Genomic DNA, 144179 nt, shown 5'->3' on the forward strand with positions numbered 1-144179 from the left:
ATGCCGTGTTCGACGCGCTGTAAGTGGTTTAACATAAGCCTCAGGGTGGAGGGACAAACAGTTGTTTTTAAGCAAAAAAAAAAAGAAATTTCAGTCGTTGTATTTTCCTACGTAGCTGTAGTGTTTGAATAGTATGTTGATTCATCAGGCTAGTAGGACAGTCACTTAAGTCTATATTTAGAAAAAATTAACCTGACAGCTTTACGTTATATCATCTCTAAAGTGTTAATGTTCATTTTCTTATAGGGATCCCACTCAATGCATGCATATTCTAGTTTCGGTCGGATGAGTGAAGTGTAAGCCAGTAATCTAGTACAAGAGTCAGCGTGCTTTAGTTTATGCCTGAGGAGACAAAGTTTCCTGAAAGACGAGTTACATACGTTAGAAATGTGGCTCTTCCAGCTGAGGTCACTGGTTATTGTGATTCCAAGGTATTTATCTTGGAATAGTTATCTTGAAAGAGTTGCCCGCAAGCTGTGCAACTGAGCTGGCGGATTTCCTTTTACATGACATCATCCTCCATCACAGCGCACCCCGGCAACTCCTCACTGATCGCGGCCGCAATTTCTTGTCCCAAGTGATGAGGTCAACTTTGGAGAACACAGTGGCTCCGTGCAATGTTCCGACAAAGTCATGCAAATGGGGGACTGGATAGCGGTCCGGCTGTGTTACGTTGTTGAGAGAACGGTAGTCGCCGCATGGACGCCAGTCACCTGGAGTAGACTTTGGGACTAAGTGGAGTGGGGATGACCACGGACTCGATGATGGGTGCACAATACCGAGTTTAAGCATATGCTCAAATTCGCGTCGGGCATTGTTCAGTCTCTCAGGTGGTAGGCGGCGAGGACGGGCGTGCACTGCAGGAGGTGCCGATGTCACGATATGATGTGTAACGCTGTGCTTGACAGGGCGTGTGATGTTCACAGGGGATGCGAAGCAGGGAAAGTCTTTCAACAAGTCCGTGAATTCGGGATGAATATTTGGTCCTTCTGGTCGAAGGAGCGTTGACGTCATCATCTCCGTGCAGGATGTGATGCCGTGAACACTCAAGTGCGTTGTAGCATCTCGTAGCCGAGAGTTATGCATGTCCACAAGGAGTCCGAAGTGGTGAAGAAAATCTGCTCCGATGATCGCATGCTTCACGTCTGCCACAATGAATATTCAATGAAAAGTTCGGCGTAGGCCGAAGTCCATCGTTAGAGATCGCTGTCCATTCGTTGCGATTCGCGTGGCGTTCACGGCTTGCAAATTGAATGTAGTAACATCACGTGGAAGTTCATTTCTGAGTGCGCTTCATGGTGGGGAGGTTTTCGGGAGAGAATGATTCGAACAGTTAACTGCCTGAGGAAAATACTAGGGAAAGGGTGCTTCAGCTTCGAACAGTTCGACACATTACTAATAGAGGTAGACGCAGTGAAATTTTAGACCACTCACATACATTTATGACTATGCTGCCGATGCCGAAGTAATATCTCCTTCGCACTTTTTGACGGGTAGACGTCTTATTGCCTTTCCTCAAGCTCAAGTTAGCGAGAACTCGGGAAGTCCCACAGACACAATGCCCGCCTGGAGATGTCGACAACAAAAACTGAATGACTTTTGGTAGCGCTAGTATAAAAAATACATCTTGACACTAAGAAGCGCGCACAGCAGTTCAGAGAAGCTCGACAAAAGTTTAAAAAGTGATGATCTTCTCATTATTAGAGAAAAAGTATCCATTATAGGTTTTGGAAATTAGCTAAATTTGTTAAAATCTTTAAGCGGAACGATGGGTACGTCAGAGCATGCAAAGTCCGACTAGCAAACGACACGGAGCTCACGAGACCGGTTCAACGTCTTTGTCCTCGGGAACTGTGCCAGTGACATTGATGACCGCGGAGGGTGTTGGAAATCGTGCTCGCGCGGCGCATCGAAGAGGACACATTCTGCCGCGCGACCGGCAGAATGTGGACGTTAGGCTTGTTACCTTGAGTTCGCCATGGAAAATTCTGAGCTCTCGACCACACAGAAAGAGCAAATACGACGAATTTTATGCATGTTCAGTGACTGCTTTGCATCCACATCAAAAGTAACACAGACCCCCGTCGCGAAGCACCGGATTATAATGGACCCGACCGAACGCCCCGTGCTTCAGCACGCCTACCGAGCGTCACAAAAAGAGCAAGAGGCGATTCGTTGTCAAGTAAGGCAAATGCTCGACGACGACGTAATTCAACCCTCAACCATCCCATCGACGTCCCTTGCGCAGAAAAAAGACGGCACTCTTAGGTTTTGTGCGGATTACCGCAAACTGAACAAAGGGACGAAAAAAATATGTATACCCTCTTCCCCGCATAGATGACTCTCTAGACCGTTTTCGATATGCCCGATACTTCTCAATGGCTTTACGCAGCGAATACTGGTTGATAAAGGAAGTTGATGAACGAGATCGCGAAAAGACTGCATTGGTAACTCCTTACGGCCTGAACGAAATTAAGGTTCTGCCCTGCGGATTATGCTCAGCTGCCGTGCCCTTTGAAAGGACGATGGACGCCGTGCTGTCAGGTCGTAAGTGTGAATCATGTTTCGTCTATCTACACGACGTCGTTGTTTTCGGTGCGAAGCACCTTATGCGCGCGGGCTGTCTGCGTCTCCTGTCGTCGTCGTAGTCACGGTAAGAAAGCGGCACGCGATCGGCACGAGCACGTGTCGAGCATCCCGCGTCCGTCATCGTCGTCGTCGTCTTCCACAGCTTTCTGCGTTGCCGCTCAACATTCCAGCGTAGAATTTCACTTCTCTTCTGTCGTCGTAATGGGGAGGCCACGTTTACGGGGTTATGAGCCACTGCTTAAGGCAGAATGAGCCCGTTAGCGGTGCATCACTGCATGCTTCGCACCTCCCCACGTGTCACGTTAGTGGAACTGCATTTCGCTCAATGGGTCATTTGGCACTTACACATAAAATTTAGTTCACCGCTCAAACGGAGCCTGACTTCACTCGTGCTAACATTAATAATTTTTTATCTCGGACTTTTGAGCAGCACTTGCAGCGACTTCAGTCCATGTTCCTTGCAATTAGCTCTGCAGGCCTACCTACCATTACAGCCTGAGAAATGCCATTTCGGTTATCAGGAACTGAAGTTCCTCGGCCACGTTGTTGGTAATGAAGATGTTCGGCCAGACCAAGAAAAGAGTACGGCTGTTGCCACACTTCCACCACCAGCCAACAAATATGACGCGCTCCGCTTTTTGGGCCTCCGCTCATACTACAGACACTTCGTGAGGAGCTTTTCCAAGATCTTTCAAGATGATTTCGCCATGATTGGACGGCTTAGCGCACTCGACCTGAGCGCTAAGCTCTTTTCCCAACGCCTTCATAGGCTTTCTGATGCCGTTCTGCAGATCACTCCGGGAGGGTAAGAGGCAATTACGAAAAGCATGCCTATACTTAAAGCCACGACCTCAGGAGGGTGCCCCATATCTACCAATATAAGAAAAACCATGTCATTTAAATGTTTCATTGATTTCTACAACAAGCACCACAACCGTGACCGACAATATACAAAATGCCGGCTAGGAAATGGGAGGTGTAAGCTTCAGAATTCTTATTGCACATGTGTGAATGAGGATCCACTCGGTCAGACAAAGTGTGTCGAAGTTATTGGTGTCGTACATCGACATCCGTGAGTTTGGGTTGATCACTGTGAAATTTACACCGGTGAGAATGCTGCACAGGGCGGCCATTATTGTCGCGGAAGGACGACGGGTGAGTGCGAGAGTAGCTCAGATCTGTACATATGCTGACATGCGAGTGATCAAGGCTACGTTTGTTACATAGGCTGACAAGCTACAGACTGGGTTGTTGCGGAGGATAGGAGGTTGGTCAGGAAGGATGCTAACTCAACACATTCACACAAACTACCCAGCAGAGCGACTTGGTATGTTTCAATGGGTGAGTGAGTGACAACACATTTACAGCGAGTGACACAACGGTTTGCCGCCGTCGAAACGACTTATCTATGAGGCATGTACTGCAGCGGGATTACTGCTGACAAAATTTTCAAGTGACTCTGCCGGCAGAATGTCTGCTCCCTATATTATATTAGCCACACTGTTTTGATCAGTGTGCTATTTTCTTTTGACATAAACTTACTACCTAGCCAGATAAGATATTGTCAAACCATCAATTTTAGAGCCATAAACATCGACACTTCGTTGTTTTATCATATTCTGGAAATGATAATCAAGCCCAGCTTAGATTAGCAACAGAGTAGCCAGAGACTATACGTCTCCATCAGATCTTACAGCAGAAATCTTCGAGACGTTTAATATAATCTGTACAGAAAACGTCTAATTTCGAGCTTAACTTAGAGAGAGAGAGGTTTACTTGAGGAAAGCTAAAGAGGTCGGCCTGGGCGATAGTTTGCTCTAGCCTGCTACTCTACACATGAGAAGGGGGTGGTGCTAGTGGTGCTAGACACCGGTAACTACAAAAGGCGAGCGTGCGGCAACAAAAACATTTATTGAGGCGAACTTGTGCCCCGCATAACCAAAAAACAACTAGCCCAGTAATAGCAACATGTGCGAGCACGGACGGCGATCAGTAAAACAGAGAGCATCACCTATGTGAAGGCAGTATTTAAAGGCTGCAAAGAAACATGCGCCCTGATACTTGTCCTGCCTGATACGATGGGCCCATCGTAGGTACGAAGCTGGTTAGCGGTAGGTTTGCGCGAGCGCTTAAACGCGATAGCACTCATCATTGGAAAGCCAGAGATACAAAGCACAAAAGGCACGTGGGAATATAGAGGTACATCACGTTGGGGTCATTCTAGAGTCGTGTGTCGAGTCCAGTGGCTTGAAGGAAGGCTATAGTAGCTCCGATGACCACAGCTGCGCTGTTGACGTCAGGCCAAGGACCTAATACAATCTCGTCATATATTGGTCTTTTAGTGACTCGTTCAATAGTAGAAATAAGGCTCTGCCTCTCTCGCGCGTACGCTGGGCATGAGCAAAATATATGCTCAAGTTTTTCTCGTGTTTGGCAGCGATCGCAGTTGGGACCAGTGTCACTGCAGCCGATAATATGCGTATAACGCCTCGTGAGTGCAACACCAAGACCGATCCGGTGCATCATACACATTATACTCTTCTTCAGTTTATGAGGCATGCGGAACTTCATTTCTGGGTCCCATCTGTGCAGTCGCCTGTGTCGTCGATCTGGTTTGGTCCAGTGCTCAAGTGTAGAGTTGCGCATAACGCACCGAAGCAGTGCATTCGTGTCTGTTCGTGAGAACGCAATTCTTACTTCTGGCGCATTATTTACAGCTATTTTAGCTTCAGCGTCTGCTTGTTCATTTCCTATCACGCCACAGTGAGCCGGTATCCACTGAAAGGCGACATGGTGGCCGCTTCTGTCGCTATGTCGAGAAGCTCTGCGCCTTCGAGAGCTAAAATATAATAAGGGTCTTCTCTCATAGCGCACTCAATGGCTTGAAGAGCGGGTTTGGAGTCGCAAAATAAAGTCAATGTGGGAGGAGGCTCTCCTGCAAGGAATCGTATTGCCTCGCAGATAGCAACAAGTTCTGCGGCAGTTGAAGTGGACTTGTGGTCTAATTTAAACCGTCAAGCGATGTTCATTTTCTGGATGACAAAGGCTGCGGTGGTGGCACATGGGGTAACAGAGCCATCGTTATACACTTGCGAAGTACCACCGGGTGAACGGAATGTCGTGAGTCGGAAGCAGTGTGGCTTCATAACATCGGGAGAAGGGATTTCGCCCCTTCCAAGCACGCCGTTCTTTGCGAGGTGAATGTTGCAGCTTTCCTCATATTTGTGGATGAAGTTGCATGGAGATTTTAATGCTCTTCGCATAGCCGGACTCTTCGTTTAGTTTAATACAGAGCACCGATAACTGTGCTTATACTTTTTTTTAAAGTGAGTCGGCTGAAATTTTCGTTGACTCTTCGAGCCGTGACAAAGCTTTTTGTGTTTTCGCGCGTGCATTAGTTTTCAAATGTATGTAATTTGTGAGTTAATGCCTGTAACTCATATTTTGTAGTTGTGTGCGTGTGTGTGTGCGTGTTTGTGTATGTGCGTGCGTGTGTGCGTGTATGTGTGTGCATGTATGTGTGCGCGCGCGCGTGTGTGTGTGCGTGTGATCTTTGCGCCTGATACTTGTGAAGCCAAGGAACTATTTTACTCTTATTGCGTGCTTATTGTATCTTTGTAAAGTTTCAATACTGCGAGCATTTTTTTCTTTGTGTACTTTATGTTGCGAAGGCATGAACCGCAATATATAGGTAGATAAGTGGTATTATGTATTATGTATTATTCGCGCTTGCTCATTAAGTACAAGCCACGCGCTTCTGATAATCTCCCTCAAATCTGATAAACTTGACATCTTGAAGTCTGTAAGTTAATTATCAAGTGCCAGTCTTAGCAGTTTCCGTGTAAGCAATCAGCCTTTTTTTTTTCTTTTTTTTTTTTTTTTTAGAGAGAGACTTAGGTTACTCCCAGAGGTGATGGAATGTAATTTCTCGTCGTTTCATAGTGACGGAATACAGGCGCGTGTGTAAAGTTCTATGTTGGCTGTTTCGCAAACACAGCACGTATTTTGCTTCAGCCGTTTGGTTCAGCCGTTCACAGTCTATCTTCACCAGATTGGACACATGCTACGTTTCTTTCTTTAAATTTTTCTGTCATCATTGTCCTTATATATTCCATTGCCTCATCTCCTTCTAGTCGAACAACTTTAGCTGTAACTATAAACCTCTGCTCTAGGCTAGTCTTATTACACAAGGAGTTGAGATGTTTCCAAAATTTCTTCGCTGCTTTTCTATCCTTTTTGTTTACTTCTGACAACCATAGGGTCCCCTTTCTTCTAATCTTCGCATTGATCAAATGGGATGCTTCCCTTCTACAGCTTAAGAAGTTATTCCATTTTCTGTCTACATCAGCTTCTGGTTCACCCCTCTGCTTTGAATATCTGTGTTCCCTGGATGCTTCCTGGCGTTTCTCTATGGCCTTCTTAACCTCCTCATCCCACCAGCTCTTGGATTTGTCTTCTGTTCCCTTTGGGCCTGACTCCTACTTTCGCAAGCTCTAGCTAAATAGCCCTGTTAAATTTGCATATGTCCATTCTGTTTTAGTATCCTCTGAAATTACTTCCTCAATTTGTTGGGTTGCTATTTCCAGCTGCTTTTCTGAGTAAAATATCCCACCTGGTTGTTCATCTTGTCTCCTACCTACATTTCATTTCTCTTCTAAAACTCACCTTAATACGTTCGTGATCACTACCTAGACTTCTGGAGCCATATTCATCTATGTTCATTACCTTTAGCCTATCATGCATCAGATGGCGTGCCCCCGTGAGCGCCATCTCGTTTCTCTAAAACAAACTGCTCCCCGAAAAGAGTCAATACGTCACGTATGGGAATCTGCTATATTACGTAATAAAGCTTCTTCTTCTTTCTGGGGTTTTACGTGCCAAAACAAGTTATGATTGAGGCACGCCGTAGTGGTGGGCTCTGGTTTAATTTAGACCAAAGCACCCGGAATAGAGTAAGGAGCAGGCTTGTGTTGAAAAGAAAGATTGAGAAAAAGAGTATTCGCGCTCCGCTTGCGAGCTCCACGCGCTGCGCACGAATGTAAAATTTGGCTGAGATGTTCACAACAGCGTATGCTGTCCACGGACTGTGTTTTTTTTTTTTTTTTCACCAAGCCCGAGAGGTGGTTTCTAAAAAAAATCCCTTAACTCATGCTTTGTTTTCAATTTCTTTCTTAGTTCTAGAAAAAAGTTTTTGGAAAACCTATTGAATAAAAGCTCTTGAAATATTTTTTGTTTATTTTCAGATGTGAGCCCGCGAACCTTACGCATCTATATACGATGCAAGAAAAGTACCCAGTATGGGATTGACCGTATCGTCAGCGTGTCCCACAACTCTGACGTCGTTTGTCTCTACAAGGCGGTGGCCCATGATTTGGCCCAGCGCATTGGCAAGTGGGTAACGGACAACGTCTAATGAGCGTCGACCTGAATAAACAGTTTTGGCTTCAAAAGTTTAAGGGACTCTTGAATTCTGACTCTTGAGTCCGAATTAATTCTGACCACCAGGGGATCTATAGCATGCCCCCAATACACGGGACGCAGACGTTTTTGCATTTCGCTCCCGTCAAAATGCGGCCGCAATTTGTTCCCGCGACCTCGTGCTAGTAGCGCACGAGCACATGGTGATTTATTGGCATCCCCTTTGAAACGGGGCGGCGACAAATAGTCACCTAGCCTGCTTGATTTAATCAGGTATACTATACATGTTTTTTTTTTTTTTTGTATTCTTCTGAAGAATAAAAATGGGTTGGAGGGCATACGGCAGGTATTACCAAATCCTGACTGGGAGCTTACCACTGTCGTTGAAAAGAAAAGTGTACAATCATTGCATTCTACCGGTGCTAACATATGGGGCAGAAACTTGGAGGTTAACAAAGAAGCTCGAGAACAAGTTAAGGACCGCACAAAGAGCGATGGAACGAAAAATCTTAGGACTAACGTTTAGAGACAGGAAGAGAGTGGTGTGGATCAGAGAACAAACGGGGTTAGCCGATATTCTAGTTCACATTAAGCGGAAGAAATGGAGCTGGGCAGGCCATGTAATGCGTAGGATGGATGACCGGTGGACCATTAGGGTTACAGAATGGATACCAAGAGAAGGGAAGCGCAGTCGAGGTCGGCAGAAAACCAGATGGGATGATGAATTTAGGAAATTTGCAGGCGCAAGTTGGAATACGCTAGCGCAAGACAGGGGTAATTGGAGATCGCAGGGAGAGGCCTTCGTCCTGCAGTGGACATAAAATATAGGCTGATGATGATGATGATGATGATGACTATACATGTTCTTTATCTAGCATTTTGTATACCTTTCATTAACCTTTCTCTTCTTCTTTTTTTTTTTTTCCAAAATCTACCGTGTACCTCTACCTATGATTCTAAGAGGCCGGGTCGTATTCCCTACTCTTCCCTGCCTTTTTTACACCGATAGTCTAATCGTCTCTTGCTTATCTCTACGGCTGATCGGTTGATGTTTCCTTCCACTTTAAACCCTAGCGCTTCTGGAAGTTGTAGGTTACTACGGTTCTCGCTGGGTGAATCCCTTCGCATTCCATTAGGATGTGTTGAGTGGTCTCCGGATCTTTGCTGCAGCATACACATGTCTCATCTAGTTCCGAATATATTTGCTCCGGGATGTTTTGGTCCTTGGGCAACCGGCTCGAGCCTCAAATAGCAAGGCACTACCCTTTGTGTTATCGTACAGATGTTTCCTTCTAATTTATTTCTTCCGATTCTTGAATATCTCCTTTTTGTTTCCATTCTCTGCGTCCAATTCACTGTCTCTATTCTCTCACTATCTTTCTCATGATTCCTGGTTGTCTATTTAGAATTTCGATACGTTTCGATTATCCTGTACTTGGTTGCCAACTTTCTTGACCTCTTCCTCCATTCTGTGTCCACGCTTTTCAGGTACAGATACTTGTGTACTTTAGCGGCCCATTTATTTTCATCCATGTTCCCGAGTATTTCGTTAAAACTAATTTTGCTCTGTGCTTCTCCGACTTCAAAAAAGGCCCAACCAATGTCCCCTTGCTCTGCCTCATTTGTGGTTTCACCGTGGGCTCCCAAAGCCAACCGGGTACTGATCTTTGGTTAACTTCCAACACCGACAAGATATCCGATTTTAAGCATAGAATGACACTTGGGAACGTTAGCGCTGGCACAATTACTCATTTCCAGATTTCACGCACCACCTCATACTTAATAGTGGCCCCGCAGTGCTGTGTTTATGAGATGATGATGATTTAATGACATCTCCTTTGAAACGGGGCGGCGACAAATAGTCACCTCGCCTGCTTGATTTAATACGTTCTTTATCTAGCATTTTTGTATACCTCTCATTAATATTTTTCTTTTCTTTTTCCCAAAAATTTACCTTGTACTGCTACCTATGATTTATGAGATCAGGTCGCATCAATCTTTTCCCTGCTTTAAACCAAAGCCTTTTGAAAGTTGTACGTTACCTACGGTTCTCGCTGGGTGAACCCCGTCGCATTCCATTAGGATGTGCTGAGTGGTCTCTGGATCTTTACTGCACCATACACATGCCTCATCTAGTTCCGAATATTTGCTTCGGAAAAGAATATGAGCGCGCGGAAAAGCAACGCCACCTAGAGGAAAGTTTAGGTGGCGTTGAGCGGGGAAGGGGAAAACAGGCGAAGCGTCGCGGAGGAGGAGGGTAGGCGGGCTGGGTTGATCTCCTCTGACAGTCACTTGCTGCGTGCGGAATGGACGTACCGGGATTGCGCATTTACATTCGCACTCCCGTGCAGCCGGTTGATTGCAGCGCGCCCGCATGGCCCTAAAGGGAACTACAGATCTAAGTACTTGCTGGGGGCGCGTCTCCACGAACGCCCCTAGCTCCGCGAGTCCCTGCGCCTTTCGCGCCTAAATAAACGCATCATTGTTTTGATGATCCAGATATAATCTCCCTATCAGGGAGGGAGCAGTCTACCTGACTGGAGGGAGCAGTATTTATTTATTTGGGGTGCTGCTACGCTAGCTGCGCTCCGCAACGCCCCAACGACCGCCGCTTCGCGTCGGCGCCCGGCACCACGGCTTCCGCCGCGGCACCGGGGCATAAACGAAAGCAGTAACCGCTTGCGCAAGAGCGGAGGCTCGCATCGTCAGCGGCCGGACGACTAATCTTGACACAAACTGCAAAAACAAGTTTCAAAATTAAAAAAAAAGTTACAATGTCATAGGTGGGAAGAACATTGCTGAACACAAGACTATTTAACCCATAGTAGCTAATTTGTGGCATTACGCCGACGGTAGCACCAGCTTTTCCAGTGGTGGAGCTTGCCCCCAATAGGTACGCGCAAGACCTAGGCGCGAAAAGTACCTAGATGTGTTGTTCCCGTTATCGCCACGCGGGTGCGCTGCAGTCAACCGGCTGGACGGGCGTGCTAATGTAAATGCGCGGGGCATGATGTGGGGATGTCCCATAGAAGTGAAGCCGGTACAAATTCTTAGAAAAAGAAATAATTTGTGAGAAGTAATAAGTTTGCTAAGCTGACTATCAAGAAGAACACAGAGACACTATAATCACGCGTACACCCTTTCTGTAAGAGAGACAGGCATGCCAGTTGTCCGCTGAGGAGGCACTTTGCTGCAATTTATTTAATCTCATTTGTAAATGTTACAAAGAATCAAATAACATTGACAAGTTTTCAACCAGGTACCAAATGCAGATATGTTCAGAGGGAAATCGCATTTGGGGATATACATGTGTGATGAAATTGAAGCGAGCAGTGTTTTCTTGTTTGGCAGAAGTGTGAACACAATGGCAACTCTGCTACAAAATATACAGACTGCTGTGTTCATACAATTCCAAAACATGGGAAGGATACACATCTGTTATGCCGCTGATAGAGCAGATGCATTAGGATATGGTATTTTTTTTTTCTTGTGTTTTTTTACGAACACTGAGTACATGGAATCAGTATAACGAATGAGGATGCACAATAGACTCAGTGAAAGCAAATATTTGATTAACAATCAAGCTTAACTATACCTTGTGACATAGTTTCAGCTTCTCAAAGCATTGATCGAACTCGTTGCAGTCAGCAGCATTTCAACAACAGTAATTAAGCATTCAAACATTCCGATACATCCTAAAGCGGCTGCTGTCACATATGTAGGGGCAAAAGCAAGCTCCGAAATTAATGCCAGACCAGTCAAGATTTTTGCACACATTCTTTTGGGAGCTTGCAGCGTCGAGCAGAGCACCTAGACTTTTCCAGACCGAAGTCAACCAGCTTGACAGCTGAAAATATGGTGTAGATTTGGCAATTCTACATTGTGCTCTGTGATTTGCAGTTGTATATGTGCACTAACAACTTTACGCTAAACTGCTCACTCTGAGCTCAGTCTGTTTATTTTCGTCCTTTAGCATATTGTTCACGAAAAAGACAGAATGATACAAAGAGTTTTCACGAGCACAATCCTCAGGAATTCCAACTGAAAAGAGCGTATTTATGCCGAGTGCTGCTTCTTTCTGACTGGCTGCTTATCTATGGATAAAGACTTCTTGGGCAAGAATGATACATTTACTTTTGACAGCGACAATGTTTAATTTCATTCTGTCAATGCGTGCCATCAATTCTTGCCTCAAGATAAAAACTTCTTGGGCAAGCATGATACACTCGGTTTCGTCTGCGACAAAGTTTCATTTGGTGCTGTCAGTTTGTGCCATCTATTTTTGCCTCAGTCATATCACTAAAAACATGACAAGCAAAATATCCAGCCTCAACATGAGGTTTCAACGGAATAAGTTACGTTGGTACAAAACAAGCACCCACAAGCAAAAGCAATGATGCTGCAAGCAGACTAAGCACATTTTTGTCTGGATGGCAAGCATTGTGTGTGTGTGCAACCTACTTGGCGGAATTATGAATGCCCAGCACAACCTTCTTGGTACAACATGCATGTACATTGACACATGTGAGAGAAACATGCCAACACACCAAGCTTCCACAAGATCGATGATTTCGTGACAAGGTTTTTATGCCTTGAAGCGACACATGGGCTTGCGAGGAACACCGTGGTGTAGGGCTCTGGATTAATTTTGACCACCTGGGGTTCTTCCGTGTGCACGGCTTTAAGAGGAAGCTTTAGTTGGGGCCAGCTCCAATTTCCCTATTCAAATACATATAAAATGCAGAAATGCTTTCATGACAACCACCAGGCTGACTTGAACGGATTTTGTTCCATTTGAGTGGAAAGTTGCCTTCTAGCAACTATTAGGAAACAGAACTTTGATTTAGGGCCTCATATTTTTTTACAGAAATTGCAATAAATGGCCAAGCTTACAAAAAATAATTGAAGCAAGAAGTTTACCCCCCCAAATCTTTAACTCTACACCAAAAACAGAGCGCCAATAGCACTAGCTGTCTTCTTTCCTGTTCCCTCCTATCAAGTCCATATCGTGCTGATATGTACCCGCTTGACTTGAACCAATTTGCCCAGCAACCTATTCTACCAAACAATGCGTGTCTGGTAAAACTAGCTAATGTGCCCTTCTGGTTCACTATGATATAGTCACATCATTTACAACACAGACATGCATTCTTAATTACATTTAAAACACCTTTTAGTCACACCCCCTTGTGGTTGTCCATCGGTGCACCCTTTGGTATCACTTTGGTATTACAATTTCAAGCACGGAACACAGCATTGGGAATATGGCAATATTTGGTAATAAGTACCGTGCTTCTGCCAGAACTCTTTACTGCCACCACACCGTTAGTGTTTCGCGGTGGTCAAAAGTGTTGTGACTATTTAGACAACCTCCGTGCAAATACCCAAAGCAACTGGAGGGTGTATAAGGTAGCTAGTATTGTCGCTCAGCCTATGGATACATGGAGAGCTGAAAGAGCTCATAACAGATTCTGCTGCAATATTAAAACAAATTCAGAGGTCCAATATCTGAGAACCATGTGGACATAGTAATTAAGTGGCAGATATGTGGAAGCATGGTTGTGGGCAGTTTCTCCCACTTCTCCACATGTGTATGCAAAACGACAAGCACTAAAACACAGGCCCTCACGTATCTGTTTTGTACTACCATTGGCGTTGTAACATCAACAGCAGGAGCACCTAGTTCTGCATAACATCCAGTCTAGTTCCACGCTGCTAGTGTAAAACATTGGGCATGCACTTGAGCGAGGGCGCTCGGAAAATGCTGGGCTGTCACAAGTCTCACTACCAACACAACACACATTAATTACACTACACACGACAACGCTTGAGTTAGTGTCTACTTTGATTGAAGCTTATAACCAGCTGTACTCTATAGTCTATACGTCTGACTACGGTAGGAGTACATTCTATTTTGGGCAGACACCGTTACAACATCATAGCTAGTAAGTGCGGCACGGTTAAAATGGCTGTTCTTCCTTCCCGGTTTTCGTTAGACAGTGCAAAGTCAAAGGTGCTTTCTGAATTGTTTGTGCCAAAAGGTTGTGCAAAGCGACTTCTCTTTCCCCACCATAGCAAACAGAGAGCATGGCTGATAGAAGGCTGCAGGTACACCATTACTATATATACCACAGCCACCAGAACAAACGTAGTCAAAGCAGTCGAGGGTCTGGCGGTTCCTCCGTAGTGCAACTAACTACTAAGCTCATCACTCCTGTTCCTTGCAATAACTTCTGTCTTCTAAAGCAGTAAAACCACTTTACAACAATCCTTTTGCTTTCGTGCAACATGACATCTGGCCCTGTCACAGAAGCAAGAAGAACTTGCCGGCATCGCCAAATTTATACAGCTGCACCTATTTGAATACAACGTTCTTGATGCCTTCAAACAACCACACCGAGCTCTAAATTTTCCCCTCACGAGTAGTACTAAGATGTTCATCCAGGTGGCATCGAACAGCCTTCACTGCCACTCGGAGAAACACCTTTCCTGTTCACAGAGCCAGTGCTGTTCAATTTTTTTTTTTCCTATTTACAATAAACTTGCAATTAAATGGCTCAGTGTTCAACCCTTGCAAATGCACCAAATGGCCATGAAATGCTGACCAAAAATGCACTCACCCACAAACCCTCCATTGCATCTTCTGCTGCTTTAGCTAAGCAGTACACATTAAGGGGGCACTAAATCAGCTTATACTAGTAAAGTATTCTTTCAAAACTTTATTTACGCTCATTTTGAGGCAGGCGGTTGATATGTTGTGAAAAACATTAGGGCAAACTTTTTTTTGCTTAGGATTTTGATTCGAAACCTAGGCACAGTGCATCAATGACATCACTGATTTCAACGTTGTCATTTCTTTTCATATTTCAGCCGTTTTGGCGGCGGAAAAGTTCTCGAAACTTGCTACGTTTAGTTTTTCACTCCTTTAGAATACACAGTGGTCCTTCCTTACTGATAAACAGTTAACTACATCTGAGCAGGCATTATCATAATGGCGACATCACAGTGAGTTGTTGCAAAAGCCTCATGGTGGAATCTCTGCCCATCTTTGATGTTCAGATTGTTTGCATCTGAAACCATCTGAATTCCATCTGAAACAATGTTCAGGTTGTTTTTTTATTACCAAGCTTCCTCTCACAGTAAAAGTAAAGTCCCTCCATACATGCTTTTTGCCGACAAAGTTAACCGACAAATTTTTTAAGCGAAGTGAAAATTCTATATTAAATGTGTCTGAATGACAAAAGTCAGGGAATAATAACAACAAAATTCCCACTGGAGTTTTTGGCAATCAATGAAAGGTTTTTCTTATGAATTGCCAAACAACAATGTTTTGTAAGCAGCACGTGGTTCTTCGGACTTCTTAATTCACAATCATAATGCTGTGAAATGTGGCCACAGATTATTTGAAGACCACTTTTGTGCCATCCAAGGCAGGTTTATATGCAGAAGGCAGCAGGCTCCAAAAATAGAGTACAGAGCCCTAACCTCAGCAGGATGTGATGCATGGCCATTTGTGAAATTTCAGGAGAGCTATATTCATCTACGGCACAAATTCGACAAACTATGTAATTAGCACTGCTGATGCTCACACTTCTGAAAACAGCTTTGTTGTTTGTTTTCATGCTGTTGAATATTTACTGCAAAACATTGATTCCCACACAATTCAAGGGACCTCAAAGTGTTGTGTACCACCAACCTACCTTCCCCCTCCACACTCCTCTCTCGCTCATCCTCTCAGCTTCCGAACTCAAGTATAAGTTTTGTTGAGATTACCCATTGTCAAGATTCTGCATGGTGGTACGGGTGACAGGCAAAGTACGCAGGTTAAGTGTACAAGCAATAAATGCGTCGATGTTCATGGATGATGATCCGCAGGCTGTGCTGCTGTCTGCTACTACTGCACAGAGCTGCTAGTGTGCGACAGCGAGCACCAGTTGAAATGAAAATTCAGAAAGCAGACGTCTCGGAAGTGAAACGTGTGAAAGCAGAACTGGTGCAAGTGACAGATTGGAATGGAGGCGCGCATCAAGGGCTGGCACTACTTAGCAAAAGCGGCGGCAGCACGTGGATGGAGGGTCTTTAAACAAGAGCAGCCTCTCCAATTCTGAAAAAGCGTAATCTACTAATATAGCACAACTTAATGTTGTTCTTTAGTGCCCCTTTAAGTGTGATGCCTCATACAACCATTGAGAAAACAGCCCCAGGATGCAAAGGTTCCTTAAAGATCAAGCCTACAGTTCTGCCTCCTGCTCCACTGAAAATCGTGAAGGTGGATGGAAACACTATAGTCAAGCGGTGACTGCAAAAAAAAAAAAACTGCAAACAACTGCTTTGTAACAGTTGCATCTTCCTTCTTTGCACTCAAGTAATGGACCCTGGAACTGGAAGCAAACATCGCTTAATGTGATGTGATGTACTACGCAAAGTCACTAAAGAACTCTACAAACTGTTTCCGACTTGAATACGTAAAGAAGGTTCGAACTATCAAGCTTCATACTCTGTACAAAACTACTCGATTATAAATAGCAGCAGCCTTAATTTACCATCTGTTCCCTGGTATTAACTTACACAGTTCAGTGGTGAAGGTAAGCCAAGCAGTGGCATGCCCATGATGCTTAAGCATGGTACGATGCACACAGGTGTCACTAGTGACCTTATGATGTACGACTTTGTAAGTGTCACAGCAATCCCACCTTGCGGCGCTACCGCAGTCTTGCTCGGTGATGATCCACAAGAATTACAAGTGAAGCCTCTCCAAAACTCCTACGATCAAATGTAGCAGTTTTTGTTCAGTAGGCCGGGCTGCAAACATCTTTTCAGAATGTCTAAGCAACTGAAATTCGGAAATTACCCGCAGGACTTTGAAATGCTGCATGCTTAATGGTGAAAGTTAACAGTGAAAAACTGCTGTGCTAGGCAGTATAACCCTCTTGTGTTCCACAAGCTAATCTTGTAGAACACCGACAAATGTACTTTGTGTTCCTGAGAATTCACCTAATTGCCAATGCCCTTGGCTTGACAAGTCTAAGTTACCATGAGCACCTTGGCTACAATCTTACATCCTGACAGAATGCTTCAAACCTAAGTTACTCTGAACTCTCAAGCTACCCACGCAGGAGCTTGACGTATGGCCAAACCAAGCGAACGAGCACCTTCACCTGCATTCTCTCAAATGCATGACGCTCAACAAGTTCTCCACTTGTAAATACGACTCTTTTCCCATACAATCCTGGCTTATCTGCTTTGTGTGCTCTAATTCAAGAAATCAAACTTTTAGAAAAGTTTCTATAGTCCAATATGTATATCACTATAATAGCTGATGTTACAGCACACATGAATGAAATATGGAAAAGTTCTAGCAGTTGATTGCTTTCTCACTCTACGCTAGCAGTCAAGCTACAGCTCAACTTTGTTGACCACAAGACATGGCAAACAGGCAATACAGCGTGCTCACTATGCCACACATGACTACAAACAGCACGCACAGACACAAACTTCATATTCCTACCCGTAGTGATAACAACGCTTCGTTCATCGCAACCAACATGTTATATAGGTACCACCACCAACAAGGAGTAGCTTTGTTGCTACGGCGTAAATGCAACACGAAGAACACACCTCAACACACAAAAAATGATTGTCGCACACAAGGCTTGCCCATTACAAAGAGGACGTGTCTAGAGTAGTGTGAACAGCTGCGCAAGCTGTCGAATGAATCCACCAACAGGGATCACACAGCAGCAGTGACATGCATACAGTACCAAATATATAGGCTGTGTCACGAGGGTATGCGGGGGGTGACAGCTTTTGGGAGGATTGTGCAAATGTGGACTACATACAGGGTGTCGTAAATACAAGTCACCCAAGTTGAACAGCTTATGAAAATAAGAAGCAGTAATCCAAACCAGGCAGCTTACAATCATGAGAGTGTGTTAACTTCCAATGCCATGTCATTATATGAGCAAGCACAATGCACACTAGTGCATCAATACTGCAGCAGCTTCTTGTAAGCAGCAAAATTTCCGGTGCAGGAACATATTTCCTAGCAGATCTGTGAATTCCACCATGATAAAAGCTAACTTTATGCTACCCGAAAATTACGAGAAAAAGAAAATTAAAAAGCAAGTTGAATACCAACGTGACAAGATTTGCTATTAGGAATTCATCTTTCACTCCCAGATCTCGCGCTAACTACAGGGATATGGCATTAGAGTCTACCAAAATTATCGAATAATACATCGGAGATACATTAAAATCACTATCGGCAGTTCAAATTTTAAATGATATGCAAGACCAGTGACATAAAAAGTGGGAGGATACAGAGTTGCGATATGCGCCCCATCAGCTGACATCAAAATGATCGCTTTTGGAGCCAGTGTTTGGGCAGTGCACTGACAGACATGTGCTCGCTTCCCTTGAACCCTCGCACCCTTTGCATCGACCAGACACTTCTGGCACTTTTGTAGGAACGCCCTTCTTTTAAAGCAACTTCACGTTTAGTCGTTTTCTTGCTGATTGTAATAAGCTGCACACTGCACTGTAAACAAAGTGTATACTGCATTTATGTGCAATGTTTTGCATGCAGTGACTCTCATGATTAAATACACATGTATGTAATCCAAGCTGCATTTACGCTAAGTACAATCAAAAGTTCTGATGTAGCTAGCTTCTGTTTCCGTGGCTTGCCATTTGTTTGTTGTGCAAATCACTATGAAGGGAACCTTCTGCATGTAGTCTTTTGAATTTTGGAGCACTTTTAATATAACTTGTCTGTGCAGTCGGCGTTAAAAAGTTTATGGATCGCAAGTTCTGAGAGAAAGCGAAATATTCCCACAGCCTGGGTACGCAGACTTATATTCGAATTTCCAGTCTGTACTATAAGTATATGTAAACAACATAGTGCTGTCCAGTTTTCCAGGCTAAGGTCACAAACTGCTTGTAAATTCAATGTTTTCTCAAATTATGCAGTCTCTATACTTTTGACACTGACTGTACATTTCCTTTATTTTTGAGAACAAGAAAATAACATTGAGTCCCGCAATCGCTGCTGGCAGTGCACTGCCGATCGAGTCAATTAATAATGCTCCTTCTAGCAGCCCGAAAGCCCAAGACACTTATTTGCAACATTGCCATAGCCACCAACAATAAGGTATAGGAAGATGCAATGTAGGAATCAAATTTTGCAATAAGCTGCTAGAGCTTAGAAGCCAGATGCCTCCATATGCATAACACAACAAAGAATAAGTATGGCAAAGGAGATCATGTTCTGCAACCCTGACTCAAGACAAGGATTTGGCAATGGACAGAAGCGTTTATCCCAGAGATATAAGCTACCTGCGATCGCCTTGGCTATAAAATGACAAATAAATAAAGTGAAATGTGCGAACACATTCCACTTGGCTGACTAGGCCACAGAGCGAGGGCTGCGGTATGCTTTCCGCTGCCAACGAAAGTTCTGCGTGCACACATTCATGTTCCCGCTGAACGGCTGTGTACAAATTGTTAGGATGCATGTGTCCGAGTGGAGCAGACCATAAACGCTAAGCTAAGGCTATCTAATCTCATCTTTCAATCTCGGAGTGTTGCAAAACAAAGTGCCACCTTCCTTACATGGCACAACTTTGCACTTGGTGCTAGCGAAATTAACGTCAATGCTTGGCAATAGTTCTTAAAAATTTACGCAAGAAACATACTAAAAGAACCCTTAAAATACACTTCCTTTGATACCACAATCGAACTAGGTTTCTAATGTGAATTTGTGCAGGGATAATAAGATGAGAGTGAATACAAGAGTTGAATTAATTAAAGTCTATCGCAATACCTGCCTGCACTTCACCACACATTTACACATTAAATTCGACAAGCAAGGCAGTTAGTAATACCCCCAACACAGTGACAAAGTACTGTGAAAAGTATTTATCTTTACTCCAGCAAATGAGCTCAAGCTAGCTGATATGTCACAACTACAAGTATTCGCACTGCAACTGCTGCTAAAACGCAGAGACGGCAATCATACGGGAAGAAGGTAATGACCAACCAGCTGTTCTAGGTAACAGCCAGCTAACCTTAAAGCTTTTGCGATGGATTGCTCACACAAGTAGCATAACCCTGTGTAGCGAATTTTCGATTGATTTTTAGCTTGATTTTTATTAGTTACAATTATATGAAGTCAACAGACAATGAAGCTAAGGAATGTGTAGGGGAAATTAACTGTGGTTTTAATTGAATTGTATAAATAATAAGGAAAGGGGAGATGTAGGCAGAAAGACAACTTGTCGCCGGTGGGAGCCAAATTCACATCTATCGCACTACGCTTGGAATACTCGTGTAGTACACCTTGTGCATGCACTGGGGTGGTATTTTTAGTATATCATATTCAGGGATACAGTTACTGTCACAAGATTTCACACGCCTAGCACTGGATGTGTTGGCATCCACAGGCAACAGTATTCCTGGCACAGTGCCAAGCACAATGTCTCTCGTAGATGCCGATGTGTTGCCGATGCTAGGCATGCAAAATATCCTGAAAGTGATTGCACCCACGAAAGTGAATGACCAAGAATACCACCCCTGTTTTCGTTTGTCTCGTCCATGTGTTGTACCAGCATTTGCAGCACAAATATCCGGCTACGACAAGCAAACAAACAATGAAAAAAAATATAGCACTGGTGACTATCCCAGCCATAGGCTACAATATGTAGCCCATGTAGGCAAGCCAACGTAATTGATTGCAAGTAGCGCAGAAACCAGCGGAAGACCCAGTGGGCAACAGACAACTAGTACATGTACACACAGGCAAATTCATGAAAAGCAGTTCACTTGTGTCAACAATGACTTTAGAAATTCCCATTCACAAAATCGGTGCCAGTGCTAAAGGCAGAACTTTTGCTCCGACAATAAAGGGGAAAGTTTCGCAGCCACTGGTCTTTCCGATTCAAGTACATGTGAAGAGCAGGAATACTCTGATTTAGCCACGGCTGAACTAACTTGAGTGAAGTTTGTTGCATTCAATAAGTGAAATGGCTGTAAAACACCATAGTACAACATTACATCATGTAATTTAACGACGACTCTCAAAATGATTTTCATTGTATAAGCGTCCACTACACAGTGGTGATGCTGTAAAGCCATAACACCAAGCATAATACATACAAGTTTTCGCTGTCCAAAAGACAGACAGCAGCAGCAAACCAAAGCAGTGCAGACATTGACATAACAAACACGAAATTCCACAATCTGCAATACCTCCAAAATGCAGAGAACCTTCAAGCACTCAATAAAGCATCCTCAGAAACATGAATATGCGCACCTTTAGATTTTGTCGTGAGACACCCTGATGACTAGAATGGCTACTTTAACCCATGCTGTTCATTATAAACGAAAGATGAAACGAAACCACATCACCATTCAGCGAAGACAAGCAAGCACTTGCACAATACTAGAATCACTGGGCGGGTAATGCATGCAGAATGTCACCACTGTAAACAAAAACCCTTTAAACATCCGACATGGTCCCGAGGAAGGGCAGATAATTGTCATTTCAACATTAGTGAGACAGCAAATCTTATGGTACGACCAACCAACGAAGTAAGAACCACAACACTTGTTGCTTTGCCTTTGTTGTTCTTGTTTTGCACAGGGACTTTACCAAAAATGTATCCCGCTCACTTCTGCTGAAGAAAAGCCTCTGGTCATAGGTGAAAATACCGTGACTGCCCAAATACTTAATGCAGAAGTGTTGCTGATATGAATGGTGCTAGTTAATTAATAAGCCTCTTAGTATAACAAACACCTGAAAGTTGTACATAAATGTGCAAAGAGCAGTTCTGTCTTTCCAACTTGTTAGTCATTAAAAGACATCACACATGGCAATCATTTTGTACTACATCTATGTCTTTCTCTCTCTCATTCCTTTTTTTTTTTTTCACCTGATGGAACTGCTGGCAAGTTGAGCTTCTTTTCCTGACAAGCTGATGATTTGAAAGGAGCTCATCTTGCTTGGGGTGATTGTGGTATAAATAGGTAAAGGCAAATAGGTAGATATTGACCATGGCCTAAAAGGCTAAATAAAGGACTGGAACATCTAACTCAAAGAGATTTGGAATCTCGCATCTTTTTTTTTTTTTATGTGGTTGATGTCTTATACTTTCTTTTTAGCCAATTGTGCTTTCTCTGGCCTAGAGCCAAGTATTGACATGCATGGCTACTGAATAGTTAATACCTGGCCCTTGCGCCATAAAACACCACACATCATCAATAATCTTAGGTGATATCGGCGCACAAACGGCAAACTGAACCGAATGAGAAGTTCATGGTAGTGTTTACATACGCCAAATGCTTCCAGCATTCAGTGACACATTTAGATAGCAATGTTCAAATACTTGCTAGTGAAGAAGACTGAGCAATAAACTTGCACGACCATACTCAAAAAGATTAAAAGGTCTGTCAGAAGGTCTCCGAGCCAATTCTAACAGCCGGGGAAACCTTTACTGGCAATGACAATACTTAATCGTGAAACTGCTAGTAAATTGTGAAGCAATGCTCACTATAAATGTAAGAACACAAGTGACAAAAATTGAGCTTAAATTTGCAGGAAATTCACGACTTTAGAAATTTGTAGAAGTGACATAGTTTTGTTGGGAAATTGCTGTGACCAGAGGCCGTATTCTCGGTTATCACTTTTAGGACACTGTACTTACTCGATTCTAATGCGTCCTAGATTGTCAAATGAAAAATGCAATGGCCTTGACTGCTCACTTGCAAATTTTCATTTTAATAAAGAAAGTAATGACAACTTGTTCTCACTTCGAAAAGAAACATATTACTGTGTCTAAGCACCAGTAGACCAAACATCAGTGTTTGAGGCCTCCTTATCACTATATCAACAGCCGATTGCATATCATCTTCAGTGCCATCCATGTCATTTGAGATGCTGTATTTCTCAAATGCCACGTGAACTATAGCAGCCTAAGAAAATTACAAGGTGGGTACAAACAATGCCGTGCCGCAGCCGACGTGTAGGTTGGTTTCAATTACAGTAATAGGTGACAGCCTGTCACTATTGTATCGATCTAGCACTATCTTGCACTCAATTCAGCACTATTTCGTGCTCGGTTCTAGTGCACATGTCATTTGTTTAGTGAATATTTTAATAAGAGTGCGTATTAGAATCGAGCAAACACGGTACTTATGCTTGATGCGGTGTTTGGAGCCATGAAAGTGAATGATCAAGAATACCACTTCAGGAGGGGCATACCAACAGCCACTGCACTGAAGCAACGAACTGTGACACAAAACGTCATCATCCCCTTGACATTCAGTGTGGACTGCCGTTCAGTGTTAGCGTGGTTGTAGACATGCCCATCCATTTGAACATTAAAGGGACATTATAAATCAGTTTAAACTGTTAAAGTGTTCTTTCAGAACTGTGGTGTTCATTCATTTGGCAAAAAGGGTTTGTGATTGCAAGAGAAAGTGAAGGCCAATTCCCTCTCTTTAAAATTTTCTGCCGAAACCACTGCTCCAATATGACATCGAAATCCACAACGTCAAGGTGAAGGGGTGCTGGAACAGCAGGACAAGATCGCCACCTGCCTTTCGTTTTTGCAACTTTTTTGGCTTGCCAAGCCAACGCTCACTAAGAGTGGCCTGGCCGTTCCGCTACTGCAAAAGCACAACCAAGTTATTTTTAATAAAACAATTAATGATAATTAAGTTTAATATCTCCAAGCTATGCAGTGGGCTATAAGGGATGTTGTTGTGCTGGGATCCAGATTAATTTAGACCACATGGCGTTCTCTAATGACCGAAAGCATATGTGAGTGCTCTTGCATTTCACCCCCGTTGGAATGCGGCCGTCACAGCGGGGAATCAAACGCACAAATTTGTGCTCAGCAGAGGAAGAGCATAGCCACTTAGACGTCATGGCGGGTATAATAGACCCGTTTAATCTAATGTGCCTCTTTAATGTCCCTTTAATGTCACTACTACACATTACTCTCTTTTCCTTGTTCTATCAATAAATATTTTTCATCATGATCAGCCACATAGAGCTTTCAGTTTAAACACTTCAGCAGTATAAATGAAGAAACCACACATCTAAAAAAACAGATGTCCCCAATACGGCAAGTTTAGACAAAGCATAAACATATTTCACAGCCAGCCGCAAACGACAAGTAACATCAACATAGCGGCAAATGGCTGCCATTTCTTCACTTTTATCACAGTAATCTGCTCACACAATAAGCTAAGAGCACAAAAAAAAGGGAGAGTGCGTGCAAATTCGTAAACAAATTTTCACACTGCTCAAAGCAAAACTACTTTTTCTCCGAGCTGTTCCTTTCATGGCTGAATGTCTATCAGACAAAGGTGCCTGGACGTGTATAATCGCTATTACCTGAATATGACACAACAACCTCAGGGCTCTCACTCTGTACTTGTGCTCTGTAACAAGCTATCAAATATTTGAGAGAGCAAAGGGGAAAAAAAAAAGCCTACTCATTTATGTACTCGCAGCTTTCGCAAAAGATGGTCCTGGACATTAGTTGGTATGCACAACATTTCAATAAACTTCATAACATAACTGTAAGAATAGCAGTCAAACGTAACACATATATCTCAACGTCACTTCAAAGTCCAATCATGCGAAGGTGAATACACCGTCACTCATCACGTCACATCGTACTATGGCGCAGCACGCCTTCAACGAAACACATGATGCAACAAATACTATCGATGGGAGCACCAGAGCCACGAAATCATCATTCTAACATCACTAAAAGACTTGTGCGCGATCTTTGCAAAACAAGGCCAGTCTGTGGAAAAATGTCACACCATTTCCTTGTGTTAAAAAACAAACCTCAATGCTTCTACTGTACAGGATAGACCTCGTTTTCCCACAATGAGACCATATTCGAAAAGTGATGAAATTGCTCAGAACACTCTGAACCCCTATATATGACATCTTCATTCCAAATTGTAATTCATAAAGCAAATGGTCCCTCGTGCACACAAAACAAGCATACAGCATCGAATGCTTAACGAAGTCACAGTGTGACAAACGCAACACAGGATTAATGTCTTACAGCCCTCATTTTTTCTGGACATGAGCTGCCATCTAGAGAAACACAAACGACACATATGGTTTTGAGGGCTCAGGGCTATGAGAAAATGCCCACGCACGAAGAATGGGGACTTTGAGAGAATAACTGTGTCCTTTCCGCTTGTAGGAATTAAGTTCCACTGAAGAGTGAGACCCGACATAAGACTTTTGGGACGATGCTGCTGGAGAGAAGAGGTACAAAAATTGGAGGGGTAGGGTACAGTCAGGAAACGGCCCACCGCATAATCCCTGCTGTTCCACGATCGTAAATTTTTTCAAATATGAGCTGCATTCCTGGACGACACTGACGAAGAACGGCTTCAGAGGTAGCCGTATAACTCATGAGAACAAGCACACGCAAAGGACATAAAGACTTTGAAGAAACGGCATCACTGCCACCTCTAGGCATCAAATGCTGTCAAATCGGGTCCAAGTATGATTTGGCAACGTCAGTCATCTAATGGCCTGCAGCCAGAGTTGGAGGGAGGGAGGCTTGCCTCCCCAGACCGACCACCTCCCAGTTGTATCAGTCACGGACTAAATGCCGCTAACTTTCACCCTGGAAAGGTGATTTTCCAAACACAAACCACTTTCATAGCAACAAAACTGAAAAACAGGCTCAAAGCCAACTGCTCTGCACGAGCGTATGCACGTGAAGGGTGAAGACTTTGAAAACAAGAACAGCATTACTCCTGCTCCTCAACATATTGGGTGTGGCTTAGAAGGCGTCAGGCTTGAGGCTTGCTGTGAGACATAGCCTGGGTGGGGGTCTCGTCGTCCCACCCTGACCACTCCCAGCTGTCGGCTGTGGACACGACACCACTGGTCGTGTCGTCGTCCTTCGCTGCTGCGGCGCTCGGTGGACGGGGTTTCCACAGGTTGCGTGTCGACTGTAGGAAGTCGCGGGGCGACCAGCGTCGGTGGCCGTCGGCAGTCGCACTGCTGCTACCGCCGAAGGCCGAACTGCTCCGGCTCAGGACGCTCTCCAGAGAGTAGCTCATTGGTCTGTCGGTGATCGAGAGGTGACGGTTTTCTCTTGGAGCACAAGCCTGTTTGGATGAGGAAGATACAGTGTGCATGGGTTAATGGACAGTGGAAGCAAAGTAAGCCTTGCTGCGCCAAATATATTGCCAGACCTTTAGTGGCAATATATTTGGCCATAATATATATATATAATATAATATATATTTGGCAATATATGGCCATAATATATCCTCCACGGAGCAATATTATGGTTACCAATTTTCTTGGCTGTGGCATTCTGCTGCTGAGCAGATGGTTCTGGATTCGATTGCTGGCCACACCGGCCACATTCTGATGAGGGCGGAATGCAAAAGCGCTGATTTGGCATGCTGTGGGTGCCATATAAAAGGAAACCCTTGGTGGTTAAAATTAATCAGAAGTCCCCTCACTATGGTGTCATTTGTAACCCTTGTAATGCTTTGGGACATTGAACATAATTTGATTGCCAAATTACCTGAGCACACCCAGTGGCCCTAAATAAATGTAGGGAACCCTTTGCATAAGTGCGTAAAGAAAAGTACGAGGGCTTTATGCTCATTCAATCACTTTCAGTAGGCTGCAATTGGCTAAAGTAGTGGAAGCGGACAAAATCGAAAGAAAATTTGGCCTGGTAGCACTTCCTTAGCAGCAATGCTTCAATGTCACCATCATGCATCAAGTTCTCAAACAGTATGGGCACCAAAAATGTCACGAGAAAAACGAATATCCATTGATGCAGTGAGGCAATGTGTTATATGCCATGCAGAAATTAAAGTATCACTAATTATGGCCTATAACGTTTACAGTCCCTGATGCAGGGTGCTTCCACATATATATACAATGGAATCTCGATGATACAATCACTGGTAATACGAATTTCCTGATGATACGAATTTTTCTGTGGTCCCGGCCGAGCCCCATTACTTGGCAACGTGCTAGAGAATGGTTGTTATGAATCGATTTTCGACCCGCGTCGGTTGATGAATAAACGCCACTCCACCGACAGCCGCGAAAGAGAACAGCGCGCAGTCACACGCTTTCTCCCTTTCTCTTTTGGTGCGGAGGCGCGGACATGGCGTCGGACAGTGCGGAGGCCGCGCGACTGGGCGTGAAGAGTTTGAAGCGGTGGCTATTTGTTGCTTTTGTGGTTTTCCTCCTTTTTCGCGTGCCATCAGACGGAATGGTTGCTGTGCTTCGGGCCGCATTCTTTGTGTTTGCGCCATTTTGCCTAGTCACAGCGAGATATGTCTAGCGAGATACGACCTCGGCTGATTCGCGTGACCGTACACCGAGGCGCGGGAGCCTCCGTTGATGCGTCTTCCGTTGACCACGTTATCGGTGCCGATGGCACAGGGGGATTGTCGGTTTCGCTGCTGTAGTCATACGGTGCAAAATAGCGTGGCACGTAATCCACGGTGCAAAATAGCGTGGCACGTTCAGTCAGGTGCTCCTCCGCTTCTCCCGCTAATCGCCGTATTTTTCTTGCCGTAGGAGGCTTGCGCTTCCGTATTCCGAAGGCATGCTTCGTCCAAAATTTCTTCTCCAACGGGCGAGGATCCATCACTAACCTGGGAGCTCTCAGTAATCCGAATTCTGCGTGTGAAGTGAAGACGCCGGCGTGGTTTACCAAGCAGACAACTGCGGTTGCCATCTTGCCTCTGCCACAGCAGAAACCAATGGAGAGACGCCTTTCAGCACGACAGCCAATCGGAGGCCCGCTTTCATCGGAGGGCCCGTGTGACTACCTATCGCAGACCCGCGCTTCTTTTGTGTTTGTGCGTTTGCTACAAGATGGCGACGACCGACGAATTGAGAAGCGGAATGATGAAACTTTGAGCTTTCAAACGATACCAAGATGGCGGCGCTCGGTAGCAGGAAATACGAGATATGTTTCCGTGAACTGCGGTGATCTTGCGCGATTTAAAGCTGTTCTCTCGCCTTGCGCACTGACGAATTAATCTTTTTCGGCTAATTTTAGTGCGTTTTCAGCCAAACCATTTTGATACAGCATAGATTAGGCGTTGCAGATACCGAAACGCGTGGTTTTCAAAAATAGATTTTTCTTGCAATTTTCGCGATCTGATCCCCGCGTCCCCCCTTAATTTAGCTAGTTTCAATTGTGTTTTGATGATACAAATTTCGGCTAATACGAATATTTTTCGTGACCTCGTGAAATTCGTATCGAGATTCCACTGTATATGCTCAATCAATGAAATGGCTACACATAAAAATCGAAATTAGTAGCATTTTTGGCAAGGAAGTGGTGAAAAGGAAAAGAGGCACACATCCATTTGCAAGCTTACAGAGCCCCTGCGGAACACAATTCTCGAAATCCAAAGCTAATAAAAAAATGGTAAACTTGGCGGTAATGCAGTCCCACTCAACGTGAAAGCTGGGGAAGTGCGGAGCAGTGATTCACCGGTGTTTCCCTTGTGTTTATCTTGTGTTTAGCTATTCTTTTCACTATGTTTGGATTAGCTTGCCTGCGCTGGTGAGCAACTTCAGTTTCTCGGGCGCGCACCGCTTGATCAGTCCTGTGTTGGCGCTGTCTTTCATGGGCGAGCGCCCGCTGTCACTCTAAGCGTGCTTGCTGCTTGGCGACCATGGCGGGAAACAGCGTCCCGAAGTGCGGGAACGGCTCTCTTTCAGCGCGCCCTAGCGAAAACTTTCCACTTGTGAGGCTATGAATCGAAAACGCCAAGCTGATACCGAAACTAGTCAAGAGAGGGCCTCCTGACTAGTTTCGGTATCAGCTTGGCGATTTCGATCGAGTTTTCATTAATTTGGGTTAACGAATGCGTTAATTCATGATGAAGTGAAATTCTACTCTGGAATTATTAGCGGCAACGCAGCCAGCTGTGGAAGCAGATGACAACTACGAACGCGGGTGCAGTGGAACGAGCGCGTGCCGACCACCTGTGCATATAAAACCTCACTTTTAAGGGAGCGTATGATGAATTGACAATGGCTGAATCGGTTAGCGTGGTGGTCTCGCAACCCGGAGGTCAGTGGTTCGAATCTACAGCCCGACGAGCAATTTTTATTTTCACGTGGCTTGCGAGTGAGAGTGTTTTGCGGTCACACCTTGCATTGTGCCCGACACCCACCCACGAGTGACGACATCCGAGGCCCCTTAAGAGCTCCGCACATAAAAAAACAGGTTATGGGGATTCTCATACCAAAGCAACACGCCGTCTGTGCGAGATGCTGCGGTGAGTGTGCTCCAGATTTATTTCAACAACCTGGGAATATGCATCTACATCTAAGTAGATGAGCATTTATGCATTCCATTTCCCATGAAAATGTGGTCACCATGGCCACAAAGTGAATCTGTGACCTCGCGCTCCGCAGCAGAATGCCATAGCCACCGAGCCATGCATAGCGGTGAGTTAAAGTTAATGGGGCGGTCTAGAAGAGCAAAAAAAAAAAAAAAATGCATATGGCATGAAAAATATGCGATATACAAGTTACTAGTTATGTATCGCATATCTTGGCCTGCGTAAGGTCCACAAGAATGAGACAGGTCCAGGTGCAAAAAAGAAAAAAAAAGAAAGAAAGGCAATGAAGTAAGACTAACCACATTCACTGCCTTCTTGTTGCAGAGCACCGAGTCGGATCTTGAGCGGTGCATCTGCAGGCCGCGCATATTCTCGTCCCTCTCCGGGGCGTACGACTTTGACTTGCGCATGCTGGAGTCGGCCTCCAGCACATCGTCACCTGTTTGGATGCCGACGGCCTTGAGAATGATGTCCATCTTCTTTACATAATCAGTGTGCCCAGAAACCTGCAACAAAAACAAGTTGGCCAGTTGCTACTCCTCCTACTTCCTTCAGTCGAAAATACTATGCTGCAATGAAAATCTAACAAATCAAGAAACTATGAAATTTGCGATAAAGTGCTTTTAGGTAATAACATACAACATAAGGGGCCAATGATATTCAGAGAAACAGAGGATCTAGAATCTGACATTTAGAAGAAGCTTTAGCTTGGGCACTCCCATCTACCGTATTTACCCGAATCTAACGCGCACCATTTTTTCAGAAGGAATCGGTACGAAAACTGCTTGTGCCTTACAATCGCATAAAAAACCGAAACTGTGTTCGCGGCGTTGGAAACAGCCTACCGTCAGAGCTGTCAGACGCAGTGTCACTGCCATCACAAGGTGGCGACACCGCCCAATTTCGTGATGGTTGCTGTGGGTACATCTTGTGCTCGACTACGATCTGGAACGGCATTGTCAGTCAATAATCTTGTACATACTATCACTTTCACGAGATTTCGTGCTACTTGGCACTGGATGCATCGCTGTACAAGACCGCCAGGGTTTCTGGCGCTGTGCCAAGCTCACTACCCGTGTACAGTGCCAGTCCGCACACTTCGACAAGTTCGGTGCAGTCGTGTAAAATCTCGCGACGGTGCCACTAGTATCTCCGAAAGCGATCGCCCGAGAATACCACCCCTGTGTGCTTGGTATCTGTCACCAATGAAATGCAAATGGCGATGATGCGGCGCTTTCTTTATAAAAGCTAATTGGAAAAAAGTTCTTTTGTACGTCTAGTTTTTTTTTTTTATCGTAGACGTGGGGGGCATGGCATACTGTTGTTTTATAAATCTGGGGCATGTTACATTCAGGTGCACTTTTATTTTCTTATTTTCTTGCTTTAAATCCACGAAAATTGGTCGCGCCTTAGATTTGGGGCCTAGTAGAATCGGCTAAATACGGTAAATAGATGGGAACACAGAAATAGTTTTTCTCAGCAACCACTGCCCCGATTTTGATAAGGTTTCTTGCATCTAAGAGAAGAAGTTGAAATCTAGTGACTCTAGGAAACGTATATCTAATTTAAGACTACCAGCCTTTATTGAAATATTCTTTAAATCTGTAAAATTTCAAGAAGCTCTAGTACCAAGGTTCATAACTCTAACTCAGCAATAAGAAACAATATCATAATTCAGTAAACTGCAGTAAACTAATAATACGTCAAAAAGCGGACAAAACTGGTGCAGTAAACACGACTCTGAAATATATCACTAGCTTGCGAGTAGGACTCTAGCAAAACTCTCGTAAGTAACATTTTGACACTAAGCCTTTTATTACACAAGTAGCATGACCGTAGTGCGCACTGCAAACAACACATAAGAGGACAGCACTGGTGCTGGGAGTTTTAACCACACAAGAAGCAGTTCATGTTTCCAGCACGAAAGACGAGCTGAGCTCGTCAAGTGCATACTTTCAAAAAACATGAACGAGGACCGAACTCGTCCGGTACTCTGCAGCCCTCAAGACTATTGGAGCTTGTCCGGAGCTCTAGGCTTGCTGTAAACAACACCAGATGGTACAAGGAGCCTGTTGAAGAGTGAAGTTGTGATTATAGACTCTTTTTTGTTGTTGTTGTTGTGTGGCCAGCTGTCTATTTCATAATTTTATCCTCCTTAAGATGAGAAACGCTTCGAGACATGCTGAAAGAAAAGAGAGCGTGGCGATTCAGGGAGCTCAGCTTCCTTGAGGGAGAATGATATGGTGATACAGTGTGCCGAGTCGAAACGTGTAAATAAGAAAACCCAAAACGTGCTGCAATGCCCATGTGTATACAGTGAAGTCCACCTTCGTTACAGCATAAAAAAAAAACCCTTTGTGAAATACTTAGCTTATCTGACACAAACTTTTGCTTCGTCTTGCTTTATGCTCAATAGACTCTTAAAGAGGCTCTGAAACACTTTTTGAACATAGTAAAAAAAACGTTGCTGATCTGTTACCAAGGATCCCGTGAACATGTGAGCCAAATATTATTGCACTGCATGCAGCAGGAAAATTACAATCCTGTGGCAAAAGCAGTGAACAGTAGCTCTCGCATCCGCAATGTCGACATTGAAATCTGACCAAAAGCAGTTGGCTGACCAACGCTATTGGCTGATTTTGTGATCACGAGAACATGCTCAGTAATTCATAATTGCTAATCTTGAGTTAAGTAAATGAAAAATATACGTCTGCAAGCTCAAAAAGACAGAAATATCATTTCATATTTGCACTGCGTGTAGCTGCGTCTGCTATGTGTGGCTTCCAAGATGGAAGCCGTGCCCAGCGGCATTCATGGCATTCATTCATGGCATTCATTCATGGCATTCATTCATGGCAGCGGCATTCTGCCTAGCATAGTCTACCGCAGCAGCCACAGGATGCCGCGACAAGCTCTTTCGGCGCTGCAACACTTAACATTTGGCAGGGGCTTTGCCCTCTTTTCTTCTCTGCTGTGCAACTTCTGGTGCTCTAGCAGAGATGAAACAAGAGAGAAAGCAGGGTATTGGAGCGATAACTCTACTTATAGTTGAAGGATTAGAAACGTTTTTGCAGCATGAGATTCGTGGGACGACGTACTTTAACAGTGAGTCCATTCTATGATTAGTTAAAAAAAGTGTCTCGGGACCTCTTTAAGGGCTGATGATGATACAGGCGGCATTCGCTAGAAATACTGACCACGTCACTTAAGTCAATGTTGAACATTCGTCTGTCATTCCACCGGATTGCTTGTAGACCAGCTATCTTCAGGGTTGCTGATGACGTTCGGTGAAGAAACTTGAGCAGCCAGTCTCCCCTAACAAAAGGAAAAAGAGGCATTTAACAATATTTGTAGCATGTACATGTTCAGCTCTCACACGGACAGGCATGTATAAAGTGAGAACAAGTCTGTGATGAAGGAACTATGGCCACAAGAATTGAATGAACATTTACTAACTCTAATGGAGGCAGGACAACTCAGTGCAATCTAGGTTCATAGGTTATTTTTTCAGAATATAACAGATCCGCAATGGACAGTAATGTGTTTGGTAAAAGTAAAAGAAGCAATAACAAACAAGAAGATACAACAAACATGAAATAAATACGTAAAAAAAAGAAAATGCTCGTTAAGGGTTAGGGGTGTTCTTCAGCCTCACCTAGCCGTGGACACGGCACAACTTGGAAACTGGCCAAGGACACTTTAACTGTTATGCTCTTCTGTAACACTTTCGGGCATTGAAGGTACTGAAGTACACTGTCTCACTTGCTCAAAGCAGACACCTGAACCTATCAGAGATAGAAACGTGGCCCTCAAAACTTACTGTTTAGAAGCGGTCCCCCTCTCAGAGACCGACCAAGATCGATGTTTCTTAGCTTCGTCAATCTGCCTAGAACTGGCATATTTAGCATGACACAACCAATGGCTAAGGTGTCGACATCTCGGACACACTTTCTCACATTGTGGTTTGGGTGAAAGTTTGTGCATCTGGCAGTTCTGTTTCAGTATGCGTACGGCAAAATTCATTGTGGTATATAGGTTGCCTGAATCATGTAGTGCTTGTGAAACAATGTTAGAATGCGTGCTCACCTGCAGTAGCCGTTAACTATCCTTCCCCCAACTACTCGGGCCATCGGTTTCCATTCTTCTTTGTGCGCTGGAACGGGGGCTCCGAGGAGAATTGCATCCTCAATGATTCCCTCGCACCCTGGGAAGCAAATACAGAAAAACCTCAAGCGAATGAAGCCATTGAACTAAATAAAAAACGAGGGCAACAGCAAAGTTCAGATCAATTACGCACGACAAGCAGAACCGTGCACACTTTTTAACAAACTGAAAGGGTGCTGGAAGACGGTGGCATTTAACGACTGCAATGGAACTCATTGGCAACGAACTATGCAAAAATCACCAGTAAGCTGGGCTAGAATAATGTAATGATTCTATTTCAATTCTTTTCCTTTTTCACACTCTGTCGGTGGTCTGAGTGGCACACCACCTGTACTGTCGCCAGGATCAGCCAGACAGGCATGCTGGATGATAAGAAAGGAATAAAATCAAGCAAAAGCAATCCTTATATGACACCGGCACTGAACAGCTTAGGGGACTCCAGTTTAGCTTCCCAGTGGAACAGTGCTCAGAAGTTCAATTACAAATTGCTTTGATTGTGCACAGTGGTTAATGAGATTTTGCCTTTTCCTTTTCTTTTTATCCCAGGAGCCTGGGAATTGTGAGGCCCTTTTCTGTGGCAAGGAAGCAATCATCACAGAATGGATAAAAACTGCAGATGAATGGTTGAAGGTTCTTATAGGTGCTATACGCAGTTTTTGCAAGTAATTTTTTATTTTTTTTTTGAAAGAGTTAATAAAGGTTGCAATCTCCTCCAGTACATTTTTGCTTCCTTCACTCCCGGTCTCCTTCTCAAGCACTGACCAAGAATAATGCTCCTTAGTTTTGGCAATATGCGAAGAACTGGAATATTTAGCACGACATGGCCAATGGCTAAAACATCAATATCTTGTACTGGTCTGAGTGGAAGATCTAAATACAACATTTTTGAAAACATTAACAGCACAGGAAAGCACCTCAAGTAATACTCAAAATCATAATCTAAATTTAACACACTTTTCTTTTACTCCGAATTTGGCTTTGAGCAGACCAACTCAGCCACCATGCCATTAAGTCTTGTGGTAAAGCCAACTTTTTCCTGACAAGAGTGTAGGCTTTACGAGTAGTCAGAGTAAAGTTTTTTGTCATGAGCCACCACAAATTGATCCTCTACATTATATTAGGAACCCTAATCCAAACCTGACATTGAATTTCAGTCCTTTTTTTTTTTTACACCAAATTTAGCCCTTCAGAATGACTCAGCTACCACACGACTAAGTTTTGTGACAAAGCCAACGTCTTGCTAAAAGAGAAGCACAGCTTTCTGTCACACGGCACTCTAAGTTCAATTTTTGTGAAGAAGCTTTTAACAATCACCGTAGTGTGAGCAAGAATTTCGCAGTGATAGGCATAGTGGCTGTCTTTTGCAAAGAGTGTGCTAATCTAGTAGGGCTCAGCACAGGACTGTATGTTATCTGCTGAGCCGGTTGGCTTGAGTGGAGATCCATGTAACAAAATGTTACTACTGCACCCGAGACTTAAGCCACAACTTAATGACATGCTAGCAACACACTCTGACCAACATTTCAACCATCTTCCTCACCTTTCCGCTTGGCCATTTCCTTGAGGCAGTAAAAGATGACACGAGCACCAAGGCTGAAGCCAATTAGAGTAACGGGACGCTTGCCCTATAGAGAGAAAAAAAAAGGCAAAATCAGGCTAATTATACGTGTAACAATCATGACACTTCCTAAAGTGGCAAATTGATTTCATGATCATCGCTACCTTTTCAAAACTTTCAACAATAGTACTATAAGAGATAAACAGGTTCATTCTTTTAGAGAAGCATAAAAATAAAATAAATAATTGCATAATTTCCATAACAAATAAGCTATGTACCTACAAATACCAATGCCCCACCCACCAGTTCTACTTTGTGTACCCCACCAGTTTCTCAAGTGCTAAAATGATGTGCAACACTTAAAGTGTGACAAGTAAGACATCATGACTGATGTGCAGGAAAGCCCTTGCATCACCAACGTTGGCCCAAGTGCAACACACTGCTAGCTTCTCGCAATCCTTGAAGAAATGGCGCAATGCAATGAGTTGTGAAGAGAAGACAGGAGGAGAGAACAACCTCTGCGACTTGCGGGGGCAGCATTGCAATTGTCGCATTATTTTCTTGCATCTAACAGCTTCGTATTGATTTTTCTCGCCGTATTAGGTCCTGACACATTCCTAAATTATCCACTTGTGAATAATGCGGCACTTCCAACAAATATTGACACAAGAACACTCCAAGACAGTGGAGGCATTGGATGAACTGACCTGCTGTCGTGCCAAGAGGATCTCGGCCAGATGCCTGCCCACTTCAGCAGACCTCCTGTTGCAAACGCCCCAGGGGTTGTCAATGACACCAGCCACCATGACCAAGGTGGCGGGCCACGTGATGGCTGTGATCAGACCTGTTACATACGATTCAAAGACACTGCATCAAACATCTCCAAACTAAGCTCACTGTTGCGCACAGAAAGAAACAGTGAATATACAAGGCGCACTATGGTGTCTTCTGTGTTTTCTGTGCCTGGGTCTTTTGCACTGAAACATTCTGAAATCTCGGAACTAGAACAAGCTTGAAGCCTCTATGTATAAGATAGGTCTTGAAGACTGACAAACTTTTTCAATTGCACGACAACTGAAAATTGACTGAAGGTGCAACTTGTAAAGACTCTAGCAGCAGCAAGTCTTGTGTACTATCTGAACCAAATCGCTTCAATGTCTCTCCATCACTTGTTGTATTCAACCATGCAAGACACATTTATTGCACTTTGCAATCTTCTATGCCAATTCAAAGTGGGCAAGTTCAAGGAGCAGCATATTTTTGTTAAGTTCTGCACAAAATTTCAAAAATATTCTACGGAGATGCATTAGCAGCTGCACCACTTTGAGATTAACCTTTTGGGGTGAAACATCAGCAGTAGGAGTTCAACTTGCACTAGTTAGCTAAGCATGGTGCAAGAAGGTTTTGAATGCATTGGCTAGTAGGGCAATACTGTTGCACACAGTTGGCAGCATGTAGACTGGAATATAAAGGACAACAATAAACCCTGTAGACCAACACTACTTATTCGGACAAACGTTTGCCCTGCTAAGTGAAGTAAGCAAGTCCTATTCAGTAAGAATGACAGGCATAATCACCACCTGAGTACATACAGAAAAGCTTGCCATCAGTTCCTAGTTATAGGGCATGTTGAACATTGGAGTGATCACAACAATTCAAGAACTTCCTACAAACACGTGGTAAGACAGCTTTCGTCTTTCTGGAAATGGTCACAACATTCGTGACATAGGCTGAATCTGATATACCACAAGAGTAAAGACGTGACAATTCTGATAGCACTGCAAAGGCTAATCATGGAAGGTACAAAGTAAAAACAAAACCCTTGTGGCAATATGCAGTCGTAAATGGCTACACAAACATGATTCTCAGCCTGTAGTAAAGAATCACATGTAAGCTGTAACACACAATAGGCCGGTTTTAGTTTTAATTACAGCAGCATGCTAACGACTGTGCTAACTTTTAATCCACTCCAAGACAAGCATTACTGGCAACTAAATACTCAAAGCTATGTAGAACACTTTTGTTTCGAGTCACGTGAAAGACCATTCATCTTACAGGGCCTTTTCACAAGCCCTGCCAAACTTGAATAGCCCTTTCAGTCACGAATTATAATAGACTTTCGATAAATGTATGAAATTTACAAATATTTATGCCAAGGCAATGCACGCTCCATTGAAAGCAAATCTAGGTAGTGGAAGGACTCCTTGTGCATATTATGATGACTCATTATAATTATAGAGTTATCGAATATCTGCTTAGTGATCAGTCAGTTATACTACGTTTCTTCATAAAATAAATTTAGTAAACCACTCGAATTACATACACAATTTAATTATTCGCAGCAAGCATTACTAGAAAGGAAAAAAAAGTTATTTCACAGCTGCTACCAAACCGCTTCATGTCGAACAGCCCATCAAACACGGTAGTGCCTTCACCAAAGCGGTCGTCTATAGTGACACATTGCACTCAGAAATAAAATGGAGGTGCGTTAGGTAAGCGGAATTTTCAAGTTACTATAAGCTTAATGTTCGCGATCTATTCCTTGACACCACTGCAGAGAAATTGCGAAAATAAGTCGCGTACACAAATGTGTACGCCGTGACTGAAGGGGATACGAGTTAGTTGGCCACAGGCGAGTTAGGCACCAACCTGAGAGGATGGTGTACTTGAGGGCCTCCTGTGCCGCCATGGAGACAGCAAAGCTGAACAGGTAGTCAATGGCGTGACCAAGCTCCAGCAAGTATGAGGACTCATAACGCAGCACATACTGCTCTCGCGAGTTCATCAGCGTGCGCCATGGCCTCTTCAGAGCACCTGCAAAGTATCAAATCTGCCAGCATTTTATTGGGCCCACTATCTCTGCATGATTGAATGTCATGAGGTTTAACATCCCAAAGCAGCATTCTGGCTATGAGAGACACTTTAGTGGGGGTCTCGAATTAATTTGGACTGCCTGGAGTTTTTTTTTTTTTTTTTATCAAGTGCACCTCAAGCACAATGCACGGCATTCTGGCCCCACTGAAATGTGGCTACAGCAGTCGGGGATTGAACCCCCGACCTCATGCTCAGCAGCAAAATGCCGTAGCCACTGAACCACTAAGGCTAGTCAATCTCCGTGTCGACTCAGCCTCTCCACAACGCCACTGCCTTCCTAGGTGACTGTTGTCAATGATAGCAAAAAAAAAATGTCTGACGATTATGATACTCCCTAATGTGAAATTTGAGCGCAGCTGTATACGCGTTTTCATTTTGCGATACATTAAGGCAAAGAATTTGACATTGAAATCACCGCACCGACTGGCCAGTGCCGTCTGTGCCTTCGCAGGAGGGGCAGCATGGGAACGCTGGAATAATGAGCAGCATCGGAGCCAGCTGTGGAAGATGACGATGAAGGCGCGAGCAATGGCATAAGCGCCTTCGCACGGTTATGCTGAGGGATGCCGACAAGCCAGCTGTGGAAGAAGCAGAGACGACAAAGGCTCGAGCAATACCATGAGTGCAAGAGGCAGTATGGGAACACTGGCATAACGAGCAGCTTCAGAGACAGCTGTGGAAGACAACAACAAAGGCGCGAGCAGTAGCACGAGCGCGAGGGGCAGTATAGGAACGCTGGCATGACGAGCAGCATCGGAGACAGCTGAGGAAGATGACAATGAAGGCGTGAGCAGTGGCACGAGCGCGAGGGGCAGTATGGGAATGCTGGCATGATATGCGGCATCGGAGCCAGCTGTGGAAGAAGATGACGACAAAGGCGCGAGTGCACGGTGCACTCTAAAATAAAAAAAAAGTGATTATTTGCCCTATGTCCAGATGTATATGTAAGCGTTAACACAGCATCAATGTGTATGTTAACAGAGGTGACTGGCCTTAAAGGGCTACTCTGGCGATTTTTCGATGTCCACTGACCTTGATAAAATTTTGATTGTATGTTCTCTTTTGCGCTCCGATTATGTGTATCGAACGATATGACAGCAAGTCGTTTAGTTTGCCTGAAAATGAATTTTACCGATTGGGTGCGTGTTCCCGTCTCAAGCCCACGAATGTCTTACTATTTACTGGCCACCCTGTGTTTGTTACGTCAGAGCCTACACCGCCACTTCGCCCAGAAACCGCAGAAATGACAAAGCTGGCTCCATTTTCTATGAGGCGACGTCCCACAATCATCGTCTTGACAGATGTGATGACCGCAGTGCTTCTCTGTCCTGCTGCAGCACAGTGAGTTGATCTTGGGGCTCGTCAGCTGCCTCGCGCGGCAGTGGCGGGTCAAAAGCTCATATTGTTGCTGAAATCGTCGTTGTCTAGTTCGAACAAGCTGGAAAAGTGCCCCGTGTCGTAACAAGACATTCGCAGCTTCCGCTTCTTTGGCAGTTAGCACCATGTGTACTGCGTGTTTAGCATGCCTGCTGCGTGTTTACATCACGGTAGTGTAGAATCTGACGTCATCGACTCATCGTGACGTCACATGAAGCAGCTACCCGTTTCAGTTTCGGTACCTTGTTTATTGGTTATTTAAAATTACTAATGAGTTTTTAAGCAAACTGAGCCACCCTACCAGTGGTAGGACTGTCAATGCCATTTGAAAATGACAATATCTTAACATGGTTAAAGAAACGCCGTAGTTGCCCTTTAAATCAAATGGCTTTCTTTGGTTATTTCAGATGTTGGTCGGTGATGGTTGGTGTTTGATGGTCAGACTTGGGTGAGGGAAGCTGAGGAAACGCGCCAAGGCAAAGGGCACATGCTATCAGGCAACCAATTTGCGGGGAGGGGCAGGAAGGAGGAGGAGAGGCTGTTGCTCACTCGTTCATTGCAGGAAGGCACCGAGGGAAACGACACGTGCTCTCAGGCAACCACGTTGTGGCGAGGGGTGGGAAAGAGGAGGAGGGGAGGCTGTCACTCAGTCGTTTGTTGCAGGAAGGAAACGAGGGAAAGGGCATGTGCTTTTGCGCAACCGAGTTGTGGGAAGGGTGGGGAGAAGGGGAGGCTGCTGTGGGAAGGCGAGGAGGGCAGGCGCCGATAGAAAGGGCGCATGCGCTCAGGCAACCGAGTTGCGGCGAGGGGCGGGAATGAGGAGGGGAGGCTGTCGCTCACTCGTTCATCATTAGAAGGCCAGGGAAGGCCCTGAAGGAAAGGGCTCGTGCTCTTAGGCAACCAAGATGTGGCGAGGGGCAGAAAGGAGGGGAGAATGTCGCTCGCTCCTTTGTCGCGGGTAGGCACAGAGGGAAAGGGCGCATGCTTTTGCACAAATGTGTTGCGGGGAGGGGTGGGGCTGTCGGTTGCTTGTTTGCTGCGGGAAGGCGAGGAAAAAAAGCGCATGCTCTTGCGCAACAGAGTTGTGGAGAGGAGAAGGGAAGGCTGTCATTCTCTCATTTGGGCTATTTGCTTACATTGACGATTATCATCGATGTTATCTGAATAATTTTTATTCTCTTCTTGTGCAAGGGTCAGGGGCCAGACTGACACATGCACCGCTCTGCGCTAGCAGTGGAATTTGTGATTGCCTTGGGCCCACTGTTCAAAGTTACTGAGAACAGTGCCGCTGGCACTTTTGCTACAGGGAGAAATCACATGGTGACAAAAGGGAGAGATCCACTTCCCCACAGGCCACAGCAAAAGAAGCCTGCCCCATGATGATGACACCATGCCTTTGAAAAGAGGGTTCAAAAGCCACCCAAAAAAGTCCTCTATGGTTACGGAAGTGCTCAGCCTTTGCAAGTGCAATTGCTCGACAGCATCTCACTGTGTGGACGAGATCAAGAGGACATTAGCTGGAAAACAACGACACGAATAATTCCTCTCCTAATTTCCAGGAGTCCCCCATGTGAACACCCACTTACCTAACACAGTGATTCAGCAGCTACAGCAATGCTGAGCATGATATTGTAAATTAAGTTCACACTGAAAATTTTTTGTAGAGAATTTCTGTAAAGTGCTTTGTATTTATTTGCATTCACCAGCTCATTTGCGAGTCATTATTGCGTTTTGCACCATACTACAAGGCACTGAGGTATTAGCGGTCATAGACTTAAAGGGGGAGAAAAAAGCTTCTTGACGTTTCATTTCATTTGGAAATGAAAAAAAGAAAAGTTTGAAGGTTACCTGGATCTTCGTCAGACAGCCAGCCTGATATGGCCAATGTGATGTGTAGTCCCTTGCCCTCAGTCAGTGAGTCAAATTCAAACTCCTCGATTTCACCGACTCTCTTCTTCATCTTGTATCCTGGCAGCAAAGGTATTGCACATCTCAAACACAAGTCACAACAATACCTATAAAGTCAGCAGCCCTAGATGAAACAGTGTCAAAGTATGTACAGTGTAAGGGTCAAAACACTGTGAAAAGTGTACCATCAGTGTCCAAACGTTGCAGTATGAGAGCTGTGCGAACAAAGTGAATTCCCCCGCCCTTTGAGCCTTCAGCCAGTAAAAAAAAAAAAAAGAAGTACACAACACTACACTCTTTGCCTGCACAAGTGCTGACAGCTAATCTGAAACCAGGCTGCTGTATCCTGGTTCTGGAAATGTTTCAAAGATCTCTGAAAATTTTGAAGATCTCATGTGCCATGAATTATCCCTTGAGGAACACCAAAGGGCAGTTACGTTATATGCATGTGGGAATTATTTGTGGCATCTCATACCACATATAATGGAATAAACCACATTAAATGTGACAATATAATGGGATAAGCTGCACAATAAACAAGTTCCTGTCCTTCAAGAGCACCAAAGAACAGAAAGGTTGGGAAACCCTGAAATATATATTGATGCGAAAGCATTATATGCCCCACTATGCGAAAATCCTGTGCTGTCGTCGGTGGCGTGACCAAAAGATCGTACCAATAATGGCCGACAGCGCGAAGAGTAAAACACGTCAAAAATGCTCGGACGGACGTCAAATTTGCCAAGCAGGTTTCTGTAAACAATATCAATTAATGGAATTGAAAAGAAAACTTGGTACATTTCGGTCTGGGTGAGAATCGAACACGGGCTTTCAGGGTGCGAGACAAGCACGCTTCCCCAACGCCACGGTGGCTCCCTGGTTACGGGTGACTAAAACTATGCCGAGTGGGTGCGTCATTGCACAATTCCCGTCACTGCTTCCGTCAGTGCCTCCCACATGTCAATTGCTTTTCAGATGTCATCAGTGTTGTGTCTACTGCGATGCGCTTTTGACGCTAAATCATGAGGGTATAAAATGAGGTGTGTCTAATGCGTGCGTCATTGCATACGTCACGTCACTCCCTCCCACGCGTCACTTGCTCTTCGAAACGGCGGCAGCTGTGAAACGTGGTCGCCCACAGAAGCACGCCTCAGAAAACGAAGCAAGAGAACTCCAAAAAATTTATTGTTCTGCAGCAAAATGGTCCGAATGTTTCCGGTATGTGGACAACCTACAGTATAGACCGCTTATAACGTAAGTCGCGGGAGTCGCGAATATCCGCACAATAAGCAGTACCGCACTATAACCAAAGCAACAATTTTCAAGGCCCGCACATATGAAAAACATGTGCACCGAGCCGCCACGCGTATGCGACAGTCGAGGAATGCGGCTAGAACGTTTGCATTCAAGTTACAGTCGAATCTCGTTAATTCGAAGCAAATCACGCGGCGACGCCTAAGCTTAGGGGAGACCCCTCAATGCCGCGCGCGAACGAAACAAAAAAAAAAAGGAAGAAAAAAAAAAACGCGGCGGAAATTTCACCCTCTCTCAAATGGCAAGGTCGCCGATTCTGCGTTACGCCGGAACATGCGTGTACGTGCCGACCACGTGTATGAACCCTTCTTTCTCCTTTATGCTTCCTCTACTTTCTAGTCACGTGTTGACCTTGCACGCATGCGGATACGGCACAGAGGGAAGCAGCGGCGCTGTCCCAGGCCGGCCAACGAAACTGCCCACGCCGGCAAACTCCACTTCCCGATAACGGCAGAAAACGAAACTTCGGGGAGCTGGCGCCGGGCCGGCTGGAGCGGTGGCGAGCACGCCCGGTGACAGTCGAAAGTGAGGGAGCTACGAGGGAGAGCGAGGGGAGCCGCCGAAGCGGCGGAGTTGCCCGAGGTGAAGCGGCGGAGTTGCCCGAGGCGAAATCCGCTTCCCTGCCGCCCTCCTCCCTCACATTCCACGGTCTCCACGTGCGCCCTTCGCCATGCTGTGCTGGCGCCGCCCGCTCCCTGAAGTTTCGTTTACTGCCGTTATCGTTCTGCAGTTACGCGGCCCTCGCTCGCTATGCGCGCCGTGATATTTCACGACTCGCACTCAAGATTCTGGTTGCAGCCTTACTGGCTGTTCATTCGCACCACGTGCCCTTCTCCTCCACTTCGTCTCTCTTTCTTCCTCGAGCACTCCTTGGGGCGCCCGTTTCAGGGGAGCGTTCGCCGTCTCCGCTGACTTCCGTACTCCCAGGCAGCCGCACTGTAACCGGTATTTTGTTTCCCGCAACTGCACTATAAGCGATATGTGTATACATGGAGTGCTATGGGAAAATTGACGGGAGTCTGAAAAGATCGCACTATATCCGGTCGTGCACTATAAGCGGTTACGTTATAAGTGGTCTATACTGTAATAAACTCCTTTCTGATCTTGCTTGTCTGCCAAGAATAAGAGGTTTAGGAAATTCATTCCATATAGATAACTGCATTATATGCATACAACATATGATGTAGTAGACCGTATACAATGTGGTTGATGAACACTAATGTTGGCAAGAACAGTGAATTTGGTGTAAAGGCACTGTTATAAGTGAACTGTGCTGCTGCACATATGAAGTTGCCAGCCTCATGCATTAGACATACAGGGCAATTCCCACAAACTGTATAACGCATAGGCAACGAAATCTACTTTTTAAGAACCACCCTTTTTCTGCACTGCACTGTCAGTGTCTAGGTGGACATTCTGATTTAGATCTCTGCGAGGTGTGTCCACCACATGACTGTATCAAGTGGCTCTAGTGAAAGCAAAGATTTCATCAGCGAAGGCACAGACACACCAACTGTGCTCTCTCTGTTGCCCATTGGCAGTAGATAGTTGCAGAGGTATGAGCTCACTGAAATCACCACCTTACTGCATCAAACACAGAAAGCATGCTACAACTAGACAAGATGCACTAAACAAGCGAGTCTGCCAAATTGCTACTGCTCACGAGCAAAAACGAACACTCCCAGGCAGTTTGACAGCTCCGTTTTACAGCTACATCATCTATGCTACTACTGTGGTTCCACACTGCCACACTGGACACATTTGTACACTACTCGCATCTAATCATGGAGCATCAAATGATCTCAAAAGCCAGAAGGCATACGACAGCACTGTCCCTATTTAGGACCATTACTGTCACTGATGGAACCAGCTGTGCTACTTCTGCTGCTCAAGCCAATAGAGAGTTTTAGAATTGGGGAGCCAAGAAAATTGCAGGCCACAAGTACACATGCACAGAACTCAAGCCAGTCTTGGTTTCTTGTGTTCGCGTTGATTAAAGACCCAAAAATCGAAAACTAGCGCGGGCCCCAAGCTGTCTTGGTCTTAAAACAGCATACTTAATTCATAGTACTAACACAATGATTACGTTTGATGCATTTTATTGTTTGCCCCTTTTTGCTCAAAAAGGTATTCTGTTCGTTTTCACTTTTAAGAAAAACTTTTCTTCTTTCTTTCTTTCAAGCACCTTTTTATTTTCCCCACTGCGGCGTCCCGAGCGCTGTATGCGTTTTGCCCAATTCTCAAACTCTGCTGCTCCTCTAAACCCAAGAACAGCCTACCCAATGCGGCTTGGGGACCCAGAGTCTTGGGTCCCCAATTCTAAGACTTTTTAATAACCGTGCATTGCTGGAGGTCAGTACAATCAGTGCTGAAATGAAAATAGTACAAGCCCAGGCCTATGCATTACGCAACATTGCAATATGAGATCAGCGGGGCTGAATCTCGCTTTCCCTTACCTGTGAGTCCGGCCCCAGCAATACCAATGAGCGAACCTATGACTGCAATGCCAGTGGCAGAACCCAAGGCTGCCGCTCCAGCGCCCCCTATGATAGCCCCAGCACCAGCAGCCATCAGTGGCGCTGCTAGACCTCCTGTCAGGCCTGCATGCGCGAAAGTTCAGTGAATTGGTGGCAGCTATGCCACGGCTCTCTTGGGTCCCCTTTGCACAAAAAACAAACAATAATAGTAAGATCAAAATATACATTATCACACAATGGCACTAACACACGTAATACCTATGAAATTTAATAAGTCGAGCCTCGTTAAAGCTTCTATTAGACTTGCATCCAACATGAAAATACCTCCGTATCCAGTATCCATATAAGTATATATTCGTTACATGTTGATATCAGCGAGAAACAATTTAGATTTACTTCATTACAGCCGATATTTCAGCACATCTGTGCTCATCATACTAAGGTTTGACTGTGTAGAAAAAGGAAAAAGCGAAGACAATCAGCTGAATTCAGCAATTCGTCAAGCTTTGAATTCATTAACTGTGACACTTAAAGTCTCCCACAGTGGACAAAGCCATTTCTCTATTTGTAATCTTCTCAAAAATGATTTTAGGATACCAGCGATGCCATGGACGGACATCAAAACGATTAGTGGAGTGAGCCCACAACAGCTATCACTGTAAAATTACAGCACCATACATCGGACCAGTTTCTGTGCCGTTCACATACCATACTGCCACATACTACAGTTGAACCCACTTATAACAATATTCGAGTGCCATGAAAATTCCACCGTTATAACCGATAATTGTTATAACCGGGTTGCATGAAAAAAAAAAAAAAATAGGGGAATGGCGGAGCTGTTGTGAGAAAACTATAATGGCGGGGAGGCCAGCACCCCTCCCCACCACCTTCCTCTTTCCGGCTGCTGATTGTGTTGACTATAACTGTTCGACTCTGCTTCCTGCGCGCTCTGATCACGTGTAAAAAGTCGCAGCTGTCGGCATTCAAGTATGACACTGCTATAGTAAAACTTCGTTAATACAGATTTCACGGGAACGAAAAAAAAATAACCGAATTAACCGAACGTCTATTTATCGAGGATATGAAGAAAACAACAAACAAATGCTTTCTACGTCAACACGCTTTTATATACTGAATGAATCAACAGAATCCTGTTTCTATTTTTGCACAAAAGCAGTGTGGAAGCTGCAATTCTCATCATCTCGTGAATGATTAGCGTTCGCAGCGGCGAAGACCTCCCGGCTTCTGTCATAGCATGGCCACGGTGCGCGTCTTCATCTGAGACACGCTTTTCATTACCGCGCGCACTTCCCGATTATCTTTTCGCCCCTGTCGCCAGCTCGCCGCCCATCACGATGTAGACGGTGCTCTTCATCCTCGACAGCTTTGCACCAGTCAAACAGAAACTATTGTTTGCCGCAATCACGGCCGCTGTCGAGGCGATTATGGACGGCGACCTTACGGTTCTGAAGCCAGTCAAAACGAAACTATCGTTTGCTGCAACTGCGGATGAAATCGACACGATCATGGATGGTGACTACGCAGTCATGAAGGCACGCGCCCAACGCCGTGCCATGCGCGGCGGTAAACGCAAGAATAAAGGCTTTAAAGGCACAAATAGACACGAAGCGTTTCGGCGTTGTCATTCCAGTATGATTTTCACTGATGACCATGGAGATGCAAACTCCGTCGCTTCGTTTCGGTGGACGCTAACACCATTTTGGCTATATTGCGTTGCACATTTGCGGCGCGCCGCCAGCCCAGCGCTATCAGCACAGTTGACGTGGTCCATTCGTGTTTCGGAGGGTGGCGCGGCGTAGAGCTATGGGCGTAGCACATTCGTGTTCGGAGGGGTGGAAGGGCAATGGGACAGATGCGTGCGAGGCTGGCGATGCGGAGAAGGATAGAAAACAGCGCGCGGCGGCGTGCAACGGCTCAATTTTTTTCTTTTCAAGGAGTTCCCATTCCATTCCCTTTCGGCACGGACACCCAGTAGCCAGGCTTCATCGTTATAACCGATAATGTGGCATGGGGGCATTGTAATAAGCGGGTTATTTCACCATAGAAAACATACAAAAGTTGACGGTGCAGCAGCTTCTCATTGTTATAACCGATATATTGTTAAAACTGGTATCGTTATAAGTGAGTTCGACTGTACCACAGCATGATACATGGCTCTTCATACGCCGATTACATTAATTTATTTTCCCAGTACGCTAGTCTATTTGCCCATAAATTGCGTTTATGCAGTGTGCATGTGCAATTCTGACAATTAGCGACAATGACTGGAGTCGCCAGTGTAGTCCTCTCCAGGTCTTTCACAAAGCTTGAGCAATGAGTTGACACAGACAGTACAATTGCCACTTTAAAGGAAACAGAAAAGGAGTGAGAGAAAGACTCGTGGCCACAAAATTTGGCCGAAATCTGGCATTCATAGCCAGATGCACCAATTAAGCAAACGTAACATTAAAAAAAAAAAAAAAAACAGGGCCACATCACAAGACTGCGACAGGCTGCTTGCTTACAAACAGGACCTGCACAGTTGTATGCCATCGTTACCGATGAAAACAACGTAAACATCAAATGAGAACAATTTTCAGAGGACACAGTTACATTTATCCATAAAAGAAACACACTGTCAATGTTCAAACACATTGTTGGAAACACAGGGTCAATTCCCCGCCAATTAGAAGCAAAAACAGAGCGTTGAATTTTGATGATACAAGCCACAACTTCACATCAAGAAGTGAACTGAATGAGGAAAAACTGTGGCTAAGCACGCAGAAACAAGCTCATGTACTATAGCAAGAAGGAACAAGCTGCAAGAGGAAGGCCAGCAGGTAATGATACTGACCAATGACAGCGCCTCCTCCAACAGTTGCAAGACCAATCATAAGGAAACGCTTGAGCTTCTTGTTGCGCTGACGTTTGGCAATTTCCTTCCGCTCTTCTCTGAAACAAAGGAGCCAGTAAAAAAAAAAATTTAGAGAGATCCGTGTAACTTTCAGTTACTTTGCGTCACAGAAAGCAAACAGCTGACCGTATGGGTTGGCCCCTTTCACCTTGTTGCTCATTTGCAAGGACAATAAAGGAAAATGTTAAGCCGAGTTAGATCGATAGACTATTTGTTTAGAAGTATATCATCGTTTTCTGTGTGCCTATTGACGACTTTGTTGCATAGAAAATTGCCACCAAGGTTCCCACTGCTGCCTCCTCAATTTGAATCGTCCACACCAAAACCAACGAGTTGACATAATCTCCACGTGACCTTCCTCTTTGCCGCTCTCTGTGAATCAGTGGTTGCTGATGTCGCATGAAAGTTACCATAATTGAAAATGGATGGCGCCACTCCAATTTTCCATGTTTGTCATTTCGTCGTTTACAAAAGCTCTGCTCTCGCTGCAAATGGTGAATTACAGAAGCCTAATCTTTCAATCTAGCTCGAATTAATATTTTCATCCAGTGTCCCTTCAAAAGTGCCTCGTTCATAGTGGCATGGTACGGTGAGGGGCATCGTAATAAAATTCAATACAATATAAGTTTATGTTCTTGAGAAACATGACAAAATGAAAAACTTCGCTTTGGCAGCTTGATGAGCTTTTCATCTCCAATTACAAGACTAACAGTGCAGATGACGCACATGGTTTTACATGATGAAATAACATCACACACACACAAAAAGAAGCAAGAACAAATCAGCAGATGTGAACAAGTGCATGAGCGACAAAGCAAGAAAGATAGAGTTATACAGTTGTGTTAAGTAATGCATGTGTCAGCATAATTACATAATAAGCGGCAAAGTTATACGCATAATTTTCTTAATCTGGTTCTCCTTGAAGAACACAACGATGAATTATTCATTACAGTAAAAGTTCAGCATTTTTGATATTGTACTCTTTTTGTGTGTTTTAACTGTACGCCATAATTCACTTGAACATGTCTATTCCAGTACTCTGAGCACAAAATGTCATATGTGTTTCATAACTGTTGTGTTCATTGAGAAATAAATATGGAAGTGTTCTTAAGAAGCAAGTGTAATGCTTTTGCTCAGTGCACAACACCGCAAAAAGGTGGTATTTATATAAATTACTTGTAGTGATGATTGTAGTGATGATGTAGTGATGACAACTACACAAAATGATGAGCACGGGCAAAAGAACTTCTTTAGCTTTGGTAAAGAAAGCAAGGTTGGTGTACAAAAGAGTGCTGTCTGCAATAAAATGCCAACATGGCACAAACCTTTCCAATGGCAATAAAAAAATTAGTGGTACACTGAGGTGAATCGCCGCTAAGTTGAACCTTCTTATAACGAAAATTTGGTGAGTTCTTATGTGTAAGTATCACAATAAACCTAAACTAAATCCTAAGTAAATCAAAAGCACTGTACGTCATGCTTTGTACGGTACTTCCACTTTAATAACCAAACCAAAATTGCTGGACTAAACATTTTATCATATGCAGCAAAGCAAGTTTCTAATCGTGCATATCTCAGAGTTCAATTGTCTTCTTGCACCGTAACGTGGCACCACCTACAGGTAGAAGTTAACATCAAACTTATGATCGTACTTGTAACTATTAAATGCCACATTAACGTTTCACATTTCTAATGTAATTTGTAGCAGAAGGAAAGGATATGTGATTATCCCGGGCCTTAAATTTCACGGAAGTTTAACCCTTCAAGACGCTGTGTACCCAATTGTGTACACAAAGAAAGTGTGTCAACAGCAATAGCTTTGATGAAAGTAATGGTACTTAAAATATCTCGCTTACATCTTGAAACTGTTCTTATTGGAATCATATTGCAAATTTGAATAACGGGTTCAAAATTTTTTAATAAAACGAGTGGGAAGGTAGACGGTTGTGTGTACTTGCTCGGTGCGAGTATGTTGTTGTATGCAGTGGGTGTACTCCTTTCATTGCTTTTCAAAGTGCATTGCATCAGGCATAATTTTCAAGTGCCTGGATGGGTGCTTTTCAAGCCTGCTAGACTTAAAATAGTTCATGTTCTCATATGTAATGTTCCTGTAGTGAGTTTTTGCATGGAGTATATGTTCTGTAAACTTGACAAAACTCTCTAAAGAATTGAAAATTCCTAATCTATTCTGCAGCTGTGTGCTTTTTATGATTCTGAATATGCAAGTAATGTGGTGAAAGTAAGTTTTCAGTCAACAGAATTCATTGGTATCTGAAAGAGTTAACGACAGAACATTTTTTGCACTGCTTGGCCATTTGCGTGAACCCACAGTTAACACATTTACTCTAATTTTCATTTCTATTTTCATAACAGATACACAATACGAGAAACAAAAATTCCTTTTTAACAATTGACATTACAGTCAGACCTCGTTATAATGAAGTCACATCCAAAACGAGAACATATTCGTTATATCTGATATTCATTGCAAGAATATACTCGTTACACGCTGGGATATTGGCAAGAAATATTTTAGGTTTACTTCGTTATTTCTGATAATTCGTTATATGCATGTTGGATACACTGAAGTTTGACTGTCTTAGGAGGTTCAGCAGTACCATGCTACACAATATATATATATATCAAAACATTGAAGGGCTGTAACAAAAGGGGGCACCCAGGGTGAAACAAGACCAGGCCTCACTCTGACTGTTCGTGGACTTCCTGGGACAGCATTTCGACAACAGACTCTTCGTACATCTCGACGAGTGACCGGGAGACCCGGAGCCTCCAGGCCACGTAAAAGATGAACACGCGTGTTCGAGCATCGTACATACCTACAAAAACAGTCATTAATATAAGTAAGTCACAGAAGCAGCAATGCAAAAGAAATGACACGCATGCTCAGAAGTACTTCAGGCAAGACGGACGATGCAGTGCAAGAAACACTACTTCAATGGCGCTCGGTGACTACACAAGACTTCAATGCTAGTGAATACATTTCAGCGAGCAAACCACATGCACCACACTGCACACATCACGTGGAGGTTGAGGATTCAATGCCCGCCATAGGGCAAAGTGGCTCTTCCTCTGCTTCCATTGAGGCATACAACAAGTCATCTTTTTTTTTTTTTGTAAGATTCTATAAATTTGCTAGGTACCCCCAAACCATACTACAGCAAAATTTACATGAGCAAGAAAGTCGGGAAAGCTAAGGAGCCCTCTTTGCTGATCAATGACAGCACCAAGAGAGAGAGAGAGAAAAGAAGGGGGAAAGGTAGGGAGGTTAACCAAGCACCATACTCTCTGAACTAGTACTTGGGATGGACAAGAAATTGAACAGGGCTTTGAAACATTAACCAGCGTCTTCCTATACTTGAGATTTCCCACTGGCTGCGCTGTGTTTGCGTCAAAAATACAATCTTTGAGGAGACGGTCGTATGGCTGAAATAAAGCTTTGGGGGAAAGCCAACATACGGAACTTTGTAAATTGCCTATTAAACTCGCTCAACTTCCGACAATGTCACAGTTTTTCGAAGTGCCTAAAGTTTACCTAAATTAAGTTCTTTTCTTCCTGTTTTCAAGGCATGACTGCGCATGCGCCTGCACATTTTGGATATAAAAGAGCAACACCCATTCGTGCCTTTCAGTTCTCATGTCCCTCTAAAGCTTCCAGAGTTCTTTATTCTTTCCTGCCCAACTTGCACTGTTTGTGGAGTAGCTCGTGTTCCTTAAAGGGAAGCTGAAACACATTTCAAACATGGTAAAAAAGACATCCCTGATCTGCACACAATACTGCATGAACATGTGAGCCAAATATCATTTTGCAGCATGCAGAAGGAAACCTACTACCGTATAGACTCGTGTAAGGGCCACATTTTTTTTTCCACAATTTTGACGAGGTGCGGCCCTTACAGGGGACCCAATTTTGGTCAAGATAGTGCTGGCACGGCCAGCAAATCACGCACACCCAGGATTCCCAGACGTATTATTGCATCAAAGGTCAACGCGCAGCTCTCACCATCTAGTAGCGGCACGCCGTAGTACGCAGTGCGCAAAATTTCGCTGATGTGCACGCGTGGCATCGGGAGACCGAAGGCGATTGTTTCTCCATTGGCAATTTTTTTTCCCAAATTTTTGGCTACCAAGTTTGAGGTGCAGCCCTTACACAGGTACAGCCCTTACACGAGTCTATGCAGTATTTCACATAGTAGATTGCCTGCCCTCTCCTGCTTCTTTCGATGCCCCCCTTTTCTCTCAATTTCAGGGCAATGTCGACAATCACTAAATGAATGGCGACAGGTCATAGAGACCAGCTATTGGGCACACGGATGCACACCCATCCAGATTTTCAAGAAAAAGGGGAAAGCGGCAATTGCTAAAGCATTCTGCCCATCCTGTCATTGATCCTTGCTCAACTCCAGCCTCGAAGGGTTACCATAAGTGCACAGTGGAAAGAAAGACAAAGAGAAATAAATAACGAAAAAAAAAGCGATAGGCAGGGCATTGCTATTAGTGCCTCCTCAGCTGAGAATCAACTTGCTGAGGGGGAATGGGGAAAGTAAACATTTCACTCGTTTCATCTCGGTTCATATCGGGTCTTTTTCAAAAATTTATTCGGGTATATATATATATATATTCTTTGAAAGGTGTCGCACCAATTTCAGTATGTCGCTCAGTTTCAAGAAAAGGTGTTTCAAGGTGATGTTAACTCCTAACTCCCCCACGTTAACTTGTTAAAAAAAAGCATATCTTTCACTATCAATAGGTTACTACAGCACGTGCACAAACATGCAATGTCACAAGTAGTAATATCGATAAAAGAAATACATGCTACTGCAACCTGTCACACCTGTAGCCAGTCCTGTTTTTGAAGCAGGTAAAAAGAAGGGGAAAGAAAGAAAAGAGACATGTCAAAGACAGCTAAAAATTTGCATGATAGTTGAGAGACAGCAGAGAGTTACCTAGGGCACGACCCAATGTACCAACTTAGCGAGTACTAGAAAAGCTAGACATTCGACGTCTGCATGCTACAAAAAACATTTACCGATGTGGCTTGACAGAGTCACCCTTTCTCTGGGAAAATCAATCTTGGTCTTTTTCAACATAGCCAACACATACAGGTATTATGGTTAGCGCTGCTCTTAAAAAAAAGGTCTATGCATTCCTGCAGTGCACCCGATTTACAATGAAATGAAATTGAGGGTCTGATCGTATATCAGTGCAGCAAACAAGTAGCAACAAAGACGAGCATACCAACACTGCCTTGCTGAAATTGAGGGTGCTAACAAAGTGGGCCTTGCATTGTACCTTATTCACTTGAGCTTCTCTGACCAGTAACTTGCACTGTCAGTTGGCACATACGGCAATTACAGTTTAAATTGACACTAAACAGAAAAAGTATGTTGAGCTGTAGTATTAGTAAATTAATCCTCTACAACACTAATTTTCTACAAAATAAATAAATAAGAAATATCAAAAAAAGAGCCACTCTTACTGTGAGATGACGCTCGATAAGTGAGTAAAGTTGCTAACATAAGGCGGGTGGCAACGAAGATTTAAAGTTAATACGCCAGATCGCAGTGACGTCATGAATTTTGACTGAGTCTGCTCGAGCCTAGTTAATTTTTTATCAGTAAAGAAGGACTAAACCGTATTCACAAGAAGCCAGCAACTGAAATGAGCAGCTTTCGAGAACATTTACGGTGCCACAGGGGCACAAATATGAGAAGATGCTTCCAAATCTGCATTGTAACAATGATGTACTTAATAACAGCACTTAGGTTCCGGCACAGACTTTGGGAAATGACAGCACTGCTGTCGTTCTTTTTTCTTTTTTAGTTCATCTTACTGCGAAATGAATAAAGATAAGAGTTTCAAAACGACACCTTATCAGTCTAAAGTGATAAGTAATTTCTCCTTAGAGCTGCTCTAAAGTACAAAGATTCCTGGCAAATTAGCACTCCTCAGCAAACAACTAGAAATAATATATACCTCCATGTTTCCACCTCATAACTATGCCACACTGCCAGTTATTTCCATTAGTTGGAAACAGTATACTGATTAGAATAACTAGAGAACATAGGATATTTGTCCATTTGTATCATTAATGTGTCTGTGAGTTCAATTTTAAGAATGTGGGATGAGAAAAAGGTGGCACAGTCCCAGATACACGATGTTTTAATACACAAAATTTAACAAGGTAAATTCCTATGCACTGGCTGTTCTGTTTAGAAAGCGTAGCGTAGGAAAATGACATGTTGTAGTAACTGGCCACACAATACTCTAAATTCATTAAGGACTAAACTTGGTAGCAAACAATTTAGAGGCTCGCTACTTTTTGTAGTGCTCCGACTGCTACAGCAGTTCTGCTCTGACCTCCACAGAGATCTTACTTGGTCAGAATAAAGTTACAAATGCGTGAATGATCGCAGGAGTCACATGGGCTTCTATACTGCCAATGGTTTTAAAAACGAACGTCAGAGAGCTCGTTGTCAAGCTTAGAACCCATCGTCAAACCAAAAGCTGGAAGTGGCGAGGAAATCTCTCAACTGAATGGACACAAAAGAGAAACACTAAGTCCGTTTAGTCATGAAGTATGTTTGCAAAAGTCTATTTTCGTAAATTTCACTGTAAGAGGATTATTAGAAGAGAAAACAAAGGCCAAAGTTCAATTTTCTTTAAATTTCATGCTGAAGTCCCAGCACCGGTACGTCAATGTGACGCCGCAGATTTCAAAGCATTTTCGCATATTCAGGCCACTGTGGCTCAGTTAAGGTTTCTTAAACTTTATACGTTCTGTCTTTGGCTCTTTTAGACAAGTTAAGCCAAGGTTTAGACAAGTTGGCTCAATAACAAGTTAACTAGGCCTGAGCAGGCGCTGTCAAAATGCATGACATCATGGCGAGCTGGTACGAGAACTTCAAACAGGTGCCGCCACCTGTTTTTCATTTCCGTTTTAGAGACGGTTTTTTTCACACCGTCTGTCGTTTTAGAGGGGTAATTTAAAAAACACAGCTCAAGTTATTTTTTCTCTTTAGTCCTCCTTCAAAGGCGGCATTTTCCTCACCTCCCTGAACTGCAAACAGGATGAGATCTTCAACAACCCGCAAACAGTTTCCATTCAGACCCGGTTCATCCTTGAGAACGTGTATGAAGGGCTCAACCTCGCCGCCTTCACCCATCATCAGGGCCTGCATCACAGACTTCACCTGCGAGGAGCATTTGACATTGTCAAATGATTACCACCATACCATCAGACAACTGGAACATGCCGATTCCATTTTCGATGGCTGCACTACCCAAGAAATGAGTTTATTCATTTATAAAATACATTTATAAACTTCATTACAACAAAGTTACAGCTGATATGAAAATATCTTCATTATATTCTATATTTATTACAAGCATAAAGGTCTCAGCATGAAAAAAAAAAAAAAGAATAAATCGAGATTGAGTGTGTATGAAAGAAATATCGGTATGTGTAATGAGAATGCCTCCAAGGGGCCAGTAATTGGGTATCTCCTGTCAATTTTGATGACCCATCAGTGGATTGCCATGCCAGAATATGGCACATGAACAATGCTAAGCTATAAATGCATTTTGCACCATCATTAATGTGCAACGTGCAGTCGGTGTGATCACACAGAATCAGCACATTGGCTTGCCAGCTGCAGACTGGCCAAGCTGTCGCCAATAATGCATATGCACATCAAGAATGTGCCCAAGAGACGACGTCATAAACAGTGCGCCCTCATCTCCATCACCTGCCACCATCATTCCATTATTCAGTGGCCCTGAACAGGGGGCCAGAATACAAAAAAAAAGGCTCTTGCAGAGTATATGAGCCAGAAGAGCTTTTTTTTTTTAAATTTTTTTTTTTTACAACCACACGCAGACAACACACAAAGAAGCTAGCGAAAGTACAGGATAAATTAACTGTTATCTGAATGATTGAAACACAGAAGTAGTAAGGGAAAGGAAGATGAAAGCGAACAAAAAGACAATTTGCCTCCGATGGGAGCCGAACCCACATTCTTTCTTTCTTTATTGAGACATTTACTTGCTTTGACCGAAGGCACTACAGCAGGGGAGTTACAAGCTTGAAAGAAATGCATCATCATTCCAACTGCAGACTTGCTCAATTGACAGTCGATGTCATTGGGCAACAGTTTTTACAAAGAAATAAGGAATTTGCATACAGGGTTCATCCTGGCCTGGTATTCACCGATTTTGCACACATGATCAGTACGCCCAGATATATATAATTCGGTGAATTCAAAGGGGTCCTGAGCCACCCCTCGGGCTTGGTAAAAAAAACATAGCACGCTGATAGCATACGCTGCTGTGAACATCTTGGCCAAGTTTTGCAGTTGTGTGCGGCGTGTAGAGTTCGCAAGTGGAGTGTGAAGTCACCTTTTTCTCAAACGCTCTTTTTTCAACAGAAGCCTCACTCTTTTCTGGATGATTTATTTTGTAATAACGCGGATTGCCATACGTGGCTGCTATTGGCCAATAGCTGACCTCAATCAAGAAAGGTTTTTGGATCAGTGCGCTTCTTCCTACTGTTGGTGTGTATATTTATTGACGACGTTTAGTAAATAGTCTGAAGTAAGCAAAAATGTGCTTTCGAATTTTGATAATAATTATGTACTTCCAGGAGACGCCAACTATCATCTGCTCATGCTCGGCCGCGGCCACCTGCGTAGGAGTTAAACTGCGGCCACCCTGCTTATCGGCCGTCCTAGCCATCGGATCTCCCTAATTTCGACTAGTTTTGAATGCTCAACTAGACTCGAACCACGTGAAACTTAAGATCAGACCACACGCACGCTTGCCAGCGCATTCTCACTCCTGGCAGGTTAGAAATCTTGGCATACTTATTGATAGCACTTTAAAAATGCGCAAGTTGGATGTGGCTACTATACATCGGTCAAGCTGACTAAGGACAGAGCCGTTCCGCAGCACATTGCACAGCTAGACAGGAGCAGATGAGCTCGAGCATGCACTTAAGCCCTGTCGTGCACAAAGCAAGATGCGCACCACAGTTACATGTAGCTGCGGTCTGCTACGTAGTGTAGATACCGCGGCCACCGCGGGTTGCCGTGACGAGTCCACTGGCCAAGCGCACTGTGGCTCAATGAGGACTACTGCATTTGGCGTACGTTTGGCGCGTCGTAGGCACCAAAATCGGAAGTAGTGGCGTCAACGTTAACATCCAAAATCAAATTTGAACTGTGCACCACAATGACATTCAGTAGGCGGAGCATTGTGAGCATGCCCGGTTCCACCGTAACCTTCGCAGTGCAAGGCATTGAAGAGGAGCGGAAGCACCGCGAAAGGCGTGTTTGATTGCCAGTCACTCCGCTTCTGCTGAACGCAATTGAAGTACTTTTTGAGGCAAAGTATTTCTGAAATAGCCCATTTTAACTTTAAATGCCGTGCTCCGCTTTGATAAAAAGTGTTTGCGGGCCCCTTTAAGTAACTGTGGCCATGCAATTCCCATTTGCTTGTTAAATATTTAGTACAATAACTTTAATCACTTTTTTTTTTTCAGCGAGACAAAAGAGGTTCCCAATGCCACTCTTTCTTTCATCGCAGTACAACTGCAGTGTCTTCCATACCTATCCAAGATGAACCTGGCTGCTCTATTTTTTAAAGGTTTTTCGGTTAGGCATACTTGAAAAGGATCCCAAAGAGTACAGGCATATTTCAAAACAAGTCAATACATGCTAGGTGCCGTGCTTCTAAGGGTGGAGCTTGCAGGTTGAAATCTTCAGCATCATGCGTGCGATGCTCGACCACTGAGCTACAGCAGCGGCTGTTCTCCCATTTCTTGAGTATTTGTGTATGTGCACCAGGTTAGCCAGCGCCACCTGTGGTCATGGTGACAGATGTTGAACAGCCTTTCAAGTGAAACATTCTGACTGAGGACTTTCCACATCTGCCACACCATACGGCCATGAGTGACAAGCTTTCCTCACATGTATTTCAAAGGAACAGTGACACACCCAAGCAAACCAATTTTGGAAAACCACTAATCACAGAACAGCAAAGTGTGGCGTTGTCAAAAAGCCGAGCATAAAAAGCATACCTGTGAAGGCAGGCCAAGGTGCTGTATCAGCTGCAGAAGGCATTTTTCGCAAAATTCTCTGAAATACAAATGGTGGAAAGAATTCACGCAACCAATGGCAGGTACCAACGATCTCTTCGGTGCCTGAAGTATAAGGTCAACTATACAGCATAAAAAGCAAGATAGATTTGAGTAATTTTAATTACACAGGCAGGTAACAGGTGACACCTTTGCCTGAAAGCAGAGAGTCCGGTTCACGTATGAGCAAAGCTCACTCAAAGTTATGTAGCGTGAGCTTCTCCTATCACAACCCGAACATTCCAAAACATTGAAATGTTTGAAGGAGTTGCAGATACGACAATTCCGACATGGCTTTATTTTGCATTTAGCGAAGGTCCAGACCATCTGTACCCTAGAAAAAATACTGGCTAGCATAAGAGCATTATAAATAATTTACTACATGCTTGTAACTATAATACAAAGAAGTTTTGGTACACAGGAGGTGGTCGCATCATGACACACTGTCTCGCTCTGTTCCTGTGATTGCTGCTGCTGCCACAGACGCGCACACACAGAAGAAACCCCCCGCAGCAATCTTATTTTTTCAATGAGCAACATTCTACTGCCTAGCACTATTGCCACATGATGACGGCAAATTTTGCACTGTGTCACGACATCACAATAATGTCGGCGGCGCTAAGTGAAGCATTCAGAGTACAACTCTAGTGTCACCTTAAAATACAGTATTAGTGTTTCCCAACCTTCACACTTGCCATGTGTCATCCTTTTCACACGTGAGGGACCATGCGGTGAAACTACAACTTCGACAATACGAGTCAGCATTCCTTTAAGTAGTCATCGTGTGAAAATATTGAACTTTTCATTGGTTCTTAGTTGCACCTCGTATTACTGGCTGTTGGGTTCTTACATGTATCACTGGATCATTGTTGTAGCCACTGTGTGAACCATAGGTCAGCAGAACAAGTGCATGCTACCTCATATACTCACTCACCAAAATTTTTTTATGGCCCACGCTATGTACTCACGCACACTCATGTTCCTACTCATGCTTACCAACACTCACTTGTACTCACAGTTACTTACATTTACATTTACTGGTGCCCACTCACACTCATAACCGCATCAGCTATCACTCCCCGGCACTAGCTCACATACATACTCAAGTTCACCCACACTCACCGACAGTCACTTATGTTCATGCTCGCATCCACTCAAACTAACCATCACTGACTTTCGTTCCATACTCGCTTCCACTCAAGCTAACCGTACCTAATTTTCGTTCTATACTCGCATTAGAGCACTGCACGGGCTCGGGCTTACCCGAAAGCCCGGGCCCGGCCCACGGGCCGGGCCTGGCTGGTTAGAACAGTTTTTTCACGGGCTCGGGCCGGGCTCAGGTTTTTTGAGGCGGGCCCGGGCCGGGCTCGGGCTTTTTGGTGGTGTGCATGTGACGTGCAGCGAATTATTCTCGGGCGTCTCAACTCTGAAAAACATTATTTTTCTGTCTCGGGCCGGTTTCGGGCCGGTTTCGAGTCGGGCTCGGGCCGGGCCTAAGATAAAGGGGTGGCTGGCCGGGCCGGGCGGGTAACGTAGATTATTTCCGGGCCGGGCCCGGGTCTCGCCATAAAAATTTTGATCGGGCTCGGGCGGGCCGCCCAACGTAAAAACGGGCCCGGGCTGGAAAAATCAGGCCCGTGCAGTGCTCTAACTCACATACACTCAAGCTAACCATCACTGACTTTCATTCCACACTCGTGTCCAGTCAAATCCTTCATTACTCATTAACACTCCATCTCACGTCGCTCATGAAGTGAGTGCATAGTGAGGATGAGTCAGTGCACTCATTAGCGAGTATGGCAACCTATGGTGTGAATGCATTTTTCAAACTTTACGCTGCCTTATCAATACTCGGTTATCATTTGCTATTGTGTTTCAAGCATGTACGTTCTTTTCTGCATTATTGCAGCTCACACTTTAACTATGGACACTCCTCTCGTAATGACACACCCTCAATAACTTCACCTGTGTATGTTCAATAAATTAAGAATTGTACAGAAAATTGTCGCCATCACCTTTCAAAGTTTTTGAGTACAAGAAGAATGCATTCAATTTATGTCACAGATTGAGGTGAGCCTTCAATACCTGTGAAGGGTGATCTAAAAAAAAAAATGAAATTTGAGCTGTACTACTGACATAATGTAGTAAGTTACAAAATGTGGAAAAACATTAAAGGCTGTCATACGGTTACGAAAAAAATAGGGTAGCTTATATATTTGTGTGTCTTAGCTTTGTTGCAAGGTTTTCTTTTTCAATAGCTTTTCATTTAGTTAGTTCTTTTCTTTGACGGGTGAGGGGAACATAATAATGCTTCATCTGACCTGTATGCTATGTCTTTTATATGCACGGTATGGTGGGTACAAATAAGACTATTCTCCTCCACTTCACTTTGCAAATACGTCTAGTGGGGTATAGAAAGACAAAGTCCTGCGAAAATACGTCGCTATTTACCGGTCCCATTCATCTGGGAAAAGGTCGTGAAGCGAAAGGGCGCAGATGGCACAATAGGAATACAAGCCGGCATCTCCCAAAATTTTCTGCAACGGCCTCCCGAGGCGATGTGGTATTGGAACTCCTTGAAAGAGAATGAATAAATATGAGACACACGTAGAGAGCGTACTAGCAACTTTATGAATAAGGATGCAGAATTCAAATGTTTAGGCAGACAGTGAAAGCGTGAAAAAATACCGCATCACGACAGCAAGAAGTGTTTCAGGTGCAATATTGCAACAGCCAGACGCAACGACCCCGCGCTTACATAACCTCGAACAGCATACAGTTCAGCTCGTCGCGTCGTAATCACCGCACTTTTGCGCACGACGCGAGCTCTCGGTGCAAAACGTGCTGTCGACTTAAACAGCTGTCGTGCGAACCGCGCTTTCGGTCATAAACCATTGATTCCCGCTACATCAGCTGATTCCATACGTACAATCACACTCGCAATAACAATCTGCCATTTCGCCCGCACAGATCAACTGCACAATGTGTAGCACGGAGGCTTTTTAGTTCTACGACCCCTGGCTAGTTCTTTCTCAGTTTAACACGGAGAAGTTCCAGACCTTGAGGAGGAGACTGGGCATCCTCTTCAGCCTCTAAACCAACTTCGTCAGCCATGACGGTTGTCACAAGTCAAGTTGCGGTTCCGTCTTTGCGCACTAATCGCGGTGGCATTCTGGTAACATAATCAGTTTGTGTAAACATTCACATTTCTCGTGGTGGTGTAAAGACAAAGTCGGGAACCCATGATAAGCCGATAACATTAGAAACAGCATGTGCAGAACAGCGCATATGGGATCAGACAAGTAGATCAGACGAAACCACGACTTTCGCGCATGCCATCACTGCGCTCTATAAAAATAGTGCGCGTGATGCTGCTGCTCTTCACTCGCTCATTTCGTACACGGAAAACGCTGTCTTAATTGTGTAACGGTAGCCGTAACCAAATAATCAGATCTCGGTTTCCCATTTGTAACATACTACTGGGCGTGAAACCGTCAAATTATGTTGCCGTTGATTTTTTTACGTCTGCTTGGCCGTCTGGCGATTTGCGCGTCGGCGCAGGAACACGCGCTTTATCGAGGTTGCTTGACGATGATGGCCAACGATGGCTAGCGAGCGGGGCTTCGGCGTGACTTGGCTGCCGGTGGCTGATTTGAGGCTACGGCTTCGATGCGTTGCTGTCCTAGCTGTGGTAGCCGGATGTAAGCCGTAGTAGCGGCATGGCATGCGCTCAAACGTTGGTTGAAAACAAGTAACTGGCTATTCTAGGCATTTGTGTGTGATTCAGCCCTTGTAGCCTGAGAGCTTATTTTTTTGTGACGAGGACGCGTCAGTGTTATGATTCGAGATGAACAGTGTCGGAGAAGAGTGCAACGAACTGAAGAAAAAGTACGACGCGTGCTTTCACAGTTGGTTCTCGGACCACTTTCTCAAGGGGCGCAAAGAAGATCATTGCGCTTCCCTGCTGAAGGTCTACCAAGAATGTGTGAAGAACGCTATCCGCACGCAGAACATCGAACTGTGGGAGCTAGAACAGGACGTTCTCGGCTCTGACAAAGAAAAAGCGTCTCCACCGCCGAAGAGCTAGCGCTTTAGCCGGGCAGCAAGGCGCCGCTGGCCCCACAACTCGCTGCCTATCTTGACACGGACCGAGGGGCCCTCCTGCACACGCCACATGGGTGGTCGAGTGATAGCACCGTATCAAATGACCCGAAGTCGCCTTGTGGAAACAAGCCATGTGTGCTTCTCGGAACGCGCGAAAATAAATTGTGATGTTTGATATGACACAGCTCGCGCACCTTGCGCGCGTGCAATGCATGCCGCTTGCACCGGCACGGGTAGCGGCCTTCGCTCGGTTTTCGGCTACCAGCGTCGAAGACCGGTGCTGCCTGAACCCTGCAGACGAGTCAAGGTCGTTCTCAGGGTACTGCGTATCGCCACCGTCTTTGAAACTCGTGTGGTTCTGATAGCGCTACTGAGATTAGCGTATTCGTTGCTGGCAACGGCTTGCTCTCTGCGCACGTCTACAACCGTCCTTCGCCTTTCAAATCGTCGCACTTTGTCGAGCTAGTCTGTTTTCTGCTAGAGCGAGTACACATAGCTGTGTACGAAGCGGGAAGCACAAAATGAAGGCGTTAGTGGCCGTTGTCGTTTTTCTAGTCGGTGTACAGCACGTCTCTTATTGCTACCCCAACTTGGACTACATCGGCAATAGAACGCACTTGTTGCGTTTCTTCAACTCCGTGCCTGGAGTGTCAGATACCTATGGAGCCGAGCATACTGTCGAGTCGCTGACAGGGAAGCTGCCTCTCGAATGGCAGAACGTGACCGCCAGGCGTTCTAACCTGCTCGAGATAGCCCGGAAACTCAACCTGACCAAATTAGTTGAAGCAATTATCAAAGTAGGCCTTGCAGGGCTGCTGAATCACGAAGGTAAGCACATCTCCATGGATTGTCTGTTAAAGCATGAAATGCGTTTTTTTTTTTCTCTCTCTTTCATTTTGCACTGATTGAGTAATTGTTTAGTACGTTTTTTGTTTTCACAAATTTGTGTGTGTAGTTTCTTGCAAGTTACTGACATTTCTCACGGATGGCTGTCTTAGGTCCATTCACTTTGTTCGGCCCCACCAACGAAGCATTTGAAAAAATACCTGACTACTGCAGAAATGTTCCACTGAAAGATGTCATCAAGTACCACATTGCACTTGGTTTACACAAGAAAAACGAATTCAAGAACAACCTACTGCTCACCAGTTTCTTACAGCAACGCCAACTTCGAATTAACGTCTACCCGCAGACCAATGTGAGCCAACCAACTTTTATCCACTACTTTTGTGCAACTGCCTCACTCGGGAGCAAATGCATGCTTATATTTATGAATGCATATATGTGGAGGAGGAGATGTGTGTTTACTGACCTATTTATAGCATACGGTCATCTTGGTCGTGATACCCTATGCAAGAGTGGGAATACAAGATCTCCAATCTTGTATTGTGGAATAAGTGCTCAGTATTACAACAAAGAGAGTAGCTAACATAAGCAGAGATAGAAAAGGATAGAGATAAATTGGGTTGGTTGCTGTTTGTTCATGTTGTAATGCGTTGAGTACTACTGACAAAACCACTAAAAAAAGAAAGGACACACCAGGCGAGAACAAAATGGTGCGATCAATGTGCTACATCGTTATTGTCTGGTGTGTCCTTTCATTTTTCAGTGGTACTCATTGCATTACAAGATGAGAGAGGCAGAAAACACCGCATAGCCTGGGGAAAGAGTAGTTTTTATTATATAATCTTACACTGTGGTGACTGAGAAATTTATGGAATATTTGAGAGCGACACCTTGATTGTTGAGATGATGTCAGCTGGGCCATTTTTTCTGCACCATGTTGCATGTGCAAGTTTACTGGTAACATTTACAACAAAGCAGCTCACATAAAGCAAAGTATAAAAAAAGAATGTTTGCAAGTGTAATGAATGAACAAGAGCCAACTCCAATGCCCTAAATTCAGTGTTGCCAAACTTAATCACGCTTTTATCACCATAAAAGTGAGAGTGAAGTCATTTGCCTAGAAGATACAGAAATCAAAATTTGGAATTCTACTTGTGGAATTTGGTCCCGTTGAGTTAACCGAGTAACCTACTACCTCTTTCACAGTCTCTAACGGCTGCTGGAAGAAACATCACCGACACCGACAACATCGCCTCCAATGGAGTTGTGCACGTGCTTTCAGATGTGATCTGCACACTGTTCAAAGGAAGTGCAGCTTTCGAACTAAGCCGCTGTGAGGCATACTCGATCCTCAATGACTTGATCAAGAGAGCTGACCTCTACAATGCCTTGGATGGTGAGCTCAATGCGAATGTAGACACTATAATGATTCAGTGCAGAGTAGCTGGCTAGAGCAATGGGTCCATATTAGGCATTTTACAAGTTTGCATTGGCCAGTATGGAGCTAACTTGATTTGGTGAACGTGTCAGGGAGAGCACAGTGCTGATAAGCCAGGACGCCTTGCCTCCCCCTAAGTGGGCACCCTGTCTGTGCACACTTATGGTTGTAAGTTGACCTTAGTTAAAGCACTGAGAAATCTCAAGGAATGCTGGGGCTGTATTCTGAAACATTCCACTTCGGCGATAGTCACATTCAATAAATCAACCGGCTGCTTACCCGTGACGTCAGCATGCACTACCAACACGCACACTCGAACGCTTCGAAACACACGAGAGAGCGCACCGTGCGAGTGCAGAGCGGCTCGGGTGTGTTGTTTTCGAATGTATCGGCCGCAGTACAACGCAGGCGTGTTCATTTGTTCAATATATGTTGGGAGCACCTATTGACACCGTGACTTCAAAATGACGTATACCGGAACTACTAGAGGGCGCGTTTTATTTCCCGGTTTTGCTCAACCACCCAATTGGCACACGCCTGAAGGCGAAATTGGCGCCTAGGCTTAACTATCGCTGAAGTGGAACATTTCAGAATACGGTTCCTGTACCTTGCATCTGCGGTATTCAAATATACATGTGAAATGCAGAGATGCTATCATCTTGCAACTGCAGATCCAATGTTAATGAAATTCACAGCATTTAAGAGAAAACATTACCTCTTCAATGCACTAATTATTTACAGGAACACTGCATGAAATTTTCTCTCCACCCACACCTTTCATTTTTACTTTGCCAGACTTGGCATAGTAAACATGGCATAGTAGGTATATGTACTTGGCATAGTAGGTATATGTACAGTTTATTACTTACATGCAATGAAAACATTTAACAAGAAAGCCTGTTTGCATTTATCTCAGTATATATAAAATCTTTTGTATAATAATGCCTAAACAAAATGGCAAATGGCAGCAAAATGAACATAAACTACAAAATGTTATGCGCAAGTGTCCAAGCTCAATGGTACACAGTGAAATGAGCAGATGCACTTGACTTGTTCTCGGTGAGCTGAGGTAAAAAAAGGAAAAAATGTAGTGTGGACAAGGCAGAGGGGTCTTTGGCGATACTATCAGTACAAACTGGGAGGTCAAGGATATCTCAGGCTCAATGGTTAGAGGGCTAAGTTCTGGCGACTGTTGTATCTGAATGTTTTCAGCAAATGGCAGTTTTAGAGCGAAGTAGGTATAGGGGAGTCCCATGACGATCTTCGTGCAGCAGCAACATGGGGCAGCATGATTGATATCAATCGGGCAGATCTGCACTGTACAGAGCGGATCCGGTGAAGCATACAGTAACATGCATCAGATATAGTTGGTATTATAGAAAGTACCAAGGTCAAATATATGGATATGTTTGCAAAGAGTTTGGTATAGGGAAGGAGTTGGCAACGAACATAGTGAAGGCATTTGGAAAATCTTGGATAGATCTTGGGCAGCGGGGCAAACCAGACTACTGGCATTCCAAAGTGTGCGAGAACTCACTTGGTATGCAGCATCATTGTCTTAGGCGTAAAAGTTGCATACATCTGCAAAAGTGTTTTCGATTATTTTCCGGTATTATGAAGCAATCGTTTGAAGTCTACGAATCTTACCACAACAATAAAGACATGAAACAACGTTACAAACTGCACTTATTAGAATGTCTGAAAGTGACAAAATTGACATACTATATACATCGTTCTGAATTCTACCAATAACTCGGAAACAGGCCTTTTGAAAAACTCAAGTAAACATTATAATCATTTTGGCATGTGAACTCTAAACTATTATGCTATATTGGTCTGCTTTAGGTGCTCTAATAGAGATGTAGTTTATGAAAATGTGATATCAGATTTTAACACATAGTTGTGGAATTATAACTGTAATGCTTCTTGTAAACTTCTTCTAAAACCAATTTTTGCCAATTCTTATTTCTAAAGCGTTTTAGGTAATAAGTAAGAAATCTGATCCCAGCACTTTATATTTTTATTCTGAATGCAACAAATTTTATCTCTTTAGAGGTTGCTTGATAAGAGCATGTTTGCATCTGACATGTTTTAGTTTCATTAAATAATAATATTAGAGTTGATGCCAAGTCTAGGCTTGTTATTTCATGCGCGTGTGCATTTCACTGTCTGCAGTTCTGTTTGTTTATAAAAATGAGTGTAATGTGCCTGATTAGGTAATACATAATGTGACTCGTACAAGTAATATCCACATCTTCAATGAAACTGCCGAGTAGGCAGCATTGTATCACCTATTTCAGGCGATCTTTTTTCTTCTTTGGAGTGAAAGAACAAAATAGGGGGCGGGGGGGTATACATAAGAGTACTTGTAGCACTTGTGTTATGTCTTCTTTAACTGTATCACTCGTATTTGTGCTGTTTTATTCTTGCCATAATGTTTTGAATGCCTTGTACATTGTTCGTCAGTTGCCGAGTATGCTTATAGTAAACTTGCTTATTACCGTGTATTCAATGTTTATCATCATCTGGCACTTATTACCATCTGTTATTGTGTTAAATCTGTTGGGTGCTTATTAATGTCAGTTGCTAAGCAGTGCTTTCATGCTGTTCTACTTTTTCCACCATACATTGAATGTCTATTACATTACCGTTTACTTCCTAACTATGCATGTACAGTATGGTCCACTGCTGAAGGGCCCACATAATTAATACTAATGAAGCCAACATAAATTGGCTTTTGGCAGTGCTGAAAACAAAAGCAGACTGAAGAATGAAAACGCACCACGAAGTTCTGACTAACAACTGGAAGTTTTTATTGCCATGAGAGCAGTAAACAGTAATAAAGTCCAAACGAGTGAAATCTAGAGCGGATTGTTGTGAGAGCACACCACATGAGAAAACTAAGCAGGAGGAATGCCTGTTGTAGTTTTCTTTTTTTTTTTGTAAAGTGTTCCTTTTTATCATGCGGCATGCTTTCGCAACAATTCACTCTTGCTTTTGTTTGTTTGGATGTTGTTCCTATTTACTGCTCTCGTGGCAATAAAACCTTCCACTTGTTAGTAAGCGCTTTGTGGTGTGTGTTCATTTCTTCTGTCTGTCTTCGTTTCCTGCACTGTTTTACCATCAAAAGCCACGTTGATCCAACAAGCCCAGCGTCGCACGCTTCTACAACTTAACTTGAATGTGTCATTCATTTCGTAGGCAAAAAGTGGTTTTGTGGCTCGTGAGATAGACCTACATCAGCAAAAGCATATTTCAGAGGCATTCATATTAAAGCATGGCTGTAATCTGTCACGAAATACTAATTTGGTCTTATCTTCAACACTGGGCCGTACTGTATTACATGTATGGTACATGGGGCCACTTTCAGGAGTCGCTACGCCAGTCACGAGTCTATCCCATTTCAGAGCTTAACACAGTGCCTTGTGAAACCTGTCTGACTGCACAGGAGATGGGCCATTCACAGTGTTTGCTCCAGTGGATAAGGCATTCGCAAAACTGAGTCCGGAGGTCATTGACCACCTCAAGAGCAACGTTACAGCCCTGAAAGGTATTGCCTTTTTTCTTCTGCACCAGCCCCATTGGCAGATCTTTTCTTTTTTGCATTCAGGAATGCTAACTTAACCTTCTCTATTTGTGTTTGAAAAGAGATTGCGCACTTTTTATGTTTAGTGGAAGAGACATTTGTATTATTGTGAAACATTGACTTGTCAAAGCCCAGCTTACCTAATTCTCTTTTATCTAGCAGAAAAATTGCAGTAGCGTATTGCTTAGCCACGAGGCTGAGATATTCTCCCGGGTTAGAGAACTATTCAATGAAATGAAACAATATGCGACACCCTTCAACCCCATCGGTAGACTGCAGGCTGAACAAAGCCTCTCGCAGATGAGGTCCCATTATCTTTTGCTTGCATTCTTTTCTCCTTATTTCTTTTTCTCATGTTCACTTTACCAGAGAATGTGGCAACCCGAATGTACAAGTACTGCAGTAACCAACCATGTTGTCAAAATTATGAGATGTAGATGTGAACAGCAGCATTGGTGAGAATATCCTGCAAGATGAAGATGAATCATACTATGAAGAGCTCTTGGGGTTCCATGGTGATGTCTGTTATCTTTATTTTTCATTGGCAATGTCTATCAGCCTTCAAAAGCCGCCAAGGAGCCCTATTCTTTTGACTGACTTTCTTTACCCCCCCCCCTATATATTCCTACATGATTTGCCTGCTTTCTTTTGTTTTGCTATCTCCGCAGATACAACATCTTATTTTATGTTTTGTTGGGCGAGTTCTTGCATTACCTATGCACATCAACGTGACCAGTGTGTTTTTGAAGCTGTGCTCCATCTCTTCCTGCCCCTAATTCCGTTTAGCGATACATGTTATATACAGTTGTGCACACTGACCTACAGAGCGTTTTGCACCATCCAACCTGCCATGGTGGTGTGGCTTTGGTGTTGCGCTGCTAAGCCCGAGGGCGCAGGATCAAATCCCAGTCACGGTGGCCACATTTCAATGGGGGTGAAATGCAAAAATGCCCGTGCACCATGCATTGGGTGCACATCTAAGAACCCCAGCTGGTCAAAATGAACCCGGAGTCCCACCCTACTACAGCGTGCCCAATAATTATATAGTGGTTTTGGCACTTAAAAAATCTGAATGTAATCTTTTTCTTGCACCATGCACATTCGAAATACATCTTCCATTTGCCATTAATTTTGCAGAGGTTCTGCTTTACCACGTGGTCCCAGACGTGTGGTACAGTGCCGGGCTGGTGAATGGGCAGGTGAAGACTATGCAGGGACAGAACCTGACTATTTCCATCGATGATGGTGAGTGCCAGAGCAAAGGGACAAGCCTGCAAAGAGTCAAAGTTACCATGTTTGCACAAATATTACCGCAATGATTTTTTTCTCCAGAATTATGAGCCTCAGAAAGCACCATGCTCCAAACATGCCCCTTCCCCCCCTTATGCTGAGGTTCAAATACACCAACTTGAACGGCAGTGTGACATCAGTACAGGGTGCTGCAGCACTACTCGGACATGCAGGTGTGGCACTGGCTGTGCACTGGGATGTAGGGGCTCAGTTGCAGACATGTTGCCTCAGTTGTCTGTGTCCAAATTAATGTCTCACACTATAGGGCTCTTGGGTTGTCAGCCATTCCCTGCAAGAGCTGCCCTGCTGCAGCATAAGCAGGAAGTCGGGTTAGCTTTTCTTATATTTTGTGGGCTTTCTTTCAAACACTGAAAAAAGAGCCGTGCGAAAGATAGTGCGCCACAAACAATCGAAATTGATGTCTCCTAATGTGTTCTAGAACCTAGTGTTAACATATCTGCTATAACTATAATAATGAAGTTAGTTAATAATTATAAGCCAATAAAAAAAAACAATACAAAAGAATACTGGATGCTTCATGTTGCTGCTAACGCACAGTGGGTTTCATCCGCAGGAAAGGTCTTTTTATTTTTTTTTATTGGGTGCATGAGATCTGGGACACTCTGTATGGGTGGGCTTAGCTTTGGAGAGTAATTAGGGACATTGTTGGAAATTAGCAAAGTTTTGTTATGGCACTCATATGGAAAAACTCGAAAAAGTAGTACTAGTTGTATTGAGTGCACTATAGAAAATTTCCAAAATGCTGTCAGAGCCACTAAGATGCTTCTTCAGGCAGTGGTTTAAGTTTTACAATTGTAGTGGTAAGCAAGTGTCTAGTAAGCATTTCTGCTTGAAACTTCTTTGCAATGACTGTGACTCACCTTGTCCTATCTTTTTGCAGGTGGTGTTCACGTCAACGATGCTACCGTCATCTTGGCCGACGCAGCGGTGCGCAATGGCGTAGTCCATTCAATTGACACCGTCCTCATACCAAAGCTTATGAGATTCAACCGAGCCTTTCGTGTAACAATTGTAACCAGGGCATAATTTTGCTTCGTTGGGTCATTCGGATCCCATTATAGACGAAGTTGCTGTCCCCCATGACAGGGTCTCAGACAAACTAATTTTGCTTGGTTAGGTACAGCGGTGCGCAATGAGGCGGGAAACATACAGCCTTGACAAACGTTTACAGCCTACTCCTTACATGTATTTCGTCTGCATTGTGCGGTTTCCATGGTGCTCCTGATACTTTAGACCGCTGGATGGGTAGTATGAGAGTTATTTTCATTCCTCAGAGTGTTGTAACTTACGATGTACAGCAGGAAGCCCATTAAACAGCCTGACGGTCGCAGGCAACATAGAAAATATACCTTTGATGAAGAGTGTACCTAAATTTGCATTCAGGAAGCCACAGTGACTCAACACATACATAGTTGTAACATGAGGCTAAGTATTCATTAGGAAGGCCAGTTGAGAGTGTTCGCATATCAAGTTTGAACTTGTGAGCAGTCACAGTTGCTTGAAGACTAATCCAGTGAGCCTTTTCATAATAATCATGTAGTTGGCAACAAATGGAATAATGCAGGAGATATGGACCGGCACAAAGGGTGCACATTTGGGGAGGTAGTGATGAAGGTGTGAGTAGCAGATGCTGTAGTTAATATCTCTTGGCTTCAAGTAAACATTTTAACGCCACGCCCATTGCATGGAGCATAGTTTCCATGCGGTATGGTGCACTTGCATTATCGCATTTCATTCGTTGATGACTGCGCATCTGACAAAGGATTGCTAAAAGCAAGCCAAGCACAATATTTCAAACTTCTAGATTAATATTATGAGTAATATAGTTATAGTATAACCCTTTACAATAATTAATATTGGTCACATTAATGGACAGTTCTGTGCATATAAAATACTCCTGACGGTCCTTGAACAAATGCAAAGTGACATCTGCTATGACTCGCTTTTACTAGCTGTTCCATTTTATATATGCTGAATAGTTTTGGTTTTGTTTTTCGCTTGGTAGTGCATCGGCATGAGACAATAGAACAATGCTTTATTTAGTACTATATGGAATTTTATCGGCTACAGACAGCCCATAAGCAATTACAGCAATGTCAAGGCTATATGAGTAACACTGCGTTTGTAATCGGCCATTCTTGAACAATTTTATTGACGTCTACTGTAACCAACTGCATGTTCAACGAATATTCATTTACGTTGCAGGGTAATCGTTTCTGCTTATTAGGAAAGGATTCAAGCTGCTTTTTTGGCCCGAGTTTGTTGTAAAATTCTTTAACTTAATGGTTAAAGGTTAAACTCGTAATAGTTCTTTGGCCTTGTCGGCGTTAAGCTTTTTTGTTTGTTTGTTTGTTTGTTGCAAGGAATGTCTTTTTTTCATGCATGTGCTCACATTTCCCCATGTCTTTGAGCATGGTCAAACTTGTGGCATTCATATGTTACATTCATGCACACTTGCAATTCTCGTCCGAAACTACAAGAGCAACCCAAAAAGATATCGCAATTGCTGCCGATTGCAAGGGTAGCATTGTGATCAATGATGGCAACCAGCTTTTGTTTCTCCAAGTACAGTTGACCATCACCCAAATATTATGTTCTAAGTAGCATATGTTTTCATTCAAACCAACCAGAGTTTCTTGCGGTGAAGTATTCCATCTATGCTGTGCTAATTTTGAAAATGCTGTACTGCTTGCTCACTTCAACTTGATTTTGAAAGAGAGCTGCTTGTTGACTTGAACTTCGTCTGATAATCCTAATGCATTGACAAGGCCACACTTTTATGCTTAAATAAGGTATCCATACAAACCCCTGAATATTTTAGCAGTGATCAGTCACCTGTTTAATTTCTAACAAAGCCTTCATGCTTGCAGTCTTAACATAGTTTCAGAATGTCTTTTAAGTATTTTTGTCTTTTGCAATACATGTATTTGCAAAACATTTTACATTTAATTACATTATGTGGAAGCTGGCTTTAGTGGAAGGTGCAAATGCTTAATTCCATCTAGTTGCTCTCGAGCATAACCATATATGGCTTCTGTTGCTCTGCTTATCGGCAGTGTGCTATACTTGCTGCATGCATCTGTATTCGGTAAACGCAACAACAGCAAGTGCTTGTCGCATCACGGCGCTCGCGAGGTCATTTTACCTCTGCGGCCACAGCTAAAATTCACGCTTTCTGGTTCTAGTGGTTTCTGTAGGAATCTTAATGTCTTGGAGGAAATATCCGACATCCAAGTGTCAGCTATGCTAATAATGTAATTTGTAGACTTTGTGCCACAGATAAATATGGCTCTCCCTGAAATTTCACAAATGTCAAAGCGTCGCATCGCACTGAGGCTACGCCTCTGCGCTCTTAATTTTGGAACCTGATGTGCCTAATGCCAATAACTTGCCTGGGGGCCTGAATGGCCCTGAAAGTAAATAAATGAAATGAAATAATCTGTGGCCACATTTCAAACCATTATGATTGTGAATTAAGAAGTCTAGAGAACCAACCACTTGCTGCTTAAACATATTGAGCTTTTGGCTGTTCACGAGCAAAAACCTTTGTTTCTGGTGGGAACGTTTAGTTTTAATTTTTCCCTGCCTTTGGTTGTTCAGATACAATAAAGATATAAAAAAGCAATATAAAATTTTCGCTTCATTTCTAAAATTTGTAACAAGAAGGGTTAAGTTATACCATACCACCAAATGGTGGTGTGTTACAATACCCTGTGATTGAATGCATTGAGGTGAGCAAGAGTTGTGCCCAGGCCATGGCAAACTGAGCCCACTTGAAGCAATTAAAAATGCCGTATTTCATATGGACGGCTTTCATGATCACAAGATGTATCAAATGATGCCAGCTCACTTATGCTAATAAAATTTTACAGTTGAAAAATTGCACCAAATTGCTTCTCTCAACCTGGTGTGATCACTGTACTGATGTAGATGTGGCTGGAAGACAGAACACATGAAACTAACCCATGCTCTTATTTCCTCTAACGAGCATAGGCATCCATAATAAACAGTCTCATCTGCATAGGTTGGCACATTCGCTTGCGAGTGGACACACTCAAGCTGATTTCTCAGCAAGGTCTGAACTTGGGCCAATTGGTAATTCATAGTAAACTTGCAAAATCATGTTACTAACGGAAAATATGCACAGAACCAGATACAACAAACATGGCAGAAACAACACTGTTGATAATTATATTGTTATTTGCCGTAACGAGAACACATGCACACCCGAGATTATAGAAGCAGCGGAAATTCATTCTGAAGGAGAAGATTGTATCAGCACTTTCTCCTTGTCCTTACTGAACAAAAAACTCTGGTACCTTGGCACATGCACCGTTACTACGTCGACGTAGAAATTATTTGTTGTGGTTGTATAGCAACTTTATTTTTTTTAATTTTTGGTATATATCGTTAACCTTTTCATAAATGGTAGTTGGAAATATTGTCTGCCTGATAAGCTGCGCTCAGCAGAGCCGAGGCTACGAGGCATAGAGATGCTTGCGCGAGGGAAATATAGTTAAAATGTCTACTCTTGCATCGTATTTGCGCAGTGTTACGCAACAACGAACGTTGCAGACCCTGCGGATGCTACAGGCATTGGTGACAGTGTCAGCAGCCAACAACAAAGCGCAGACGGATAGATTTTGATGTGTTCGCCTTCTTCATTGGTTGAGGTGCTTATATCTTCCACAGTGCTGCGCGGAGGTTCTGAGACAAAGTATAGTAGTTCCGTGTTTGTTGCACCTGCTTATTTGCTTGTGTCACGTTTGTTACGCGCTTTTGCAAGTTTACTAAGCCCAGGAAGCAAAAGTCGGCTACAAGCCTTCCTGACTCGGCTTGACCCAGCTTGACACGGCTAGTGCTAAGTTAAGCTCCAAATTAGACGTCTTCTGTATAGCTTATATGTCTAGTCTTGAAGACTTCTGCTGTAAGACCTGGTGGAGACGTACAGGCTCTGGTAGACGTTTTTAAAGTCAATCTCTAAGTCTTGCAAGCAATACTTGCGCACATTTTTAATTACTACCAGCTTGCAACGATTCCTTCGACAGCACCATCAGTGGAATGATTACATCGTTATGGTATCGTCATATAACAGCTCTCCGCACAAAACAGTGTATTACCAGCGTACTGCAAGGTTTATGCTCGAGTCGATTTCGCATAGGCCGCTAGTTAGACGGTTACAGCGCGCGTACCAAGTATCAGCCATTGAGGAAGGTACCTTCCTCCGTGGCCAATTCAAACCTACCGCGTCAGCTCAAACTAAAGCCGCGCCATAGTTTCGTGTGCCGGTGATGGCAATACAACAAAACCTTTCAATAAAATGTGTGCTGTTATTACACAATTCGTAAAAGCTTTAATAAAACATTTTGAACGAAGTTTCACAGGCTAGTATAACATAGTGTGGCACAACAGTTGGTGCGCTACTATGGCTTGGCCGCTTCCAACGCTAGCTCCCGCGCCTGCCATGCTGCCGTTGCCGTGCATTTCCGTTCGCGCTTGCAGTGTCGCGCATGGCCGCGCGCACTTTGCAAAGAATTCAACGGGTCGCTTTCGTGCGGACATCGCATTCTCTGTGTGTTCCTGCGTTGATGGCTCAGCTTCGTTTTGGTAAGTGGTTAAAGTTTTTCTCTCTTTAGAAAGCTCTGTCACATGATTGTAGCACCATGACCCTCTTGGTTGATTGTTTCTCATGCAACGGCTGTTGTTTCGAATTTCCTCGCGGCATGTCCGATGTCACGGACACTATATATAAGCTCGTCAGGTTGGGATTACATTTTGGTTTGGTGTGGGATCATTCACTGCTGTTAGCATCGACTGACCGTGCTAAAATTGTTACATCGGGAACCACTTCTCGCGGAATCGCCGCCTAGTTTCCTCGTGGTCGAAAGTTGCGAATGTTTTAAGCTGGTGCTGTAATTATATAAACGCGAGCTATGCCGCTTATTGACTTATATTACTTCGTTGATGGTCTTAGAACTGCATCACTATGCGAATAATATATCTGCGTCCCCGACTGATTGCATCGAGACGTAAGCACGTGCGTTTTATATACGTCCGCTGCATTCAGTTTGTGAAGAACAACTGCAAAACAACAACAGCTTGATTTGGGCGAGTTGGTACATACTGAATAACGTAGGTACAGCGCAACAACTTTTGTAAGGAAACGGATACGCTGTACCAGCGTTTTCCTGTCTAATTGTTCCCTTCCAAAAATTGTTGCGCTGTACCTACGTTATCCAAAAGCAAAGCGGCGCACAAAAACAAAATGAGACTTTGTGCGAACTCCCTTGTTGCCCGTTGTATAAGATACGCTTTGATTCATTTCTTGTAGTACCCAAGGCCTTGAACAGCAAAAGTATGACAGCCTGCCCAATGCAAGCACTTCTATGGATGAATGCTACCCGTAGTGCAGTGAGGCCATGATTTCAGCGAAGAATACCAACCATAGTGACATAATCTTGAGCCAGGTTGCACCTCAGATAGGAAATGATGGCACTAGTTCCCAAAAGCTTGGATGGGACTTGAAATACTTACAACGAGCAGAACAGGATCGAGCATGTGCAGCTATATAGGAGTATACTCATGCATGTAGAAGTTGCGTCGTGCAACATGTTATTAGCTACCGTCCAAGCTGTCAAAGTGTGCATGGCTCTTGTCTATCTTTTCTAGGTGCTTTCAGACATTCACGTACTAATCACAGACATGGGAAGACTATAAGACGTCAAGATGAAAGGCTCCTAGCAGCTCTCAGTGTTCCCAACGAAACTGGCAGAATGGCAGTGGCTGATTACAAGCTGCCTTTGGTGAACAAAAAAACCGTGACCACATTAGAATCCGAGCAGAGCTCCAATCCTGCATTCTGATGACACCTCGTAAGTAAAAGCTTTATTAATTGACTACATGAGCACATTTTTATAGTAACTCGTGCCAGGTGTAACTAATGCCTTTTATATGCATGTTAAATTGACTTCATTGTTTTATTGAAATTGTGTGGCTTCATGTTTTTGAGTTGTATACGCAGTAGTTTCAGTTAATACTTTTTTTATACTATGGCTGTTTACATCTTGGCAGTTATTGTGTGTAAATATTGCTGCAGTAATTTCTCTGGAATGCATAATCATCTAGTGTCATCTGCCTTACCTTTTCTGCGGATTTAATACCCGCCTTCATGCAGCCACTGTAATATCCACAGTGTGTATATTTGGTGTTTTCGGCTTTGAATCCCTTTTGTTCTCTTCCAAATTTTTTTTTCAGACACAACGGCTCTCTGTTATGGGGGGCTGGTACTTAAGAAGCTTTACTGCGGGCATCCTACCCACTATTTTCAGACTGTTTTGGTGGAAACTTAAGCTAGACTCTAGGCCAGCGGCGGAAAAAGAGCTTCAGGGACATGCATGTCTACAGTGTCATGGAAGGTAAGATTAGAGGGCTGCTGTTTGACTGGGCCTAGAGATAAAGTGCAGTGACTCTTACTCACAAAATACATGCTATTTTGAATGAAAAAATAAATAAAAACATGAACACATCTGAAAAAAAATATCATCCATCCAGTGTAGCTAAGTCGGGTGGACATCTTTTTCTTTTATAAGCCTTCCTCCCCCTTGCAGTTCCATAGAACTGATGTTCCACAAATTTTATTTACGAGTTGCAAATCTGTTCGTATGTAGCAATGGTTCGGATATCAGCCACAACTGCTGATACCGTGTACACGTGCTACTTGCACTGTTTGACTAGATGGTTTGGTATTCCAGAAGCTATTCATAGCAACACCACGTGGGAAAATGTGATGACCGATGCCATTCGCCAAGTAGCAACTGTCTGGTTGAAGAATTGCAGTTTGCGAGCAGATAAAAAGCCAGCACGTTACGTTAAGATTAGTGTTCAGGTAATTTTATATAGAAATTTAAGATATACTTACGTTTTTAACTGAGTCAGCATCATGTAGCATGTTTACATCTCATTAAAATCGACTGTTGGTTCTAGATCAGAAGTGCATGGTATGGGATTAATATTTTGTCTTGGCGTTCTAAACTCTACTTATATCAGTCTGTTCTCAATCGCCAGATAACTTCCAACGACCATCTATGCATGATGTTGTGACATCATGCTTTACTGTGGCCATAGGGAAACTTGTATACATTCTGAAGAATTTTACTTTAGACAATAAATTCTGGGAACCCCAAGTAGAGTTGGCGTTCAGGGCCACTTGCTTACATGATGCAGTGTAAAAGAAAGATATAAATATTTACTTCCAGGCAGCAAAAGGACATGGGAGATGCTTTAGGTGAACGTGAAAAGGCATTTTAAATTATAGAATGAATTATACCTGTCTTCTGGCACTATGCTTATGCCTGCAGATTTTAAGCAGTTTTTTATGTGTTGTATTTGTTTCTTTTATGCCATTGTTCAGTCTTGTGGGGACAGCCACTGAAAGGCCAGGCTTATAACAAGTATAACTATGCATCATGAGTGCATCAGTTCTATAATGTTTGAAAGTGGTGTGCGCATTACATGCCCTTAACAGTAGTCACCGAGAGAAAACAAAGTGTATTCGCTAATTTTTCTAATATGTAGAGATTATTTCTTAGTCATGTTTATGCTAAGCATTTGGCTTTTACTGGCCTTACTATAAGTGAGTCTGGTCTTTTTTCCCTTTTTTCGACTGGCGCAGATGCATCAAAGGATACTGGACCTGCCGCCAGCTGACATGCCTTTCTTCCTCCTTAGTTCTGTTAAGATGTGGGTTCAGTTTTTCTAGACATGCAATCCATAATATATGCAGTCTAGTCAATCAGTGCACGGCATTACATGCCATTCATTTCCTATGTATATATTTAGTCAGAATCAAAGCAGGACGAGCACATGTACATAATTTGCAAGAATAAAATTTTGTTTTTTGCTAATTTTGCTGCCTCTTAAACATTGTTATGAAATGCTGGCTACAGAAGAGGCATTTTACAAGATGTCTTTTCAATGTGCCTCATTTCAATGTGCCCTTGTGTGCTGCATGAATTTTGCTTGTGTTAGCAGTATACCCAAATTAATCGTGCGCTAATGCAGATCACTGGTACTGCTATTGTTTTCTTGGAACCAGTGGTGCGATTCAGGATTTATAGGAAATGTACATATATTGAATGCGACTGGCTTTAACTTCAAAATAAAAACACGCAAAGCTACTAAGCTGAAAAAAGTTCAGTATTATGTGCTAAATGCATGCTTTTCCAAAGGCATAAATATTAAAGGCTGCATAGATTCCATAGTTTGGTAATGAAATCTGTCAAGGTATAATAGTGAGAGCCCATCTGTGACATGCAAACATGTATACATACATATGCCAACAATGTCATTTATGCACTGAAATAACATTCTTCCGAAGTGAATAGACTCGCAAGAACATTAATACACTTTGCAAGTGAACAGCACTGTAGAAATTGCATGTCGCACACGGCCTCTCAACATTATACCTTCACAGATTTTATTACAAACTGTGAAATCTATGTGGCTCCTTTTAATATTTATGCCTTTGCAAAAGCATGCATTTAGACCATTATACTGAACTTTTTCAGCTTAGTAGCTTTGGTGTGTTTTAGTTTTGAAGGTAAAGCCAGTCACATTCAATATATCTACATTGGTTAGAAATCCTGAATCACAAGACTGGTTAGAAGAAAAGCATATCAGGACCAGCGATCTGCATTAGTGCATGGTTAACATATGCATTATTTAACCTTTTTTTTTGCAAGGTGGATTGCATAATTTCTCCGGCAAGCAAAATAATCCTTTGTACGAAAGTTCTACAGATAGTCTAACGAACAGCTTGCCAAGACTTCCCCAAGACGAATACGGAGGGAGCATTAGCTTGGCTTCAGGAGTGCTTGTGGAGTTCTAAGGCTACTACTCGGCTTGTAGAAGCCGGATAGTAGACAACCTTTTGGCTTGAACAAGCCCAAATGTAGACGTCTTCTAGATGGGTTTGTGCTACCTGGGAGTTCTCAGGCATGAATGGACATGAGTGGGAGCAAACACATTCAGTCTGCAACCAATTTTTCAGACGCCTTCACGGCACCGCCACATCCCCCAGAGTCAATGTATAAAAACGTCTGAAATTTCGGACGCAAGAAACCTTCGCCGTCCGATTTTCTGGACTCATTGTCGTAACCGCAGGTTTGAAACGGCATTAATCGTAGCCGCCGCCATTGTGATTATCTCGCCTTCTCGAACCGGCGCTCTCGCATGCACGTCTGCTGGCAGCCGTAGCCACCAGCGCAGCAACGCTAGCCCTAGCTACTTCAACGTTTGTTACCAAGCTTCTTTCTGTTTGGTGCCATGTTCTTCATTGAAACAATTCGCCGCTGTTAGTAATGGAGCCGACTCCGCCTTTGTAATCCCCGCCAATGTCTTGGAAGCTCGGAAAGCACGGCGCATTCCATAATGATGGTTCCTGAAACTCAGCTTTGCCTCAACACAGCAGTATTACGCAGTGAAGTATATGTGAAGTATTGCAGTGAAGCATACTAAGAGTGGGAAGGGGCAATTGTCACGGGCATTCAGAGCTATTTCGGACGTGCCTGTGGCGATTCGAGCCCTTGGGGATTGTAGAAGGCATGCATTCGTTTTTTCGGACATTCCCGTGAGCCCTAGGGAGTCCAAAAAAAATCGGACGTTGACTGTAGCTGGAAAACATTTTGGCAAGCAAAGCAGGGTGTGTGCCAACTAATTTTGCCGAGCTATGCCCATTTGTCTGCTCGCCTTTGTCGATGCTCTCCAACTCCCTGGGTACCGCAGTAGGATAGCAGGCTGGGGATATTAGTAATACAGTACACATTCACATGAAAAACTAAACAGTGCAATCAACAAGGGACATCATCCTGTGTTCTCTCGGCCCTTTGCTCCGTGTGCTGTTTTGTTTTTCTGTAATTTGGGTACCACTAGAAAGTTGCAGCTTGTTGCAAACATAGTAATGTTTGTGGAATACTGGAACACTGGACAAGTGGATTGGAGCATTGGTAGTGCCATCTTGTGACACTTATTAAACCACTACTCGTTAGAAATATTTTGGCATTGAGTCATTGCTTTTGCAGATATGGAGAAACAGAAAAATCCACGACACGCTGATGATTGTTGCTGCTGGTGGCTTTGCACCAGCATGTAGGTAGAACATAGTCACTGCAATTAGAGACACTATAAAGAGAAACACCTAAGTCAGTTTAGATTGATAAAATATTCTTCTAAAACTTTAATGTTTGTTAATTTCGCGGTAAGGGGTTGATTATACTGAGAGAAAAAAAATGAGGGCCAAATTTTTATTTCTTGGAATTTTGGGCTGAAACCCCAGCAACGGTATGTCACTGTGACATCATGGATTTAGAAATACTTTCTTGTATTTAGGCTGTCATGGTGCAGTAGAAGTTATTGCAACTTGCCGAGTTCATTTCTTGGCTCCTTTAGAATGCCATGTAGCCCATATTTACCTACAAACAATTAACCAGGTTCATCAAAGTCGGCTGGTACAGAAACTTCAAGGCAGTGTTGTGCCCACTCGTCTTTCATTTCTGCGTCTTTTCTGGCTTGCCTAGCCTCCTCTCATGGTCACAGTGGCTTATTTTGGTAAGGGTAATCTACTAATGCTGTGCTTGGCTTATATTTTGCTTTAGTGTCCCTAGTTGATGTCGGCGTCATGAGACGGTGCAGCCAGCAATGTGGCGCCCACTTGTCTCGGGTGTTTCATAAACTGCAGTATGTTCATGGACAGGATCGCTTAAACTCTACTGTTGGAGAGAAAATAAGCAAGCACGTACGGTCATCTTCTTTATAACCAACATCATAACTTTACAGCATCTATGTGCGCTCGCCACTGGAGCAGCAGGTCATTGGTAATCTAAATAAATTATACATAGCAGAGAGTTTCAGAACACACTACAGCGCTCCGTCGTAAGACGACGGTAGGAAATGGGAGCCCACGAGAAGGAGTTGATTGGCGCTAACGTCGAAATGCAAAGTCTCTCTTTCCAAACAACAACAACAGAAGGTGTCACAGCCCCGAAAGTCCGTCAAAAAGGCGAAGGGGGCTGCGAAACGCTCGCACGCACCTATCACGCTTGTCCCGCAAGGCGAAGGACACTCACAACCCACTTTCATTCTAAATAAGTTAATGAAGCCGGAGACCTCTTCCTCCCCGTTGCCTCGGCGTCGAATCGGTTTTTGACAGGAACTACGTCGTCGCCTCCAAACGCACGAATAGTCGTTAAGGCACGCAACTTGGAATGTCTGTACAGTCCACTTTTTTTTTCGTCTTTGTGTCGAGGGAAGGCGGCACCAGTGGCCTTTGCTCGGCAAAGTTCAGATGGTGAGGTACTTGAAGTCAGCCACAATGACGTCAGTCGCCTTGGCCTCCTGTTCATTGCGAAGCTTGAGGGTGTTGCTGTCGCCTTTCTTGCGCTGGATGTTTCGCTGCTTGCGCTCCTGCTTTTTAATCTCTTTCTTTGCCTTAGATGATAGCCGTTTCTGCAAAGAGCCACAGTTAAGCAAACACCTAAGAAGCAATAATGTTGTGAAGCATCTTTCGTTATCAGCTCCGATATCTACTGGATGCATTTTTTTAGACCATACAGAATTTTAGTTTGTTGCCTGTGACAGATAGCACACTTGTATTCCTTGAGCTGGATTACTCCGAGGTGGACATTACTTGCACGAGAAATCCAAATGCATAATCGAATAATTAACGAAACTCCACATGAAGGGGCCCTGAAACACTTTTTGAACATAAGAAGAAAACGTTGGCCAATCTGTCGTACAGGCTGCTGTGAACATGTGAGCCAAATATTACTGCACTGCATGCAGCAGGGAATTAACAATCTCCTGTCAAACACAGCTGAAATATCGCTTGCTCTCGCTTACGCAATGTCGTCATGCAGCGTCATCGAAAGCAGCTGGACACATCAACGCTATTGGCTGATTTCGTGATCACGACAGCATTCGCAGTGATTCATAATTGCTCATTTTGAGTTCAATAATTAAAAAGAATATATATATATATATGTCTGTGATCTCAAAAAAGACAGGAAAATCATTTTATATTGCACTGCGCATATCCGCGTCTGCTGTGCGTGGCCTCAGAGGTGGCAACGGCGCGCTGCGTAGCGTAGTCTAGCGCAGCCACCATGGGGTGCTGTGACAAGCCCTTTCACCGCTGTGACACTCAACTTTTGGCCAGGGCCTTGCCCTCTTGGTTTCTCCACTGTGTAGCTTCCAGCATGCTAGCGAAGACGAAAAGAGAGAGAAAGCGGTGCAATAACTCCGTAGTTGAAGGATTCGAAAACCTTTTGCAGCATGAGATTCGTGAATGAATGCCCTTTAATAATGAGGAAATTCTATGATTAGTTAGAAAAATGTTTCAGGGTCTCTTTAACTTCCACTTGGTTTAGAACTAATTACTTTATGGCATATAATTGTAATTTAGGAATTGTTGCTGGTAAGTTTTGCAAGGCATATACGCTTGGAACGAATTCTCAAGATGAGCCCAGTTTACAGAAATTCATTCCCAAGGTAGGCAACGAAGTATGTTGGCATTACAATTATTTTTGTGTTTCAATGCATAAAATGGCGCTTAGTTAATAAGTTGAAACAAGAGTACATTTTTACCATAAGTTTGACGACACACCTCTCGAAACCAGTGTCATCCTCAGAATTAGTTCCAAGTGGATATGCTTTGCTAACTCACTGGCTACAATTCGTAAAATGCAATACGTGCTGTGATGTAATTAGTTAAACACTGAATTATTAAATTTTTTACTCAATTATGCAATTTGATTTCTCATGCAAGTGATATCCACTTCTTCGCGTAATTCAGCTCAAGGACTAGAATTGTGCTATATGCCACAGGCGATTTATAAAAACTCTATATGGTGTAAAAAGAAGCACTTGGTATATTGAATGGATGCTGCACCTGTAATATCATAATGCTGCTGCACTGCAGCAGTTACCGGATATACCTAAGGGAAGTTGCAAAGAAACATAGTGTGGCACATCTGGAGAATGTATGGCTAGTATATATGTTAACATTCTTACTGTCAACATAACTCTAAACATGCATATGCTAACTTTTTCTTTAGTTTGTTTCTGCCTTGTCTCAACAGAAACCAAACTGAAAGTGGACTTCCCCGAAGGAAATGCCGGCCACCACGAGGGGATTTAAGGCCGTCCTGGCCCCCGTGTTAATCAGAACCGCTCGAGACTCGGATAGAGTCAAAACCATGTACCAATGAAGTGAATACAATCTTTTCTATTTTTTCATCATCATGATGCCCGCCTTCATCGTCGTCTCCTGATTCCTGCGGTGACGACCCACCTCACCCGGTCGAGATTATATCAGTATGAAAGCATTCGACAGCAATATATGAAAAATACAGAACCTTAAAATCTTTACTGGTTTTACAGTTTGATGAAGAAAGGTAACTGGAATATCTATGTGTTTGGTAAATTGCAGACTTTACAGAAACTCTTACTGCGAGAACAAGTTCCCAAGATGCAATTGTAAGCATTTCCTCTCTGTAGGAATCAAGCTCGAGCGCCTTTCCCGTGACGAGATAATCCTCTTTCATCCCCGGGAGAGCGTCTGACCTCTACGGAGCAGACGAAAACAGCGAGCTACCAAGAAGGAAGACCCGAGGGAGAGGAGGTCGCCAACTTGACCGCCCGACAGAGGTCTGACACTTCCACAAGTTCCCCGAACTGCAATAGGGTGTGTTTGGCTAGTTGGTTTATCTTGGAAGGCATGGCAATATGTCCTTCCTTCATTCCTGCCCCCCCCCCCCCCTTTCTATTCTTGCTTTCGTAGTGTTTGACAATCTGATGTCATGTGGCAAAGCACATTTTGTTATCGGCACTTGTGTGGCGTCTTTCTAGTTTCCATCCTCGTCTTTTTGCACTGTTCCTATGCCTAATGAGGGAGGCGTCAGCGTCATAGAGAACTAGGAATCAGGAGACGACGATGAAGGCGGGCATCATGATGATGAAAAAATAGAAAAGATTGTATTCACTTCATTGGTACATGGTTTTGACTCTATCCGAGTCTCGAGCGGTTCTGATTAACACGGGGGCCAGGACGGCCTTAAATCCCCTCGTGGTGGCCGGCATTTCGGCGTGGCAGCCACATTCCAATCAGAACCGCTCGAGACTCGGATAGAGTCAAAACCATGTACCAATGAAGTGAATACAATCTTTTCTATTTTTTCATCATCATGATGCCCGCCTTCATCGTCGTCTCCTGATTCCTGCGGTGACGACCCACCTCACCCGGTCGAGATTATATCAGTATGAAAGCATTCGACAGCAATATATGAAAAATACAGAACCTTAAAATCTTTACTGGTTTTACAGTTTGATGAAGAAAGGTAACTGGAATATCTATGTGTTTGGTAAATTGCAGACTTTACAGAAACTCTTACTGCGAGAACAAGTTCCCAAGATGCAATTGTAAGCATTTCCTCTCTGTAAAATCTAGATGTGTCGTACAGTGAAGAAAAAAAAAAAGCCACATGCTCTCATTGCGCATTACTCTGCACCTCCTGTAAGAAGTGCAACCTACTTAAATTTAAATCATATGCCTGAAAGCAAACGTGGAGGCTGAGCTGTTAATGTTTGGCGAGTAATGATTCGTGGATATTTTCACAATATTGCCAAAGTGCCAGTTGAAGGGTAGACCGAATGACAGTACAGCACTGCTAAACAAAGCAGTGGTAAGGCTATCTAGTGGCATTACACTGGCCCTACCTTTTGGCCAGGTGTGGAATCTGCTTTCGTTTTGCCCTCTTCAGGTTCTGTAATGCCGTTCTTTGGCGACACTGCTGCTGCACCCTCATTGACTATCAAAGGTTCCAGTCCGTCTGTGTTCCAGATCGACTCTACTTCCTCACAGGGCTCTGGCAGAAGAAAAAAGGAAAGAAATTGCCACACACGGTCACAGAACTTGATATCTTCGCAGTTGCAATCTCTCTCAAGTACAAAGAGAAAACTCAAGTGAGAGAAATTTAAAAAGTGGACACCATAGCATCGTAGCCAATGGAAAGAAAGGGAGATAATTGTATCACCAGGCTTGCCAAAATTTGGCTTGAGGTGAAGTTTAAGAGAGCATTACACCACAAGATTGATTCAACGGATGGGTCGGCACAGCTGTTCTCAATGACTGCTGGCAAAGAAACCACAGAGTTGAAGTAAGTGTTTCACAAGTTGCAGAACAGAATGGAGGTACGTAGTTCTAAATGCTGAAGCCATTGTAGTGCAAATATAACAAACATGAGCAACAGAAGATAGGACACTACGGGTGCCCTCTTTGCTTTCACTTTGTGCTTGCTTTATCCCCTTTCGGCGCTCTGTGCACAATTGTGCAAACCAAAATAGTGTATAAAATGCAAAAGCACTGATGAAAACATATTTAAGATGTATCGCATACATATTGAAACACTTCTCAGTGGACCTCTTCTACAAGTTAGAATAATATGTGTGCAAAATGAGTTGGAAGGTAGACAGTTGTTTGCTCTTGGTGTCAGTATCGCATCATGTAGTGTGTTCACTTCTTTCATTGTTTTTCAAAATGTCTTACATCAGGCACATTTTAAAAGTGGCTGAATATGTGCTTTTCAAGTGTGCTAGACAAGAAACAGTTGATGTTCTCGTATCTGACATTCCTGTAGAGAGTTCTCACATAAGGTCCACATACTGTAAACTTGACATAACTTGCTGAGTAATTGAAAATGCATAATGTATTCTACAGCTGTATGCTCTAAGATTCTGGTGATACAATTGTTGAAACAAAATTTTCAATTGACAAAATTGATGGCTTAAGAGGTTATTTGCACTACAGTGGCTTCCCAAATATCAACCAACTCACACAAGAACAAGTTATTTGTTGTTCTACATCTGTGTGTGCATACACCTAGGATTAATCGTTGTGTGTTGTCGGGTGGTTTGCTTGCACTATTTCACGCTGTGTGAATGGTACTCGCCTGTGTCCCTACTGGGGAGAGAAGCCCGGCGCGTCATGAGTTGACTAATGGCTCCCACTTTGTTGAAGCCATTCTCTTGCAGGGCTTCCTTGATCAGCTGCAGGTCCTGTGGATGATCGCGAACTGTAAGCACCAGCCTGTCCAGCAGTGTGCAGACACTGATAAAAACCTAATAGCACAGGTTCATCAATACACGAGGCACCTGCCATGGTGGCTCATTTGCAACGGCGCCCTACTAAAAGGCACGAGGGCTTGATTTTTGGCCGTGGCAGCCACATTCCAATAAGCATGGCACACTAACATACTAACCGTGCGGTGCTTAGTAGGTGGCACAGTATGTCACCCCAGCTGGTCAAAATTAATGTGAAGCCCTCGATTGAAGTGTCCCTTATAGTCCTGTGTTGCTTTTCAATGTTAAACCTAATTTAATCAAGCCTCATTTTCTTACCCTCCCTCTCGTGAATAGGAAGAAATATGCATGAAAAAGGAACAAAGTCGACGAAGCTGAACTGCAATAGGGTGTGTTTGGCTAGTTGGCTTATCTTGGAAGGCATGGCAATATGTCCTTCCTGCATTCCTCCCCCCCCCCCCCCCTTTCTATTCTTGCTTTCGTAGTGTTTGACAATCTGATGTCATGTGGCAAAGCACATTTTGTTATCGGCACTTGTGTGGCGTCTTTCTAGTTTCCATCCTTGTCTTTTTGCACTGTTCCTATGCCTAATGAGGGAGGCGTCGGCGTCATTCTTTCTCGTGCAGATTTTTTTCTATTCACGAACATGTGCGAACTTGCCCAACAACTTACTTTACCCTCCCTTTACTTGCTGCTGTGGCTCGGGAGCTAAGGCGTTTGCTGCTCAGCACAAGGCTGTAAGTTCAAGTCGCTGAAGCAGCCACATTTGGCGGGGCCAGAATGAAAAGAACGCCAGTGATGGTACATGCTTTGGGTGCACAATAAAAAAAACCCCGGGCAATCGAAATCATCCGGATCTTCCCAACGATGGTGCCTCTCATAGCACATAAGTCACTTTGGAATGTTGAACCAAAAAACGTCTCATTGCAATTCAATGCAACATTACTAATCCATGCCAGCAGGTAATTCGTCAACTGAACAGCTCTCTACGTTTCCCGTGACAGCCACCTGGATTCACTGTACCAGCTGCACACCCCATAGAGCAACCCGTTTGCACTCCTTCACTGCATGGCTGACAAAGGTGCAGAGTGATCCCATGTTTGAAATTCAGCGCAGCTTAGAGACGAAGGCAAAAAAAGGGCCATGTCAACACAAGTGCAGATTAAACCCGGGCTAATTGGTATGAGTTTATGTGGAAAATTCAGAGCAGCTTAGAGATGGCAATGACAAAAGGGGACATATTAAAACAAGTGCTGAATAACCAGGTTTACCTTGCTCCTAAGCATGGAATAACCTCTTGGAACTGACCCACCAAGTTTCTGGCCATAAATTTGAGGAACAAGGAATTTGCCTCCGGAAGTTGGCAGCAAATTGGAAAATATTGCAGACGTTTTCTATGGAGGACAGCAGCTTTTTAAAGAACTGGCAGGACTAGGGCCAATGATGACAAAGCCAATAAGTATTTAGGTGCAGCTGTAAGCCTTCTTGACCTTTTTGAATGCCTACTTCAGTATGCAAAGCCAGACAGACGAGCAGCAGACATCTTGTGGACAGCTTGAATAGAAGAAAATGTTTCAGAATCTTGAATAATCTGCACATTTCGACGGGAATGGATTGGTGAGGTGGGCCTGGAATCCATACACATATGTACAAAAAAATGCTTGTTCCCATGTTGACAAGACAAAGGGTCCACAGAAAGATGGAGATGAACTGTTAATAATGGCCACCTTGTTTTGCCACTGCTGTTCCAAACTTGAGCATCTTAAGATACAATAAATAAGTAATGCCACAAGAGCAATGCAAACAATACTAGCACTGTGCAAACGATACAAATGCTTATGACAACACTTAAAGATGCACGAGGAGTACTTACTTGGATGCCAGTCTCTCGCATTATTTGCTCTTCCAGCGGTGCTGTTGCATCACCGGACGCCCCTTCTGTACTTGAATTCTGCTGTTTGTCGACCTTTGATGCCTTTGTTCAAAGAGGTATTGAACAATTAATCGATTGACATCGCGGACAGGAAGCAGCCATTGCATGCACTGAAACACGAGCGGAGGAGGGGGGATGCTTTGCATGGCACTGAGAATGAGAGAAGGAACTGGAGACAGAGACAGCACGGAGAGAGAGAGAAAGGAGGGTAGCCGTGACTCGGCACATTCACACATCCGTCCTGACTTGGCACTTTTCCACCCCTTCCACAGGCAGAGTCCCTGCTCTTCGACAGAAGCAGTCACTGTTTTAACGATGACTCTTGGCAGTTCATAAGCCATAACTTCTCAGTTGAGCCCTTGTAGTTTGCTGGCTTAAATCAGTGCACACTTTGCATAAAAACGAGAAAAATGACATGGGACAGCAGCGCCTGTCCTGCGTCTCTTGCGTTTGTTCACAGCGCAAGCGTATTTAACCTTGCAATTGCTCTAGTATGCTCGTCTGGGTGCTGATGCATATCCTGGCCATGCACAAGTAAAGCAGTGTCCCACTTTCTGCACAATCCTTGCCTTTCCCAAAAATTCTCGAATGTGAAACATCCATTGGCTGGTTGTGCCATCTACATCGAAGTTGCTTAAATGAAAATTTCGCAGCAGGTTTTGTTCTAATACAACAGATGGCACAACAAAGCTTATTTGCTAGTGTTGCTCGCATCTTCTGTTTTCAGACATGGACCAGCATAAAAAAGCCTATGCAATTTTTTAATGATGCATAAATTCAAGAACTTATGAACTCTGATTCAGATAGCTTCGATGTTGATAAGGAGGTGTCTTTAAGTGACAATGACAGCAGTAATGAGGCTGTGTTGCCTATGAAACAAAAATTCTTTTTAATTGAAATGTTTAATTAGCACACATCTTAATTCTTGTTTAAAATTTCAGATTACAATACTTGGTAAAATGTCTAGTAACATATCGCCAGTAAATAGCATTTGTTGCACTTCAGAAATACCTCCGCCATACAGCGGGCAGAAACACCCGGCACCCACACGTACACGAAGTAGCCCAGCAACATGTTCTTTCAGGGTGCTCTCAGTGTTTGTTTGAGCAGAGGCACTGAATAGGAAGGGTGTTTCCCAAGAAACTCGTCATTTCAGAAATGGCTGAGCAGTGTGTTGCAGAAGCGCAGAGACTACTCCGGTCAAAAGCAAGTATGCCCTTTATTAAGCCTGTTTCACACGGTGGGATTTTGTTTGCGATCTTGTACACGCGGAGAAAGAGCCACTGTCCTGAATGTTTACGAAGATAGAAATTTCAAGTTGAAGCTTGGGCTTGAAGACTATGTGTTTCAGATACGCGAAAATCACAACCATCGCACCTTATGTAAAACAAGAGTGCATAGATTACGGTTATCACAAATGCAAAAAAACAAAATCACAAGTGGATATTGGATCTTGTGAAACAGGTTTTAAACACAAATCTAAGAAGGAGCATCAAGATAAATTGTGTGTATGAATACACAGGCTAAAAGTCCCGCTATGAGTCTCGGTGTTGGTCCAATATAATACTGCAAATGCTTTCGTTCAATTCTATTCTGCTGATGTTAACTTCTGCAATGACTGGGAGACTAAGTTCAACGTAGTATGTGTGATGTCAATAGAGCCAATGGCAAAGCGTTAAAGGAACCTGCTATAGCAGCAGAATCGGGATGCAACTAGTACACGGCTAAATTTTCTTTTGTCCATATATGCAGACCCATATATGACAAGGTTTGTGTTACTACGCCCATGTGAGCATCGCAAAAAAAAAATGTCTATATAGGCAGCTGAAGCAGGATTTCTAAAAGGACACAAAAGGCAAAACATTAAACCAACCTAAACCACTATAAAACTTTTTCAAGAAACCTTGCAATGCTTGTTTTATGTGGTGATAATGTTGCAAAGAAAATCACAAACAATCAAAAGGGCCGCAGCATACTTCCACAATTCACATTATGATCATGTTCTACCTGCCAAGTCTTGCTTAGTTGAAAGAATAGATGGAGGAGGTGTCACACTCCCGCTAAAAAGAAGTTTAAGAACCTTCCCAACAGAGAGGCATGAGGAGATTGCACTTGTGAGTTCTATGTAGAACAATAAAATTGGCCTAGCTGCATTTCATTTTGTTTCTAAACGCACATGAAGTTTTTTCATTATTCTTATTAACCGTTGAATACAATCTATCAATTACATGTGGCAGCTAGTGTAGTGCCTTTACCAGTGGCAGCACTAATCTTGTCCATTCATCATTTTTTCTAATTGCGAATGCTCTGCTCTCAATTTAAATTAAATTCTAGGGTTTTATGTGCCAAAACCACGATCTGATCATGAGGTAGTGATGATGATGACTTATGAAGTTTAATGGCCCAAAGGCTACTATGTCCATAGAATGCCAACCAGTTTATGAGGTAGTGGGGGCTGGATTAATTTCGACCAGCTGGGAATCTTTAACGTGCACCTAAATCTATTAACCCGAATTGAAATGCAGCTGCCATTAGCGATATCGACTCTGCGACCTTGAGCCCCCCTTCCCAGTAGTACATCATAGCCACTAAAGTACTGCAGTGGGTGATCTGCTCTCAATAAATGTGGTGCTTTGGACACTTTGGAAAACTGATATTTCAATTCAGGTCGACTTAGTTTTTTAGCTTTACATTCTTAAAATTTTTCCTTTCATGTACCATTAACAAAAGGGCCGCAGATTTTCACAGTGTGGCAAACCACTGCTCCAAAAAAAAAAAAAAAATGTAACACATGCTCGTGAATCTAAGCACACACACACACACCCCAATGCTCTGAAGATCTAAACATAACACCTTTGTGAATTGTGGAATACATTTGCCTCCAAGCTTATGTAGTGGTACCTTGCAAAATGCATATTCACAAACAGGACAAACAAGGAATCTGCTATAAGTTGAAAACTCTAGGAGCAGTGACACAGAGAAATTCTTGTCAAGTACGTTGCAGTGTCAATGAACCACAAGAGTCATCATGACAAGCAGTCATTTAACTAGTTGACCACAAGTGGTTTGTCTGCTGAAAGTTACTTTTGAAATCTTTTCAAGCAAACAATATATTTCATGGGACATTGTACTTTTTTTTTTACTGCCTCAGTTGCCTGTTTACTACAGTACAGTAACTTGATAGCATATTTAAATTGCTTAGCAAGAAAGCTGCCCTCACCTGCTTGCTATACTGCGTATCTAAGGTGTTCAGCTCTGTCCATTTACAATACAGCAGGTCTTTCTGCCACCCCCCCCCCCCCCCTTTTTGTTGAAAATAAGAATAAAGACCCGATTTGAATCTACACACTTCCCACTGTGGTCATTAAAAAAAAGAAAGGGAGCAGTTCGGTTCGCATGAATATGGTACCTCAGTTTTTCTGCTAAAATGCCTAACAAATCCTCAGAGCTTTATGCTATACATAGCACGAGACAAAGCTGATGCAAGGGGACGATAAAATTTTGGTACAAGCTCGTCCCCTTGCATTAGCTTAGTAACTCAGTTTTTCTGCTAAAATGCCTAACAAGTCTTATGCTACACATAGCATGAAACAAAGCTGATGCAAGGGCACGATAAAATTTTGGTGCAACCTTGGTCATACTCTGCAAAGGACTGTACTACATGAAGTCACTCAAATGCGCTCACCAGAGCGCGTGCTTTTGATGCAGCCCCGCGAAAAGAAAAAGGCGCAAACGTGCCCTGCAAACTCTGATGTGTCACATACCGCTTGTGGCACACCACAGTTGGTCATGCAGCTCTGTGGCCTTTGCATTCTGGCTGCAAGAAAACCATGTGCTCCACTGTTTGCATTTGAACAACTACTTATAGTACACCTTCTTTGACTCTACCATGAACATGTACGGCAGCTTCAGTTTGGCAACGTGCTTGGTTCTTGAATTCTAGAGCCTCCGTGTTGGAACACCTTTGAACTTACTTGGTCCTTCACTGCATTTCGTACAACATTGCAACCTCTGTCAAAAGTGCACAGGCCATACCACCACTGCTTACGAATGGAGTGCACATTAGGCCATATTGTGGGGCTTCGTTGGGAACTGAAAAAATACTCGTAAACATGCAACAAAAAATGCACTGTGTTTTGGTGCCTTGAGTGGGTGCCTTTTTCCCAACGAACGCAGCACACAGTGGCCACAAACAACCTCGGCACGCTGTATGTGTGAACGAGGAGTCTATAGGAGGCATTGAAATCATGTTGACGCGATTTTACTCCCAAGTTTGCAAGAGAGTAGTTCCTTTTTGAGACTATGCCATTTCATTGCCAACCAGAAATTTGAGACAGTCTCTGGATTGTACGATGTGGGACTCTGGTGGAGAATTTAATTCTCAAGAACAAGCACGACTCACGCCCTCCCTTCCACGTCCCAGTGTTTTGCAACACTTCGGATGCCCTGCCAGATGGCTCTGTAGTTTTTGTTAAAACACAATGCTGCCTGTGCACTTCAACAAAGGTTGCTCATTCCACAAACCCTTTGCCGACTCATGGGAAGCAATGCTTCCAGTATAGTCGAGCCTCGAATTCTCATAACTTCATTATATCCTATGTTAAGTATAACATTTGTTACACACTGCCCCCTATCGGCAAGAAATGTGCCAGTTCTACATTATATCCAATATGTTATAACCATGCTCGTTATATTGAGGTACAACATAAAAGGAAAAGTTCAACAGGCATGCACAAAAAGGGGCATAATTAAGCGAAAAGCCAAAGATGAACACACATTAAAGGATGCACACAAGGCAGGGAGCATTAGCAGGCCACGAGCAGGAATAGGACAAAAACTTTCACCTTGCACACAGCAGGATGGGAAGGGGGTAGCTTAGCCAGTGTTTTCCGGAGAAACAGCTTGTTCTGAAGGTTAGCAGTCCAAGAATAACAGTACCCGGTGCACCTTGTTTTGTGCCGTTAGTTGCACTACACCCGCCCATGTTCCACTAGTTAAAATCTTCAGGTATGTGACTTGGCACAAAAAGAAATAAGAAAATAGAATAAACAGCCCTACGGGCTATCTTGAAAATGTGGGAATCTATCATGTTAACAAGTAAGCTGCCCACATCCTTTCTAATCAATTGCTTAATGATGCCCTCTTAGGGTGCCCTGTATATTCCAAGTTTCAGCTACCCTCTATAAAGCGCGCCGAATGCTTACAATTCACTTGCTGCTTAGAGGCCAACTGCAGTAAAATTTCACATACTGTAACAAACATTTGTGGCGATGCTGTAGCTACAGAGGACACTCTGTGCAAAAGGCAACCATGTGCATCAGAAGTATGTCAAAATCCATGTTTTCTATACTGAAACTGGAAAAAAAGATGCCCCAATTACAACTTGCCGGATGTTGCACATAACCTAGATTTGGCCTGATCAGAACCAACATGCCTGCTCATTGCTCCACATGCATAGTACTATGTACGCTGCGTGCGGCTGTATATTCTAAGAACAAAAAATGCCACTGGGACAGCTCTCAACACGCAACGTGTGATTATGGGATTGACATCATCATTGGCTTATCGTGTGGCTTCATGGCACACCATTAGAAGTGCCTGTAAGTCTCCTACAAAGCAATCTGAATGCTTTTAATTCAAAATCTGGGACTTCTAGCCTTACTAGTTTGCCACACTTTGGTGATGTTTACCATTCATTTTTAGCAAATAAAGGTTCAAGTGAGATTTCACTACAGTTGACCTCTAGCCTAGCTAACCTAGCGATATAATGGGCTGCGACTGCACCGTCGCACGTGTCTGGGCAGTTCAAAGCCAAAAGCGACAACCAAGCAAGAAACGCACACAGAACACAAGTGTTTTTTTGGGGGGGGATTTTTTTGGTTCTCCTCTCCTCAGACCAGGTTCCCGCATCGCCTCTTTTTATTGAAAGCACATCGGTGGTACAGGCCAAAAATGGCCAATAGGCTTAGCGACTTCCTCTGGAATAAGTCACTACTATATGTGTTATCTATATACACAGATTTACAATTTATATACGAACGCATATATATATATATATATATCTATTATCACACTGTGTTGAACACACCACATACTAATGCAGTCACACAGCACTCGCGCCTGCCTTCACTTCCGTCATGCTATATGGCACATCGAAAGGGAATGAGGATATATAAAATAAAAAACAATGAGAAGGAATGCAGCTAGCAACCGCACGATGGGGTTTTGTGAAGCAGGGGTGTAAGAAGCGCACTTTGGTGGCAGCTGATTTGCCAGTGGCAGTGTTATAGCACGCGCATCGCATGGGTGAGGGACTAAGGGGGAAAATGACACAGAGCACACGGAGGCCACACTGACGGGCATTCAAACTTCGTGTTGGCTTACAGCTAATCGGATTGATGCGGGACCCTGAGTATTGTCGCCAATTTTACGAACGCTGTTGTAGTGGTCGCCATTGTGGTAGGACAGGTGGAGCTCCGTGGCATTAGGCTTGTCCGTGCCCTTCACCTGAAAAAAAAAAAGAAAAAAAAAACGGTGTTCTGTGATTTCGAGGTATGGCATGGTTAGGCTTGACATGTTGTTCCCAGGTCCAGTGCATAAGACTTGCCCCCGGCACATTTGACTGCTCGTTTCAGAGCACTCTTGCAAAGCTTCAGAGGTTGTTTAACAAAGTAACTGCCCTTTATTTACAATAAGCACACTCCTATAATGTTCAGAAAGCAACAGTAACGCTGTTAAGTCCTTTGTCTGTGCATACAGTTTCGTTCTTGTTTTACATTAGTTTTAGAGCAGCCTAACGACGCTCTCACACCACCAGTCAAATTTGCCATTAGTATGGTGACAGAATACAAAAGTTTCTGATGAGAAAGCCAAGACAGGCATTTTATCTTTTGCAGCTCGAGCAGATAAACAAGCGGAGCATTCAATGGGCAACACAACATCGACTCGGATGTTGCTTATTAAAGAAATGCCAACTTAAAGGGACACTAAAGAGGAATATGAAGTTGCACAGTATTAGTAAAGTACACTTTTGCAATAGCAAAAATGACAAGTCATAGTGGGAGAGGAGGCTCAGCAAGACATAAAATACTTAAAAATTAAGGTGGATGGCTACAGTGCTTATATTGAGTTCCAACATCAGGCACCAAAATGGTGTTAAAATAATCTGTTGTAATATTTCACACCTTATGATTGTGAATTAATAAATATGCTGCACACAACATGTTTAGTTTTTGAACAAGAAGAAAGGGAACCAAGGGGCTCAATTTTGATTAATCATATCGTAAGAAGCCAACAAACAACGATACCAAGGACAACATAGAGGAAATTACTTGTACTTACGAAGTGAATGAAAGAAATGATAAATTAATGGAAATTAAAGTGGATGAAAAAACAACTTGCCGCAGGTGGGGAATGATCCCGCGTCTTTGCATTACGCGTGCGATGCTCTTACCATTGAGATACCGCGGCGCCATTTTCCCATCCACTATCTGGGGTATTTACATTTTTTACTACTACAACTAAACCTGGGAGTGTTAGCCAGCCCCACCACACACAAACCTTGGGGGCGGATGTGGAACATCCTTTTTGCCGCAGGCATCACGAGTACGTGATCTTTTTGGGTGAAGGCAACTGGTCATCAATGTTGCCGGAGTAAATACGGTATACATGCATCATAGTTACAATAAAGAAGTTATTCCATAGGAAGCGATGCTGATTTAAACCTGCTTATTTCAATACGCACAGAGTGATAGACTTGCAAAACTACACTACTTGCATAGCTATGTATGAAACGGACTGGTATAAAGCTGCAAGCTCTATACATCTATCTAACATATCGACTTCGGTCAGGTACCTGACCGAAGTCGATATGTTAGTAGTTTCTGACCAGTAGTCAGTAGTTTCTGACCACAAAACAAAAGCTGGAACAGTTGGATCATCAGTAGAATTTAAGAAGTAAGCAAGGCCGCCCCCATACAGGCTGGGTCAACAAAATTCAAGATAGCAAACGAAAAGTTAATGAGAATAAAGGTAAGTAAAGCAACCACTTAAATACGAATAAAAGCCAGCCTGCAAGTTTTGGAGGCTTACTCAGCAGTCCGGAATGTTGCCTTCTCTGTTAAAATTTCCGATAAGGTGGTTTCATTCACACTAACATGATTTACTTGAATCTGAAAGCAAAACTTATCAAGCAGGAGGCTGGTTTCAAGAGGTCACTGGGGAGCAATATGGTTATCCACGTCACTTCTACACACTGTATGCTTGAATTTACACACGTATTTCTACATATGTCAGCGCCTCCAAGAGGCCTTGGATTGATACTCAATTTCAGGAAATCTAAACCAACGAGGTGTTTCGGGAAAGGTGTTTAGAGAAAAATTTTAAATATGGATTACTGGCTGCTGAGGCCAGTCACTGCAAAGATTTAGATGATAAAAAGTGCATGGAAAATGTCATTATCACTCACCTGCCACAGAGGAGTATTTAGCTGGTGTATAACGATAACAAGCTCATGAAGCTTGGCAAAGGCAACTATGGCATCATTGCCTGCGTAGGTGCCAGGCTGACCCAGATTATGTACTGAAACACAAGAGCGACAAAACACCCAGGTTACGCACTGAAACAATCATGAAAGCCCTTAGTGGAGGCAATCATTGACACTTTAACACCCTCCCCGACAATTCACCCTTGATCTACTCGAAAAAGAGAAAATTACTTGCGCCAACAGAGTTTTGTATATTTCGTGCAATTGTTGGCATTTCAAGCCAGCGAGAATGGTACACATCACTCAATGGAAAACGGCAGGAGCAGAGCAGAGGCCGAAAGGCAGCACTTTTAATTCATACAGACTGTTCAGAGTCATAAAGTTCTCTCACAGTCTCACTCGTCAACCTTAACAAGCCAATTTTAAAAGTCAATGAATGAAAAATACATACTTAGCATGCCGAAAACTGGTCAAGAGAGTCATCGGCATGCAGCAGTGGGTAGACGTCTTTTCTGTGACATTATTTAGATTCCTATAATCGGCACAATATCCTGGTTCAAAATTTGGAGAATGCATCCCTTATAATGACCCACGATAATAATGAAGTAAACTAACTCTGAAAAGGGAGCAAACGTGACACGAGACAGGCAAACTGCACCAACCTTAATTTATCAAAATCCAACAATATTTATGGCCGCCGCGTAATGCCTTTTGCTGGTCGTAATGCCCTTTGAAGTACCTCCACGGATAAAACATACGATAAATTTACAGTTGCTTTGAAACACCACACATACCAATTGAACAAAATAGCATGTGTTACTAACATTATAAACCGATGCTCCCGCATGTGATCTATGCTTTAAAATTGCTCTGCTTGGCGACGTTAGTATGCATCCTGTGTATCCACCATGCAAGCACTACTAACGGCGTTTTCTGCGATACTTATGCATTTTCATTTGCTCTGCTTTTTAAGATTATTTATGTAATGGATCCACCACTAGCCATTCTCACTAAGGATCGAGATATGTGACTCGCCATACTGTATGTAATATTTATTTATTATTAAAAGACTTGCTATTATATTACTATTGAAGCATAATTTGCCTTCCGTTTAATAACGAAAGCAAATATTTCAAAACACAAAAGAAAGTGAATGCATGCCAAAATACAGGTGCACAACATGAATTGTGTTGACAAGCATGGCTTTGGTTGCAACAAAAAAGAAAAGAAAAAAAAATACAACTGACACCTTGACAAGCACAGCTTGTTTCAGGTGATCTTAGTGAAATATGCTCTAGAGTGAAGAATGTAGCTTGGGTCTTGGAGTTACCAGGTGGTGATGCAATGGTTTCTTTTATGCTCTCAGTTGGAATGCTGCGATTTAAGCCCCTAGAACAGGGAACACTTTTGAGAGATTACCGGCTATGCCATGAAAGAGTTTACAAGTTGCATATACTTACAATGCTGGTCAAAAGGGATCTCGTCCTCGACGAAGGGCTCGAAGTCGTTCCTGTGCTCCTTCATGTACTGCACCGTCTCAAACCTGTACTTGAGGTGGTTCCTCGTATGGCCTTCGAGTTGGTCATTGAGAGCACGGAACAGACAGTTCCTTTTAGGATTAAAGAAGAAGGAAAAAAAAGTTGTGTAATGACAGCCCATTAGTCATTTACTTGAAATACTTGCTCTCAACGACAAATTGCAAACGAGGCTCTCTTATGCAAATTGAGGGTAAAACCTACACAAACAAGCTTAGCTTCAGTACATGGGTGCTGTGTTCAGGGATTTTCACGCAACTATTACCAGGCGGAAACCTGGCACAAGTGTCTGCATGCACAAGCGTATTAGTCTAAACCTTGCCTTTCCGGCTCTTTTTACAGCTTTTTACGCAAATGTTCTGAAGTATACTTGTTATCCCAAAGTTATTTTCTAAGGCAATGAGTGTCATTTAGCATCTAATTGGTATCATTAGTGTTTCAAGAACACTGCAAGAAAAATCACCTGTTATAATATTAAATATGATCTGCCAATACTGAGCATTATCATCATTTGTTTTGAAAACATACCATAAAACACCTCTGAAGCACCCAGCTCACTTTCACTGAAAATTGGGTTAATCTAAATATGGGCGCTTGTCCGGTCGAAGCAGTAAAAACCAAGATGGCAGCCAACGAAAAAACTTCACGAGGCAGGGCTACGGTGGCTATGGAACCAAAGAAAGGATGTTTATTTTCAAATGGTAAATGATGGGGCACACTAGTGCCTACTCATTATCACTGAACCTAGCGAACGACTCTTCCGAGTCGGTGCAGAATAGGAAGTCAATGCATTCGTCGCTGACACTCGCGCGACTTGAACAGACCACGGACTCTCCGGTGCCTGCAAGTCGGTTATGCAAGTGCCCGTCCTCGCTGCCGTCCAATGCGACACCTATCCTACACCCCTTGGCGGGAGGGGGCTTAACACGTAATTTTCAGAATACTGAAGTTTTGGAAATGTTAATACTGGCACGAAACTGGGTGCTTTTGTGGTATTTTACGGTATATACACTTGACAAGAAAGGGAAAGCCAGGAGCAGGCTGACAAGTATCACTGTACAAGTGTGATCAAGATTTAGCCATAAACACACATCCTAAGAGGTCACAGTTGCAGCAAATAATGCGGCAACAATGGACTGGCTTTGTACCAAAAGCACTTTGCTCCTTGAGAGAAATGTTGTAAAGCATGTACACAATGCAAGCCCCCCCCCCCCCCAACCTGGAAAAACACTATCAGTAGGCTTTAATGGTTCCCTTTGCTCTTAACGCACTAAGACAGTAGCAGGCTCCCACAGCAAAAACGGCCATATCCTCATTATTTCTCAGACATCATTCCTAAGACTGCCATATTCCCAAACGTCATTGTCCTTGCGCTCTACAGTGATGCCTGATGTGGCCTCAGATAATCATGCACACAGGCTACCGCTCTCAAAAGTCTCAGCCATGAAAGAGTTGAACCGCAACCTTGTTCATAGCAGCAGAACACTGCAGCCAGTGAACTACTGTGCAGGGTATTTTCTATGAATAAATTTTAGACCAACATATACAGGGGAAGGCACACCTGTGAGCAAAAGCATACGAACCACTGGCTTGCCAGAAAAGCTGAACAGTAATTCAAACGCACAAAGTGAAATTGATGGGCACATTGGAAAGGTTGCAATGCAAAGTTTGGACTGCAGTTCTTAATATTACGTCATGTTCATAGGTGGAGAAGAAAATTGGCTTCATCGCACAATTTCTCATCTACTTTTGCTCAGTGGAGTACATACACAAGCTGAAAGCTTGAGGACTGCTTCTTAAATATATGGACCCATGGAAAACATATCACTATAATTCAGCAGAGGAGAAAAAAAAAATTTTCTTGACTAAGCAAGCTAACCAAAAAAATTTTTCCAGTGTCAAACACACACTGCTTCGTACTTTTTATAAATTGCAGTCCTTGAAACATAACCTCCCGTTACTCCTTAATAGATACAAAGATATAGCAAAGCCCATATTAGCATTACTACGTCAACTATTTTATAATTATTTTTGCTTTAAGGTAATAAAGTGAAGTGAAATTATTTTTGCATACATTCATTTATGTTCTTATTACGTCATGTTCCTGGGACATGGGCAAACTTATCCTCTGTTTAATGCAGTTGTAGTGATTTATACAGTGAATAATTTCACTGTTAAATTATTTAATGTTTATCAAATTTCTCCTGCTGATCTGTTATTTTAATGCTCTGTTACCTACTGATACGTTTGCTGTATTCCCTGTGTTACCTTTAAGCTAGTATTTTTTTTTAATTTAGCATTTTACAACATGCTAACTTAGATATCTGGTATTGTATACTTTAGTACTGTAATAAGCTAACTCTATTCTTTGTGTTATCACTTTTTCTTAGCATTTTTGCACAATGTATTACATTATTCTTATTTCTGATGATCTGTTATTTTTAATGCTCTTTCACCGACTTAGATGTATCTGTTCATGGTTTGGCATGGCCATTGAGGTCGGGCACCACGTGTGCATGAAGTAAAAGCCCTGCCTTGTATCTGGTTTCTGGGCCTCTGTCAAGCTGCAGACTGCAGCTTTTAGCCCTGGAAACCATTCGAAACATGTTGGGAAAAAATAAAGAATTGAATTGAATTTGTATGGACAAAACATTTTATGGGCAGTATTACGGGCTTCTGTCCCATGCGAACCTTTCCACAAAAAAACGTATTTGCTAGGCATCTGTTCCTTATGGATAACCAGGAAAAGTTTCCCAGCCCACTATAGCATGCTCTATACACACGTCAGGTTAAAACACTTTCAGGGGCGAAAAGCGAAGCTATTTTAATATTCAGACCACATTTTGTAGATAAGAGCACCGCCTTAGCTATGAGGGACGAATTTAACACACGGTTGTTGACTAATTTTAAGCCCCTCGAGCTCTAATTCGAACTTCAAAGGGTCCCTGAAAAGATTTTCGTAGTACCAAAAGAGAACCATCTAGACATAGAAAGTATCTGTCACAGAATGCTTTCTAACAAGAATTTTGTGCTGGCGCGCTAATTTAGAAGAGCCACAGGTGGTTGAACATTTCCCTCCTCTCAAGTTGTGGCGTTTCCCCTTCACTATTATTCCGTGTGTACCACTTGTGTACGTGCTGACGCGCGTTCCTAGGGACCGTAATAAAGTTTTACCATACCATACCACCTTCTTGGGCACAACGTTTGTGCAACGACGCAAGTGTTGTCTAGTTCCAGTCAATTTGAACCGTGTGTGTGTTACATCTGTTTCCAGCGCAATTTTTCTCTTTACTGTGGTGATGGTGACTTCAAAATAAAGTTTATATGTAGCATTCATGTTTTTTAAAGTCCTACAGTCCCTGCAGTTTACTCCCATCACTCCCCTGCAGTGGAAGACGAGCGCCGTACAGTGCTGGCACTATTCGTGTTTCGGCTGCCAAAGAAGACACTGCTGCACCTGTGCTCATGTGTGAACTCTTCCACACCCATCGACTGTGTCCCCAATTTACTATTGTCAACCGTTGTCGCATTCTTTCTCGCATCTCGCCTTTTTCCGGGTAGCCTTGCAATGCTTTTCGGAAGAAACATTTCAGGGTATTCCTTCCTTCACCATGCCACGCAACTATATGTGTGAAGGCAACAGCTGTAGCAGGTGATCCGCAATCTCGTGCAGAAGTGTGCCAATGGTTTGAAAGAAACGTCCACATATATAGCATATGTGCACTAATATTTACAGGTATGCAAATTGCTAGATATATGCATGTAATTAAAAATAATGTTAATAAAGTGATATACTCCAAGTATTCCCAATGGCATCACGTGGGAAGCCAGTCAGAGCGCTCGCCCAAGTGACCTCATTCATCCATTCTACACAGAATGAGCAAAAGCAACATAAAACACAGAAAGCAGTGCTGCTGCAAGCTATAGCGATGCAGATGTTTAAAACTCGATAATCAATTACACGCTTTACAAACAGTACTTAAATCTGTCTTTTGATGATCAGAAGGGCTCACTCTACTGACTCTCCATACTTTCAAAATCATTTCAGGGTCCCTTTAACTCATCCCAATATTACACTATATGGCTCTTCCTGTAATTCTACCCAAAACAGTAATCTGCTAATGCACATTCAATTGCCCTGTTGCAATGTCAAACTGAATATCTTACCCATGCTTTCGTGTTTTCATTACGTCTTAGAAATAAGAGGGCACACATATGACGGACAGCAAAAATGTACTGTAATGACAGCCAGAGATCATGCACTCCCCAGACTAGGCAATCTGTGACCAAGTTTTGGCATGTGCTTAGGCAGAGCTGTAGTACTAATGCGGGATCTCATTATTGTTTTAATCTTTCAACTGCATTTGATTCGATCACTTTTAGCAAGAAAATTATATGTGAAGATGAATAATTAGGCATGTGGTTAGGTTGTACTGTCAGCACAGGTCACATCTGCTACAAATTTTCTTGTCAGTGTTTCTATACCTAATGTACAAACAAGTTTATACACACACACACATTGCTGAAGAGAATTTATCCATTACCTAATGCTGTCTTACATGAAAGTAGAAATGCTTTATAACTATTACACCAGGAAAATAGCTGATATTTTTTAGCACGGCACGAGTTATTAGTGAAGTCCACTGGGAGGGGATAATGAATATACGATGATAATCGTAACAATGACACACCAGAAGCCAGGAAATAACTCCTTTGAAAAAACTCAGTCTATCGAGCTTTACAATTTAATAATCAAGAGCCAAGACAATTACGATGCACCATACAAAAACAGTGGAGGACGATCTTACCCATCACCCTGTATTTCCCGTAGGGTCAGCCCCATTGCCTTGAGCTGATCTTTGAAGCACGTGAAATTTTCATCGTCGCTGTTGGCCTTGTTCTTTTGCTTCAGGGTGCTCGGCTTCTGTTGCTGGTTGCACTTTTCCGACGATTTTCGGCGCGCCATTTTTCTTCCGAATAAATATTGAACCTAACCGTGCTTCTGCAAACATCGCATGCAAAACAGCACACAACGCAGTCCGTGAGCGACCAGCGCCAAACCGTTCACAACGAAGCAACAAGGAAGCGCACAGCGGCAACGTAAAACGGAAATCAAGAGCAAGAACGCCATCGCCATCCCTTTGGAAACGATTCCGTGCATTATACCAAGCGAGTAGCGATCCTTGCCGTGCCAGCCGCACTACAGCTGACGATATGGAAACCAGTGCCAGCATCAGCTACGGGAATATAACTATTACCGAAACAGTACGCGCGCAGGCTTTCTGTAAATCGGAAACAAGGCCTGCACACTCATTTTTATTTCATGCGTACTCGCGCACCGGATTACATCGGTGTTGCGAACGATATGCTATAATAGTATCGCACGGAGCAGGATGACTGACGCGCTGACCGGAGCACACACCACCAATGGCCCCCTTTTCTTTTTTCTAGTTCACTTACGAAGGCCTCGGATGCGGTCGTTGCTCGCAAACTGGGCGCACATTTCTCGTTCAACGAGCGCAGCCGAAGCCCCGAGCTTCCCAATATCCACGCGAACAGCATTGCCTAAGCGTCATACGCCACAAGCGGAGGCAGTGTAGCGAGATTTCGCATTAGATCCGGCGGCTCTCGCGTACACGGGAAGGAACATCGGCGCCTTTCTCCGGAAAAGCTAGATTCTACCGACCCATGCGGCGTACTCACAGGACGGGTGAGGCCACAGCGTGTGATCTGGATCATCGGGGTAATATAGGCGGGGGTCCCATGTCATCGGGAAGTAAAATCTCCGAGACGATTTTGCATCGCTACACGGCGGCAGCCAGCCTAACGAAGAATGGATGCCCGCTGCGTCGACCGAGTCGCCATCTGCCGGCAGCTGCGGCCACTGACTAAATAAAAGAGGAGGAGGAGTTGATGGATGCGGGAGGAGAAAGGAAGCAGATGAGGATGAGGAGAGCATGAATAGAGGGATGGGGCGCGGGAGCTGCCAGGCGAAAAGGCTGAGAACGCCTGCAACCACTCCGACTAACAGCAACTAACGAAAAAATGGCTCTTGTACCCTGAAGCTCGAAATGGAAGCCCGACTAGTGTGTAGACGTGTCAGTTCACTGCGCAGGTGGCAGCTGACCGCCCGACAGGTCATTTAATCGAACCATATCCACACAGTGCTTGGTGAAATATGTTCGAAGGTACCTGAGAGAATGAGAAAAACTGATTATGGGCTCCGTGACCCAATTTATGTACCTCTACCGCGAGCACATTGAAGCTCGATACAGCTACGGCTACGCGGTCGAAACGGGCCCGCAGCAAAGTACGGCACTTCATTGTCGAACATAGAGGTCGTGGGTTCGGCCTGTGCTCGGTCGCTGCGGCCTAAGTACCGTGTGGATGAACTTCAAAGAAAAAATAAAAGCGTAGCGTGCGGTTTTCGCTTGTGTATATATGTTTCTTTGACAGTGAATGTTTCATTTTGTTCTTTATTAAGACGTGTTTTCCACCGTTTTGAGTGTTACTGCGTCCTTATCACTTTTGCTGCTGCTTTTGTGGTCGTGTGATTTCGGCTTAAGTGCTTTCTTTTTTGTTGTTTCCGTTTGTCGCGTGGCATATACTGCTGCGTCTGTCTGTCTCTCTTCTCTGTCCCTTTTAGTACCTTAACAAGTCGTGTTGAGACAACGGTTGTTTCTGTATCTATAATTGATCGCACTTTGTCTAAAGAACAATTAATTTCAGAGCATTCTTTCTTTCTTGGTCACGTGCCAACCCCACATGCGTCTTCAGCAGTTTTGAATCAGAGTTGAGGACATGTTCAAAAGGGGGGAGCAGGGTATGACCCAGGATGTATATGTGGATGGATGAGTGGATGGAATTGTTGGATATATGGGCGCTTTCTAGGCGAGCTTGCCGGACTTGCTGACTGCAGCAGCTGATGTTGTCTTGCCGAATAGCTCATGCATAGACAGAATGGCGTCCAAATAACGAATCGCCTTATGTGTAACCCCATCGATAGACGTCGATGGTCGATGTAAGTTCTCTACAAAACTACCCAGTGAAACAACAGACGGTATACCCAGATATTCTCAGCGCAACAATATATATGCATTCAAGCGCATAACTCCTTTACTGAAGCGAAGCTTACGATGCTTTCTTTCCCGGGCTTTGGAGCGTCCTTTCGGCCAGCTTTTTGCCGAGTAGGTAAGCAAGTCCTGGAGATTAATGAATGAAAAATCTTTATAAAGGAACGGGATTCTGCGCAAGATGGTAGGGCGTTGGGGGTTCAGGTAACGGAATAACATGTTACGACGGATGCTCGCGTCACGTGCCGGCTCCCAGAGTGAGAGCAGCGTACATGCCGCGGGCTTAGCGCAATAATTAATAAACTGAGCAAAATCACGGAGATGGAAAAGTGGGCCGAATCCGGAGAGGCTGCAAGATCCGAGTGGTCGCGGGGTGTAGGTGGTTCCGCGTCTTGCTCCTTTACCGGGTAAGCACGTCATCGTTATGCTGCATAAGCCTTGAACAGCTTTATAGCACTTAGTGAAGCGCTTAGCTTCGCTTCACTATATAGATTCCAAGAACGTGTGGATGGTATGCACGCTTTTAATGCGATTAGCATTCTTTAGATAACTCACGCACTTTCCGGGATGTTTGTCTCTAGCCGTATTCCCGCCAACTTGGCCGGGTCACTGGGTTGCCCGTAGTCTAATGGGTAGATCATCAGGCTTCTGGGCTGAGGGAACCGTATTCGAAACCAAGGTGGCATTGGATCAACTAGGGTCGCTCGGTGTCTTCCACGTGGGTATGTGCTGTTCTTCAGTGATACTCTTTGACGCCAACTTGGGCCACTCCGTATGTGCCACTACATATATGTATGTGCCGCATTTCAATGAACCTCCCTGACGTCAACTTGGGTCAATGGGGAAAGAAATGTCTTAACATTTATCCGGTGCGGGGCGGTATCGAACCCGCGTGCCTTTGCCTTGGTTCTGCGCTGTTTCCACATCGCTTGGTCGTGCGAAATTCCTCGTCCGAAGAAGGTGCGCACCGCTGAAGAGGAACGTCAGCGGTGCAGAATAACATGCTAAGTTAACATGCCCACCTACAGAAAAAAAAAAAAAAAAAAAAAAAAAAAAACACGATGCGACAGCCTGGACGTCGAGTTATCGAAACGAACGAGGAAGTATACATGATTTTGTAGCGCAAAAATATGGGAAAGATAAATTAGATTGTCGGATTTTAGTGCCAGAAACCACGATCTGATTATGAGGCACGCCGTGGTGGGGGACTCCGGAATAATTTGGTTCTTTAACGTGCACCTAAATATAAGTACACTAGTGCTTTCGCATTTCGCTACCATCGAAATGCGGCCGCCACGCCGTGGCCGGGATTCGATCCAGCGACCTCGTGTACTTAGCTGCCCAACACCATAGCCACTAAGCAACCACGGGGGGTTACCGGTAAGATCAGCGGCGACAGACAGCGTAGAAAAACGCGGCAAAGGCGGCCCGTTTGGAGAATTCAGATAGTCGTCGAATATCAACGCCATGCCACCAAAACGGATGAGCACCGGAGTACGCATGCAAGCCGCCCCTGCTGCTCTACATTCGCATACTTGCATATAGCCATCGTAGATGGATTCTGCCCGAATTTTCCATTTTTCCTAGACACGTGTATAAGGCAGTGACACGTCGCATCGCATCTCTTGTCAGATAAGTTTCGAGGTCGTATTTTTCTAGCGATGCACTTCATTTACAATTCTTATCCCCCTTCGTCATTGGCCCGACGTATACCTCGTGCTCTGCTGCACCGCGCTGTTATCGCTGGGATCCACCACGCGGCGAAACCGTGACATAAGAAGACCAGAAAGCTAAATATAGAACGCCACAAAAACACGGGTCCAGCTATAGTATCTCCGGCGTTTTGCCTGATCGCAGATCTAGCCACCAGGTGGACATTCAAGCATTGCGCCTAGTATAAAAACCCGAGAACTTTCGAAGCAGCCGAACGATTGTGGTGGAAAACGACGAAAAAGGAATGTGTGTCTGAGTTGCCCTGGGAAGTATGGCGTCGAAGCGTCCTGGCGTCCTAGCACCTTCAAGAGATCCCAAGGTGAGCCGTGGACGGAGAGCGCTCCGTGGCCGCCTGGAACCCGGCGTGTGTACTCCGATACCTGCAACACGTCGTTATCGCAACATTAGGACGGCGTCTTCGACAGCCACTACCGCCCTCGGGCTCCCGGTGGCTGCGGACCCACAGCAGCATCGCCCTTTGCCTCCTCACACTAGCGACGGTCGGGCATCTTTGACTTCCTCCGGCAGCCCTCTCGTCGCGACGAAGGCTGCTTCTAATTCGCCCTCTTCGTATTTCGACGAAGATGAGGTTGAGACCATGCGAGGTTCCGTCGATCGCGAAGACCGTTTCGACTCGGTGATCGACGGGAGCGCAAGTTGCTCCTTCGTCGTCGAGCAAGAGTCCGGCTGTCACCGCGACGCGCCCACCGCCAAGGCTCGACGGGGTCGAGGCGGGGCAACGTCGCAGGGACCGTTCAACTCCACCATGGTCGAGGACGGGGTGCCCATCCACCAGATGCCTCTGCCCGGTGTGTGGACGGGAAGCCGGGTGTCCACGGTGGCCGAGGCCGAAGACGAGACGGCCGTCGTCTCGCCACCCCTGCCGTCCCCTCCACCGGCGACCGACGTCATCCCACCGTGTCCTCTGGGACTTTACAGGCAGATGCAGCTGCGTGAAATGCGGCGCCACGGTGTGCGATTCAGCTGGGAACTGCCGCGTTGAAATACACGTAACACTGAAGAACATGCACCTTGGATACTTTTATTTTATTTAACATATTTTTATGCATGTAGACATTTAGCCATTTAACTTTATTACTGTTCTTAGTATTTTATTGCGCTGCTCAGTAGTCTAGTAGTGCATCGTTATGCAAGTTTTGCGTAATGTTGGGCCCTGTGCTTTGTACGTACATCGCTCTTTTAGATTTTGAAGCAAGCTGACGCTGCCCCGGTTTCACATGTGGCTTCCTCGAACCCATTGTGACAACGTAACCTAATGTTTCTTGACTATGTTCGATGGCTCTGTTTCTTTGATTTGTGCGTGTATGTGTACCCCACCATAATTGTATGTGCAAATATTATGGCAATGGGTCAATTAATTTAATTATCGCGAATGAATAGACCAGTCATTCGAAAGGATGGCTTATTAGCCTAAGTGCGGAAGTGGATGGTAAGAGTATTTAAAAAAATGAATAAACACAAACACTGGTCTGAGTCCCATGACAAGCTGCCTCGGCGCGCTTATATACGCTTACGTTCCTTCAAATCTGCTGCAGTGAGAAGCTTACATCGCCGAACGTCAGCTCAACCCACTCGCCCCACCAATCCCATGACAATTATCACCAAATAATATGGCGCCGCCTTGAGAACCTTCCCTTCCCCTACTTTCTCTCCCGCGTCCACCCGGGTCGTGACCCGGGTTCATACACCCACTCCCATGCTACCCTTGCCCACATTCTCCTTGAAAGCCCGGCGGACCCTCCCTCGCGTTGCCCGGAGCTCCTGACCACCTGGGCGGAATGGGAGACCCTGTTGCGCTCGACGGACCCGGCCAGGCAGAAGATCGCTACTGATCGGGCCGCCCACGTCATGGAACTCCATGAACTCGCAAACGTGTAGTGCAGTGGGGTCGTGCGGGGACCCTGGCACCTAGTGCCCGAATCCCTTGGTCAAATAAAGTTGCTTCTCTATCTCTTATTGGGCCAGGTCATTTTGACGGGAAGCTGCATAGAACGACATGGAGATTCTTCGCAGTTGAAGCGGGAAGGAGCGAGCCCCTGTTTTACAGAGTCCTGCGACGTAATTTACACGCGTCGCAGGACTCTAGCGTCACTTCCCGCGGTATTCGCAAAACCAAACTTATATTGTGACTTGAGTTTCAAGAACCAACCTTCTACAGCAGTCCCACTTAAGTATCGCTAAGTTGAGTGGCCGCAAAGGAAGGGAAGGTGGCTTTTCCAAATAACGCGAGTGATTTCCAAGCGAGTGGCGAGCGTTGCTATCGGTGTTTTCAGCACTCTGAAGTATCCGTGCCGATTCGGCATATATGCCAACATCGTTTACCCACCGCAGCATATCGGCATACTCATCTTTGAACATGACCGCCTTCTTGCGGGGGTGGCGCATTCGGGGACCCGCGGTACCCAACTTGCTACGAGGACGATTCTGTGCTGTCACGTGACGCTGAAGTATGAGTGCCGGACGCAAACGGTCCTCCTTAATTAAAAGAAAAATTAGACATCCACCCAAATGTAGCAATTGCTACAAAGGAAACCCATACCACGGCCGCTGGATAGAAAAAAAAAAGCACTTTTTTTTTAATCCAGCGGCCGTGCCCATCCAATTGCTACATTTGGGTGGATGTCTCATTTTCCCTTTAATTACTTCTCTCCACCTAGCGGGTTTCCGCTGAACTATTACGCCAAACGTTCTCCTCATATCTATATTTTCTTCGCTCCTACACGCCTCTAACGTTCCCTGTCTCTCTCCTAACCGTTTTCGAGGATAATTAGGGCTCTGTGTCCTCGGTTTACATCGAAAAACAACCACCTGTAAATTTTTTTGACGATTCGTAGTTTTTTTTCTTCATTTTTTTTGGAGATACAGATATTTCCACCACGACGGCCGAAAAAAAAAAAGAAAAAAAGAGCACATACACTGACTTTTACGTACGGGAAAGCAGCATGGCCCGAAAAAGTTGAAAGACGAAGTTCGAGTGTGTCTTTTCTTATTTTATTTATTTACAAGGTTTCTGCTGGCCTTAGAATAAGGCCGTATGCAGTAGTGGGAAGTGAGACAATGTCTCTCTGGTTGAACAAAATACATTATAACACACTGTAATGTTATACAATATTGTTGAACAAAAATAAAGACACTGTGGACACACGATTGGGAACATACTTAGAGAAATACAAATAAAATTACACAATGCATAACGGATACTGACAGATGTGCTAACGTCAGAACAACAAAATTATTAGAACAGATACGGTGGCGAAAAATTGTTACAATTGTTTCAGCTGCACTAAAAAAGAAGGCACTGTTGCTGCATCCACAACACCACTCGGGAGACCATTCCACTCACGTACTGTTCGCGGAAAAAAAAGAATGCACGTAGGTGTTAGCCCTGCAAGAAAATTCCTTTAATTTTTTTTTTTTTTTTTGAATTATACGCCCGCATGGGTCGTCGCGTAACTTTTTCTGTGTATGCACTCGAGGCAATGCCAAGCTTATCATGATAGAGCAAGTACATGTATTTTAATCTTTCGCGATGTCATCGTAGTTGCAAGGATTCCAAGTTCCCTGTTTGAAGAAGAGCACTAACTGAAGAATGGCGACTGTACGAGCGAAAGATAAAACGAGCGCATTTTCTCTGTGCGTTCTCAAGTTTATCAATATTTTCCTTAGTGTACGGATCCCAAACCACGGAGGCATATTCCAAAAGTGGATGGATATAGGATTTATAAGCCAATAATATTATTTCTTGAGTCGTCTGGCGTAGAGACCTTCTTAGGTATCCAAGTTTTTTCATGGCTTTCTTTTCTATAGAAGTGATGTGGTCATTCCACCAGAGGTTCGAAGTGGTTATTACACCTAGGTATTTATAATAACTTACAGCAGTAAGACGGCGACGCTTAATCGAATACGGAAATGTCAGTGGCGCCTTCTTTCTTGATATTGTCATACAAACGGTTTTTCCTGTATTGATGCTCATTTGCCATTTTTCGCACCAAATATGTAGTTTGTCTTGAGCACTACTTAATAATTTCTGGTCATTAGGATTATTTACCTCATGGTAAAGGATGCAATCATCTGCGAACAACTTGATTTGTACAGGTATTTTGTTTTACGATGTCATTGATGAATAATAAAAAGAATAATGGCCCAAGGACCGACCCTTGTGGAATGCCCGATTTCACTGGTAGTTTGAAGATAAGCCATGTTTGAGGCAACAACAACAACAACAATAAGCGCTATTGTGGCCATGCCTCTAGGTATCGGCACCTTCAGCACAAAAGGTATTGATCAGCCCCGCCTTTCGATTCCATGGTCTCAGCACCGTGAGTGATCCTTGGCACGGACGACGTGCCGCAACTTTCGTGGATGATTTTCGAAACGATCCAGGCTACGCGATCGGTAACACGGTTGACCTCGATCCTCTCATTGTGGAGGCTTCACGCAACGCAATGGCTAGCGCTATCCCGGTTAGCGCTCACACTACTAGCTTTAACAGTTCCTAGTGCCAGTGTGGAAAGGGCGTTTTCTATGCTAAGAATTATGAAAAGGAAGGAGCGTGCTGCCATCACTGACACAAACCCTTGTTAAGTGTTCCTGTATCCACTACAAGGAGCTGTTATGCGCGCTGAACGGTCGGGTTAGAGTTGACCTACCGTCATTGTAGATATTTCACCTGAATAAAGGTACGTTTTGCATGCGCCTTTGTGTGCTTGGTGTCCTTGTTTATAACGCGCCGCCCTTCAAGAAACTAAATGTAAACTCAAAATTTTGGAGAATTGGAAAGTAAAAAAAAAGAAAAAGAAAAAATAATGTAAACGCCTATAAACACCAAAATTTTGAAAAAGAATAAACTCCGAAAAGGATTCGCTGAATCTCGTCAAAAGTTAACACCGATAGCATGGAACCCTAACGATGACCCACAACGCCGAGCACTCTTGAGAGATCTGCGTGCACAATGCACAATCGCATTACTAAGAAGTCATTGCAAAAGTCAAGCACCGAAAGAGTTGTCATTAACGCCGCCACCGATGTGACGTCAACATCAATCAGACACTTCCATCTTCCTATCTCCACTCGTAACGTTATATCCGCTCCTTTGCTTTTCAATACACTTTCCTTGGCGTATGTAGCATTTATCCTGAGCAGACACTGTTGTGTATATCATTATTACACATGATCAAAGCGGTTCGCGCACGCTTAAACAATTTGAGTTTTACTTGCTCTCGATGCGTCGCGCTTTCACTTCATGCGCATGGAGGGAAACATGTTGATCGTAAAGCAGAAATCAAATGACGGAGACACACTCGTACCATTTGTATTGGTAGTTTATCGTGTCCAAATGCGCGTTCTTGTTCCAATCGCTCGATATTCACTCGCAAGTCACTGGACGCTAGGAGCGAATGAGGCAAATGTACATCCGTCGTGCCTATCCATATTGAAAATGTAAACCAACGTGGAGGCATCAGGAATGCTCGTTTATGCAAAACGGTAAGAAACAATAATGAACAATGACCCGCACCTACTCTCCTTGCTCCACAATACCGCTGCACGCGTAATCAACCAAACAACGTCTGATGTAATATAGAACACACTAGGTTGAAGCCGGAAAAACCACGTCCGACACATAGGAAATGCAAGCCACGGTGAAAAATCTATATATATATACGGTGTGTGAACATTAAATTGCGAGAAACGTTTTTTTCTTTCTTTTTCAATACCCAAAAAAATCCACTGTATCGAAGACACGCGCAGACTTTTAGACGCACACATACAGGAGCATGAATGTCACATAAATAGGTAGCTTGACTCCACTGTTCTCTTGTACATCGCGTAAATATTTGGGCAATTAAATGTTCCGGGCGAATCGTGTGCTGTGGCGGCAAGTAATAGCGTTCATGTTAATCACACCGATAGTGTATCAGTTCATAAGTAACAAAACTCGTCTGTCACACATCGTCGGTCACATCGCTTCAATGAATGGTATCCTACACTCGCTGAAGCCTCAATTATATTGCAACGAACAGATCGGGGGTGTCCGTGCCTTGACAGATAATAGCCTAACGAATGTCCTTTAAGGATGGCGCATGGTGGTGCCGATTTCATCTAGCCTGCACTTGTCGTGCGGGTTCATGAACGAACCTACGGCGCAGCTGAAGGCCGCCGCGAATTCTGGCACGTGTCTCAGGGGGCCATTGACACGGGCCCACGCCGAGCTGACGTCGCTCGCCTGCTGCCAGCTCTCGAAGAGCGGGTTCGCGTTCTCGCAGTGGCTCATGCCGTAGTAGATGAAAAACAGCTGTTCCGGCGAGAACTGGCGCGCCGCCTTGAATCGGAAGTTGGAGACCTCCTTGAGCATGTACTCCTCGAAGGACTGGTAGGCCAGGGCGACTGCCAACACGTCCAGCATGTCCGCGGTCGAAGTCTTCTCGAAGAGGAGCAGTGTGTGGGGCGGAGACCGTCCCACCGAAGCGCTCATCCGGGCGTAGTCCTTCTGTAGGCACCCGCGCAGGTTCTCGAACACGGACGCCGGGTCGGACCACGTGGTGTTCAGGTAGAAGCCGTACGCCAGGAAGTAGATGTACTTGAAGAGGCTCCAGTAGACGCGCGTGCCGACCCGGGCGATGTGAAACTTGCGCAGCCTGCGGTCGAGGGGCATGCCGAAGTCGAACACCGGCAGCGGGATCTCCAGGTGTCTGAACGGAGCGCCGAGGTGCGGCCACGTTCTGAGGAAGCCCTTGTTCCAGCCGGGCCTGAGGTCCTCGTCGGACGTCTCCAGAGTGCCGCGCGCCCTCTTGACGGCTCGCTGGAGCCAGAAGTAGAAGAAGGAAGTCAGATGCTGGTTGCTGGAGTCCTCCTTGTAGAGTCCGCTCAGATACTTGCTCCGGTACTCCTTGCCGAAGAACCTCTTAGGCACCAGGGGCTCCCACGAGACGCGCGTCAGCTGTCGAGACACGTGATCGGCGAACTCGCGCGTGAACCAGCGGGAGAAGTCGTAGCTGAGGTGCCGGGCTAGCGTGGCGTTTAGGTGACCCAAAACGAGCTCCTGGACAACGTCCCACGAAAGTCGGGCGATGGACCGGTCGTACGCCAACGCCATGACGAGCGGCGCCTCGAAACGGTCCAAGAGACGCACGCAGTAGTGCTCGGGAAGCAGAGGCTGGGCAGCGCGTGGGTTGCGGCCGTACGCGATGGAGGCAAGCCGGTGGCGCACGGTGGCATTGGCGATGAGTGGCGAGAGCGCCATGCAGACTCGGAACGCCAGGTAGTTGAGAATGTCCGGCTTGCGCAGGGTCTGCTGCACGTCGCTGCCGAAGGTCAGCAGGTACTCGTAGTTGGGCATCTTGACGAACCGGTTCACAGCCGAGATGCGGTCGCCGAACGCTTCCTCAGCTAGTAGCGTCCAGTGGACTACGCGAGACTCCGGCAGCTGGTCTAGGTGCACGGTCGTGCATTGGCTCAGCAGCTCGTAGCAACTAGGAGTCCTTCTTGGAGCCATGCGTCGCGCCAGGTCCGTCTCCACCACCGCCACGTTGGTCGACAAGGGCCTGCCCAAGTACGACATGAGCGTCTCGTGAGCCTTGGCCAAGAAGGCGAACTCGGCGACGGAGGACCCTTCGACGAAGCCGGACACCAGCTCGGGCTCGCCGATGGACATGAACGTGTACTTATCTTCAGGATCCTCGACGACGGAGAGGTGAAATAGGCTGTCCAGTCCCAAGAGACGGTGAAGTGTGCCGACCTTGGAAGCGACGTCTATGGCCAGGACCCTATCCGAAGGCGAGTAAGGCCAGTGCTGTAGACCCACCATGTAGAAGAAGGCGGTGACGACGTCTCTGAACAGGGAGGCGGGCGGTTCGACGCACGCGTCAAAGAGGGTCTTGGCAGCGGGTATCTCGGCGTTGTTGCGACCCAGCACACTGACCAGGAACCGAGAGTAGCTGTCCAAGAGGTCGTCGTCGACGGATCGCCTGTCCTGGCCATGCGTGGGACGGTGTTTGTCCATCCAGACAGAGCACACGTAGGCGTAGAAGTCGTCGCACGGATCCACGGACGCGTTGAGCGAGCCGACAATGCGCACCGCTTCGTGGTTGCACTCGAGCGAGCCGCACAGATCGCTCTCGTGGACGACCTGTCATTCCGGGGAGAAAAGTTCATGAGTGGAGCGCCAGTTTGACGTACTGGTTTGACTCTCCGAAGAGTCCGGTGTACGTGAACGAACTGCTTAATTTGCTTTTAAATCTCAGTTTGTGCTTTTAATAAACAACGCTTTAAACGTTTAATATGACAAAAGCTTGTTAACGTTATGTTATGAATACTAGGATGTGCTTATCGTTTATTGCGATTGTGGGAATGTCTATTGAATATTCGAAAATTATTCCACATTCGGTTCGATTTGATTCGCTTCCAGCACTATTCGATTCGTATTCGATTAGGCCTCAAAATTACTATTCGCGCACCCCTAAGTTAGCTAACGCCACACACAGAACAGATCTTCGCTGTAATATGGCGACTCTGACCATTGTTCCGTCGGTTTGAGGGGTGGGCGAGAAATCCAGACCCTCGAATCCGTCGGGCGATTCGTCGGTGAAGTTGAATCGCAGGTGCGTGTAGTCGACGCTGCCTCGGCCCGGCACGACGACCAGGTAGCTGACGAGTCCCATCACGAGGACGGCGAGGACGATGACCAGCGCGCTGTACGCAGCGTAGTTGCAAGCGCACACGAAGCGCACGGCGCGGTCGGCGACGAACGGGTGGGGGCCGCGGTCCAAGCAGGAGGGCGGCACGTTCAACGCCAGCTCGTCAGCGTCCTCCATGATGCACGAGTCACAGGAGCGGCGCGTGCCTGAGCTCCCGATAACGATGATGACGATGATGATATCCTCAGCATACGGCTCGTACCCACTCTGGGGGATTGGCCAGGAATTGGGCACCTGAACTTTTAGATACGGTTTTTGAAAATACTGTTACGGTGCAATTTAGTAATCAGAACAGACAGATTAATTTTCCTAAACTGCACTATTTATAATATAAATGTCATGCTATATCTCTAATTGTAAAAGTATGTATTTAAAATGTCCCTGTGGCTAAAGCCGAATACCGAGGCACCGAAAGAGAGTACTATTTCTTATGTTAAATTTACCCCTAATTTAGCAAGCGGAATTTCAAGAAGTCTTTTTCTTTGTAATTTATACCGACGACATATTAAAAAATAGTGTTCTACGGTTTCTATTTCTAGACAGAATGGACACAGCGGCGATATCGCCAGACCAGCCCTGTGTACGGCAGCGTAATTACGGCAGCGTAATTTTGTGATTATTACTTCCGTTTGTCTTGATGGACACCAATGTATTTTCCACGGAAATTTTAGGTGCTGAAATTCAGTCCATGAAATTCAGTCCCGATGACGAAGCCTCAACTTCATCTTCCTCGTATGTACGGGGGGGGACGTATTTAAGTTTCCCCGAGTTTTCAAAAATCACCTGTGGCAATTATCACAATTCTAACCAGACACCGCGGACATGGACTATCCTTTCTCACACAAGATCAGCGCTGCAAACCATCCATTCTCTATCGAGGAGAGGCCAGTATTACATGCTAGCATTAGACAGTGCTACAAATATTTCATCTTGCTCAGAGGAACGGTCACTCAATTACCTTCCAATGGGTACCTGGTCACTGCGGCTTGGCCGGCAACGAGCTAACTGATGCGGAAGCAAGAACCGCTATTCTTACAGCCGTCGACGTAAAGATTCCTTACTCTCGAAGCGATGTATAGACTCTTTGTTGACTACGCTCATATGCGAGATTGCACAGCACATTACTGGGCTCAACCAGACCATCGGTACAGGCGCCAGAGGGAAATAGAGTGTGGCGGGTGTTTGAGCCTTCCGGCTAAAGTCAAGCGATGCCAAGGAAGCATGCTTCATCGGATTCGCCTGGCCGTCGCCATCACTCGACGCTATGCCACGCCCACCTTATCAGCCTGGCGGACAATCCGAACTGTGAATGCTGCCTAGTGTCTTAGAACTCTCCAACATTTGTTTTGCGACTGCCCTCTCTACGCATCACAACGGAAGACGCTGGCTTCGACGCTAGCAGGCATTGACAGGCAAACATTTTGACAGGCAAACATTGACAGGCAAGTACTATTTTGTCCGCAGTGTGTGAACGTACAGTAGCATCAATAGCTACAAGGGCTGATCTGAACTACTTGAAGATCACCAGACTAGACGCAACGCTTTAAGGAAACTACTGTGTTAGTGTATACATGCATCCCTCCTTCCTGTCCTCATCATCGCCTTTCATCACTCTTTTCTATCCCCTTTGGTTTTTCCCCGGTTTCGCCGAAACGTCAGTAAAATAATAGTATTTTTGTTGTTGTTAAACGTGTGGCCATTTATTTATCAAACGACATAATCAACATATTAACAAAAATGCACTAATTAACCTCATAATTAATTACCGTATGGTACATATTGCCATTTTACCATTTGTAGGAGGTGAGTTTGCAAGACGCATCCACTTAAAATGAATCTCCAGGCCTCGAGCGGCCAGTCGCGCGGCAATGTCTCGTGTATTCGCGGGTTTCTTTCATGCATGGAAAAACACTTCTATGTAGCACGTATTGCGCAAAAGAAAAGTGTGACGGAAGTTTTTCACGCTGGTCTACAATTTTCTAACTGAAGCTTTTCATCTAATTATACCATTTGAGAAGTTGATTAATTAATTAGGCCAAATTGTGTAATTAGGAGGAATGCAAAAATAATCTGAGTATTTCCAAGCGACGGCAAACAACATTACCTTGGTTCTGTCCCGATATTTGGCATTTTAATGTGTTTAATGTTTAAGTTTGGCTCAAGTTACGCTGGAAACCCGGTATATTCTCATACTTGGATAGCCATTATTAATGAGCTCTGTCAGAATTTTATTGCGATAGCAATTATATGGACACTCCAAAGCGGATTTTTGCCATCGGCGTCGCCGTCACCGTCGTCGTGAGGTTCCGTATGACGTCAACGGCGACGAAATCGTCGCCGCGCTCCGGACGCTGTATGTGCGAGTGAAAGGGCGCGAGGGACGCGCGCTTTCACGGGGAGCGAACGCACGTCGGAGAGCAAACGCGCGTTCTTCGCCTTGCTCCTTGAAGGGCTGCACAATTAAGCGTCTCTTTCCTCCTCTACCATCACGATATATAAAGAGCAAACGCGACTTCTTCCATTGCGCGAAAGGCCGTGGGGGGGGGGGGACGGGAGCGCGAGGCAGGGGAGGCGACCTTTAGCTGTGGCACCAAATGCGTATTTATATAAAAACGTTGCGAGGCGAGAAGGTGGGTAAGATTTCCGACGTTGCTCGACGAGTGTCCCATTCTGATCTCGTCGAGAACCTCCGAGCCACACCTAGAGGCACCGGCAAGAGTCACCAACGCCGCGCGCGTTCGGTGCGAACGCGGGCAAAACGCCGACGGCGTCGGCAACAGTTCTGCGCGTTGCTGGTGCTGCTGCATGTCCAAGTTTATACAGCTGATAAAACTACTATCCTTACTCCGTATAGCTCTCTACTAATTTGCTATCGCAATTGATGCTTCGCCTTTCGGGTGAAACTGCGAGAATTTTTTTTTCACTTTTCTAGACAAATATATGGGGCAGTGGCGCGTGGCATGCTTTCTCTTATCAGATAAGTTCCGGGGTCGTATTTTTCTGGCGATGCATATCATTTGCAGTTCTTATTGCCCTTCGTCATTGGCTCGACGTAACTTGGGCTCGACCGCGCCGCGGTTATCGCTGGGATCCACTCAACGTAACCACAAAAGACCCTGTAAATAGAGGCCAATAAACGTTTTTGATGATGACGACGATCAACCGTAATATAAGAACTACACAAAGCTAAATAAAGATTGCTACAAAGAAATGTCCTACAGTTACAATACTCCCTAATGCAAAATTTGCGCGCAGCTGTATATGTGTTTTCATTTCGCGATATATTGAGGCAAATAATTTGAGACCGAAATCACCGCACCGACTGGCAGTGGGCTAGTTCCATCAGCACCTTCGCAGACGGAGGGGCAGTATAGGAACGCTGGCATGATGAGCGGCATCGGAGCCAGCTGCGGAAGAAGACTCCGACGAAGGCGCGAGCAGTGGTCCGAGCATGTTCGCGTGGTTACGCCGAAGGACGGCGACACTCAACCCAGGAACGGGTACCTAAGATGTAGACGTAGATGTAGAGCTTAGATGGTAGTGGAGCATACCCACTCTGGCGGATTGACCAAGAACCAGGTAGTTCGACATAACAATAAGAAAGGAGAATTATAAAATACTGCAAACATAAATTTGGGAATAGGTACGTATATGGGAATTAATAGGTAGATTATAAAACATGATTTTAATAGAATAAAGGAGTAAATGAAAATTAAAAAAATAAATAAACAGGTAATCATCGATTTCGCAAAATATAACGGAACCTTAAGCTCTGATTTTATAGTCTTAATCTTTCTGACCCTGCAATGAAATCCTGGATGACCTCGCCAACCTTCCTGTCGCTGTGCCCAAGGGTCGAGGCCCCCAAAGATAGTAAATTTTGAACATTTAATTCTAATCTAAGAAGGCGGAACGGTGTTTCTAAGGTTCTTTTTCGCAATTCAGCATACATCTTTGACAGACAATGAGGGGGAAATGATTTAATGTTTCATGTTGCCCGCAATAGGGACAGTTCGGTGGGGGAACCAGACCAGCTCTGTGTAGGTAAAAATTCAGAATGGAATTCGGAAACAGCTGTGCTATAAAACACGGGTCCAGCTATAGCATCTCCGGCATTTTACCTGATCGCAGATCCATCCACCAGGTGGAAATTCAAGCATTGCACCTAATATAATAACCTGAGAACTTTCGAAGCAGCCAATGATTGCGGCGAAAGACGACGGAAAATGAGTGCGTGTTCGTATAGTCTTCCTCTTAAATCACCCGATTCTTGGCCAATCCCACAAAAGTGGGTATGGGCCACCCTCGGAACAAGGCAAGCAAACAAGGAAGCAAGCAGTGTCTGGGTTGGCAGGGGAAGTATGGCGTCGAGACGTCCTGGCGTCGAAGCACTTTCAAGAGATCCCAAGGTGAGCCGCGGACGGAGAGCGCTCCGTGGCCGCCTGGAACCCGGTATGTGTACTCCGATACCTGCAGCACGTCGTGGTCGCAACATTAGGACGGCGTCTTCGAGAGCCACTACCGCAGTCGGGCTCCCGGCGGCCAGTGACCCACAGCAGGATCGCCCTCCGCCTCCTCACACTAGCGACGGTCGGGCATCTTTGACTTCCTCCGGCAGCCCTCTCGTCGCGACGAAGGCTGCTTCTAATTCGCCATCTTCATATTTAGACGAAGATGAGGTCGAGATCATGCGAGGTTCCGTCGATCGCGAAGACCGTTTCGACTCGGTGACCGACGGGAGCGCAAGTTGCTCCTTCGTGATCGAGCAAGAGGCCGGCTGTCACCGCGACGCGCCCGCCGCAGCGGCTCGACGGGGTCGAGTTGGGCCAGCGTCGCAGGGACCGTTCAACTCCACCATGGTCAAGGACGGAGTGCCCATCCACCAGATGCCTCTGCCCGGCGTGTGGACGGGAAGCCGGGTGTCCACGGTGGCCGAGGCCGAAGACGAGACGGCCGTCGTCTCGCCACCCCTGCCGTCCCCTCCACCGCCGACCGACGTCATTCCACCGTGTCCTCTGGGACTTCACAGGCAGATGCAGCTGCGTGAAATGCGGCGCCACTGGTGTGCGATTCAGCTGGGAACTGCCGCGTTGAACCACACGTATAACACTGAAGTACACGCACCTTGGCGACCTTTATTTTAATTAATAAACGCGCGTTACTATAACTATTCTTGTACATTTAAACGTTTAACGTTTATGAAGGCGAAAGCCTTAGACGGCACATGGGACGAAAAATCCGTCTCCGTCCGGCGTTATGGCTCCAAAATTATTAGGCAGTCGAACCCTTGACCTCTGGTGGGAATCGAACCCACTACCTGCGGTCTTAATTAATGAGAATTTAATAAGGAACCACGACCGTTGATGGGAGTCGAACCCTCGACCTCTAGTGGGAATCGAACCCACGACCTTTGGTGTTAATTAGGGCGAATTAGGCCATCGATTTCTTTATAAGAAAACGTGAAGCCGAGGCGAAGAAGTGTCAGCACGACCTGTGGTGTTAAGACACAGTTAATTAAGACAGATTCAGTTAAAACACTTGAATCCACGACCTTTGGTGGGAGTCGAACCCGCTTGGAAATATGGGCAAACCGGTAATATCTCCAAGTTGGATGCCAATTGCCATCGCGAACGTCGAGACTCGAACCCACAACCTTCGGTGGGAGACGAACCCTCGACCCATGGTGCGAGTCGAACCTACTTGGAGATATGGGTGAACCGGCCATATGTACAAGTTGGATTTCGATTGACATTGGGAAGGTCGAGAGTCGTACCCGCGACCTGTGGTGTTAATTAAGGCGAGGTTAATTAAGGCACAATTAAGAGTTAATTAAGGCACTCGAGCCCACGTCCGTTGGTGGGAGTCGAACCATTTTGGAGTTTTGGAGGAGGGATAGGCAGGAACAGTTGCCGCCATCTTGTCCTTGACCCGGCTGGGGGGGGAAGGCCGCCATCTTGCATGTCGCGTCGGCCTTGTTGTGGTCCTTGCTGATGCACTACCGCGTCTACTTGAAGAACGCTGAGTTCTTGCATCAGCTTGTCGCCAATTGTTGTATCGACGTGGTGGCCATGGATGCCACGCCGGGCATGCGGGAAGCACTTGGGGCACGCCGGGACGGCGGCCGAGCAACTTAGTCAGATGCAGATGGGCACCGAGGCGACAAACTGCTTTATTGGCCCAAGCGGCTCCTTATATAGTAGGGCGCAGCCATGAGCAGCGCCCCCTGGGTATGGAACATGTGGCTTCCAAACCGAAACCTCTATACAACAATACCCACTCTGGGAGGACTGGCCAAGAACCGGGTAGTTCGATATAACAAAAGAAAGGAGAATGATAAAATACTGCAAACATAAATTTGGGAATATAGGTACGTATATGAGAATTAATAGATAGATTATAAAACATGATTTTAATAGAATAAAGGAGTAAATGAAAATTAAAAAATAAATAAACAGGTAATCATCGATTTCGCAAAATATAACGGAACCTTAAGCTCTGATTTTATAGTCTAAATGTTTCTGACCCTGCAATGAAATCCTGGATGACACCACCAACCTTCCTGTCGCTGTGCCCAAGGGTCAAGGCCCCCAAAGATAGTAAATTTTGAACATTTAATTCTAATCTAAGAAGGCGTAACGGTGTTTCTAAGGTTCTTTTTCGCAATTCAGCATATCTTTGACAGACAACGAGAAAATGATCAAATGTTTCATGTTGCCCGCAATAGGGACAGTTCGGTGAGGGAACCAGACCAGCTCTGTGCAGGTAAAAATTTTGAAATGGAATTCGTAACCTCGCGAACGCGCTCGTGCCACTGCTCGCGCCTTTGTCGTAGTGTTCTTCCGCAGCTGGCTCCGATGCCGCTCGTCAGGCCAGCTTTCCCATGCTGCCCCTCCGTCTGCGAAGGCGCTGACGGAACTGGCCCACTGCCAGTCGGTGCGGTGATTTCGGTCTCAAATTCTTTGCCTCAATATATCGCGAAATGAAAACACGTTTACAGCTGCGCGCAAATTTTGCATTAGGAAGTATTGTAACTGTCGGACATTTTTTTTGTAGCAATCTCTATTTAGCTTTGTGTAGTTCTTATATTGCGGTTGATCGTCGTCATCATCAAAAACGTTTAGTGGCCTCTATTTACAGGGTCTTTTGTGGTTACGTTGAGTGGATCCCAGCGATAACAGCGGCGCGGCCGAGCCCAAGCTACGTCGAGCCAATGACGAATGGCAATAAGAATTGCAAATGATATGCATCGCTGGAGAAATAAGACTCCAGGACTTATCTGATACGAGAAGGCATGCAGCGTGCCATTGTCCCATATATTTGTCTAGAAAATGTTAAAAATTCTGACAGAGCTCATCAATAATGGCTATCCAAGTATGCGAACATATCGGGTGTCCCCCGTAACTTGAGCCAAACTATCATCATCATCATCATAACAAACATCATCATCATCATCAGCCTATATTTTATGTCCACTGCAGGACGAAGGCCTCTCCCTGCGATCTCCAATTACCCATCTCTAAACTGAGTCAACTCTAGCCAAACTCTAAAGATATGCAAATGCCACGTAGCTGGAGAACCATGGTAATGTTGTTTGTCGTCGCTTATAGATAATCAGGTTATTCTTTTTGCATTCGGCCTATTCACATAATTAGTCTTAATTAATTAATGAACTTCTGAAATAATATAATTAGATTAAAAGTTTAAATTAGAAAAATTGTAGACCAACATGAGAAATCACCAGCCCTTCCCCTGTCGAGAAAATGGGGATAAGCGAAGTTTGTCGTGTATGTGACCTTCGTGGTGGTTTTCTTCTTTATTTCTCTCTATTTGTCTCTCTCTCTCTCTTTCTCTATATCTATTTATATATCCCTCTTTCCTTATTTCTTTCTTCCTCTCTCTGTCTCTCTCTCTTTCTCTGTGCCTGACCTTCGTGGTGATTTTCTTTCTGTCTCTCTCTTTATCTATCTCTCTCCTTTTCTATATGTCTGCCCTCTCTCCTTATTTCTTTCTCTCTCTCTTTTTTTCTCTCTTTCTTCCATCCTCCTTTATTTCTCTCTTTCTTTCTCTTTTTCTTTTTGTCCCTGGTATGTGCCATTGACCTTGGACCCTTTCTGCACTATCGCCATTATCGGCCCACTTTTCAGCGTGACACCACCACCGCCACCACTACCACCACCACCACCGCCGACATTTGCGAGCCTATAAAGTTTCGCTCAAAACTCCCGTTACACCTTTCTGTTGCGCAATATGTACTACATAAAAGTATTTTTCCAAGCATGAAAGAAGCCCGCGAATACACGAGAATTTGCTGCGCGACTGGCCGCTCGAGGCACTCGAAGCACTCGCAACAGGCCGCTCGAGGTCTGGAGATTCATTTTAAGTGAATATACGTCTTGCAAACTCACCGGCTACAATTCGTAAATGGCAATATATGCCGTAAGGTAACTAATTAACAGGTTAATTAGTGAATTTTTGTTAATATGTTGAATACGTGCTTGAGTTTCTCGTGCTAGTAATGTCCACCTCTTTGAATAATCCGACTCAAGAACAACATTCATGATATTCTGCCGCAGGCGATATTTAGAATTTCGGGGAACTTAGAAATGATGACCCCGTACATACGAAGAAGATGATGAGGCTTCGTCCCAATTCTAGGCCAATCACCCAGTGTGGGAACGAGCAATAGTATGATGCCATCATCATCATCATCATCGGGAGCTCAGGCACGCGCTGCTCCTGTGTCTCGCGCATCACGGATAACGCTGACGAGCTGGCGTTGAGCGTGCCGCCCTCCTGCTTGGAACGCGGCCCCCACCCGTTCGTCGCCGACCGCGCCGTCCACTTCGTGTGCGCCTGCAACTACGCCGTGTACAGCCCGCTGGTCGTCGTCCTCACCGTCAGCTACCTGGTCGTCGTGCCGGGCCGAGGCAGCATCGACTACACGCACCTGCGATTCAACTTCACCGTCGAATCACCCGACGGATTCGAGGGTCAGGATTTCTCGCCTACACCTGAAGCCGACGGCACAACGGTAAGGTTCTCCATCTTACAGAAAAGAGCTGTTCTGTGTGTGGCGTTAGCTGACTTAGGGGTGTGCGAATAGTAATTTTTGAGACCTAATCGAATACGAATCGAATAGTGCCAGAATCTAATCAAACCGAACCGAATATGAAATAAATTTTCGAATATTCGACAGCATATCCGATCAGCATATCCTGTTATTCATAACGTTAACAAGCTTTTTTCATTATATTGCACGTTTAAAGCGTTGTTTATTAAAAGCACAAACGGAGATTTAGAATCAAATAATGCAGTTTGTTCACATACACGGGACTCTTGGAGAGTCATGTGCGTAATACGCCGGGACGTCCAGCCGGCGCACGACTCATGAACTTTTCTCCCCGAAATCACAGGTCGTCCACGAGGGCGATCTGGGCGGCTCGCTCGAGTGCAACCACGAAGCAGTGCGCATTGTCGGCTCGCTCAACGCGCCCGTGGACCCGTGCGACGACTTCTACGCCTACGTGTGCTCTGCCTGGATGGACAAACACCGTCCCACGCACGGCCAGGACAGGCGGTCCATTGACGAAGACCTCTTGGACAGCTACTTTCAGTTCCTGGTCCGTGTGCTGGGTCACAGCAACGACGAGATACCCGCTGCCAAGGCCCTCTTCGTCTTGTGCGTGGAACCGCCCACCTCCCTCTCCAGAGACGTCGTCACCAATTTCTTCTACATGGTGGGTCTACAGCACTACTGGCCTTACTCGCCTTCGGACAGGGTCCTGGCGGTGGACGTCGCCTCCAAGGTCGGAACTTTGCATCGTCTCTTGGGACTGGACAGCCTATTTCACCTCTCCGTCGTCGAGGATCCCGAATACAAGTACACGTTCATGTTCATCGGCGAGCCCGAGCTGGTGTCCGGTTTCGCCGAAGGGTCCTCCGTCGCCGAGTTCGCCTTCTTGGCCGAGGCTCACGAGATGCTCATGTCGTACCTGGGCAGGCGCTTGTGGACCAACGTCGTGGTGGTGGAGATGGACCTGGCGCGACGCATGGCTCCGCGAAGGACTCCGGGTTGCTACGAGCTACAGAGCCAGTGCACGACCGTCCACCTTGTCCAGCTGCCGGAGTCTTGCGTAGTCCACTGGACGCTGCTAGCTGAGGAAGCGTTCGGCGGCCGCATCGCGACTGTCAACCGGTTCGTAAAGATGCCCAACTACGAGCTGAGCTTAGGCAGCGACGTGCAGCAGACCCCGCGCAAGCCGGACTGGTCGCCATGAATATCGCTACGCCAAAACTGTGAACGCAGGGTTAGCGATAGGCGATTCGCGAGTCGACGAGAGTTCTCTCGCGGAGTCTAGTTGCTTTGAGATGGATGACGACATGTTAATGGGCAAGATGGATCCATTCGGGAGCTTTCGCTTCTTGATACCTGCTCAACTCCAGTCGCTGCGGGAATATGAACAGCACATAATATCACTCCGGCGTGACAATCTACGGTTACGGCTGCGGCTGTACTTCCTGGTGAAGCAGGATCACTATGAACACGTAGCACTGCGCCCTTGGGTATTTTTATTGTATTTGTCTACGCACGTCACTATAAATGTTTGTGCATTTAGACGTTTCACTTTTAGTATTATCGTTCTTAGTTTTTTTATTGTGCTGCTCAGTAGTATGATAGGGAAACATTATGCAAGCATTACATAATGTTGGGTCCTGTGCTTTGTACGTACATCGCGCTTTTAGATCTTGAAGCAAGCTGACGCTGGCCCGCTTCACGCGTGGCTTCCTCGAACAAATTGTGACAATGGTCACCTTCTGTTTTTACAGCGAAAGCTCTATATGGCAAGGCGAAACGAAAAAACAAAAAACAAAAACGGACATGATAAAAAGGGAGAAGCTGCCACACGATTGCCGCACAGGGTATTGTTTATCTCGAGAACGGGTAGTGCATAGTACACAGTCTTTCATAATTACGCTCGAAAGTTGGGGTAAAAGAACTAGGTTGCAGCAGTTTATGCCAATTCACGCACCACGGCGACACAACGTACGCAACGGCCAGAACGTACACACGCACGCACGTACGCACGCACACACACACATGCACTCAGACTCTCACACGCACGCACAGACCCTTTTAGAAGAGGATCGCATATGACGTGTATGTACGTACGTCCAACCAATAACACCCAACGATTGCATTTTAAACGAAATTGCATTTTAAAGCCCAGCTCTAAGGCGCTCGTTCCTGCATTGAGCGTCGGCTTTCCGTCGTCTTACCTCGGCGTAACCGAGTGAATGAGCACAGTGAAGGATAAAAAAAAAAAATCCCAGCATATCCACGAAGTGAATGATGATGAGTGGGCGAAGCACCGGGGGATCATTCAGGTAAACCACAGCTACGGACGAGAGATAAAGAGAGCGCGCGTCGGGAACGAGAGAGAAAATTACACCATCTTCCCGTAGGGGAACCCTGAGTAGTATGCGAAGCAGCCATGGGGTCGACTCAGGGTAGTTTTATCAGCTGTATAAACTTGGACATGCAACGCGCAGAACTGTTGTCGACGCCGTCGGCCTTTTGCCCGCGTTCGCACCGAACGCGCGCAAAGTGGAACCGGAACCGGAAGTGGAACCGGAACCGGAACGCCATCTAGTGAACACTTCATAAAACTACAGGTGGTTACATACTACTACTACTACTACTACTACTACTACTACTACTACTACTACTACTACTACTACTACTACTACTACTACTACTACTACTACTACTACTACTACAGAGGAGGGAACGACCCACACCCTAAGGAGCTTCGCCCCTAAAAGCAAACGCGGAGCTTACATAACCGCGGCTAGGTTCAGGAGACTGGCAGTCATGCAAGACTCCTGGAACCTGCCATTAATAAATCTAACTGATTATCGACACCTCCTATTTCCTTGCAACAGAAAATTCTGCCATAATAGAAAACTTGAAGTACTCTTTACCAAATTCAGATGTCGCATACCTACATTACACTTTTATCTGCATCTATCTGGTTTGGCGCCCTCCTCCTTGTGCTCATACTGTGGTGAAGATGAAACAATAGAATACTTCTTCCTGTCATGCCGCCGTTCTTCCTCATTAAAAAACACGCTTCAGAAGAAAATTTTCACAGTGTTGGATTGAATATTACGATACCTAATATTCTATCTTTTGTTGCCTCTTCTCTCGGACATAGTCATTGGGATGTTGGTGCAGCTGTTGCTGTATATAATTGAATCAGGACCATTTCCTTGCTAAATTCTTAAACTTTATATGACCAAATTCCTTTATATAGTCATTTAAAAATTTTCAAAAGTGATCCTTATTAGACACCGATAATTGTTTTCATTCAATCAACCGATTCTTGGCCAATCCCCCATAATGGGTACGAGCCACTCTCGAAGGCAAGCAAGCAAGCAAGCAAGCAAGCAAGCAAGCAAGCCAGCGCACGGGGTTAGAGGGGGAAAGATGGCGATAGCGAAGGAAGCATGAGGCGAAAAGCGGAAGAAGCCACCAGATGGCAGATGGCGGTCACGTCCGCGCATCTGCGGCATCCAAGGAGGTTGACAATTTCAACCTCCTTGGCGGCAGCGCTGGCGCCGGCCGAGTGAGGGAGTTAAAAAAAAAGCACCCAAGCACTCCGTATAGTTGGTTACCCAGCGAAGCTGAAACGTGCGGCCGCGGTGTTTAGTAGTGGGTTAATCCCGACGCTGTATCGAAGCGTTTCTCAATTATAGGTTACATATGTTTGTGTTTCTAGTGGAACACAAGCGCCAATGGCGGGCGGATGGTGCTAACCACGACGCCGAGTTAACTCGAGAGCATGCGACAACGGCGAGCCGAGGAGCACGGCGCCCGCGAGGAGAAGGGCTAACGGCGTTCGATTTGAAATTTCAGCTCGTTGCGCGGCTCGTAGCGATGTAATACTCAGCGGGCACGATCGTTAGCGCGCATTGTATGCACGGCGCTTGTCAGCTCAAGATGGCGAGACCTGGTGAGCGGTCCTTTAAGAGGAAGCTTTAGCGCGGCCGCTCATATCTAAATTCATAGGAAAGGAGAAATCGTTTTTCTCGGCAAGCGCTGCACCAACTTTGATGAAGTTTGTTGCATTTAAAAGAAAAAAAGTGAAAATCTAGTGACTGTTGGTTGCGAATGTTTGATCGGCAAAAATTGCCAATTCTCACGAAACGAAACTATCATGTTTACGACTGTGTAACTCAGCAATAAATAAGGATATCACGGCTCCGTAAATTGCATATAATAGTACATCTAAAGCAGACAAAATTGGTATATTACACACGGTTCTCAATAGAACGAGTAATATGTGTGTAGAGCTTTTGCAAAACACTTGTAATCAATGTAACGAATCCACGTAAGATATAAATTGGCATATCAGATTTGTCTGCTTTGGATGATCTAACAGATGAAGTTTACAGAACGGCGATATATGTTTTTGGTGCAGAGCTACGAATTTGTAAACGTCGTGTTTCTATTTTTTTTTCAAGCTCCTTGCGTTTCTTGGTGCGTTTCTGCATTGTAGATGTGTTTGAATAGGCGACATCGGAGTTGGGCCCGAGCTAAAGCTTCCTCTTACTGGTCGATCAGCACTTCAGTCATAAGTATCAGTTTGGCTTGTGAACACTGCCGTAAGTTACGCTAGACGCCTTATGCGCATGTGAATGACGTCAGGACTCTGTAAAACAGATATATCAGTATTCTTCCCGCTTCAACGCGTCCTGGGAGTTGCTTAGAGTGTCCTCGACGCCCTACAGGTCTGTTTCCCGCCAAAACACCCGGCCCAAAGAAGCTTCTCACCGTAGTCGAGTTCGAGGAACGTAAGCATGCATATAAGAGCGCCTAGGCCACTCGTTGCCGAGAGGCTCAGACCAGTGGTGTAGCCAGGGGCTGGCACACCGGACTCGTTTCGGGCACCGTATCGCTACAGAAAACTAACTCGATTTGCGAGAACCCTTGTTCTAACAAAACGAAAATTATTCACATCACGCCACGCTCAACTGACGTTGGGGCTGCCAAAATTTTTGGATTGGATAAAGAAAAAGTTAAAAGACGTGGTCGTGGTGCCGCCGAGAAAACATTCAACTTTTATTGAATCACAAAAGATGCAGGCATTACAAGCCCCATTTGATATCGCATGAGTGGAGCCTTTCATTTACACCTTCTATGTGACCCATCCCCATTTTTATTTTCTTTATACTCCTTCCATCCACTTCCCTACTCAGATTAATAAGCCATTCTTTTAAATAACTGGTCCATTAATTCATCACAAGTAAATTAAATTACTCATTGCCATAAAGTTCACACAAAAATTTATAGTGGCGTACACGCACACACACACACACACACAAATCGAAGGAACAGAGCTATCAAACTTATTCAGGAAACATTAGCTTACCATTTTCACAATGGCTTCGAGGAAGCCACGCGTGAAACGGGGCAGCGTCAGCATACTTCAAGATCTAAAAGCACGATGTAGGTACGTAGAAAGCACAGTACCCAATATTATGCAAAGCTTGCACAATGAAGCACTACCATACTACAAAGCAGTGCAATAAAAAGTAAGAACGATAATGCGAAAAATGAAACGTCTAAATGCATAAAGATATTTATAATAACACGCGTTAATTAAATAAAACAAACAGCCAAGGGCGCAGTACGTGCACTTCAGTGCTACGTGTTCATAGTGATCCTGCTTCACCAGGAAGTACAGCCGCAGCCGTAACCGTAGATTGTCACGCCGGAGTGATATGATGTGCTGTTCATATCCGTTTTTTCATAATGTACCCTTTTGACTGTATGTACCTGTGTTGTGAGCATTTGAAAGTTTTCCTGTACTGAAGTCAAGTGCACATGTGTATGTTTGTTGAAATAAACTTTTCTTTATCTGATGTGCAGTTCATATTCCCGCAGCGACTCGCGTTGAGCAGGTATCAAGAAGCGAAAGCTCCCGAATGGATCAATCTTGCCCATTAACATGTCGGCATCCATCTCAAAGCAGCTAGACTCCGCGAGAGAACTCTCGTCGACTCGCGAATCGCCTATCGCTAACCCTGCGTTCACAGTTTTGGCGTAGCGATATTCACGGCGACCAGTCATGCTTGCGCAGGGTCTGCTGCACGTCGCTGCCTAAGCTCAGCTCGTAGTTGGGCATCTTTACGAACCGGTTGACAGTCGCGATGCGGCCGCCGAACGCTTCGTCAGCTAGCAGCGTCCAGTGGACTACGCAAGACTCCGGCAGCTGGTCCAGGTGGACGGTCGTGCACTGGCTCAGCAGCTCGTAGCAACCCGGAGTCCTTCGTGGAGCCATGCGTCGCGCCAGGTCCGTCTCCACCACCACGACGTTGGTCCACAAGCGTCTGCCCAGGTACGACATGAGCGTCTCGTGAGCCTCGGCCAAGAAGGCAAACTCGGCGACGGAGGACCCTTCGATGAAACCGGACACCAGCTCGGGCTCGCCGATGGACATGAACGTGTACTTGTATTCGGGATCCTCAACGACGGAGAGGTGAAATAGGCTGTCCAGTCCCAAGAGACGGTGCAAAGTTCCGACGTTGGAGGCGACGTCCACGGCCAGGGCCCTGTCCGAAGGCGAGTAAGGCCAGTGCTGTAGACCCGCCATGTAGAAGAAATTGGTGACGACGTCTCTGGAGAGGGAGGCGGGTGGTTCGAGGCACGAGACGAAGAGGGCCTTGGCAGCGGGTATCTCGTCGTTGCTACGACCCAGCACACGGACCAGGAACCGAAAGTAGATGTCCAAGAGGTCCTCGTCAACGGACCACCTGTCCTGGCCGTGCGTGGGACCGTGTTTGTCCATCCAGACAGAGCACACGTAGGCGTAGAAGTCGTCGCATGGGTCCACGGGCGCGTTGAGCGAGCCGACAATGCGCACCGCTTCGTGGTTGCACTCGCGCGGGCCGCACGGATCGCTCTCATGGACGACCTGTGATTTCGGGGAGAAAAGTTTATCAGTAGTGCGCCGGCTGGACGTCCCGGTGCATTATGCACATGACTCTCCAATAGTCGCGTGTATGTGAACAAACTGCTTTATTTGCTTCTAAATCTCCTTTGTGCTTTTAATAAACAACGCTTTAAACGTGCAATATAATGAAAAAAGCTTGTAAACGTTATGAATAACAGGATGTGCTCATCGGATGTGCTGTCGAATATTCGAAAATTATTTCATATTCGGTTCGGTTTGATTCGATTTCGGCACTATTCGATTCGTATTCGATTCGGTCTCAAAAATTACTATTCGCGTACCCCTAAGTCAGACACAGAACAGCTCTTTTACTGTAAGATGGCGAACCTTACCGTTGTGCCGCCGGCTTCAGGGGTGGGTGAGAAATCCAGACCCTCGAATCCGCCGGGCGATTCGTCGGTGAAGTTGAATCGCAGGTGCGTGTAGTCGACGCTGCCTAGGCCTGGCACGACAACCAGGTAGCTGACGAGGCCCATCACCAAGACGGCGAGGACGACGACCAGCGCGCCGTAAGCAGCGTAGTTGCAGGCGCACACGAAGTGGACGGCGCGGTCGGCAACGAACGGGTGGGGGCCGCGGTCCAAGCAGGAGGGCGGCACGCTCAACGCCAGCTCGTCAGCGTTCTCCGTGATGCGCGAGGCACAGGAGCAGCGCGTGCCTGAGCTGCTGTTGATGATGGTGGCCTGATATTATGGCTCGTTCCCACACTGGGGGATTGGCCAAGAATTTGTGCTTAAACTTTTACCTATTGTATCGAAGTACTTCATAACCAATTAAAAAAAAAAGCGTAAGGAACACAAAAACAAAACTAAAAAAAAGAACATTAAAAAACTTATTCCTTTAGTAGATTGTATGTAACCGCAAACGGCGTCAAACGCGTCCCTGTGACTAAAACCCAGAACTGACGCACCGAAATATGTTACTATTTCTGATGATAAGGTTAACCCTAATTTAGCAAGCGGAATTTCTAGAAGTATCTTTCTTAATAATTTGTCTCGGCGACATAAAAAAAAATTGTGATCTAGGGATTCTGTTTTTTGGCAGAATCGACATGGAGGCGAAAGGTCAGACCAGTCCTGTGTATACATACAGGTTTAAAGGGGGAACACGCAGCGTAATCTGGTGATCGCTGCTTTCGATTTTCTTGATGAACACCACTGGATTTTCCACGGAAACTTTAGGTGCTGTAATTCTGTCCATGATGTTATTGATTCGAATACATCTCTACGAATTGAATATTTTCGATATATAATCACTGTTATATGCGCCACGACTGGAATAACTGACACGATCGGCCCACTGAGGGATGCTCGCGCTAACGAATCTGCCATGTCATTTAAATGTAATCCATAGTGACTTGGTACCCATAATAATTTTACGAAATTCAACTGCGGAGGAAACGTCTTTAAAGTTGGTGAATTGCATGAAGCTGTAATCGAAGTACAGACAGAAAGAAAATCTGTGATAATAACCGCACTTATTGCCTTAGAAGGGAATTCGCGAAGGGCTAAAATCATTGCCAGAAGCTCGGCTTCAAAAACGCGACTGAAATCTGGTAGTCTCAAGAGAATGCAAGCGAAATCGAGAAAATACCTACGCCCGCCTTATCATTCATTGTTCACTGAAGCGTCTGTAGCTATTATGTTATTTGTTTGTACATGTGCAAGGTAATCTCGCAACAGGTTATTTAAGAACGTGACCGATTGAGATTTAGGGTTTCGGGGGAAGATTTAATCAAATTCATCGTAAAATTCTGATTTTATTCAGTTGATGGATTTACCTCTCGAATGTTCACACTTAGACTATTTATTGCTTTTGTACGAACACAATCTGTGGAGTGTGAAAACGAGGCCAATGAGCTTGAAAGAAGAAATTTTGATCATTAATAAAGACGTATTCAGATCATCTAAGCGGTAAGCTGTAAAATTTTAGAAATGTTTGAATCGTTAAGATGCGAAATCTGCAGGGCAATGTTGGTAGGCGCGCTTCTAGATAGATGATGTCATTAGCCACAAACCTGGGAAGTCCCAGATATAGGCGCAGGGCTTCACGCTTCAAAAGAACCAGAGGCTTTGTTTTATAAGCAGTGCCGCCAGAGAACAATACACGCCCAAATTCCAGTATAGGGCGCATGCACATTTTGTAAATCATCAGCAAAGAATCCCTACGTAGACCATATTGTCGATTGCTTAGCTCGGCACGTTCAATGTCAGCTCGGCAGCATTCTCCATGATGCGCAAGGTACAGGAACGTGCTTTTTCACTTGTTCCTTTATTTCTGGCGCTTACCCACTACCGGGGTATTGGCCAAGGAGCGGCGCATGCCTGAGCTCCCGATGACGAAGCCTCATCTTGGTCTTCTTCGTATATCGTATCCACGCAAGTGCGCCGAATAATGTAAGTGGGACTAGCTCCGTTAATCGTTCCACCGACCGTTGAGTAAGCGAGTCAATGAATGAACCTAAATCAATCAATTAATCAATCAATCAATCAATTGATCGAATTCTTGCTCTTAGAAAAGCACATCGTACGTGCGATGCGGACTCTTGCCTTTGCCGAGGCTTAATTAGCGCGCTCTAAACGTTCTTTTACAGCAAAGCTATTATAGCCTAGGTTCCAGGAGATTGCGTCTTTAGAAAACCGGGAGTGTAGCGTATAATCATTTCAGAAACGTCGCGCCACCTCGTGGAGTCGTATGAAGACGCCTGGTTGGCCGCGTTTTCAAACTTCGGATTGTAAAAAAAGTGTGCATTATACCGCGGTTTTCGCCGGATCTCATGTTTGCTTCTTCATTACGTGACGTAGGTCACCCTGGTGATCACGTGAGCGCGTTAGAGCTTGTGTTCGCGCGGCGATTGGCGCAGCCGTCTTTAATGAAACGCTTTGATGGTACGGTGATCACGACTGTGTACGTTCCTCCTGCAACGCTCTCGAAAAACATCGAAACGTTCATGACAGACATGTTTGGTTGAGTGATGCCCATCAACGGTACGCCCATTCTCATCGTGGAGGCAATATTCACTACAGCAGACCCACCATACTCACAGCTTCGCTGGCTGCCATCTTCACAGTATAGTGGTATAGGGCTCTGAATGTTTTCTGAAAGTGATACTGCATCGATATATAAACCTTTACCATGTTCTTGTGGGTGTTTCATTTCTTTGTTTTCATATGTCTCGGTGTTTTTGGATTGAGTTCGTTGATTGACGACTGTCTAATCGCCACGAGTGCACAACGTGCTGTGTTGTTACCGCGTTGCTATTTTTTTTTCATTTAAAGTGAGTGTTTAAGCACGTTTGCAAAACTGTTTTATTGTCCGTTCTTTATATTAACTCATTTTAACACCCTTCGATCATTTAACAACTCATTGTGGTTGCCAAAACACGCAATTTTAACCGATATACATTACTAACCAATTGTAACTTAGGACCAATCTAAACAAAACGTTTAAGTGTATTACTGTATTGCCCATACAAACATGTTTCATCGTGCTTGTTTTCTGCCATTTAGTGAATTACCCTTATTTTTACGCCATTTGTGTTTCTTCTATGCAAATTGTTTTCACAGAATCTTGCACATTAGTCATTTACCACTCTAAGCGCCCCACACTATCTTCTTTTACCATGCTTTTTACCACGGTAGTGCATTTAAAATTTTCACCAGAAACCTAACGCCCTATAATGTAATGCCTCCTGGCCCTTAAGCATAAATTAAATTACATTGAGTTAAATGAAATTAAATAAAACAAGCGATTGCTCCGCTCTTAAATCCTAAATCACATGCATTGACTATATGAAGCACACGTGCGGCTCACAGTGCTTAGTAAACGTCGTAGCGATTATCGCGTGAATATATAAGGTCAGGTTTGCCACTCGGACTGGCCGCGGTAGCTGGTACAACTACTGCGACGCTATGAGGGCTTGATAACGATGGTACGATGACGGCCAACAACAACATGACAACGATAACGACAAGTCGACGGGAACGACGACGCACAATGACTCGCATTATCGTCGATCTAATCCTGGGGTGAAGAGGAAGGGGGGATTTTCCCCCCTCTCAAACGACTTCTAATCAAAGTAAGTTTATGATGATAAACATGATTCCTTGTCGCTGCTGCGACAAACTTCCAAAACAATGATAGTACATTTGCCTAACATAATGTCGCTGTAACAGACGTTTCATGTATTCTCATACACATTCGGATGACGGGGAATAGAAGGCTTGCTTGTGGTTGTTAGAGAAGAAAGCAATTCTTCGAATATAGAAGATTGTCAAAAAATTTTTACGGACATGATAAAAAGGGAGAGGCTGCCACACGATTGCCGCACCGGGTATTCTTTATCTCGAGAACGGGTAGTGCATAGTACACAGTCTTGCATAATTACGCTCGAAAGTGTGGTTTAAGAACTAGGTTGTAGCAGTTTATGCCAATGCGCACACCACGGCGACACAACGTACGCAACGGTCAGAACCTACACACGCACGCACACGCATGCAGACTCATACACGCACGCACGCACGCACGCACGCACGAGCGCGCGCACACACACACACACACACACACACACACACACACACACACACACACACACACACACACACACACACACACACACACACACACACACACACACACACTTGCACTCATACTCACACACGCACGCACAGACCCTTTTAGAAGAGGATCGCATATGACGTATGACGTGTATGTACTGTACGTACGTCCAACCAATAACACCCAACGATTGCATTTTAAACGAAATTGCATTTTAAAGCCCAGCGCTAAGGCGCTCGTTCCTGCGTTGAGCGTCGGCGTTCCGTCGTCTTAACTCGGCGTAACCGAGCGAATGAGTACAGTGAAGGATGAAAAAAAAAGTTGTCGCAGTTTCACCTGAAAGGTGAAGCATCAATTGCGATAGCAAATTTGTAGAGAGATATACGGAGTAATGATATTAGCTTTATCAGCTGTATAAACTTGGACATGCAGCAGCACCGGCAACGCGCCGAACTGTTGTCGACGCCGTCGGCATTTTGCCCGCGTTCGCTCAAAATGCGTGCGGCGTTGGTGACTGTTGCCGGAGCCTCTGATATAAATAGGCACTTGGTGCCGCAGCTAAACGTCGCCTCCCTTCCCTCCCCCTTCCCCCCCTCCCCCACGGCCTCTCGCGCATCGGAAGAAGGCGCGTTTGCTCTACATATATGGTGATTGTAAAGGAGGAAAGAGACGCCTACTTCTGCAGCCCTTAAGGAAGCACGGCGCAGAACGCGCGTTTGTTCTCCGCCGTGCGTTCACTCCCCGTGAAAGAGCGCGTCCCTCGCGCCCTTTCACTCGCACATACAGCGTTCGGCGGCGCGCGGCCACGATTTTATCTCCATTGACGTCATACGGAACCTCACGGCGACGGCGACGGCGACGGCGACGGCAGAAATCTGCTTTTGAGTGTCCATATAATTGCTATCGCAATAAAAAATCCTTTTGAATAATTCAAACGATCGATCAAAATCCTGCTTCCGACAGCCACTAGAATTTAACGTTTTCGCCGAAACGCAACAAATTTCATCAAAACGGGCCCAGGGCGGGGCAACCACTCTAAATGACAGTACCGCGACCGCACCACCGCACTGGGTAAATATGGTACATCCAGTGTTACAAGACCACCATTATTGTTTCAGTTAACGTTGGTTTTTATCCAAATATTTCTTGTTTAGTATTTGTGACAGTATGATGTGCAAGGGTACTAACGTATACGTTCGCAGAATGCACATGACCTTTAAGTTTACACTACAGAAAATAGGTTTTGAGCACTGAATTATTCGCTATTGCCGCGATAAAAAGTGACAGACATCTACCGTGACCACACTATCAAAAAAGTTGTCGCAGTTTCACCTGAAAGGCGAAGCATCAATTGCGATAGCAAATTTCCAGAAAGCTATACGGAGTAATGATATTAGCTCTATCAGCTGTATAAACTTGGACATGCAGCAGCACCGGCAACACGCAGAATTGTTGTCGACGCCGTCGGCGTTTAGCCCGCGTTCGCTCAAAATGCGTGCGGCGTTGGTGACTGTTGCCGGAGCCTCTGATATAAATAGGCGCTTGGTGCCGCAGCTAAACGTCGCCTCCCTTCCCCCCCCCCCTCCCCCACGGCCTCTCGCGCGTAGGAAGAAGGCGCGTTTGCTCTACATATATGGGGATTGTAATGGAGGAAAGAGACGCCGACTTCTGCAGCCCTTAAGCGAGCACGGCGCAGAACGCACGTTTGTTCTCCGCCGTGCGTTCACTCCCCGTGAAAGCGCGCGCCCCTCGCGCCCTTTCACTCGCACATACAACGTTCGGCGCGCGGCGACGATTTCATCTCCATTGACGTCATACAGAACCTCACGGCGACGGCGACGCCGACGCCGACGGCAGAAATCTGCTTTTGAGTGTCCATATAATTGCTATCGCAATAAAAAGTTGTCGCAGTTTCACCTGAAAGGCGAAGCATCAATTGCGATAGCAAATTTGTAGAGAGCTATACGGAGTAATGATATTAGCTTTATGAGCTGTATAAACTTGGACATGCAGCAGCACCGACAACACGCAGAACTGTTGTCGACGCCGTCAGCGTTTTGCCCGCGTTCGCTCAAAATGCGTGCGGCGTTGGTGACTGTTGCCGGAGCCTCTGATATAAATAGGCACTTGGTGCCGCAGCTAAACGTCGCCTCCCTTCCCCCCCCCCTCCCCCCACGGCCTTTCGTGCGTCAGAAGAAGGCGCGTTTGCTCTACATATATGGTGATTGTAAAGGAGGAAAGAGACACGTACTTCTGCAGCGAGCACGGCGCAGAACGCGCGTTTGTTCTCCGCCGTGCGTTCACTCCCCGTGAAAGCGCGCGCCCCTCGCGCCCTTTCACTCGCACATACAGCGTTCGGCGCGCGGCGACGATTTCATCTCCATTGACGTCGTACTGAACCTCACGGCGACGGCGACGACGACGGCGACGCCGACGGCAGAAATCTGCTTTTGAGTGTCCATATAATTGCTATCGCAATAAAAAATCACAGCATATCCACGAAGTGAATGATGATGAGTGCGCGAAGCACCGGGGGATCATTCGGGTAAACCACAGCTACGGACGAGAGATAAAGAGAGCGCGCGTCGGGAACGAGAGAGAAAATTACACCATCTTCCCGTAGGGGAACCCTGAGTAGTATGCGAAGCAGCCATGGGGTCGACTCAAGGTAGTTTTATCAGCTGTATAAACTTGTACATGCAGCAGCACCAGCAACGCGCAGAACTGTTGTCGACGCCGTCGGCGTTTTGCCCGCGTTCGCACCGAACGCGCGCAAAGCGGAACCGGAACCGGAAGTGGAACCGGAAGTGGAAGCGGAACCGGAACGCCATCTAGTGAACACTTCATAAAACTACAGGTGGCTACATACTACTACTACTACTAGTACTACTACTACTACTACTACTACTACTACTACTACTACTACTACTACTACTACTACAGAGGAGGGAACGACCCACACCTATAAGGAGTTTCGCCCCCAAAAACAAACGCGGAGCTTACATAACCGCGGCTAGGTTCAGGAGACTGGCAGTCATGCAAGACTCCTGGAACCTGCCATTAATAAATCTAACTGATTATCGACACCTCCTATTTCGTTGCAACAGAAAATTCTGCCATAATAGAAACCTTGAAGTACTCTTTACCAAATTCAGATGTCGCATACCTACATTACACTTTTATCTGCATCTATCTGGTTTGGCGCCCTCCTCCTTATGCTCATACTGTGGTGAAGATGAAACAACAGAATACTTCTTCCTGTCATGCCGCCGTTCTTCCTCATTAAAAAAACACGCTTCAGAAGAAATTTTTCACAGTGCTGGATTGAATATTACGATACGTAATATTCTATCTTTGGGTGCCTCTTCTCTCGGACATAGTCATAGGGATGTTGGTGCAGCTGTTGTGGGGTATATAATTGAATCAGGACGATTTCCTTGCTAAATTCTTAAACTTTATATGAACAAATTCCTTTAGTCATTCAAAAATTTTCAAAAGTGGTCCTTATTAGACACCGATAATTGTTTTCATTCAATCAACCGATTCTTGGCCAATCCACCATAATGGGTAGGAGCCCCTCTTGAAGGCAAGCAAGCAAGCAAGAAAGCAAGCGCACGGGGTTAGAGGGGGAAAGATGGCGATAGCGAAGGAAGCGTGAGGCGAAAAGCGGAAGAAGCCACCAGATGGCAGATGGCGGTCACGTCCGCGCATCTGCGGCATCCAAGGAGGTTGACAATTTCAACCTCCTTGGCGGCAGCACTGGCGCCGGCCGAGTGAGGGAGTTAAAAAAAAAAAAAGCACCCAAGCAATCCGTACAGTTGGTTACCCAGCGAAGTGGAAACGTGCGGCCGCGGTGTTTAGTAGTGGGTTAATCCCGACGCTGTATCGAAGCGTTTCTCGATTATTGGTTACATATGTTTGTGTTTCTAGTGGAACACAAGCGCCAATGGTGGGCGGATGGTGCTAACCACGACGCCAAGTTAACTCGAGATATCGAACGCGTGCGACAACGGCGAGCCGAGGAGCACGGCGCCCGCGAGGAGAAGGGCTAACGGCGTTCGATTTGAAATTTCAGCTCGTTGCGCGGCTCGTAGCGATGTAATACTCAGCGGGCACGATCGTTAGCGCGCATTGTATGCACGGCGCTTGTCAGCTCAAGATGGCGAGACCTGGTGAGCAGTCCTTTAAGAGGAAGCTTTAGCTCGGCCGCTCCTATCTAAATTCATGGGAAAGGAGAAATCGTTTTTCTCGGCAAGCGCTGCGCCAACTTAGATGAAGCCTGTTGCATTTAAAAAAAAAAGTGAAAATCTAGTGACTGCTGGTTGCGAATGTTTGATTGGCAAAAATTGCCAATTCTCATGAAACGAAACTATCATGTTTACGACTGTGTAACTCAGCAATAAATAAGGATATCACGGCTCAGTAAGTTGCATATAATAGTACATCTAAAGCAAACAAAATTGGTATATTACACAGGGTAATCAATAGAACGAGTAATATGTGTGTAGAGCTTTTGCAAAACACTTGTAATGAATGTAACGAATCCACGTAAGATCTAAATTGACATATCGGATTTGTCTGCTTTGGATGGTATAATGGATGAAGTTTACAGAACGGCGATATATGTTTTTGGTGCAGAGCTACGAATTTGTAAATGTCGTGTTTCTATTTTTTTTTTTCAAGATCCTTGCGTTTCTGGGTGCGTTTCTGCGTTGTAGATGTGTTTGAATAGGCGACATCGGAGCTGGGCTCGAGCTAAAGCTTCCTCTTACGGGTCGATCAGCACTTCAGTCATAAGTATCAGTTTGGCTTGTGAACACTGCCGTAAGTTACGCTAGACGCCTTATGCGCATGTGAATGACGTCAGGACTCTGTAAAACAGATATATCGGTATTCTTCCCGCTTCAACGCGTCCTGGGAGTTGCTTAGAGTGTCCTCGACGCCCTACAGGTCTGTTTCCCGCCAAAACACTCGGCCCAAAGAAGCTTCTCACCCCAGTCGAGTTCGAGGAACGTAAGCATGCATATAAGAGCGCCTAGGCCACTCGTTGCCGTGGGGCTCAGACCAGTGGTGTAGCCAGGGGCTGGCACACCGGACTCGTTTCGGGCACCGTTTCGCTACAGAAAACTAACTCGATTTGCGAGAACCCTTGTTCTAACAAAAGGAAAATTATTCACATCACGCCACGCTCAACTGACGTTTGGGCTGCCAAAATTTTTGGATTGGATAAAGAAAAAGTTAAAAGACGTGGTCGTGGTGCCGCCGAGAAAACATTCAACTTTTATTGAATCACAAAAGATGCAGGCATTACAAGCCCCATTTGATATCGCATGAGTGGAGCCCTTCATTTACACCTTCTATGTGACCCATCCCCATTTTTATTTTTTTTATACTCCTTCCATCCACTTCCCTACTCAGATTAATAAGCCTTTCTTTTAAATAACTGGTCCATTAATTCATCACAAGTAAATTAAATTACTCATTGCCATAAAGTTCACACAAAAATTTATAGTGGCGACACACACACACACACACACACACACACACACACACACACACACCACACACACACACACACACACCACACACACACACCACACACACACACACACACACACACACACACACACACACACACACACACACACACACACACACACACACACACACACACCACACACCACACACACACACACACACACACACACACACACACACACACACACACACACACACACACACACACACACACACACACACACACACACACACACACACACACACACACACACACACACACACACACACACACACACACACACACACACACACACACACACACACACACACACACACACACACACACACACACACACACACACACACACCACACACACACACACACACACACACACACACACACACACACACACACAACACACACACACACACACACACACACACACACACACACACCACACACACCACACACACACACCACACACACACACACACACACACACACACACACACACACACACACACACCACACACACACACACACACACACACACACACACACACACACCACACACACACACACACACACACACACACACACACACACACACACACACACACACACACACACACACACACACACACACACACACACACACACACACACACACACACACACACACACACACACACACACACACACACACACACACACACACACACACACACACACACACACACACACTTCTTTCGGGCGCACGAACGCGCCGTCTGGCGAATGTTGTGTTGCTTCCTCGACCGCTATCGCATTGCGCGCGCTTTTTGAAGATGGCGCCGCCGATAAACACCATCCTGCAGTTCTTGTTAGACGATGAAGAGCTATAAGAACTTGACGCGCGGCGACGAACGCAGCAGCAGCGGCTTATGTATGCGATGCAAGCTGTTCGTGCTGTTCTCAGAGGATACCCTAACAGAGTATTTATTTCTGCTCCGCGATATGCTGACTGATGACTCATTGCCGATCGCAAGAGGACAGAAAGCCTTATGATCCGAGGCATCCAGGATTATGTGATCAACCTTGTGCCCAGATACACGGACACACAATTACATGAGCAGTGCCCCAACATCTTCCATGATAACATGAGAACCTGAAGAAGTCATACACATGAACGTAGCGACGAGAAGGCGCCAAACTGCGACTGTCCGGTTACGTACCTGAGCGTCTGGCAAGTAATGATCGGGCCGTCATTTTCGCACAAATCAAGGAACAGAGCTATCAAACTTATTCAGGAAACATTAGCTTACCATTTTCACAATGGCTTCGAGGAAGCCACGCGTGAAACGGGGCAGCGTCAGCATACTTCAAGATCTAAAAGCACGATGTAGGTACGTACAAAGCACAGTACCCAATATTATGCAAAGCTTGCACAATGAAGCACTACCATACTACTAAGCAGTGCAATAAAAAGTAAGAACGATAATGCGAAAAGTGAAACGTCTAAATGCATAAACATATTTATAGTAACACGCGTTAATTAAATAAAACAGAAACAGCCAAGGGCGCAGTACGTGCACTTCAGTGCTACGTGTTCATAGTGATCCTGCTTCACCAGGAAGTACAGCCGCAGCCGTAACCGTAGATTGTCACGCCGAAGCGATATGATGTGCTGTTCGTATTCCCGCAGCGACTCGAGTTGAGCAGGTATCAAGAAGCGAAAGCTCCCGAATGGATCCATCTTGCCCATTAACATGTCGGCATCCATCTCAAAGCAGCTAGACTCCGCGAGAGAACTCTCGTCGACTCGCGAATCGCCTATCGCTAACCCTGCGTTCACAGTTTTGGCGTAGCGATATTCACGGCGACCAGTCATGCTTGCGCAGGGTCTGCTGCACGTCGCTGCCTAAGCTCAGCTCGTAGTTGGGCATCTTTACGAACCGGTTGACAGTCGCGATGCGGCCGCCGAACGCTTCCTCAGCTAGCAGCGTCCAGTGGACTACGCAAGACTCCGGCAGCTGGTCCAGGTGGACGGTCGTGCACTGGCTCAGCAGCTCGTAGCAACCCGGAGTCCTTCGTGGAGCCATGCGTCGCGCCAG

General features: G+C 44.9%; 4 protein-coding genes and 1 long non-coding RNA gene across 5 annotated transcripts; 2 read left to right on the top strand and 3 right to left on the bottom strand.

Annotated features, from left to right (window-relative positions):
• Window positions 1-11174: 11174 nt before the first annotated feature.
• On the bottom strand, window positions 11175-61646 carry LOC119446247 (transmembrane and coiled-coil domain-containing protein 4). The gene is made up of 15 exons (XM_037710631.2): window positions 61184-61646; window positions 60576-60699; window positions 58068-58125; window positions 55044-55185; window positions 50679-50811; window positions 47915-48012; window positions 45037-45180; window positions 41210-41329; window positions 37760-37924; window positions 35818-35954; window positions 35093-35177; window positions 33475-33592; window positions 32586-32703; window positions 29688-29894; window positions 11175-26157 (listed from the first exon to the last, which is right to left on the bottom strand). The coding sequence occupies exons 1-15, from the start codon at window positions 61236-61238 to the stop codon at window positions 25837-25839; spliced, it is 2025 nt and encodes a 674-aa protein (XP_037566559.1). The 5' UTR covers window positions 61239-61646; the 3' UTR covers window positions 11175-25836.
• Window positions 61647-62223: 577 nt separating this feature from the next.
• On the top strand, window positions 62224-73299 carry LOC119446249 (transforming growth factor-beta-induced protein ig-h3). The gene is made up of 6 exons (XM_037710632.2): window positions 62224-63056; window positions 63227-63426; window positions 64281-64470; window positions 67961-68062; window positions 69236-69343; window positions 70290-73299. Exons 1-6 carry the CDS (start codon window positions 62750-62752, stop codon window positions 70433-70435), a joined length of 1053 nt encoding a protein of 350 aa, XP_037566560.1. The 5' UTR covers window positions 62224-62749; the 3' UTR covers window positions 70436-73299.
• Window positions 73300-75903: 2604 nt separating this feature from the next.
• Window positions 75904-78263, top strand: LOC125944105 (uncharacterized). The gene is made up of 3 exons (XR_007466128.1): window positions 75904-76281; window positions 76664-76824; window positions 78081-78263. It is a non-coding gene; the product is annotated as an uncharacterized LOC125944105 (long non-coding RNA).
• A 2938-nt stretch (window positions 78264-81201) lies between these two features.
• Window positions 81202-104371, bottom strand: LOC119446250 (OTU domain-containing protein 3-like). Its single transcript, XM_037710633.2, has 9 exons — window positions 104196-104371; window positions 103301-103494; window positions 98418-98566; window positions 96940-97052; window positions 94857-94979; window positions 88413-88514; window positions 86410-86515; window positions 85178-85326; window positions 81202-81910 (listed from the first exon to the last, which is right to left on the bottom strand). Exons 2-9 carry the CDS (start codon window positions 103456-103458, stop codon window positions 81746-81748), a joined length of 1065 nt encoding a protein of 354 aa, XP_037566561.1. The 5' UTR covers window positions 103459-103494; window positions 104196-104371; the 3' UTR covers window positions 81202-81745.
• Window positions 104372-113366: 8995 nt separating this feature from the next.
• Window positions 113367-116109, bottom strand: LOC119446251 (neprilysin). The gene is made up of 2 exons (XM_037710634.2): window positions 115813-116109; window positions 113367-115424 (listed from the first exon to the last, which is right to left on the bottom strand). The coding sequence occupies exons 1-2, from the start codon at window positions 116107-116109 to the stop codon at window positions 113367-113369; spliced, it is 2355 nt and encodes a 784-aa protein (XP_037566562.1).
• Between the last annotated feature and the right edge of the window lie 28070 nt (window positions 116110-144179).

The sequence above is a fragment of the Dermacentor silvarum genome, chromosome 3, assembly GCF_013339745.2.
Source record: "Dermacentor silvarum isolate Dsil-2018 chromosome 3, BIME_Dsil_1.4, whole genome shotgun sequence".
In the NCBI taxonomy this organism is placed as follows: Eukaryota; Metazoa; Arthropoda; class Arachnida; order Ixodida; family Ixodidae; genus Dermacentor; species Dermacentor silvarum.

Bases quoted from the DNA above. Each gene is read 5' to 3' on its own strand.
- LOC119446247 (XM_037710631.2), bottom strand. From the start codon at position 61,238: ATGGCTGACGAAGTTGGTTTAGAGGCTGAAGAGGATGCCCAGTCTCCT. The intron at 35,178-35,817 runs GTCAGTTCATCC...TTCTCTCTATAG, and splicing joins TCCTCTTGGCACGACAGCAG to GGCAAGCGTCCCGTTACTCT. The intron at 33,593-35,092 runs GTGAGGAAGATG...TTTGCTTCCCAG, and splicing joins GGAAATGGCCAAGCGGAAAG to GGTGCGAGGGAATCATTGAG.
- LOC119446249 (XM_037710632.2), top strand. From the start codon at position 62,750: ATGAAGGCGTTAGTGGCCGTTGTCGTTTTTCTAGTCGGTGTACAGCAC. The intron at 63,057-63,226 runs GTAAGCACATCT...TGGCTGTCTTAG, and splicing joins AGGGCTGCTGAATCACGAAG to GTCCATTCACTTTGTTCGGC. The intron at 64,471-67,960 runs GTGAGCTCAATG...CTGACTGCACAG, and splicing joins CCTCTACAATGCCTTGGATG to GAGATGGGCCATTCACAGTG.
- LOC119446250 (XM_037710633.2), bottom strand. From the start codon at position 103,458: ATGGCGCGCCGAAAATCGTCGGAAAAGTGCAACCAGCAACAGAAGCCG. The intron at 88,515-94,856 runs GTAAGCCAACAC...CTTTGAACAAAG, and splicing joins CCGCATCAATCCGATTAGCT to GCATCAAAGGTCGACAAACA. The intron at 81,911-85,177 runs GTAGGGCCAGTG...GGCTCTTTGCAG, and splicing joins ATTCCACACCTGGCCAAAAG to AAACGGCTATCATCTAAGGC.
- LOC119446251 (XM_037710634.2), bottom strand. From the start codon at position 116,109: ATGGAGGACGCTGACGAGCTGGCGTTGAACGTGCCGCCCTCCTGCTTG. The intron at 115,425-115,812 runs GTCAGAGTCGCC...CCGGAATGACAG, and splicing joins CTCAAACCGACGGAACAATG to GTCGTCCACGAGAGCGATCT.